This window comes from Myxocyprinus asiaticus, chromosome 22 (assembly GCF_019703515.2).
Source record: "Myxocyprinus asiaticus isolate MX2 ecotype Aquarium Trade chromosome 22, UBuf_Myxa_2, whole genome shotgun sequence".
Taxonomy (NCBI): Eukaryota; Metazoa; Chordata; class Actinopteri; order Cypriniformes; family Catostomidae; genus Myxocyprinus; species Myxocyprinus asiaticus.
The window spans coordinates 7,005,548-7,127,443 of NC_059365.1; the positions used below are offsets into that span (position 1 = coordinate 7,005,548).

General features: G+C 37.8%; 4 protein-coding genes across 6 annotated transcripts in view; all 4 read left to right on the top strand.

Moving 5' to 3' along the window:
* The window catches only part of LOC127412847 (alpha-1,3-mannosyl-glycoprotein 4-beta-N-acetylglucosaminyltransferase B), a 153,344-nt gene extending 122,405 nt beyond the window's left edge, over nt 1–30,939 (top strand). Inside the window, exons 9-15 of the mRNA XM_051649518.1 lie at nt 8,407–8,537; nt 11,270–11,377; nt 12,772–12,965; nt 22,152–22,230; nt 24,599–24,686; nt 27,822–27,934; nt 29,893–30,939. Of these exons, the coding sequence (XP_051505478.1) occupies nt 8,407–8,537; nt 11,270–11,377; nt 12,772–12,965; nt 22,152–22,230; nt 24,599–24,686; nt 27,822–27,934; nt 29,893–29,916 (737 nt within the window). The 3' untranslated portion in view covers nt 29,917–30,939. The remainder of the gene's footprint in view (nt 1–8,406; nt 8,538–11,269; nt 11,378–12,771; nt 12,966–22,151; nt 22,231–24,598; nt 24,687–27,821; nt 27,935–29,892) is intronic.
* An 8,605-nt stretch (nt 30,940–39,544) lies between these two features.
* On the top strand, nt 39,545–70,905 carry LOC127412844 (calnexin-like). 2 transcript variants are annotated; one of them, XM_051649514.1, is made up of 15 exons: nt 39,545–39,606; nt 51,401–51,595; nt 51,910–51,983; nt 52,121–52,179; nt 52,917–53,058; nt 53,858–53,939; nt 54,469–54,661; nt 59,105–59,294; nt 59,422–59,535; nt 60,448–60,604; nt 61,290–61,505; nt 65,719–65,838; nt 66,674–66,842; nt 67,065–67,153; nt 67,987–70,905. In XM_051649514.1, the coding sequence occupies exons 1-15, from the start codon at nt 39,559–39,561 to the stop codon at nt 68,044–68,046; spliced, it is 1,908 nt and encodes a 635-aa protein (XP_051505474.1). In that variant the 5' UTR covers nt 39,545–39,558; the 3' UTR covers nt 68,047–70,905. The 2 variants fall into 2 exon arrangements, with proteins under 2 accessions (XP_051505474.1, XP_051505475.1); XM_051649515.1 differs by lacking the exon at nt 39,545–39,606 and adding an exon at nt 39,951–39,974 and having other exon boundaries at nt 67,987–70,904.
* A 7,087-nt stretch (nt 70,906–77,992) lies between these two features.
* On the top strand, nt 77,993–113,704 carry LOC127412836 (mastermind-like protein 1). Of its 2 annotated transcripts, XM_051649498.1 has the most exons (6): nt 77,993–78,725; nt 78,860–79,334; nt 91,421–92,839; nt 104,441–104,626; nt 106,547–106,742; nt 110,765–113,704. In XM_051649498.1, the coding sequence occupies exons 2-6, from the start codon at nt 78,999–79,001 to the stop codon at nt 111,844–111,846; spliced, it is 3,219 nt and encodes a 1,072-aa protein (XP_051505458.1). In that variant the 5' UTR covers nt 77,993–78,725; nt 78,860–78,998; the 3' UTR covers nt 111,847–113,704. The 2 variants fall into 2 exon arrangements, with proteins under 2 accessions (XP_051505458.1, XP_051505457.1); XM_051649497.1 differs by having other exon boundaries at nt 77,993–79,334.
* A 976-nt stretch (nt 113,705–114,680) lies between these two features.
* Nucleotides 114,681–119,245, top strand: LOC127412860 (leukotriene C4 synthase-like). Its single transcript, XM_051649539.1, has 5 exons — nt 114,681–115,020; nt 115,668–115,767; nt 115,900–115,970; nt 118,731–118,812; nt 118,902–119,245. The coding sequence occupies exons 1-5, from the start codon at nt 114,960–114,962 to the stop codon at nt 119,050–119,052; spliced, it is 465 nt and encodes a 154-aa protein (XP_051505499.1). The 5' UTR covers nt 114,681–114,959; the 3' UTR covers nt 119,053–119,245.
* Nucleotides 119,246–121,896: the final 2,651 nt, after the last annotated feature.

Here is a 121,896-nt window from a genome sequence, read left to right on the forward strand (position 1 = left end):
TGGGGTCAGGTGGCCTGAGAAGAGGGTCCAGGAAGGGGGTGAGGTCTGGCAGTCTGGGAGGCGGCTCAAGATAGGGGCGGGGTCAGGTCCGGTGGCCTGGGAGGCGGCTCAAGGTAGGGGATAGAGTCAGGCGGCCTGAAAAGAGGTTCCAGGAAGGGGGCGGGGTCCGGTGGCCTGGGAGGAGGGTCCAGATAGGGGGCAGAGTCAAGCGGCCTGAGAGGGGGGTCCAGGAAGGGGGTGGGTTCAAGCAGCCTGAGAGGAGGCTTGAGGACAGGGATGAGGTCAGGCAGGGTGGTGGCGGGCACTGGGGACTGGACAGGCTTGTTGACAGCTACGGGAAACTGGAAGGGATTATCGACAGTCTCAGGGAACTGGACAGGCTCAGGGAACTGGACAGACTTGTTGACAGCCACAGGGTACTGAACAGGCCCATTGACGGCTACAGGGAACTGGACAGGCGGCTCCAGGACGAGAGAGGTGAGGCAACATGAAAAAGGCCTCTGCGGCCGTAGGCACAGACAGTGACAGGGGAATGACCTGCGTGGCCGTGGGCACTTGGAGCGGCAGGGGAACGGCCTCCGTGCTCATGGATGGCAGTGGCAGGATGAACGGCCTCCATGGCTGTGGACGCTGGCAGCGGCAGGGGAACGGCCTCCGTGGCCGTGGACGCTGGCAGCGGCAGGGGAACGGCCTCCGTGGACGCTGGCAGCGGCAGGGGTACGGCCTTCGTGGCCGTTTACGCTGGCAGCGCTAGGGGAACGGCCTCCGTGGCCATGAGCACTGTCAGCGACTGAAGAGTAGGGGCTCTTCTCCTCCTCCTCCTCTTCTGGGCTGTGAGAAGCACTGCTGCAGTAATGGCCACCACCTCCTGGTTGTCAGTAGCGGGCTCCACCACCTCCTGGCGGTCAGCAGCATGCCCCTCCACCTCCTGGCAGTAAGCAGCCAGCTTCCTCCTCCTTCGGGGACATGAAGTCCGGGAAGAGCCAGAGGAATGACAGGGAACCGGCTGAGAGGGGTCTTGGGATTTGGAATTTCACCCCTGCAGTAGAAGTTCCACCTCTGCAAGCTGGCAGAAGTGGTCCACCAAATACCAAAAAGGCCAGCAAATGATTGCACCCAGCTCCTCCGCCCTGACCGGTTTGTCCAAATCTGTCAGGAAAAGGTGTTTTAAGAGAATCTCACCATAACACCATCTAAAGGTCTCATCAGCGAGCTCTTGAGCATATTCTTTGATGGATCGACCGCCTGAGAACGGGTCAGAGAATTATCATTATGGGTGGTGTTCTGGGAGATCGACTCTTTGCAGACAGAAGCTGGGAAAAGAAAAATGCCCATTGCCTCCGCTGGGTCCAGTAATGGCCAGTTCATTATGTCAGGTTTGGAGTGAGGGAATGACCCAAACGCAGGAGACAATTCAATGGGCTTTTATTAAAACAAAAAACAAACAAAACTACCCCGAAGTGGAAAAACAAACACAGTCCAGGGTGACAAACCAGATGACGGGCTGGGCTGGAGCAGGGTTGGAATCAAACTAACAGGACAGGACAGGAACCGACTGACAGATACCTAACAGGCAAAAATCCACAATACATTCCACAACGAACTGGCACCAGACAGAGCACAAAGGGAGATTGTAAAGGGAGAGAAATCAGGAGGGAAATGAGGAAGGACGGTGAAACTAATAAACTAATAATCAAACAGGTAGCAAGGCAAACGAGAGGGGGGGTTATCACTGAAGACAAGACAGACACGAATGCACAAGGAAATGAGAAAATACGAAACCAAGTGCAATCATATAAGACGAGACAAAACACAAGTGTCTGGACTCAGCCACAGAGTAAATAAACCAAACCAACCAAAGTGGCTGAATCCAGACACAAGACATAAAACAGACATGGAACACGTACATGTCAGGGCTCTGTCACAAAGGGGAAAAAACCCAAAACTAAGGGCAGAACCCTGACACTTTTTATTTTATTCATCCAAAAGCCCCTTGAAAATACAGTTTTCTTTTTCTTCTTTTTTATTATATATAGTGTGTGTATGTATATATATATATATATATATATATATATATATATATATATATATACATATATACATATAATATTATTATTTATTTATTTATTTTACTGTATTTAACTATAATTAAATTCAATTAGAATATACAAATTATGTAATATATTTTAAATAATTGGATATAATTGTATTTATTCAAATAATTTTTCTGTATGTTTAATCATCGGGAAGAGATGTGACATAAATATCCATTAATCAGTTTTTATGTATCAAACTCCACTCCAACTCCAATGCAACAGGAGTTGCATCGGTAAAACATAAGGTGCGTCCCAAACCGCACACTTCTGCACTATACTATGTCATTTTGTAGTGCGAGTAGTATGTTAACACTGAAAATGCAACAAAAAGATGGGTACCCAGATGATGCACTTCTTTAACTGTCACAACTGAGTGTGGACCATTGGACACTTCACTTGGTGTCTGTAGCTGAAGGGGCAGAGTTACGTGGTACATGCATTTGCTGTTCTGACAAAACAGTTGTAAAAAATGGAGAATGTAGCAACTAGCGAAACTTCTTTGAAGGCAGCACCTTACAAATGTGAGTTGAATGCTTTACCATCACCCCACGCTGTGTGAATAGGTACGCTGTTTGAAAAACAAGTGTTGAACTGAGGTTGGCTAATGCTCTAAAGCTAGCAGCAACCCATTACATGTGTTTGAAACATCACTTCCATCAGCTGTGAAATGGCAAATACTTCCCTGTAGTAAGAAAATGTTAAGTGATCCATTTGGGACGATATTACACTTTAAACATTCATACACTACATGGCTGAGTGCAGTGTATATTGTAAGTGCATAGTGTATAGTGCGTCATTTGGGACATAATGTCATAATCAGAAGCTCTTCCACCTTAAAAGGTAGTTTCACCTTAGAAGCACAATGTAAGCAACTTTACAGCTCAAATAACATTTTTTTTTACTAAATAATTAATGTAAGTGCTTTAACAAAAAATACAAGCTTCACATTTCTGGTTTTAAACTTTCCAATGCTCAATAGGCTTCCATTTACTTCACACACAAGTTGTTAAATTGTTAGATTACCATAGCACAGTGCTTCTCAATCCTTTCCTGGAGTACCACTGAAACTACATATTTTGGATGTCTTCTTTATCTAACACACCCGGTTCTACTGATTAGCGTCCAAAATTTGTAGTGTTAGTTGTACTCCAAGAAAGGATTGAGAAGCACCGCCATAGCATCTCCTTTCACATGAGTGTTAAAGTCCCTGTGAAGTGCCTTTACGAGCGCAGTTCGATTTGGTGTTTTGATGTATTTCCTACTGAAACAGGAAGAGGGTTGGACAATGTTGAAGACTAGTCTCATTTAAAAAAATAACCAATAGGCTTTAGTTTACAGCCACACACACACATACCCCATTCCACCATGCTGCTCATGTCAGAGCTGCTTACTGAGGAAACGTGAGAAGCGTTCTCAATGCCAGCCAGCTTTTCCAAAGACTGAACGATGATCTAACTGACAACATTAATCCATAACCAGCCCACAAATGCACATAGCACAAGACGGTCTTTGCATACAACGAGGCTGGAGCCGTCATGCAAGTCCAATGCAGATGAATGAGAAACAAGCGAGTAAAAGATAATATATCTATGGTTTGATTCACAATATACTAAACATCAAAAATAAAGAACACTTACTCAAGCTGTACATCCCAAGAAACCTCCAGCTGCACAAAAATATATAAATAAACTCCAGCAAATTTCCTCGCGTCCCGCTCCTGCGTTGGTGTGTCCCATTCAGAAGTGATCATCCCTATGCACTATTCCCTTTGAAAACAATTATCCTCCACTTTGAGAGCTTCAGATGCCTGAAAGGTGATAACGGTCAATCAGAACTCACTTTTTAAGTGATTCTTATTGGAAATTCTGTTTGGAACGACCCTGCAGCATGGATTATGCTCCCTTCGAAGTGCCCTGCGAAAACATGATCAGCGCCAGTTTGAACACAGCCAGACGCGAGGGTGCATTCTTGTTCTAAAAAGTATCTGATCGGACAAAGTTTCTCAACTTCTCTGTGACATCATGGATGTTCTTGAGTCTTTTACGCCAGAAGAGAGAGACTGCAGATTTTTAAATCTTCTGAAAACTTTTGTCACTAGCATATACATAGATGACCTTAAAGCTACTAGATATGGACTAAAAGCAGCAAAATTTTAATTTTGATTTCACAGGGTCTTTAACAATTGCTCTGTCTGGGTGCTGCATTATATGTGAACGTGTGACTGGACAAACAGAAGTAGCTGTGACTGTAAATGCATCTCTACACTGCGCAGTTGTAATGACATTCACCACGCTCCAATGCGCATTTTCTATCCACTATACGGTAGAATCAACAAGCCACCGATAAACTGATTCATTGTTTCCCATGATTGTAATTCCTGTCTAAATATATATTTATATTGCCTCTGTGCATTAAATAGTCTGTGAATATATAGTCCGCATCTTTTCATTGTAAACCAGTGATGCTTTAGATGCTTCATTTCTCCACATCGAGAAAAAGCTTGATGTTTTTTATTATAATACAAAATTATGATAAAATGGCTATACAACATATTTAAATAGCAGCATACAATCACTGAGAACTTTATTAGAAACACCTGTACACCTACTTATTCATGCAATTATCTAATCAGCCAATCGTGTGGCAGCAGTGCAATGCATAAAATCATGCAGATATGGGTCAGGAGCTTCAGTTAATGTTCACATCAACCATCAGAACCGTGGCATGATTGTTGGTGCCAGACAGGCTGGATTGATTATTTCTGTAACTGCTCCTGGGATTTTCACGCACAACAGTCTCTAGAGTTTACTCAGAATGGTGGCAAAAACAAAAAACATCCAGTAAGTGACAGTTCTGCTGACAGAAACGCTGATGTTGTTGATGAGAGAGGTCAACAGAGAATGGCCAGACTGGTTCGAGCTGACAGAAAGGCTACGGTAACTCTGATAACCACTCTGTACAATTGTAGTGAGCAGAATAGCATCTCAGAATGCACAACATGCTGAACCTTGAGGAGAATGGACTACAACAGAAGAATACCATGTCGGGCACTTTATTAGGACCATAGTGTTCCTAATAAAGTGCAAAGTGAGTGTATTTGAGTGAAATATTTTGTATAAATGCTTACTTTTTGGTTGTTTTGTGCAATAAGCTAGTTTTGCTGTTGTCAGGTTCACAGTGCTCCTTTTATGAACACTGCTGATGATTCAAAAGACGCGCTACAACGCACATGCGTGAAATAAGTAGGGGTTTGAGTTTCAAAGGGAAACTCTACATTAACAAATTCTCCTTGCTGTAGAATTCTATTTTTATGTTAAATATTGAATGTCTGCTATACAGTCTTGATACAGAGAACATTACACACATACACACACACAACCTTGAATGGTTGCCAAAGTGTTTCTATTATAATGTCTAAAAGGAAAAGCACTTGTAGATTGGATTACTCTCTCTGTATCATAAAGGATCTATTAAGGGTTTATTGTCAGCATTATACATTTATTTATGTTGAAATATTTATTATGGCTAATAACTGATCTTAAATAATTGTGTCTGGATAACAAACTGTTTGAATGAGTTTTAAATTTTCATTTGGTGTGTGTGTGTGTGTGTGTGTGTACTCGGATCAATATTTGAGCACAAATGGTCAATGTTTGCCTGTGGGTGGATTATGCACTGATGTGTGATCCTACTTATGATACTAAACTAGTCTGTTCAACATCAAACAACTTGCAAATCTGCCTCTTTCAATCCCACACAACAGATGTTAATGGATTTTAAAATAGCCATTATAAGCAACTTTGTATTACAATTCTTAATAAATATAGATCATTGGAATAAGCATTGTAACTGTTTGTGTCAAAGGACAGCCCCATGCAGTTTGCAGTAATTATACTCAAATACACATGACAACACTGTTAAACATAGGCAAAACAACTAGGCTGACACAGGAACACCAAACAATTTAACCCTCTGGGATCTGAGGGTGTTTTGGGCCCTGGAAAAGTTTTGACATGCCTTGACATTTGTGCTTTTTTCAGTTGCTTAAAAACATATTAATGGCTAAAGTCTGATAACACTGTATTCAGCACAAACTGGGCTACAATAATATGTGAGCAACATGTATGTACATGTTTGTATTTTTGAGAAAATAACATTTATGCGTGGTTTTTGAAAAAGCAAAAATTTTAAGTCACTGAAATAAGGTCATGTAACACATACTAAACATTTGTTCACAAGACTTTTGAGAACTGGATCTTGTAGCCTAGAGTTTTTGCTACCAAATGATGTGAAAACCATCCTGATCACTCATTCATACAAAACAATATAGTCATTTAACTTTTGTAAGACACTTTTAGTGTTAGAAAGGCCATATGCGAGGAGGCGTGGATGATCATGAATATTGATGTGATACACACATCTGTGTAGCATGCCATCTTCCAAACATGCAGGAAAGTGAATGAATCTGATGATGAACTTGATGCTTTTTAAGGCACTGTTGGGGGCGTTTACCATTTGCATTGATCGCCTCAGCACATTACCGTATGAATAGCGCCCTCTGTGCGTGGGTGGGATCACATTAGCGATAATTAGCTGAGCCAGGAGAAACTGTACATCTCTTTAGTTTCATACAGATTACATTGCAGGAGAATATTTGTTTTAAATTTGAATTATTTTATTTAAAAGTAGACATTTTAAGCTTTCTTTAGACACATGTTTCATGTTTGTGTGATAAGTGTTCGCTGAGTTTCTGTTCATTTTTGTGACGTGTTTCAGAAAGATGCTCACGGAGACAGAGACGGCTGAAAGCGCACCCTGTTTATTTTCTTTATTTTACAAAAGCACAAGGTTTTGTTGTTATTGTGAGTGTACACAAATAAAAGTAGACCTTTATAGTCTCTAATGATGTCTTACACTTATCTGTATGCCCAAAAATGACGGAGTATTTTAAGTTGTTTCCGCTTTTATGAGGAAAAAATCCAGCAGGACACGCCGGCATGTCCGTCGACCCCTGAGGATTAAAGGGACTCATACTTTTACAAATAATTTTATTATTTGTTTTCCTGAGGTGAGTCAAGTTTTTGCTGCAAAAATGGTCATAATTTAGTTTTCCATGACCTTTTTTTCACCATCTCTTTGAAAAATAGGCAGTTTTATGTAAACACCCCTTTGCTTGTAATATGAGTTACAGAGCAATATCGTTTTTAACCTTCAATAACAGACTTTTTGTGAAGCCTACATTACATTGTGACAGATTCACAAAGCAATGCAATCACAAAAATAAACTTTAGTCACCTATTTCTAACATTGAAATCCTTCAGAAGAATATGCAGAGTTGTAGGTGCTACACACAGTCGGAAAAAGCACAAGGTTTGACAAAGCTTCTACATTTTTATTCATTCTACATTGTTTAATTTTTATTAAACCTTATTTTTAAGATTTATGCATTAAATTTCATAAAATTTTGTCTGTGCATTTTCTATGCAGATCCATGTTGTAATATTACGTATATGTTGTGGACTTGCATTAGGCGTATTATTTATTTCTTGTCATATTTTCATCAACTGTAAGATTTAAAATTATACAATTATAAAATTATCGTCATGATGCATCTTTTACATCTCATATTTGTTTTTTGAACGTTTGTAAGATTAACACTAAACACAACATAAAACATGGGACAGAAGAAAATAACAAATGTAACTTAATTGAACATTAAAACTGATACTTCTTTTTAAAAAGTCCTAAAGAGTTCTAAAACCATTAAAGACACTAGAGTTTGTAGTTTCAGAGTCTTTTGAAGTGTGTTCCAATTAGAAGGGGCTTTAATATAGATTTCTAACCCAGCAGAAATGTCTTGCATCAGTTCATTTGTGACAAAAATTTAGAGAGAAATAAAAGAAAGTTGTTATGGTGAGGAATAACATCCTTGTTCTTAAATCTAATCAAATTTTGTTAATTAAACTCTTCTTGTGAAAACGTTATGATTTATTTAGAACATCTAATGTTGTACCACATTAGTAGTGATCCTGGCAGCTTTGATATGAAAATGTAATTATTCTCAGAGCGCAAGGGGTTTTTCACTTTGATTTCAGTAAATGTTTTTGCCCTTCATTTTTCCTCCTGTGTTTTGTGTGTTTTAGGAGAGTAAATTGATTTACTCAGTTTAATATGCCCACAGATACTCATCATATTTGCATTCTGAAATGTTTAAAGCTCATTTTAGGGGTTTATGTCTTGGCTGTATGATATAATTAATTCAGACTGTCTCATGTTGATGATATTAATGAATTGCATTTGCTTATTTCAGGTAAAATGTTCAAGTCGTTGGACTTGCCGCTGATTGTGGAGTTTATGCTGATGTTCTACAAAGACAAGCCCATTGATTGGCTGCTTGACCACATCATGTGGGTGAAGGTGTGCAACCCAGAAAAAGATGCGGTAAGATGTGAATAATTATACATCCATACATCCACGTTAACTTGATCACACTTACTCATTCAGTAAATGTGATATTCTACAAAATGGGCAACTTTTGTGTCCCTCATTAAAATATGTGTAAATAATTAGTAAAAACTGTTAAAAGCTGACACAGCTTTTAATATGTGATAAGATATGCATTTTTCTAAACAAATCAGATAAATTCCAGTAGCTTTGCTTTACTCATGTTTTTCCGTCTTTCATTATGAGGTGTTCTCCTTGCTATATACATTTTTTATTGAAAAAAGGCTAGTATTTTGTCCTTTATATATTTTTAATATTTACCGTATTTTCCGGAAAAAAGTCGCACCTGACTGTAAGTCGCACCGGGTCAAAATTGCATTATTTAGAGAAAAAAAAACACAGATAAGTCGCATCTCTGTATAAGTCGCACTGACAGATGTTGCATGCAGCAGGCACTAGGACCTGGGAGCAGCCACCCGACTTCAGGTGCTCAGTTGTCAGACGCGCTTCATGAAGATTACAGAGTCTCAGAAACTACAAATCGTAAAAAAATAAGTAGATAAATTTAAAAAAAACCGACACATCGTATCATGGCATTTTTGAGCTTGTTTTATACGGGAGAATTAGCTTTAAGTAATCGTGGGTAAAAGTTTATTATATTCTGTATTCTATATTTCATGAAAGAAACACGACAAGTAATCCACATCTGTTTATAACATCTGTAACTTCATGCGCTGTGCACAAATAAACAGCCTTTAGTCTGAGTAAAACAATATGCCTGTTGTATTCTATTTATTCATTAACGTTAGCGACTGTCTATCTGTGGATATTTCTGATGCCACCCTCTTTGCAATGTATTAATTAACCGATTTAGAGTTTGTTAAACAATAATGTTTTGAAGACAAAATATTTAAACTGGTTGCATAAAGTACTTTGTAAAGGAAAAATATTCTTAATTGGCAACTTCAAAACGCTTCTACCATCACTATGACTGATGCTTTCATCTGTTTTGGGGCACATGTGTTTCACCAGCTGACATCAGTTACGTATAAATTATGTAATAAATAAATCGCTTCGGACTGTAAGTCACTGGACCTCTCAGATGATGAAAACAATGCGACTTATATTCCGGAAACTGCGGTAAGTTGTATATTTAACAATGTATTATTAAAAAAGTTTTTGTGTCCCCAGGTTATGTGTCAAACCTGACCATCATAGCTATCCCTTATTAAAATAATGGACACAAATATTTCCATACATAATTAAGAAATACACCATTTGTCTGATAATACTGTAGATGGATGGATGGATGGATGGATAGACAGATGGATGGATGGACGAATAGATTGATGGATGAATAGATGGATGATAGACAAATAAATGGATGGATGAATAGATGGATTGATGAATGGAAGGATAGAAAGATGGATGAATGGATAAATGGATGGATAGATGGATGGATGGATGGATGGATAGATGAATAGACAGATGGATGAATGGATGGATGAATGGATAGACAGATGATGGATGGATGGATGAATAAATAGATGATAGATGGATAAACAGATAAACAGATGGATGGATGGATGGATGGATAGATAAATGGATGATAGACAGATAAATGGATGAATAGATAGATGATGGATGGACAGACGGATGGTGGATGGATAGATGGATAGATGGATGGATAGATGGATGGATGGATAGATGGATGATAGGCAGATAAATGGATGGATGGATAGATGAATGATAGACAGATGGATGATGGAAGGATAGATGGATAAATGGATAAACAGATAGATGGATGGATGGACAGACAGATGGATGGATAGATGGATGAATGGATAGATGAATAGATAGATAGATGATAGATGAATGGATGGACAGATAGATAGACAGACAGACAGACAGATGGACGGATGGATGGATGGATAGATAGATGATGGACAGATAAATGGACAAATTGATGGATGGCTGGATGGATGGATGATAGATAGATGGATGGATGGATGGATTGATGGATGAACTGATGGATGGATGGATAGCTAGATAGATAGATGGATGGATGGATGATAGACAGATAAATGGACAAATGGATAGATAGATGGATGGATGGATGAATAGTTAGGCAGACAGACAGACAGACAGACAGACAGACAGATAGATAGATGGATGGATGGATAGACAGGTGAACAGATGGATGGATGGATGATAGACGGATAAATGGACAAATGGATAGATGGATGGATGGATGAATAGTTAGGCAGGCAGGCAGGCAGACGGACAGACGGACGGACGGACAGACAGACAGACAGACAGATGGATGGATGGATGGATGGATGGACAGGTGAACAGATGGATGGATGGATGATAGACAGATAAATGGACAAATGGATAGATGGATGGATGGATGAATAGTTAGACAGACAGACAGACAGATGGATGGATAGATAAGTGAACGGATGGATGGATGGATGGACAGATGAATGGATGGATGGATAGATAGACAGATGAACAGATGAATGGATGGATGGATGGATGAATGGATAGATAGACGGATGGATAGACAGATATATGAATGGATGAATGGATAGTTAGGCGGTTGGATGAATAGATGGATAGATAGATAGACGGACAGATGAATGGATGGTTGGATGAATGGATAGACAGATAGATAGATAGATAGATAGATATTTACTTATAATGTGTGTGTTCTTTGTGTCCCACAGAAACATTGTGACCGTCAGAAGGCAAATCTACGGATCCGTTTTAAACCATCTCTCTTTCAACACGTTGGAACACATTCTTCTCTTGCTGGAAAGATCCAAAAACTCAAGGTGATCTTTTTTAACATTTTTAAACCTCCATTTATTTTGGAGTCTGTATGTGTAATCATTTAATACATCTGCAACCCTCTAGCACAGAGCCTGCCATAAGGCTGTCTTAATTTCTCCTCAAACTGTGGCCAAATAGCAAATCACAAAACCCACAGGCCAGCTGATAACAGGACACATTGTTATAAATCAGCTTGAGTCCCTGCTCACTCTTTATTCTCTTCAAATGAAGAACAGTGGGGATCACCATGGCGATGAGCGCTCATGTGAACCGCCCCGTTCTTTGACGTATTGATTTTTCTTCTCTGCTGGCTAGCCGGTAACTACATCTGACTGTCCATTTCCTCAGGGTTCTGCTCACTGTATTCCTTTCCATGTTTGTCGTAATTCCTGTTTGAATCACTTGTGTTACTCTTCATCTCCAGTGTTTACCTTGCCTTATTCGTCTTTCTCATATCAGCAATGCAGGAAGGATTGACAATGACATTCAAATTTCAATCAATAAAAAAAACAAAAATTATACGTATACTGTATATACAGTATATGCATAATTACGTATATAATATTATATATATATATATATATATATATATATATATATATATATATATATATATATATATATATATTAATGGTGTCAGTCATTTAACATTTTTAATCTTGATTATTTGGTCATTATTTTTTAGTTAATTGTGATTAATAGCATTTTTTGAAAGTGCTGAAATTTTTAACACTAAATATACTTCTTTTCCTGTTAAATTGCATGTAGTTCCATCTTAGGAAAGAAAACTAAACAATATGTAACAATATAATGCTTTATTAACACTTTACAAACAAAGCCTTCCACAGTATAAAGAAATGCACTAAAACATCACCAATTTAAGTAACATTAAACATTTCCAAAAGTCTTTCACTAATTCCCTTTGGTTGACTTATTGAAAGAACTAGTCTCCCCATAGGTTGCATTTTTATTGCAATGGGCATTAAATCTCATAAACTCTCATCCTCCACAACATTAATCTGCTGGTAGACTGAGGCTATCCGCTCTCCTACAGCAATCGTGAAGCAATCGTGTTCATGATTCACATCAGGGTGTCAATGCCAGCACCAGTTTGAACTCCACATGAAAAGAGCTTTCATACAAAAACTGTTGTGTGTGTTGTGAAGTGTGCGTCAGTGTAATGACCACGGGCAGACACATTACAAAGGTTCCACCCTTCCAATCAGTGTTAATGCTGGTTTATGGTTTAAGCATTATATATAGATATAATTGATTTGAAAACTCTAGTGTCTTTTAACAAACTTCTCCTGCTCTTTCATAATGCTAATTATTCTTCTAAATGTTCTTATACATTATTTACCCATTCTTTTCATCATATCTCTCTCTTTTTTATCAGGATAAAGACTTCGGAAAGCAGACGTTGCATAAAGGTCATGCTAACCCTCTAGCTGAGGTCACTACGAGTCTGAAGACCTACCAGCACTTCACGCTGGAGAAGGCCTATCTGGGAGAAGATTTCTTCTGGGCCTTCACACCCATGGCTGGAGACTTCATACGCATCCGATTCTTTACACCTGTCCGTGTAGAGAGGTACATAAAGAACGACCCTTAATCACCCTTATAATTATTTTATAATTATTATGCATACAGCTTTTATGACCTCATATTAAATGAGAGACTACATAGAATATTTGTGGTTCAATTAATATGATTTTGTAACACCACAGGATCATTTAAAATGACTAGTGAAGGCAAAAAAGGTGTTTAAAATGGTGAAAAATGTAAAAGAAATATTGATTAGTTATACGATCTAAGATCTAAGATATACACTTTGCTTTAACACTCATTTAAGTTTTAATCTAAACTATGGATGTTGATACAAAAAAAGGCCATGTGAAGTGCTTAAAAGAAATTATGATCAGTTACACAATCTAAGATATACACTTTTCAATAACATTAATTAATATTTTAACATTAATCAAAAAGTAAACAAAAACTAAAAATGAGCAATATTTTTACAGAATTTATTTCTCTTGTTAATTTTAACATATACTGATACAGTTTTAACAGTATTAGTATTATGAAGTAACAATGAACAGTTCATATAAATTAAGATTAATAAATGTTTTTAAAAATCATTGTTCATTGTTAGTTTGTGATACCTAATGCATTTTACTAATGTCAAAATACAACCTTATTGTAAAGTGTTAGCCACTTCCCTTGTACGTTGATATAAATTTTAACTTGATTTAAAAAAAAATATATTCATGTACACATTATGCCTAAACTCTTACCACTTTATCAAAAAGTAGCAATACACAATTATTTAGTGTAATTAAAAATGTACTATTTTATCCAATATTTGTGTGTACTGTAGCCAATATTTTTATGCTTATTAGAGCATCACATTGTTATCTTAGTAGCATGCTAACATCAAAACTATTGGAACTTAGGATGCTGCCTTTGACGGTAGGTGTCTGTGTAGACAGTAGACAGCAAGGCAGATCACTAGGTTTGGAACAGACCTACTATCTGTGTGAGTCTATTCCATTATGCTGAGTCATATAATCTGGATATTGCATCAATCATCATATGTTACAGTCATCCATACATTTTTAACCCTAATTGAAAGTTCATGCATATTTCAGGCTTAATTGAGAGCTAATCATGCTCAGTCTGAATGAGAGTATTTGATGATCACTCAGAGAGTCCCTTTATGCTACAGAAGTCATGGTTTAACAAGTGTATTTACACTCTACAGCAGATTTACACATGTTATTATAGAGATATCTGCCACTGCTCATGTTGCTGTGATCCACAGAAGACAGAGAAGACTGAATTTTAGGCTTATATGCAATATAAAGTGGAACCAAAACTTATTAGACACTTCAGTCACACTTACTGTATGTCTGAATGTTTTTGCATTGGACCAGTGATCAACTGGTTTGGCTTCAGGAGCTACTGTAAATTCCACATTTTACACACAGAAACTAAATTGTACACACAGAAGTAAACATAATTGCTCTTTTAACATTTACATGTACCATATTAACATTACCATGAACTACATGGGAAAATAATATGCTAAATTATTAACATGACATAGGCTAAATAAAATGACGATTTCGGCACAAACCATGTTTATTCTTTTTGCAAGTAAACCCATATTCTATGTAGTCTGGGTTGTATTTCCTTTTAGCTAGCACAGCCAATATTTTGTGATCCTAAGTATGCATAATTACATGTTTAGTTGCATTTTATTATTATGTTGGCTTGAGGAAGGGTTTGGGTCCCAAAGAGGACTTTGTTTAGGGTTTTTCAAAAATCCCTGAACCAAGAGCAAAATTATCAGTTTTAACTTCTACAGATATTGCTGTATCTTTTCTAACTGATCGTAATTACGGTTTTCGCCCAGTGGACGATCAAAAATCCCAACAATCCCATAGACTAACACTGGAGGCCAAAAGTTTGGAATAATTGGTACTTTAATTCACCAAAGTGGCATTCAACTGATCACAAAGTATAGTCAGGACATTACTGATGTAAAAAACAGCACCATCACTATTTGAAAAAAGTCATTTTTGATCAAATCTAGACAGGCCCCATTTCCAGAAGTCATCACTCCAACACCTTATCCTTGAGTAATCATGCTAAATTGCTAATTTGGTTCTAGAAAATCACTTTCCATTATATCAAACACAGTTGAAAGCTGTTTGGTTCGTTAAATGAAGCTTAACATTGTCTTTGTGTTTGTTTTTGAGTTGCCTCAGTATGCAATAGACTGGCATGTCTTAAGGTCAATATTAGGTCAAAAATTGCAACAAAGAAACAGCTTTCTCTAGAAACTCGTCAGTCAATCTTTGTTTTAAGGACTGAAGGCTATACAATGCTTGAAATTGCCAAAAAAACTGAAGATTTCATACAAAGGTGTACACTACAGTCTTCAAAGACAAAGGACAACTGGCTCAAACAAGGACAGAAAGAGATGTGGAAGGCCAGATGTACAACTAAACAAGAGGATAAGTACACCAGAGTCTCTAGTTTGAGAAATAGACGCCACACATGTCCTCAGCTGACAGCTTCATTGAATTCTACCCGCTCAACACCAGTTTCATGTACAACAGTAAAGAGAAGACTCAGGAGCTGCAGGCCTTATGGGAAGAATTGCAAAGAAAAAGCCACTTTTGAAACAGAAATACAAAAAGAAAAGGTTAGAGTGGACAAAGAAACACAGATGTTGGACAACAGATAATTGGAAAAGAGTGTTATGGATCTTAACCCCATTGAGCTTTTGTGGGATCAGCTAGACTGTAAGGTGCGTGAGAAGTGCCCGACAAGACAGCCACATCTATGGCAAGTGCTACAGGAAGTGTGGGGTGAAATGTCACCTGAGTATCTGGACAAACTGACAGCTAGAATGCCAAGCATCTGCAAAGCTGTTATTGCTGCACATGGAGGATTTTTTTGATGAGAACTCTTTGAAGTAATTTAAGAAGTTCGGAATACTTTTTTCAAAATGAATGCCACTTTGGTGAATAAAGGTTTGTTCACACTTGTAGTTCGATTCTCTTGGGTCTCTTGGTCCGGACCAAAAAAGAAAATGATACATTTAGTCCTGGTTCATTTAGCGTTCACACTGGCATTTTTAACACCGAACCTAAAGATACAAAACATAAGGCATAAGGATAAGTTCACAACCTGATTGGACAGCTTTTATGACGTATATTTTGCGACGGAACTTGCTGAACGTCCAAAACAATGCTGGCTGCTGGGCTAAATGTGCTCATTGGACCCACTTTCTCTTAACCTATCAATTAACATTTTGAACACTTGTGCATTTTTGTGCGTTTTTTCCAGTATACTGGAAATATGCTCGTCGGACCAAATGTCAATAAGGAACTGTACCTCCTCATTGCTTCATGTTTGCCCTCTGCTTATTTTTTTGGCGTACACCACTCTTACCGCTCTATGTTATCAAATCACGTGATTTTTAGGGTTGCATCTTGTCCATCCTGTTATTGGTCCATTTAGAAGTCTTTGGTCCATGCTGCGTTCATATATCAGTCGAACCGCACCAGAGTTCGTTTGGAAGCGGACCGAGACCCACTATTCAGGGGGTCTCTGTCCACTTGTTTGGTGCACTCCAAGGTTCGGATGGCAGCGTTCACACTTATTCAAATGAACCGCACTAACAGAGCAATCGCACCAGAGTTCGTTTTAATCGAACCAAACCTGCCAAGTGTGAACACACCCTAAAAGTACCAATTTCTTTCCATAAGAGCAAAATCTGTACATTATCCCAAACTTTTGGCCATCAGTGTACATTGACAAATTGTTCAAACAGTCCTACGGAATGTTCGTTAATTTAAACTCCAACTGTCAAAAAATTCAAATGTAAACAAACACACACAAGGCCTGATATATCATGGCTTTAGGTTACAATTCTGAAGTGGATCCGCACACTGTTTTACTATTCCCTTTTTTTAATTTAAAAACAGCAGCAATGTTTTGATCAGAATGGTGAATCGATTCGCCTGACGAAGATCATTCTGATCGGAATGTTGCTGTTTTTTTTTAAATTAATTTAAAGGGAATAGTAAAACAGTATGTGGTTCCACTTCAGTTTTATTACAATGCTTTTTGCCTTGATCCGGCACCTGTTGTAGAAGTATTGAGTGTGTGTGCATTTTCACCCTTTAGATTACAATTCAAAATGTATCCATCTATCTATCTTTCTGAAAGTCTACTTGATTATCTATCTATATTTTAAAAATGTTCACATCAAAGTTTGTCTTGACTAGAGGTCAATCCACATGTGGATTTTGCCAATACTGATAACTTAGGAGTTGGAAAAAGCAGATAACAGATTCATTGGCCGATAGTTTTTAAAATCGATTCATAGACTGTTACAACATTTTCTTAGTCAGCACAGACATAGAGGCCAGAGTACAAAATAAATAAAATCCCAGATGTAGTTTATCTTTTAACCAAAATCCCAATAATAATCAGAAAAAAAGAAGATTGGCTACATAGCATGGGACTAACACTTAACAAGCCTGAAACACACCAGAGACTCTTATTTTGAAAGGATGTAGACTGTCTCCATTATAATGCTCTATATTTAAAGGAATTGTTCACTTAAAAAGGAAAATTCTCTCATCATTTACTCACCCTTATGCCATCCCGGATGTGTATGACTTTCTTTCTTCTGCAGAACACAAATGAAGATTTTTAGAAGAATATCTCAGCTCTTTTGGTCCATACAATGCAAGTGAATGGGTGCCAAAATTTTGAAGCTCCAAAAATCACATAGGTCAGCATAAACGTAATCCACAAGACTCCAGTGGTTAAATCTACACTACCGGTCAAAAGTTTTGAAACACTTACTCATTCTTTATTATAATTTTTTTTTTCTCACATTTTAGAATAATAGTAAAATCATCAAAACTATGGAATAACATAAATGGAACAATGGGAATTATGTTGTGACTAAACAAAATCCAAAATAAATCAAAACTGTGTTATATTGTAGCATCTTCAAAGTAGTCACCCTTTGCCTAGAATTTGCAGACATGTACTCTTGACATTTTCTCAACCAACTTCTATATCACCCTGGGATGCTTTTTAAACAGTATTGAAGGAGTTCCCATCTATATTGGGCACTTATTGGCTGCTTTTCTTTATTATTTGGTCCAAGTCATCAATTTCAAAAACTTTTTTAATTAAATTTTAGTTTTATAATGAAATAAATTAATAAGGCGGCACAATTATATTTTTGTCTACAAAACTAATTTGAAACATTTCAGCATACGCCTTCAGATCAAAATATTTTTAAGATCATGAGAAACATTTCAGTCAAGTGTTTCAAAACTTTTGACCGGTAATGTATATCTCCAGAAGTGATATGATAGGTGTGGGTGAGAAATTCTCCTCCCTGCTCTGTCAATCTCCACTTTAACTTTCACATTCACATTCTTCTTCTTGTGTTTTTGGTGATACACATTCTTCATGCATACGCCCCCTGACTGGGCAGGGAGAATAATTTCTAGCAAAATATTGACCTGTTTCTCACCCACACCTATCATATCACTTCTGAAGATATGGATTAAACCACTGGAGTCTTATGGATGACTTTAATGCTGCCTTCATGTACTTTTTTGAGCATCAAATAAAAAAATTAAAAAACGTAATTTTCAGAGGAACGTGGAGTTAAAAAAATAACTAACACCAACTATCAGCATAGATTTTTGCTGATTACATATAGTTCTAAAAAGCAGTGGTGATTTCTCAGGGCCAGGAAAGCCTTCTCTGCTGGCATAACATGCCTAATAAATAAATATTTTTTCATCCTTTCATTCTCATTGACCTTTATGCCTATGTATTTTCAATCGCTTTCCACTCCTAATTCATCTAAAACGAATAGCAAACAACAAAAAGTTTATCCAATCAGAATTTATTCCTCGATGCTTACAAGCAAAGTGTGACAACTGTTTCACAAATCGCATGCCAGAAGCCATGCTGAAGCAGCACGTGAGCCTGAGCTCCACCCCGTCAGGCCTTCATAATTTCCGCAGAATCTCTCAACACTGCTGTGAATAGGCATCTAAAGTCAGATTGCCAGATTCATCAGCCAATCAGATTGATTTATTTGTTCTTGGTGGGTGTGGTCTTTAGGATATGTCCCAGTCCAGGCCTTCAGCTGGCCTTGAGTGACACAATCATGCTTTAAGTGATGTACGTAATTTGAAAGCGAAGAGTGCGAGATCTTGCTGACGAGTTGGCTGTCATCACTGCTGTTATTGCTGTTGAGAAAGAGATCCTTATGGATTTAAAAACCTGAGATGTTCTGCATGATCCTGCGATTGATTAATTAAACAGGAAAGGAGGACTGATTTTCACTGCAAGTAAATTGGTAAGTGCTTTTTGCACTGTTACAGCAACATCAGGAATTTTCTAAGTGTAAATTAGGCTGCTTGAGCATTCAGTGTCGGATGAAGTTTTGAAAAGTAACCATGTACACTAACGAAACTAAATTTATTGCAAGCAAAATTTAAATCGCAAATATCATTAGAGCTTTTTCTTGGTATTAGACCTCCTTGGTTCTGGCTTTCGTGCGTGGATGTGTTTTTAAAATGTCAGTTGGTATTATTAGTTGACTGCCACATAATGTATGATGGGCATACAGTGTCTTATTCATTGTGAAACTGTGTTTTCTTAATGGCATGAATCGCACTGAAGGCCTAGACTTAAAATGCATGGGCCGCGGCTGCTAAAAAGCAACTATCAGCACAGATTAATCGGTAAAAACGATATATCGGTCTACCTCTAGTCTTGACAAACTTTACCTATCTAGTTTACATTTATCATTGTTTTTGCTGCCCTGTGACCCTATCAGAACAACCTGTAACCAATTTTTGGGTCATGACGCAAGTTAAGAACTGCTGCATTAGATAACAAAATATCAAACCAAGTGGCATATGCAAGTTTTCTCAGAACTACTTTCAATTTTCTGAGCCATTTTTTTAATGACTTTTAAACAACTTGTTCAATGTTCCTAGCAGAGTAATTCCTTTTCTAAGTTCTCAGGATACAGAGTCAGTTGGTCTAAATCCGAAGCTTTGGCTCTGACAGCGTACTGCCCGGTAATGGCTTTTCAGCTGGGCGCCTTCCAGTGGCCCAAACAGGGCATTAAGTATTTGGGCATTTTATTCCCAGCAGATTTGTCTGATTTAGTTAGTTAGGTGGGCTTCATTACATTTATCGATGATTGAGAAGGTTAATATTATTAAAATGAATTCCAAAATTGAACTACCTGCTACAATCTCACCCTGTAGATGTCCCCCTCTCTTATTTCAAGCAATTTGATAGCATAGCGAAGTCCTACATTTGGAATGGAAAGCGTCCTAGATTACATTTCAATAGGTTACATAAGCCGATTGACAAAGTTGGGCTAGGCCTATCCAAGATTTTGTTTTATTATTATGCATTCGGTCTCAGACATTTGGCTCATTGGTCGCTTCCACCTGAGAGAGCCCCTCCCTGGTTTTGTTTTGAACAGGAAATTCTTGCCCCTATTTCATCATTGTAAAGCCTTTCTATCAAATTAACCGGAGAAGTTAAACTACACCCCGTTATCTCGCATTTGCACTCGGTATGGACAAAAGTGTCCAGAGTGTTTAATTCAGACATTTATTTAAATGTTGCCTTGAGCATATGGCTGAACCCCAAATTATGTATTAATAAGTCCCCTTTTCTGCTGGTCAGAGGGGATTGTGAGGGGGGTTACTACATTCGGTGACCTATATGAGAGTGGAGTGTTGAGATCCTTTGAAAATTTGGTTCAACATTTTGGGATTCCCAGATCTCAGTTCTTTAGGTATTTACAGCTGTGCCACCTGCTCTGTACTATTTTTTGGAAGCGCCTAAAGCGGCAGATACTGTGGGAGAGGTGATTACTGCTTTTGGAAAAGGTCATGAGGCATCAGTGTATTACTCCCTGCTAATACAGAGTCTGGGGGACAGAGCTTTAACTTCTATCAAGAGATAATGGGAGAAAGATTTAAACTTGGTATTGGAGGAGGTAGTGTGGGCTAGGATTCTAAAAAATGTCAAGTCTGTATCTAGAGATGCAAGTAACTTATGCAATTTAAGATTTTACATCGATTCTATTGGACCCCCTCTAGATTGTATAGGCTTTGTCTTAAAGACACACCCACCTGCTGGTGATGCCAATCAGAACATGAAGACACAACCCATGTTTTTTGGTGGTGTGTTAAGATCCAAGAATATTGGTTGAAGGTTCAGAGTTTTATGTGTGATGTACTGGGCACTCAAATTTCATTTTGCCCCAGACTCTGTATTTTGGGTGATTTTTCATTAAAGAAATTGGGTTCTGGCCAATGTTATGATTGGCAGACAGATTATTTTAAGGGGATGGAAGTCGGCTTGAGCGCCCTCATTTCCAGAGTGGTGTGTGGAGATGGGGAGGGTGGCAGCTTTTGAGGAGGTGTCATGTAGAAGGCTGGGGTTTTGGGATTTGTTTTTATAGGAAATGGGGCAGTTATTTAGCATTTTTGGGGACTCTCAGGGAGGGGCTGTGGAGAGAAAAGTATAGTTTTAATTACATATGATTATTATATATATATATTTATTTATTTATTTATTTATTTATTTTATTTATTTATTTTTTGTGTGTGTGTGTGTGTGTGTGTGTGTGTGTGTGTGTGTGTGTATTCTTATATGTGACCACAGGGGTGTTCGTTGGGGGTCAGGGTGGGGTTGGTGATTGGGGAGGGGTAATAGTGGGGGTTAAATGTTGATTCAATGTATGTATGTTGTGTTTTTCTTTGTTATATGTCCACGAATCAATAAAAAAACGCTAATCAGAAAAAAGAAATTCCTAGCAGACTAACAATGTTCCACTAACGTTTGACAACCAGAAAGTGTCCAAACACGTTTTGTCTACATGTAGAACTTTATATCTATTCTGTTATCATTTTAACCCTACCAAGCTTCTTTTTGTGAAATGTTTTGCTTGAAAAGTGTGCTCATACTCTCTTTCTTTGAAACACAGTACATGCTACTTTCTTTGATATTTTGAAGTCTAGTGCAAAGACATTCAGACATTTTTAAGTGTGCCTTAAGTGACCAAATACTTTTTGGGTCACTGTGTACTACAGGATCTATAAATAAAAAGGTGATAAAATGATGAATGAGGAAACAAATGCGGTTTAGTTATTTAGCATTTTACTCCATTTTGTGTGTGTGTGTGTGCAGGTATTTTTTCCGCAGTGGAAACATCGAGCACCCTGGAGACAAGCTCTTCAACACAACAGTGGAGGTTCTTCCATTCGATGTGAGTGTTATCGTGTGCAGATAAACACTAACAGTGTGTTTGCAGGAGGATCAGTACATCTCCTCTGGGCTCTTCTGCTTCACTGAAGCCTCTATAAACACCCCACAGGCTGCTCAGATCTGCACTCAATCAGAATTTCAACAAACATTAAAATTCTGCTTCAGTCAGTGATGAAAATGTAATGTGGTCACAAACAGTCCTTAGCAGAGTTCCTTTCTGAGGAGCTAAATTTATCCTAGTTTTTAGTGTATCAGGTACAATTATCAAAAGAGACAAGAAAACGGTGGCTAGCTGGATTCAAAGTATACACGTATAGCCTACACATTTTATATATACAAATTAGAGCAATAAGCTACCCGAGTTTTACCGCAGGTAAAACGTCATTTAAAATGAATGATTTAAACAACTTTACAGCTCAAATAATACAAAAGTTTTAACAGAAGAATTAATGTAAGTGCTTTTATAAAATTATAAGCTTCATATTTCTGCCTTTTAAACCCTCCAAAATTGGCCCCATTAACTTCCATTGTAAGTGCCTCACTGTAACCTTGATTTGTTTTTTTCAACCCTTTAAACTCGGATTGGCCCGTTAATAAATACAGTCTTGTAGTTGTAGCCCTTATAATTACCAGCAGAACAGGGACTTATCAAAACCATTGCTGAAAAACTATTTTGCAAACAGTTTCATTTGTGAATAATGGGAGAGTCCAAACTCGAATTTACATTATCATTTGCACACACAAACTCTTTAAAAAAAACAGCAATAAAAGTGAGACTTTGAGGAAAGCAAGGTAGCAAGTTGAGATAAAGATACACTTATGTTTTATGAGTTAATCTAATGGAACCGTACTGTCACACTGCAATTAAAAGTGACCTGCTGTGTGTGCGGCTGGTGTGGAGGAAATATTTTCTCCCGAGGGATAGCCGACAAGGGGCGGCACTGTGATTTAAGATTACACCAGGAAATAGACGCTCGCCGCAAGATTAATAGCGGGGTTGTCTAAGAGCGAGAGCCTGACTCCCTTGTAATATCTTTTCTACTTCCATCTCTCCTTGTGCTGTTTTCAGCTCCTCCCTTCTGGATTTTTATATCTCTATTTGCCTTTCATTTCCTTCTTTGTAAAGCTCCCTTTAGGGACATTTATGGAATTTTCCCAGATAGAGGAAATTAGCAGGCAATGCCCTGGAGGAAAGACTATTTGTGGTTTGTTTTTTATGCCATTAATGCAGTTTGGGAAATTAGAGTGCTGCTCTACAGGGGTTTGGTTCTTCATGTGATTATATTTGTCATCTCTTGGCGCAACAGGGAGTTTCAGGCCAAAAAGAAACCTCATAAGACCCAGTTTCTGAAAGCGGTTATGGTTGCCAAGGATACAGGCAATGTACACACAATATAAAGGGATGCTTGTTTACAGAGGAACAAACACACACAGTGTCACTGTGTTTTGTAAGAAATGATTATTGTGAATGTGTTTGCTGAGAGGGGTCAGAAAGGTTCCTCACCGTAAATGTCAAGTTCCACTGTAGTTCTTTATAGTGCTATCTTTAAAGCTTTGATTCTTGTTCATTGTTTTTATTTTATCTTGACAGGAAAGCACACGCAGAAACAGTATATCCCACTCAAAGAATCTCTGTAATTTTTAATAAAGGAAACACCTCAAATCTAAAAGAAACACTTTCGTTCCGTGCGCTTTCTCCAACTATCATTCATTTAAATTATTGCATATAGCAGAATGAGATGCATAGCAAGCACAAGAAAGCGCCCTACAAGAAGAATACTTAAAATGAGATGTATGCCCTAGTGATGTCATTATATATCTCATGAATAGTTAGTCATTTGCCAGTTGCATCTCAAAAAAATCTCTACAATGTTCAGTGCTGTTTTTATCAGTTTGATGACTGTTATCCATTATATTCATGAGTTTTTAAGCCTTTGAATAATGTTTCAAAATGTGAATTGATTTGCCATTTACATGTAGCAATTAATCTTTTACAAGGCAGACAAAATGAGCAAATTGGTTAAAAACAAATGAGCTGAATTGCTTGAGTTCTAATATTTTGGACTAATAATAATTATAATAATAAGCCTGATCTCATGATTAAACATAGCTATTTGTATGTAAGATTTAAATATACATTTTTGTACATTTAGATAGACACTGAAACACATGGACGTTTTGAACACGCATCTAAAAAAAATTATAAATGGGTTGATAATACCATTTCATGTTGACTTTAAGCCTCTTTCATAAAGCTTAAAAAACAACTGACAATTGATGAGATATGTTACTGTACTGGTAGTAGATGTATCAGAGGAATTTCTTATGTTGTGCAGTTACACTACAATGCTTTTTATCCTCTTTATCAGAATATTCAGTCAGAGAAAGAAGCATTGAAGGAGGGAAGAGAGAAGACACCAAAGTACCAGCGAACAGAAGACGGCTTCATCAGAATAGGTGAGCACATCCACATACTACACCAGCTCTGATGTGCACGCTATATATAGCAGCATGATTTGGCCCATAAACAACGTTCATGCTCTTATGAAGCATGTGATGGCCTAATAAAGTAAAGGTGAGCTCTGCCAGCCTTTTCCTGGAATGACACATTGATTCAGACTGACACCACTGATTCACTGGTTATTAATCAACTCTTATAGATGAATGTTTGATGATGATCTCAGTTTTGTATAGTTTTTGTTGTTATAGTGTTTTTATGAAGCCTTAAAGGAATAGTTCACCCAAAAATGAAGATTTGCTGATAATTTACTCACCCTCAGGCCATCCAAGATGTATCTGAGTTTCTTTCTTCATCAAAACAGAATTTAAGATTTTTAGGAATTAGTAATCGGGTGATGAGGAGCGGCGCACTGAGGGAAGTGCAGAGCCCAAGGGAGGCGTGACAATGACAAAGTTTTCACACATACCTGAGTTTGCTGGAAAAACAGCACATGCACAGCCGATGAATTCAGATATCGACCCTTTGTTTCTTTCGATGGTCTGAAATCCTCAGGGGTAAAATGTTCACTGCACACCCTCCAACATTTGAGAGAATGTAGGGATGTACTGATATCCAGGTTCAGCGCGATAAGCCAGAGCTTCAGTCGCTCAGGATCATGTATAGGCAATAGATGAAAAGTTAATATTTTTCCCGGCGTGCATTTTCTTTGGGATTTCTGAAGGTTGAAGAATCCAGGATACACACGCCAAACAACCATTTTGAACAATACACTTATACAAATACAAATTTGCAGCAAAGACAATTGAACTTTTGTACAGCGACCCCTTCTCTTGTAAACAGTGATGCGCTTCCTGCCTCCTCCTCCACGCGTGACTTTACCAACGAGCTTACATCATCCCTCTCATGAGCGCGCATCACAGAGATGTACGGAAGCGAACATTTGTAGTTAAAAAGTATATAAGTATTGTTTTGTTTCTATAAATAATCAATCGTTTGGGTTCAGAGGAACTTTATTTGTGGACTGGAGTCGTGTGGATTATTTTGATGCACCCTAAATATGCATTTTGGACCATCAAAAAATGGAGTCCATTCACTTGCATAGTTTAAAAGAGGAGGCATGAAATGAAATCCTAAAAATCTTAAATTCTGTTTTGATGAAGAAAGAAACTCGGATACATCTTGGATGGCCTGAGGGTGAATAAATTATCAGCAAATCTTCATTTTTGGGTGAACTATTCCTTTAATCACCTGTCTAAGTATCTTAGCAACCCACTGGCTCATCTAGAATTGATGAAATATCATTTCACATTGTTAAAGCAGCCTCCACAGTAACAGTGTCCTGATAGAGAGCCAGAGCCGCCCACTTCAGATGCTGCTACATGAGAAAATAAAGAAGAGTATTCAACTAATGAAAGAGATGTGTGAATTATTCACTGCCGAAATATAGATTGATTCGCTTCTTTTTTTTCCTTTCTTTTCTTTCTTTACTTCTACCATTCTTTCTTTTTTCCTTTACTTCTACCTTTCTTTCCTCCTCCTTTCTTTCTTCTCTCCTCCTTTCATTCTTTTTCCTTTACTTCTACCCTTTCCTTTCTAAATCTTTTCCCTCCATCCTTTCTTTCTTTACTCCTTTCTTTCATTTCTAATTGTTTCTTTCTTCCCTCCTCCTTTCTTTCCTACTTTACTTCTTTCTTTCCTCCTTTCTATCCTTCCTCCCTTCCCTCCCTCCCTCCCTTTTTCTTTCTTTCTTTCCTCCTTTTTCTTTCCTCATCCTTTTTTCTTTCTTTCCTCCTTTCTTTCCTCCTTAATTTCTTACTTTTCTCCTCCTTTCTTTCCTGCTTTATTTCTCTTTATTTTCTCCTTTCTATCCTTCCTCCCTTCCCTCCCTCCCTTTTTCTTTTTCTTTCCTCCTTTTTCTTTCCTCATCCTTTCTTTTTTCTTTCTTTTCTCCTTCCTCCTTTATTTCTTTCTTTTCTCCTTTCTTTTCTCCTTTCTTTCCTCAATTTCTTTCTTTTCTCCTCCTTTCTTTCCTGCTTTATTTCTCTTTATTTTCTCCTTTCTATCCTTCCTCCCTTCCCTCCCTCCCTTTTTCTTTCTTTCTTTCCTCCTTTTTCTTTCCTCATCCTTTCTTTTTTCTTTCTTTTCTCCTTTCTTTCCTCCTTTATTTCTTTTTCTCATTTCTTTCTTTTCTCCTTTCTTTCCTGCTTTATTTCTTTATTTTCTCCTTTCTATCCTTCCTCCCTTCCCTCCCTTCCTTTTTTCTTCCTTCTCCTTTCTTTCTTTCTTTCCTCCTTTTTCTTTCTTTCCTCCTTTATTTCTTCTCATTTCTTTCCTCCTTTCTTTTCTCTTTTTCTTTCTTTCCTCCCTTCCCTCCCTTTCTTTCTTTCTTTCTTTCTTTCTTCCTTCTACCTTTCTTTCTTTCATTCTTTCCTTTTCATTTCTTTCTTCCCTCCTCCTTTCCATTTAATTCTTTCTTTATTTCTTCTCTCCTCCTTTCTTCCTTTCTTTCTTTTCTTCTTTTTCCTTCATTTTCCCTTTTTTCTTTCTTTCTTTTTCCTTCTACCTTTCTTTCTATCCTGTTGGTGTCTTTATTGTTTGCATAAAAATGACTGTTCTCTACAATATAGTGTATCTTAATAATTTATATCAATTTCTTTGTAATTATCTTTTAGTATGCTTTAATATGCACATATTGGCATGGTATCCCAAAAACAGTCACTCCAAAATATATGAAAGTGACAAGCATCCTATACAGTCAAGCTTTTTTACATGTTGTACATTTTTGTCAAGATCTACTGTACATTTGTTTATTTTGTATAAGTGTGTGTGTGTACTTGTTTGTTTGTTTATTTGTTTAATAAAACACTTCACAAGCGTTTAGCGCTTGGTGTTTAGAGACTTTGCTGAAATCATAAAGTACAGTAAGCACTCTCAACAGCCTCACAGTGAGAAGGATAATAATCTAATAATGGTTTGTTTTTCAACTGAATCAATTAAAATATAAAAACTTGGCACAATATGCCACAGCCTCCTATTCCCCACATCTCAAAAGACTTATTATAAAAATGTATCTAAAGAGATTGTCTAATGAAATAAAGTATCTCACAGTGCTGCATTAATGCTTTCTGTAGGACGGTTTGAGAATGGTATAGCTGAGGGGGAGGTAGACGCTTCCTTTGGTCCGTTGGAGGCGCTGCGGCTGTCAGTACTCACGGACTCTCCTGTGTGGGTGATTCTCAGCGAGGTACAGTACACAACAACCATTCACATCAGCTGCTCACTCACGAGATAGATGATTAGACAGAACTTGTGTCCTTGTTGAAATATGCCTTCTATTCTTTTAAAGAGGAAGAAGCTTTTTTGTACCTTATATTTTAATTAAGCAATAAGATACATGCACTATGCTACATTGCAAGAGCATTGTTTGGCATGACATACAGTGGAGTAACTATTCACAATATAGCACAGCCTCGAGTTCCTTATTGCTCTTATGTTATGCTGATTGGTCAATACAGCATTCAAGCTGTGCTAGAATACACTATATAGTAACAGTTATGACATGGAAATATGTTTGTCATGAAAGTAATATGTCATAAATGGTCCTAAAAATAGACTTAATTTTCTCAATAAAACATTAAATTTAACTAATTTGAATAATAATGTAATTATTATTGATAAATATAATAAGATATAAAATATACTGTATGTATATACAGTATATACAGACTGTGCAAAAGTTTTAGGCACATAAGATGTTTCACAAAAGCATTTGTCTTAAGATGGTTATTTATATCTTCAGCTTTAGTGTGTCAATAGGAAATATACATTTTAGACTCCCAAACATTACTTTTGCATACAGAAAAGATTAGAACAGAAGAACAGGGAGCCCTGCAACAGATGTCATGGACCCCACAGAGCCCCCACTGAACATTGTGTCAGTCTGTGATTACATAAAGAGACAGAAGCAATTGAGACAGCCTAAATAGATAAAACAACTGTAGTGAATTCTCCAAGAAGCTTGGAACATCCTATCTGCCAACAACCAAGAAAAACTGTGTCCAGGTGTACCTAGGAGAATTGGGGCTGTTTTGAATGCAAAGGTGGTCACACTGAATATTGATTTAGCTTTTTTATGTTTACTGGACTTTGTATGACATTAAGTGATAAATGAAAACTATTTATGTCATTATTTTTGGAGACATCCTCACTATGCAACATTTTCCACAAGTACCTAAAACTTTTGCACAGTACTGTATGTGTGTTCAAAAGTTTTGAAACACTTGACTGAAATGTTTCTCATGATCTTAAAAATCTGTTGATCTGAAGGCGTATGCTTAAATGTTTGAAATTAGTTTTGTAGACAAAAATATAATTGTGCCACCATATTAATTTATTTCATTATAAAACTAAAATTTAATTAAAAAGTTTTTTGAAATTGATGACTTGGACCAAATAATAAAGAAAAGCAGCCAATAAGTGCCCAACATAGATGGGAACTCCTTCAATACTGTTTAAAAAGCATCCCAGGGTGATACCTCAAGAAGTTGGTTGAGAAAATGTCAAGAGTACATGTCTGCAAATTCTAGGCAAAGGGTGACTACTTTGAAGATGCTACAATATAACACAGTTTTGATTTATTTTGGATTTTGTTTAGTCACAACATAATTCCCATAGTTCCATTTATGTTTTTCCATAGTTTTGATGACTTTACTATTATTCTAAAATGTGAAGAAAAAAAAATTATAATAATGAGTGTTTCAAAACTTTTGACCGATAGTGTGTGTGTGTGTGTGTGTGTGTATATATATATATATATATATATATATATATATATATACTATTATATTTTTTAATATTATAATATATTATGATAGATTTGTATTATATTTAATATTTAAATATGTGTGTGTTTGTGTGTGTGTATATATATATATATATATATATATATATATATATATATATATATATATATATATTATTATTATTATTATTATTATTATTATTTTAAAAAAGTTAAGCCTATACTTTTTTCTTTTTTTTTTCTTTTTTGCTATTATTAATTACTTATTAAACAATTATTGAATTATTATTTTCTTATATTTTTCTCCTTTGTATTTGTTGCAAATAGGACCTGGACATGTTTCTGACAGCTTTCGTGAGATCCAGTGATTTTCTTAACTTTTTAAACTTTTCTCTTTGCAGATATTTATCAGGAAAGCAGAATGACGGATGCTGAACAATACCTCATGACTTGATCGGGCGCTCTGGTGGAAGACGCCGTCTGCTCAGCACCACAGGAACGCTCACCATGAGTTTCTTTAGCTTGCTCCAATAGCGCCAACTGCTGGTGACAAGCTGTTATAGCAGGGTAGAGAATGCCAGCCACTGGCTCATTCAGAGTGGTCACACACAGGCAGCTCGTGCAGTCATGAGACGTGCTGCAGTAGCTGACAGATGACTGATGACGCTGTATTTTGTAAACTGTATTTATATGTATATATGCCCATGATTCAGTCTATGTAATTACACTGGTATATTGTCAAGGGCTTCCTGGATAGTCCTGCCCATGATGATAAATACTTTATGATGTTCAACAGATGCTGCTTTTGGAATGGAAGACTCTTTCCTACTCGAGATACAATTTTCAAAGTTAAATTTGTTTTGTTAATTAGTTGACAAATAATTTTATTTAGGCTTTTCCCAATTGTGTGTATTTATTGTATTTATTATGATACATGAAAAGTACACACGGGCATGTGGCCAAGTATGTGTTTGTTTGTTCACAGGCCTATAGAGCGTGTTCCAAAGTCAATCCAAATAATTAGAGATAATGACAGAGTAAAATTTATTGTAACTAGAGTATGATGCAAAAGTGTTTCTTCTAAAAACTGAAATTGCTGGACTTTTCTTGTGATAATAAAAAACAACAACAAAACAAACAAAAGGGAAGATGTCAAAACATAATTGTTTATATATTTTTGGTCACTAATTTTAATTTCCAACCAAATTCTCTCTCTCTGTTAGCAGTTTGCCTTAATGTAATGTGCTGGTGGGCATTAGCGTGGTGGCGGAATATTTTGTTAGATCTGGTAGGGTAACCAGAAATCATATGATTATATTGAGATGGATACGTAGACCAACATCCTGTCAGAAACAGTAATGTTTACATCTATAGCTTGAATTCTATACAGCTTAACGTGTATCAATGCACTGTTATTTAGACTAAAGTGACGATTAATGTTCATCAAATGCTCATCAAGACTCCTGATTTACTTTTCATGCCTTAAAATTATTCTGTATTTTTTAAGGAGTCAGTTGAGCAAAAGAGTTCAATACAATACAGCACTGATGATTACACAGTAAGATGGAAGTTCAGGGCGTTTGACAAGATTGTAAGCTAGAGCAAAGTTCCCTTCAAACACTGATGGAGAGAAATACAAAAAAAAAAAAAAAAAAAAAAAGTTGCAGTTTGGATTTAAATAAGCAGATACTTAAGAGCCCATGATTGGATCATTATTGAAGTGATTAATATGTTTCAGCTGGCAACAATTCTTTTAACCCTAACTGATGTATGTTGGAAGACGTATCACGTAGTCGTGGAAAAGGTTACTGTGTTTCAGAAGGGGCACACTATTGGCCTGCATCAAGCAAAGAAAACAACTGAGGAGATTGCTGAAATCACTGGAATTGGGTTAAGAACTGTCCAACGCATTATTTAAACCTGGAAGGATAGTGGTGAACCGTCAGCTTCGCAGAAGAAATGTGGTCGGAATAAAATCATGAATGATCGTGATCGGAGATCACTAAAACGTTTGGTGAAGTTACATCGTAAAAAAATTTACAGTAGAACTCACGCCTCTGTTTAATAGTGAAATTAAAAGCATTTCCACACACACAATATGACGAGAACTTACAGGATTGGGATTAAACAGCTGTGTGGCCACAAGAAAGCCACTTGTTAGTGAGGCTGATCGGAAAAAACTATTTCAATTTGCTAGGGAGCATAAAGATTGGACTGTGGAGCAATGGAAAAAGGTCATGTGGTCTGATGAGTCCAGATGTATCCTATTCCAAAGCGATGGGCGCATCAGAGTAAGAATGGAAGCGCATGAAATGATGCATCAGTCATGCATAGTGTCCACTATACAAGCCTCTGGAGGCAGTGTTATGTGATCTGGGGTTACTTCAATTGGTCAGGTCTAGGCTCAGCAACATTATGCGGCAATAAAATGACATCAGCTGACTACCTAAATGTACTGAATGACCATGTTACGCCATCAATGGATTTTTTTCTTCCCTGACGGCACGGTATATTCCAGGACGACAACGCCAAGATTCATCGGGCTCAAATTGTGAAAGAGTGGTTCAGGGAGCATGAGGAATCATTTTCACACATGAATTGGCCACCACAGAGTCCTGACCTTAACCCACTTGAAATTCTTTGGGATGTCAGGAGATGACTTTAAGGAGTGGTTTGTCTCTTCCGTCATCAATACAAGATCTCGTCCAAAAATGAATGCAACTTTGTACGGAAATAAATGTGACGTTGCATAAGGTTGTCAAAACAATGCCAAGATGAACACATGACATAATCAAAGCTAAAGGCAGTCCAATTAAATATTAGAGTATGCAACTTTTTTTTGCCAGGCAGTGTAAGAGTAAGTTCGAAAAGTCACTTCATCTGATCTATAACGAAACTGAGAAATCATCAATGTTTGTTTTACAAGAGGGTCCTCTACCAGTTTCAAGCAGTGAAGAAATACCCCTCCCATCAACTTTCACTGTCCCTTCATGTTGTCACCTCATTAGCCAACTGATATATGAACTCAAATGAAAATTGAATGCTCCTGTTAACTGAACTGAATAAAGTTCCAAGTCCAAAACTGATTTTAGTGTTTAAATGTTGTTAAGATGATATGCAGTCAGGATTGTGGTGTAGAACGTTCCAGACAGAGTAATGCTTCCATACTACCTTTTAAAGTTTTTTTAGTTAACATCCACCTGGAAATGTCATCCACGATTAAAAAAAAACAACTAATCCCTTATTTCTTTCCCTTATTTTTAAACATATGTATAAAATCACGATCACTCACATGACATGAAGACTCTAGTCATATCAGTAACCTTATAAAAGCTTTTTTTATTGCAATGCCTAGCCAAGTGCTAAAACAAACTAGGAACATGCTAGCAACCTGCTAAAACATGATAGCAATGCCTAGCTAAGTGTTAAAACATGCCAGCAATATGCTAAAACATGCCAGCAATGCCTAGCTACGTGTAAAACACTCTAGGAACATGTTAACAACATGCTAGCAATGCCTAGCTAAATGTTAATACATGCTAGCAACATGCTAAAACATGCTAGCAATGCCTAGTTAAGTGCTTAAACATGCTTGCAACATGCTAAAACATGTTAGCAATGTTTAGCTAAGTGTTTTATCTATCAATAAACTTTCAGACTAGGCTTTTTCAAGCCAACCTAAGGTTTGTCCACAAGTTGTAATACAAAACTTGCATGTATTTTCAAGTAATGTTTACCACAGACCTTATTTTTCTCATAAATTCAAAAACCCCTTTATAAAAACCCATAGGAAAATCCAGAGGGAACCCATGGCGAATTCTCTTCCGGGTTTTTGGAGTGTAGAATGTTTTTGAGTCAACAACCAGTGATTCCATGAGGTCTTCACGAGTCTGAGGCAGGTTAGTGACGACTGTGCTGTGACTGAAGAAGATGGAGATGGGAAGTTTGGATGGAGAAGATGAATCTTCAAACATAGATGGAGAGGAATGGTACCAGGTTCAAACTGCACATAAAAGGAAAAATAGGGAATCCGATTCAGATGACAACATAACAGAAGCAGGATGAAGGGATAATAGACAAGGAGAATGAAAGTTGAGTGACGTAACGTGGTCATGGTAACGTTTTCTGCTGTAGTTGAAACATCAATAACCCAATGAATTTGACCAAACTAATAAAAAAAATAAAAGAAATGCTTGGTAATATTACATCTGCACGATACTTGTCCAACAACCATGTCCTTTTTTGTATGGATAAGAAAAAACAAGATGCCACATTGAAAATAAAGGAGATGGGAGGGGTAGCTGTAAAGTCCATATACCGGGAGAAACTGAAAACATGCAAAAGCCTACCAGAACGTGTAAAAATAGGATATGTCTGCTATACAGCAGGCCCATATGTATGTCCTCCACTTAGATGCTTTACTTGTCAAAGGTTGGGTCAAGTAGCAGCAGTGTGAAGACGGAAAAGGAGATGCTGCAAATGTGGTGAAGATCATGATTATGGGCAATGTGGGGAAGGTGTTGAACCACAGTGCTGTAACTGTGGTGGGCCACATAGTGCAGCCTTTGTAGGATGCAAGGCCCAAAAACAAGCCAGGAAATATAATACTGTATAAAATGACACAATAATAAATTATAATAGCTGCAGATGCACATGATTTAGGTATGACTGATACTTCAGTTGATCGAATTCAGGCACTTCTTGGACGGTCTGAGGGCTCTTCTTCATCCCAATGCTATACATCCCAAGAGCCTTTAGGCTGTCAGAGAGGTGAAACTAAAATATGACATTTCTGATTTTACAATTAAATGTCCAAAGTGTAATTGCTAAAAATGTATGTATGAATTAACAACTGTACCTGATATTGTTTGTGTACAAGAAACTTGGCTTAAACCGCATTTAGATTTCGTTATTCCAGGAAACGCATTGGTGAGGAATGATAGGGTTGAAACGAGTGGTGGAGGGTGTGCAACTTTTGTAAAGGATGGGGTAGAATATAGAGAGATAGTAGAAGAAACACAAAATGAATGTGTTGAGGTGTGGACATTAGTTGGGAAGGTATGAGTAGTGCATTTTTATAATCCTTGTAAGCAATTAAAAGTTTAAATAAAGTGGGGGGAGATGGTAATGTAATGTGGTGTGGGGATTTTAATTCTCATAATGTTCTTTGGGGGAGCTCTAGCACTGATAGAAATGGTGTAATAGTGGAAGAATACATGGATGAACATTCACTGGTATGTTTGATGGAAGAGGAACCAGAGTTAACATTAGAGACTCATCAATGTCCTGCATAGATTTAACATTAGTATCAGGAACAATTGCATTAAAATGTCAATAGGATGTATTAGAACACACTATGATTGGAAGTGAGCACTTTCCCATAATATGTAGATTAGGTATAGATATGATTAAGAGAACAAATAAAAAACAAGCAAAATGGAGATTCGGAAAAGCTGACTGGGTGAAATTTAATAAAATATGTATTGAGGGATTGATACATTTTAATATAGTCCATTCCTATGTCAAAGGGCAGTGGAAGAAGGAAAATTGTTCCATGGTGGAATGATGATTTTACTGAAGCTGTTAAAAGCAGACATTTAGCGTTTAGGGTGCTGAGAAGAACGTTAGTACCAGAATCCCTTCTTAGCTACCAGAGGAAAAGAGCACAGGCAAGGAGAGTTATTAAGCAGGCAAAAAGACATACTGGAAAAACATTTTGCTCTTCAATAGGAAGAGAAACGCAGCAGGGAGATGTATGGAGTGTGTTAAAAAAACTGACTGGAGTATAAGATTAATAATATCTGAGTACTAATAGGAGAAGGTAGAACAGCTGTAACAGAGGAAGAAAAAGCAGAACTGTTAGTCCAAACTTTTAAAAAAGCACATAGTACTGATAATTTAGATGTCAATTATAGGAATAGAAGGAAGGAAATTGTGGAACAGTGTCAAGACATATATTATCAGAAACCTACTGGACAGACAGCTTTAGATGCAACTCACAAGAGTACTAGCATGGGTTGAAAGCACTGCCCCAGGGAAAGACAGGGTGTGTTATACTATGTTTACATATGCAGATTAAGCGGTGCTAAAGGCAGTCTTGGGACTTTTTAATAAGGTTTGGGCAGAAGGTAGGTTACCAAGGGACTGGAAAAAAGCTGTCATAATTCCCATTGCCAAACCAGGGAAAGAACCATCAATAGCAGGGAACCATATAGACCTATTGCCCTTACATCTGTCCTCTGTAAAATGATGGAAAGAATGATTGCAAATAGGTTATGTTATATTTTAGAAAGCAGAGGACTAACAGCACCATACCAGTATGGTTTTCGCCCTGGTCACTCTACTCTGGATGCACTTGTAAGGCTGGAAACTGAAGTTAAAAAGGCACTAGCCATGTAAGAGGTACTGGTGGCAGTATATTTTGATATCGAAAAAGCCTATGACATGATGTGGAAAGAAGGATTATTATTAAAGTTGCAGAAGATAGGAATAGGGGCTTTTTTTGTTTTGTTTGGACTTTCAATTATAGTGAAGGTGGGTGATACACTATCACTTATGGTTACTGTAGAGAATGGAACACCTCAAGGAAGTGTTATCAGCCCTATATTATTTAATGTTATGATAAATGATATATTTGAAAAAGTAAATCCAGATATCAGTACAGCATTATACGCAGATGATGGAGCAATGTGGAAAAGGGGAAGAAATGTTACATTCATTACTCTGAAAATTCTGCAATAGAGAGTGTGGAACGATGGTCGTTAGAATGGGGCTGTAAATTTTCTATATCAAAGTCATGTTGTCTACCAAAAAGATAGGACAAAATATACAGCTGCATATGTATAAACAACCATTGGAAAGAATGATAAAGTTCAAATATTTAGGGTTATGGATGGATAGTAAACTAATGTTGAATATTCATATTGAATATATAGAAAAGAAGTGTAATAAAGTGCTGAACCTATTGAGATGTGTAGCAGGACAGGAGTGGGGTGCAGTCAAACAGTCGTTGTTGGATACAGTATATACTAGGCACTTCTTTGCTCTGCAGTAGATTATGGATGCATTGTGTATGGGTCTGCATCACATTCTTTGCTTAAGAAACTGGATATTATACAAGCAAGAGCATTAAGGTGTATTACAGGAGCCATTAAAACAACACCAGTAGCAGCAATGCAGGCAGAGCTGTCAGAAATGCCGTTAAATATACGGTGTCAAAAATTATCTGTGGAATATTGGTTAAATTTTCAAAAGAACATCTGGTAAGGAAAGTATTAGAAGAGAGTTGGGAAACAAGAAATTCAAGAGGATCAGAATTTGCATGGAAAGCTAAGGAGTGGGCAGAAGAAATGTCATTAGATTCTATCATATTTGGATCAACTGTTACAATATCCCCGATGCCCCCGTGGTTATTCATTGAACCTTAAGTTGACTTTAAATTACATGAATACATTCAAAAAGGAGAGAGTGGAAATAATATCAAATATTTAACTTCTGAACATATTAGAACTGCCCATTATGCATTTGTTCCCGTGTACACTGATGGCTCAAGAAACCCTGACTCTGGCTGAACAGGTGCAGCCTATTATGTACCAGAGTTTAAAATCGGAAACTTTGGGAGGTTAACGGATGGGACATCAGTGTACACTGCAGAGCTGGTCGCTGTTCAAATGGCACTTGGTTGGGTCGAGGAAGTGTTGCCAGATAAGTTTGTTATATATTCGGACTCAATGGCATCACTCTTAAGCCTTCAAAAGTTTCAAAGATGTAGAGATGATATCTTGACAGAAATATTGGTCAGTTTATATAGACTAAGACAGACTGGAATCTCAGTACATTTTACATGGGTACCAGCACATGTGGGGGTGCAAGGAAACAAGAAAGCAGATAAAATGGTTAAGGAAGCACTTAAATTAGATAATATAAGCTTAACAGTCGATTTATGCAGGGCGGAAGGGAAAGATTTGATTTTAGAAGATTGCTATTACAAATGGCAGAAGTACTGGTTATACATGTCAGACTGGCAGACATTTCCATAAAATACAAAGCAATGTAAGGCAAGGTAAAACTACTCATAACTTAAACAGAGAGGAACATGTCATGCTCATACGCTTAAGAATGGGTCATACTAAACTTAATGCAACACTTCACATCATGGGCAAACATAACACGGGTTTATATGACACATGCCAGGAAATGGAAACTGTTGAACATGTTTTAATTAAATGTATCAAATATGAACAGGAAATAATTGAACTTATAAGAGAACTAAAAGCTTCAGGATGTACAGAATACACTCTATGCAATACTGGTAAAATAGTAAAAGCAATACTGGGATAATATAGGAAATTATCCTTTTATTCCTAGACTTCATCCTTATCACACTCCAGTACAGTAGGTGGCGGCATGCAGTTTTTTTTATGTTGGTTTGCAGCTCCCCCCAGTAAACCCACAGAAGAAGAGTCAACATCCACCAGGAAAAGTAGAAATGTTGGTGGTATGCTAATACCCTCATGTAGGAGACTTTGGCAAAATAGTTCGCTATTTGAACTGGTGCCTTTAATTTTTCTTAATTAGTTAATTTATCACACATTATACATTTTTGCACATATACAGTGAAATTCATTTTTTTTTCACATGTCCCAGCTAAGCTGGGGTCAGAGTGCAGGGTCAGCCATGATATGGCACCCCTGGATCAGATAGGGTCAAGGGCCTTGCTCAAGGGCCCAACAGTGGCATTTTGGCAGTGCTGGGTGTTTGAACCCCCAACCTTCTGATCAGTAACCCAGAGCCTTAACTGCTGAGCCTCCACTGCCCCCTTTAAGTTGAGGGAGCCATTTTGTACCCTTCCCACCCAGTTTCACTACAAGGATGCACTGATGTGGACTGAACTTTGTTTTATTTTGTATCATTTATATACAGTAAATCATATTTAAATTAAGTTTCAATCCAGTCTGAAAATGGTAATAAACAGATAATCCCTTAAAATAACCCCTTATACCCCATCCTTTATGATTATTTATTCTCATTGTATCTTCATCATATGTCTGGCAAAACCTTTGGGGAATCCTTAGAAGTTAATGTCATAATAAACAAGTTTCACTCAACCAGTTAAGCCCTTGATGGCTGCTTCACCTGTCTAAGTGCCCTGAAGTCGATCAGCTGATCTTAATGAGATGATGACCACCCCCCCAAAACAAACAAGAAGAACAGATGCTTTTTTGGGCGTGTCCTGAAAACAAATACTGAAGTTAAGATTCACTAGCATGACAAACACATGCAATCAAGATAATCACAAATTCAAACACTGAAGACTGTGAAACATTTGAATGTAAAACTCAAAGGCAAATCAGCTTAAAAGAGAACAGGTGGATAAATATAACAGTTTGAATGGATTTAATGTTTTGTTTAAAAATAATTGTTATGGAAATGTTCTGCCAGCCTCACTTTTTCTCCCATGTAAACATTTCAATATCCACACAAGTGTACCCTGAATTATAAATGATAAACCTTGTTTCTGCTTGTGAAGTTAACTTGAATGAATCAAAGGCACCTCTGTGGTGATGTTGAGGTAATGTTGCCTGTATTAATACTTACTCTTTACAAAATATATATATATATTTTTTACCATGGTAGCCATAGTTTCCGAAATATCATAGCTACTACAATTGTCATATTAAAAATTAAAATAAATTAATTTGAAATATCCTTAAACAGTTTGATAAGCTTTTTTGAATTTTTGTCATTTTTATTTATTTTTTCGCTTTTCTTAAAAAAACAAAAACATTATATTATTTATAACACTTTAGGATGTAAACAACATTTTCATAAATTACAAATATTTTACGATCCTCACTCACTACTAGCGTGCCTCATCCAATAAGCGTCTATTTCCGCATACTCGACGGCCAATCAGCGGTGTCCACGAGGTGCAGGTCAGAGGCGGAGACGTCAGTCCATGACAGACATAAAATCTGTACAATCAACACGTCCGAGCTCAATGCAGTAGCCAATCGGATTGCGCGGAAGGCGGAGCTTCAGCTCCGGGATTCATCGTGCATAGTCACATGTTATGCGCTGGAGTCGCAGGCGGAGTGCTGCATCAGTACGCAGGGGTGAGTACACGAAACCAGCAAATCTGAGCCATACTGATTCCGGTGCGGTATTTTAGTGCATGCAGAATGTATGTAACTGAAGAGTTATTTTAAGCCGAGCGGGAATAGATGGTTTATCTTGAGTTTATTAGTGTGGAACTCTGAAATTGTGTGTAGATCTAAAGGCCAGCTAAGGATTGTGCTAAGCTAGCTGAAACAGGTGTCAATGAAATATGTCATATAATCAAAGCCAACAAACTAATTTAATGTTATTGATCATGTGATTTATGTGCATATTAGGTGGAATCTAAACGCTGTCAAATGAATAGTAAATGTAGTTTTCTCTAATTTTAGGGGTGACTGGATTGATTTTTGTTTCGTTTAAGATGGTCAGTATCATCTTGGTTTGCTTTTTAGGAATTATTTATGCATATATGAAGTTTAATTAACCTTTGCATGAAAAATGTAAGAGTATAAGCGTGTACTGTTGCATACAAAGTTAGAAATTGCCCTCTAAATGCAACATGCATGAATTGGCAGGTGTTATACATATAATTATATATATATATTATATTGTATATTATTGTTGTAGTAAGGCCTATTTGCATTGATTTTCATACTTTAATCTTAGGTTCTCCGGTTCTGCTGACAGTTTTATATGCAATGATCAAATATCACTCAGTTTTGTCTTTTGCTTTCAGTATGAATTCATAAATGGATGTTTCTAGAATAGCGTTGATGTGTGTGGTGGGATATGCGGAAAAGCCAAACCGGCTGTACTAGAACAGCACATGTCAGTTGAACCAGTTCGAGTCACTTCCGCCCTTTAAAAGAGGCGAGCTAGAGGTCACGTGAGAGATACTCTGGCATTTTCATGGTCCGGTAACATAAATAAGATTTGAGTATAACATAAGACCAGAAAAATATTGGTTCATGTTGGATAAGACTCCTCCTTTCCACGTATTAAAGGTCATGCAAATAATTCTAGCAAGAAAATTGTTCTCACCCAACTGTGTGTGAACATGCAACTGAACTTTCTTAAAGGGATAGTTCACCCACAAATGAAAATTCTGTCATCCTTTACTCACCCTCATGTTGTTCCAAATCCATATGACTTTCTTTCCTCTGTGAAACACAAAAGAAAGATTCTGCATGGCATAATGATGAAACAGTTTTCATTTCTGGGTGAACTATTTCTTTAAAACACTAATTAAATTACCTAGTTGTTGATATTCACAAACTAGGTCATGTAAATTATCAACACGCTTTTATCTGTTCACTTTTACGGTCTGTATCCTGCTCAGAGGCATCTTGTCACAGTTCACTAGCGCACTTTGTGGTTTGCTGGTAAAATAGTACCTTCCCCCATCGTCTCAACTACAGATCTGTGGCATTCGAGTGTAAAGAGGCTTAGCCATGTGTTCTTAAAGTGTGTGTTCATTCACTGCTTCATTGAACTAACCCCCAGTTGGGCCGTGCTGGGACCTCCGCATGTGGCTTAACCACACCATATAGTCTGACATAATGACTACCTGCCTTGAGCAATCATTAAACTAGCAGTTTGGGATGTTTTATAACAAAAATGTAAGGAATTATGTACAATCAGCCAGTTATTATCACAAATTAAACCCATACTTATAGGTTTATTAATAATCAGCTGACTTTATCTAGTTTATTATGTGGCTACTTTCCAAATATTGTTGAAATTATTGTAATATGTGAGAAGAATGAGTGTAGACAAGCGACATTAAACTAGCATAGCTATGTAGGTTGCCTGGGACAATGGTCAATTATACTGTTCAGCAGGCATTATACAAACATATCTGACTGCAGAAATCTGCGATTGGCCAATTTGAATCATGTATTCCTGAGACCAGTGTAATAAAATTAAGTAATCATTAGGGCTGGGTATTGATACCGATTTTTCGATTCCGATTCACAAGCTTTTGATTTCGATTCAATATCAAGTAATATGGGTATATTTCAGTTATAATGTCCTTTTTGTTTGCAAATCAACGAAATTCTTCCCCAGTTAATGCTGTTAATTATACAGGGGACCTTTTATCTAGGTACATGAAGGAAATATAAATTTGACTTAGATTGTTTTAGTTTTTCATCATTTGTCACATTTTAGTATTTTAAAAATTAACCAATCCATGTATTCAGTCAATACATATGATATTATATTGCATAAAATATATATTTTTTGACTTGTTTGTTTAATTGCATAATTTGTACTGTTTACAAATAATAACATTGATTTGTTGAACACGCGCTAAAACCGGTACTGTCTCTTTAAAAAAAAAAAACACAAAAAAACCCCCCCACATTTCTGTAAATGAGCGCATGTTAACGAGAGAGGACTCGAATGACTTTACCTCATCCTTGCTATGCCAGATTAGAGTTAAATGTTTATTTTTTGTTGTTTCTGATTAACAGCTGACTAGAGAACAGAAAGGGTATTAAAAGAGACATTATTCAATGACAAATGGGTTGCGTGGATCTCGTCTTTTGACACACATTACACAGAACAACTTTTACTCTCAATATGCAGTGAAATGATCTTACCCTAACTGCTGAATACTCCACCACTATACTAAACAATTACTGGTGAGTGAAATCTGAACATTTATCGGCCAGTTGCCAAATAGATTCATTTTTAGATGCATAGCACAAAACACGAGTGATTTGCTCTCATTGTTGTGGAGCGCTGCGCATAGAATAAAAGATCGATCTTGGGATTTAAGAATCCATATCATTTAAATGAAGATCATGATGCATCGGAAAATCTGTATTTTTACCCACTCCTAGTAATCGTCCATTTATGGCTCCCATGGAGGACTGTTTTTGTATTAAACCCACACTGGCTAATTAGATGTATTGATAAGGGTGGATGAGTCTGTGGCTGTGGGTTTCATCAACATGTTCTGTGACAGGTCTAATGGATCAGCTGTATTTAATCAGCACAGCAGATCTCTTTCCAAACTGAATTTAGAGCAGCTTGCTGTCTGTTAGTAATGCCATGCTGAATGTCTTTCTCTTTCAGTCGCAGTTGTTTGTTTTAAAGGGGACAGGATGAAGTTAGTCCAGTCCAGACCTTCTGGTCTGAATCTGAAGTGTGCACACTAGCACTTCTAGCCCTCAGGACATATGCCATACCTTCTAATGATCCTTCAACGGGAATATTTTAACATCAAAAACATGATACGTCACCTTTTAAAGGGTTAGATCATCCAAAAATGAAAGATGAAAATTAAAAAAAGAATTTACTCACATTTGATTTGTTTCAAACATGTATGACTTACTTTCTTCTGTGATACACAAAATATGTTTCATTTCCTAACATTCTGCTTCACATTTCATTTTGTGTTCCATGGAAGAAAGTAAGTCACACGGTCTAGAACGACATGAGGGTAAGTAAATGATGGCAAAATTTAAATTTTCGGGTGAACAAACTTTTTAATTGGCCAATATTTGTCCATTTTGAGATTATCCACATTTTGGCAGATTAACAGAAGTGCAAGTTCCCCTTGTGTCAGTTTCAAAATCTACTGACCGCACTGTCAATGAATGAATGAATAATGCACATTTTTCTGTATTAGAAAAAAATTATTAAAGTGTTCATTTAATTTCAGCAATTTTCTTTGTCTCATTTGATGTTATTAAATCATTATGTATTTGTTAGATTACAGTCATCGGCCATCTTGCTCTATACTTTGTATTGGTGTGAACCATTGAAAAACCCATATTTGGTGAGCGCTGCTATAGAGCGCAACAGTGCCCATCCACTTAATGAGCCGCCTTGGTTTCAGAATTATTTTTCCCATTAATTTTGTCTATATGGATTTCATAAAATCTTTCCTAAGAAATCTTATGAAACCATGAACCAAACCAACCAGTTCTGAGTTGAATCATAACATTACAAATTTTGATTTGAAGCAAGAAAGTATTTGCAAATTGGACAAAATGACAAAGGTAAAAGACATTTATCGTGAAGGAATGAACCACAGTTCCATGATACATTGCAGTTCACGTAGTCTAACTGAATTAAATGTTATGAAAAAATCTATTAAAAGTTGTTGATTGTATAAGTGTAGAAACAATATATTTTTGAGAGTGTTGGGAAACCAACTCGATTGCATCATTTGCAGTGCTTCATGGAAGTTGCCTTTAGCTGTTGGTCTCTTTTGCTGCGATTTGGTGGTTCTTTCCCCCCTCATTATCATTGATAGTATAGTTTTTTACCACTGGTTTTAAAAATAAAATAAACGTGAGCTGATGCCATCAACAGAAGCATATACCGTCAATTAACATGCTTGGAGCTCACTGTAGGTTTGTCTTTTAAGGTTTGTATGTAATCATTTAAAATTAATTCCCCTATGGGAAAATGAATGGGATTTTTACTTCCGGAACCAGAATGTTGCGCTCTCTACTGTGTATGCTTTTGAAAAAAAACTGTTTTCTAGCATCTCATTTGTTTGTTAGAAAGATAACTTACCGTTCTTGAAGCACATGGGTCATGATGTAAAAATAGTGTTGTATCAATATTTTGAGACGCCAGCTGCAAGGTGAGAGCTCGCCAGCTTTCCATACGCCATTCAGTCTGTCTGGCAGGGCGCAACAATCTGTGTAATCATCACACTATTGATTTTACCCATGAGAGATGCCGTTTTCCTCTCCAAGTTTTTTTTATTTTAGGAATGGAATTACTCCCATTACCACTCTTTTATACCATCTAACAGTGATGGCCACCATTTTACCATTGTTAGCATTGTGGTGATGCAGAAATGCTTTTTTTTTGCATGTTTAGTTTTGATCTTATGCTAATGTTCAATGCAGATTAGCCATGTAGTGCTGAATATGGAGGACTGGTGCTGGTGTGTTATGTGTAATCGCTTTACGCCCACAGATGATCAGTGGCATTAGGGTGACTATTAGTTCATTGGAGCAACAGATGGGTCAGGATTGGTGTATCCTGTAACCCCCATCCCATTATAATTCTGTCTATACACACTTGTACTTACAAAGCCCTTACATAGCCCCAGGGATCCCCAACTCCAGGATTTTGCCCTTAAATACTATCACTGGTATCCGGGACACATTAAAGACAGATAAGCGTTTACATCTCAAATGCAATGTGGTCGCATGCATTTTTGACTACCTCCATATGTCGATTTTGTGATCCAATCCCAAAACGTTTTAGACCTGTATTTAGTGCTGACCACTTGTGATCGGATCACCTGAAATGCACCCTAATGCCAGGTGTAAACAGGGTCTGAGAGTAAATACTAATGTAACTCTTAGCTTAAATTTGTCTGAACTCAATGAGTTTTGTATTACTAACATGTTTCTGCTGATAGTTTACCAGCACACCGGCAAAATATCACTATTGTTTTGCCATAAAGTTTATAAAAAAATCTAGTAGTCAAACGAAATTGGTATTCAAGAACTGATATGCAGATATCTATTGAAAAGGGTTCCATACAACTAATATGATAATATATACATAATACTATTTAATGAAGTGAGATGTATAAAAATTGCTAAAATAAAAATACATATAGTATTGAATGCAATATTTACTCAGTTCATTCCATATAGGGATACACACTGAAATTTCTGGGACAAAGTTGATAACCGATATTTCACAGCTCATTGTGGCCGATAACCGATAATTTTACTTTTCAAACAAATAAACTGTAACAAATTATCAGCGGTAATTCCACTAGCTGCATGAATATAATATTTTGATTTTCCTTGTTATCGGTCAATAATATATCGGCCACCGATATATCATGCACCCCTAACTGAATTCACTGTGTTATCCTTTGACAAGCCTGTCGGCATATTTAGAACCGATACACTTCCGTTTACAAACACATTTCCTGCAAATGTAAGTTTAGATTTTCACATGCAACAGAGCTTTGTGTCAAACGGTTTTGCTGCAAGTTTTAAAGTATTTTGCAAATAAAATATATATTACCAAGTGTAAATTAAGCAAATTATAATTTTTCTCTAAATGGTCAAATATTGCCCGATTAATCAGTTTGGCTGAAATATTGGTCTGTCTCTAATTAGACCTGACCCTGATCGTGCACATACATTACCCAGCCGTCTATTTGATGTGCATGTTTACATCTAGATGTATTTTTTAGGTTGAATTGTGTTTTATATCTGCAATACATCCACAAGATGTTTCTTCACTGATGTAAAAAAAAAAAAATCATTCTTCTTTGTTTATAAATCTGATCTTTTAAAGATGTTTAGCAGATGACACTCTTTTAAACAGACATCTCAGAGATGTAGCTTATGTGTGCTATCTGGGGATGGTTTTGTGTATAAGAGGGGTTTTATTTTTGCTTACATAGAGCTCAGTGAAATTCGTTTGCTGGGAGTAATTTTTGTTGTGTTTCGCTGCCATGGCAATGTGTTGCTATAAGACATTGTTGGCACCTCTGGTCCAATTGTGCTAATCCTGAGTGTTTTAAGATCATCGTCTGTGGGGGTACACTTGAGTATATATGTACGCGTTTTTAAACACGGGTGTTGGGCCTGTTTAGGATTTTTTTGGTCTCTGGAAACCCCTCAGGAATGGTGTAACAGCACTCTAATGCCCTGCTCATGAAGCAAATGAGAGTAATCATACTCACACTGGAGAGAGCAAGGGCGAGAGCAAGGGTTTCAGAAAGCAAAGCAAGGGTGTTTGGTATTGAAATTGAGTTAATATTGGCCATAAGAGTATTTTTCACAGCAACTGTCCCCTGCAAACAATTGATACTTCAATTGATATGACACTTGGGGTAAACTGTGTCACACATTCTGGCTCTTCTATTTAAAGAGCCAGAATGTGTGTATTTGCATGTTATAATATATCTGTGTGCACTAGGGCTGGGCGATATGTAAAAAATATTTTAAAGATAATAGCCTTAAAAAATATCGCAATATCTGATTACATCGTCAGCCCCTGTGCCGAGGGTCGGGGAATATTTTTACTTTATTGATTTTGCTTTAAAAATGTAATTCATTTATTGAAACACGAAAAACATAAACAAATGACATTTCTAAATTCAAATAGCACTTTAAATGAAAAAAGCAATAAAATAACGTTGTGATCAAAAAAATCATATATAACCACCTCCCCAAATCCAAACATTTACCTTCTCCAGTGGCTCCATCTGCCATCACTCAAGCATCCATCAATGACAACAGGTGGAAAATTAATAATAACCTACAGATTAAGAACTAAAGACAATTATAATCAAAATAAATAAGCCTAATAAATTCCCTTGTGTTCCCAAAATAATGCTGCCAAATGTGTGTTCTTATCGAATTTGTGTTTGTTGCGTTTTGGTAATAGCATACAGTTAATGCTGCCTAAAGAAATAAAATAAAACTCAATTTTATGTTCAAGGTGAACGTGTCTCGTATTACATTTATGATTTAATCACTTTTGTATTTGTTTCTTTAATAGAAAGATATATATTACTGAACCTGCAGAGTTGCGTTCACAATGCATGCCAACCGCATGGAAATAAAGAGAACTAAACTCACAGCACCTCCTGAGATGATCGGAGATCATTTGCAGCATTCTCATAGATGACGTTATTCTTGCAAATAGTTTTCAGACGAATGAAATGGAGAAAAAAAGAGATGCGCTTGTTCCACATGACAGGCTCGTGCTGCACACCTCTGAACAAACGGCGAATCGGACACCAGCATTGACGGCTTTTCTTTTGTCTGTTCTTAAAAATATAATAAAGTGTGTTTCTTCAAGTGCGTGTCTTTGTGACTAACAGCATTTCTTGTCATGCGTCATTTTGCGGGTGGCGGGTGCTAGTTTCACACCCTGGCCACTGTTTAATATATTTGGCGACATCCCAGATTCATTGCCAATTCCCGATATTGTCAATCATTGTCTGTTCACAATTGGCATCGGGATCTTTGAAAGACATCGTCGATATCCGATTACATCGTCCTATCGCCCAGCCCTAGTGTGCACACAGGTTGTGTGTGTAATCACACTGGGGTAAATCTTATTAAAGCAAAGGGGCTGATGCTGCAGAGCTCCGCCTCTTTACCATCGCCATGGCAACAGGAGTCAGGGAGACCCTGAGATGGCTACATGTCTATACACCACATCCCGACAACTACACGCCACTGTTAACAGTACATTATGAGGCTTCTGGTTTGTTTTGGGGTGCAAGTGTGTTGGATTTAGATATGCCCTGGAGGTGATATCTTGTGTCTTTAGTCTATTTTGTTCCCCACTGTTGCTTAAAAGGACAAACTTTCATTGACCCTTAACATAATCAACTGTTTAATTTGTTCAGTCTGTTATGACCGCACTGTCTAGGGCAAATGCCAACACATACCATGTTGAACTGTTACACTGGTTGAATGGATGTTAAAATGTCATATTGTTTTCCAGAAACTTTTGTTTGTTTGTTTGGACATTAATTCGTTCAAGGCGAGTGGATAAACTAACCATAGACACACAGGCTGTGATGATGCGTTTCAGCCTTATTTAGCAGCGTAAATCTAGCAAACTTTTTTGCACGAGTGTACATTTATAACACTTTTTATTATTACCCTGCCATTATTAATTTTTTTTTAAAGTGCTACAATGGAGTTTCTAATACAGCTGCTGAGAGTGTGACCGTAAAGTTGGTATCTTTCTCCGCGGGTGCAAATGGGAACACAAAAATAATATCTACTGTGGTTTCCCATTCACAGCTATAGAAGCTTACCCCGTAATAGTTTACTTGTACATTACAAACCCAGAAATGTGAAATGTGTCCATTGTCTGAACGTCTAGTCAGACTTAAAGTTGATGTAATTTCTGCAACATTAGCACCACTGAATGGAATTGCAAAAATAAACAATGTTTTCAAAACGGCTTTCTGAATACGGCCCTTGTCTGCTGTTGGTCAAACAGTTGGATTGTCCCGCCCCTAACTCACGCTATTGTTTGAGTATCATTGTTGGGGTGGGCCCAAGTGGGTCACTCAAAACAAAAATGTATATCACCACAGAGACACTGTTTTCAGTTTGAGAATATTAACCTCTGAATGGCTTACTTCTAGTTTTATCTGCATATTAAGCTGGGATTGAAGAAAGTATTTTTAACACTGAAAAGGTTACATCTGCTTTAAGGAAGTCTGGTATAATGGTTGGAGACAAATATTCAACAAATAAATTGTCAAAATAACTAAACTTTTAATTCTTATTTTGCACAACACTATCTTTACACACACACAAAAAAAAACTATGAAAAGTGAAATATTAGGGATGTCCCGATACAATTTTCTTTTTAGAACAAGTACGAGTACTTCCTTTTCAGTGCTCGCCGATAACGATTCCTGTTTTTTGTTTTATTTTTTTCAACAGATCAACAGTTAATTTAAAAAAAACATTTTGTATCAAAATGGTTTCTAAATAAATTAAAACTTTAATCAAACAATTAATTTTCTACATAATACTGTATTATTTTTATAAAAAAATAAGAAAAAAGTGCTTCAGCACAATCCAAGCTAAAATATTAGTTATTTTTGTTAAAAAGGTGCTGCATAAAAGAGCATCACAGATGTGCCATATAGCTTAAATATAATACAATTAGTAGTAGTAGTAGTGAATCCCTTACAGAAATCAAGAGTTCATGGCAAACTTGCTGCAAATTCACCACTGCTAATTTTCACATGCAAATTAGATTTGCGGCAAATTGTCCATTGTTGCCAAAGGTTTGCTGGAGGTTCACCACTACCGGCGAACAGCTGCAAACATTTGCGGCAAATCAAAAGCTCATTTGTTTGTGAAAATAATGAGTGGCAAATTTGCGGCTTGTTTAGATTTTTGTTTTGTTTTTTGTAAGGGATTAGAATTACAATGTAAGAAACTTGGCAATAAAGCTCACATACAAGGCATTTGTCTTGGTGACAGGAGCTTCCAGTACACAACAATACAAAAAAACAGCAACAAGACTTTTAAGAAATAATTAAAATTGAATAAAATATAAATATTGAAAAGAAAAGTGTATATATAGAATACACAATAGACTAATATATATATATTATACACACATACATACATATACACACACATACATACACATGTAGTGCAAATCTAAATACAAATCGGTTATGTACAGTACAAGGGAATGTAATGGCAGAAGAGGTAGGATATGTTGGATAAATATAAAGACTAAGCTGTGTATTGCACATTAATTATTGCTCAATGGGGCAGTTTTAACTGTTCATGAGATGGATAGCCTGGGGGAAAACCTGATGGTTCTGGTGCTCAGAGCTCTGAAGCGTCGGCCAGAAGGCAACAGTTCAAAAAGGTAGTGGGCAGGGTGAGTGGGGTCCAGAGTGATTTTTCCAGCCTTTTTCCTCAGTCTGGAAGTGTATAGTTCTTGAAGTGGCGGGGGGGGCAGTGGGCAACCAATAATCCTCTCAGCAGTCCGAACTGTCCTTTGTAGTCTTCTGATGTCTGATTTCGTAGCTGAACCAAACCAGACAGTTATTGAAGTGTAGAGGACAGACTAAATGACCGCTGAGTAGAACTTTATCAGCAGCGGTCATTGAGCCTGTCCTCTGCTCTTCAATAACTGTCTGGGTTGGTTCAGCTACAGAATCAGACATCAGAAGACTACAAAGGACAGATATTACCTAACTATACAGTAGTGATACATTTGTCTTACTTTTTAAATTTAGCTTTTATTTTGGCGGAAGCTTTTATTTTGTAGTGAAGCCTTTCCGTTTCTGTCTGTTTTTGACGGTATATTCTCACCTCTGGAAAAGCTGGTTGCTACGTGGCCCCATGTGATTATTACACCACTAAAGGTTGCTGTTTCATTAAATAAATATGTACAGTAGTCTGCACGTGCTTCGTGCAGACAGAGTAAATGAGCGCTCTGCTTGTTGTCATCTGCTACAAACAACGCACATGAAGGTGTTTTCCGTGTATGAGTCAAGGAACTCTAAAAGGTATTGTGTACCGGAGTGCACAACACTGGCTCCACACTCACTTTGAAGCACGCAGCACATGCAAACTATATATTTATCTCATTAAATCGCAGCTTTTCCGGTTTAATGATCACACTAGAACATAACTTGATTTTAATTTGTGAGCTGAATATTTGAGCAATGACATTTGTACGTCAGATGGTATCAGAGCAATTTAACAAGTACATAAGCACGGTATCGAACCCAATTCCAAAACCAGTATCTGTATTGGGATATTGCTATAAAATATAATAACATTGCTCACAGCAGAGTTTTGAAGTCTGACGGTAATTGTTTTGAAATGTGTTATTGGTGGCGGTTACCGTAAAAAAAAAAATGATGCATGAACTCTTTATTTGCGGATAACTTGTTAATAGTAGTTTGCTGCTGTTCTACGCAAAGCTGATTTGCATGTGAGAATAGGATCTCGTGGCAAATTTGCTAAAGAGGTGCTTTAGTGGCTCAGAGTGGCAGAATTTTAAAAAGTATGAATTAGGTACTTCTCTGAGAGGGTTTTAACTTGCTGACAATATATTAGCGACGTCGATGAATTGGCTAGAGTTTATGTAGTTTTGTTTTTGCAATATTTTTTATTTATTAATATTTTTAGTCAGTCAGTTTGTCAGCACACTTAAAACCTCTGTTCAACGTTAAGTCTTTAAATTCATCCCTTTAAAACACTGGCGCTTAAAAAATATTAACAGAAAAGTCTAAATCTCACTAGTCCACCTCACAAACCGACTAGTCCATTTGCAGACAACTTGTTGACCATCCTGATCCATCCTTAATTAATTTGTTTGTTCTTGTGTCTGTAGACTATGGAGCTGAAGATGCGGTTATGTGTATCACTGTTCTCTTTGAGTCTGTGTCTTGCTCTCATGGGTCATGTGAGGGCGCAGGAGGAACCTGATGACATGGATATGGACGTGGAGGATGCTACAGATTACATACCGGAGGAAGATGTTGAGGAAGAGGAACAGAAAGCCCCCACAGCCCCACCAGTACCCACTGTAAGACCAATAATAATCTTTGATTGGCTCTTGAACCTTTTTAAGAATCTTGACACTGCTCTTTTTTTTTATACACGACAACAGTTCATAGTGAGCACGTTGCTCAAGCTTCATAAAAGACTAAAAACTGCATAAAAGCAGTCTCTAGACATTTCAATTATTCTGAAGTCTTACAATAGCTTAGTGTGAGGAACAGTCTGAAATTGAAGTCTTCCGCCGAAACTTGCATCCAGATTAAACATTTTCGCTATTCTGAAAAAGATTGATTTAATGAAAGAATTGGTTTAATGTTGTCCAAAACATCTTTATTCCAGGTGACTTATAAAGCTCCAGAGCCAATGGGAGAGCACTACTTTGCTGAGTCATTTGATAAAGGCACACTTCAAGGGTAAGATATCTTCCATCCTCACACAGCATATTTTCAAAAGATTTATTTTTGTCTTGAATTTGTGATAAGGGCTATGGATCTATAAAGATAAGGATTTTGCCTAGATTGTTGAATGTTGTTTTTGTTTTCATCGCTAGGTGGGTTTTATCCCAGGCCAAGAAGGATGGTATTGATGAGGAAATTGCAAAGTATGATGGTGAGTTTTGGTTTCTCAAGATAAATTAGAAAATACACATCTTTATTCTATTATTAAGTATTACTTTTCATTCTAGGTTTGTAACATTTATGTTTTTATATTTTTTGTAAAGCACTTTTAAAAGGTGCCATTAAGTTTTACTTGCTAATTGGGCTGTAAATATTTACAAATTTTAATCAAATTTGTGCTGAGTGTCTCCAGCCAGATCTCCCAAGCAACCAAATTGGCCCAGTTGCTAGGGAGGGTAGAGTTACGTGGGGTAACCTCCTCGTGGTCGCCATAATGTGATTCTCGCTCTTGGTGGGGTGCGTGGTGAGTTGTGCGTGGATGCCACGGGGAATAGCGTGAAGCCTCCACCCGCGGTAATGCGCTCAACAAGCCACGTGATAAGATGTGCGGATTGACGGTCTCGGACGCGGAGGCAACTGAGATTCGTCCTCCGCCACCCGGATTGAGGCGAGTCACTACGCCACCACTAGGACTTGGAGCGCATTGGGAATTGGGCATTCCAAATTGGGGAGAAAAGGGGGGAATTATTTTTTTATTTTTAATAAAATTAATGACATGATATGCCGATTAATTAATTGCATATATAAATATTAGCTGAGAAAAGCCCCTCAAATGAGAGTAATTGTATATTTAAAGATTAAATAATTATATTATTGATAATAATAATTCCGATCATTCAAATGCATTACGTTATTGTGGCAGACGAGTAACTGCTATGTTGTCCTCAGGTAAATGGGAGGTGGAAGAGATGCAGGACACTAAACTCCCAGGTGATAAAGGTCTGGTGCTGAAATCCAGAGCCAAACATCACGCCATCTCTGCTCTCCTACTGCGACCTTTTACTTTTGACACCAAACCCCTCATAGTCCAGTGAGTGCACATGCCTGTTCTTTGTTTGAGCCTGTCTAGATGAAATAATATCATATTTAGTGTCAGATATTACGCACATTCCTACAGTGGTGTAAATTGTTAGGGATCATATGATAAAGCAGTACCTTAATGCACAAGCTGTGATACACCACATATTGTGACTCGCCAAGTTGAATTCACCAAGTATTGCAGTACATTGCTGTAAATCAATTATTTGACCGTGCCCTGTTGATAAAATCATTTTAAACCAGCATAAGGTGGTTAGCGGGTCTCACAGCCTGTCCAAGCTGGTTAGGCTGGTCTATGTAGATGGTTTTGTTAGAGCGGTTTTGGGCATTTGTCAGCTGGCCTATCAGCTAAACCACATGAGGCCAACTTAAAAGGAATAGTTCACCCAAAAATTAAAATGATCTCATCATTTACTCACCCGCATGCCATCCCAGATGTGTATAACTTTCTTTCCTTTACTGAACACGAAGATTTTTAGAAAAATATCACACATCTGGGACGGCATGAGGTGAATTTAATGATGATAGAATTTAAATTTTTGAATGAACTAACCCTATAAACCAGCCAAAAAGAGCAAACCATTCTTAGGCTGGGTTTTTGTTCAGTAAGCCTGTCTTGCATATTGACATTGCCTGAAGTGTGCCTTTTGCATTTTAAGCTCAACTTTGTCTATAAAACTGTAAAGACAAACATGAAACCACATACTCAAATGATTACTACCAAAAGATGTCAAATAATAGTAATAATCTCTGTATTTAACTGTGGCGTGACATCTGTCATGTTTCCCCAGGTATGAGGTGAACTTTCAGACCGGAATTGACTGTGGCGGAGCCTATGTTAAACTGCTGTCACAAACCCATGACCTCGACTTGGTAAGATTACACACTTTTTCATTGTGCTGGTTTATCATACACACTGCTGAGAATATACATAATAGGATTTCCTGTTACCTGTCCTGAAAATTCCAAAACGTTTCCTGGAGACTGACTGGTAAAGGGATAGTCCACCCACGAATTAAAATTCTATCATAATTTACTTTCTCTAATGTTGTTTCGACCCTGTATGACTTTCTTTCCTCTATAGAAGAAAAAGGAGATGTTAGGCAACATCTTAGTCTCAGTGACCATTCACTTTTTAATTGCATCTTTGCTTTTGTTTGTTTCAAAAAAAAACAGTGAATGGTGACTGAGGCTAACATACTGCATAACATCTACTTTTGTGTTCTGCAAAAGAAAGAATGCCATACGGGTTTTGAACAACATGAAGATACACAACAGCACAACATATTGAGTTCCTTGTTTAAATTTGTCAAATTAAATCTGGAATCTACTCTAACATAAATCTATTAGTGTAATGAAGAGTTGTGTAAAACAGAAATGTCCTTTTTCTCCGTCCTCAAAGGAACAGTTTGTGGATAAGACTCCGTACAGCATCATGTTTGGGCCTGATAAGTGTGGTGAGGATTACAAACTACACTTCATCTTCAGACACAAGAACCCTAAAACAGGAGAGTATGAGGAAAAACATGCCAAGAAGCCAGACGCAGACCTCCGCACGTACTACACCGACAAGAAAACCCACCTCTACACATTAGGTAACAACGCATTATTTCCTGCTGCCAGACAATTTATTATAAACTTGATAAAGGTGAATAAACACTGTCAGTGAAAGGTGCACTCAGCGATTCATGAGAAACACTGTTGATATTCGAACTCAACTGCCAAAACAAACACACCCCTCCCTTCAGTGCTCCTTTGGAAGCTCCGCCCCCCAAACAGACAAGCAAGCACAAAAACAGCATACAAAACACAGCAACTAGAACTAGCGAGAGTTAGTTGTTTAGTTTGATTTTACAGTAACACATTCAAAACCACAGTGACCGAAGAGGGTGCTACCAAACATGTGTTTTTAAGTCTTCGTGGCTATAAAACCCTTTGCAAACGTTGTGCGGACAAATACCATTATAAGATTAGTGCGAACAACAACAATGGAAGTAATGTAAATAACATTAGCTATGTAGTGGGTTAGAAAACTGTTGCTACAGTAAGTTATCTTAGTAGCAGCAACTTGCAGAGAAGATGACTCCAGACACTCACAACTCTCCTGCCACTAAATCTAACATCACAACAACAGCATATATGGGTTCGGTGAAACATAGCAAAATTTATGTTACCCACCTATCAAGAAGAAAAAGAGCAACTTCTGCATCCGTCTCCAAGCCTTTTACCTCTCCGAGGTCTCTTGACTGCTGAAAAGCCTCACCGATGTTGACGCGGCTCCTAGCCCTCAACAGTATTCACGGATGGATCCAAAACGGATAACAGTGTATCAGCAGCAGTAGTGACTGGAGATCAACAATATGGCATACGTATTCCAGAACAGAGCTCTTATCTTCACAGCTGAGGCCCGAGCGCTGCTACTGGCACTGGAAAACATTGAGCAGGGTCGAGGATGAAACTTTTTAATCGCTTCAGACTCAAAGTCTTGCCTTCAAGCACTTGAATCCATGGAGACCGATCATCCCATAATCATAAACATTTTGACTAAAATACATCGATTACAGAAGGATTTCAACATTATACTCTGTTGGGTGCCTGGACATATTGGTCTGGCAGGAAATGAAAAAGCAGATATGGCTGCAAAATAGGCATTAAACTTGGAGATCTCGGAATGTCTGATACCACCCTCTGACCTCAGGCCATTAATAAACTCATATATCACCAATAAGTGGCAATCAGAATGGAATGAGTGCAACAACAATAAATTATACAAAATAAACCCCAGGGTCCAAAGAAATTACTCTCAAAATGTTAAATCTAGGCATGACCAAATAGTGTTTACCAGATGCCGACTGGGCCATTCAAGACTAACACATGCGTTTTTACTGACTGGTGAAGATCCTCCTAATATATATATATATATATATATATATATATATATATATATATATATATATATTACACCTTGCCAAACCCCTATGACCATCAAGCACATTTTACTGAACTGTAAAACATTTGGAACTATCAGACAATGCTTCTATACAGAGACTTGTTTAATAGATATATTTTTTTAAAAGACAGATTTTACAGTTATCTTGTATAAATTATAAGTGTCTTATTTAATATTGTAAATATTTATTGATGAACCTTTTTTTGCCATGTGAATAGCCTGGTTGCTCACATGGCGTTAAATCTAAATAAATCATAATCCTTCTTTTTTAGTTTATATTCGTCTGACCTTTTTCTCTTGGTCTGTTTCTCAGCCATTTGTCGTCCTCGGAGTTTAGAAAGTTCGCATCAGCCAGATTTGCCATCACACTTCTAATGAATTTCCCTCTCGCTCTGCCCCCACCCCCATCCTGTGCACGCACAAGAACTGCCCCTTGTTGCTGATCGGCAGGAGTAGTGTTGTGTGGATCAGTCTGATCCACTTTGTTTTTGTCTCATTTACAGAGCCGGGACTGTGTACATATACTAGATTTTTTTTTTCAGCCCACCCACAGAATGGACAGCTAGCAGACTGTGAGGAGATATTTGCAGAATTGGACAAAGTTTATTGGATTAGAATTACTGAGTGCACCTTGAAGTGTTAGACTATTGTGTGTATTCTTCTTAAGTGAACCTGGCTTGTTCTACGATTCAAATACAGTGGTAATACCATGGTACTGGGATGATAATAGTTGGTTGTACCATGGTACCAGGGCTGGACTGGTAATCTGGCATACCAGGTATTTTCCCGGTGGGCCGACGCACTTTGGGGCCGATCAGGGGCAGACTGGCCATTGGAACTGGGCCGGCCACGAAATGGGCCGAATGGGCAGCGATAAGCTGAAATGAGCCGCGTTATGCAAAACGGGCCACAAAACGGCACCACGATATTCTGAAGGGGGCAGAGATATGCAGAAAAGGACAGTGACCCAACCCCCCCACACTAAACAAATTTTGGGCCAGTTTCTATGTAAAATCCCGGGCCAGTCCACCCCTGCATGATACTTTGCTAGAACTGAAATATTACTATCTTCATATACCAAGGTACTTTTAAGAATAACATGGGACTGCCAAAATACATATCCAGAGAACCATTGCATTACCATGTCGGGTGGGGGAAAATAAATAAAAACTTGATACTATGGTACTTTTTGGGAATTATTTTTTATTTTGTGTGTGTGATGGTAGGAGTGTAGTACAGTTGTGCTTAAAAGTTTGCATACCCTGGCAGAAGTTGTGAAATTTTGGCATTGATTTTGAAAATATGACTGATCATGCAAAAAAACTGTATTTTATTTAAGGATAGTGATCAGATGAAGCCATTTGTTATCATATAGTTGTTTGGCTCCTTTTTAAATAGAAATGGTAACAGAAATCACCCAAATGGCCCTGATCAAAAGTTTACATGCCCTTGAATGTTTGGCGTTGTTACAGACACACAAGTTTAAATGGCAATTAAAGGTTAATTTCCCACACCTGTGGTTTTTTAAATTGCAATTGGTGTCTGTGTATAAATAGTCAATGAGTTTGTTAGCTCTCACGTGGATGCACTGAGCAGGCTAGATACTGAGCCATGGGGAGCAGAAAAGAACCATCAAAAGACCTGCGTAACAAGGTAATGGAACTTTATAAAGATGGAAAAGGATATAAAAAGATATCCAAAGCCTTGAAAATGCCAGTCAGTAATGTTCAATCACTTATTAAGAAGTGGAAAATTCGGGGATCTCTTGATACCAAGCCAAGGTCAGGTAGACCAAGAAAGATTTCAGCCACAACTGCCAGAAGAACTGTTTGGGATACAAAGAAAAACCCACAGGTAACCTCAGGAGAAATACAGGCTGCTCTGGAAAAAGACGTTGTGGTTGTTTCAAGGAGCACAATACGACGATACTTGAACAAAAATGAGCTGCATGGTCGAGTTGCCAGAAAGAAGCCAATGCCACAAAAAAGCCCGGTTACAATATGCCCAACAACACCTTGACATGCCTCACAGCTTCTGGCACACCGTCTGACGAGACCAAAATGGAGCTTTATGGTCACAACCATAAGCACTATGTTTGGAGAGAGCAGCCTGTATTTCTCCTGATGTTACCTGTCACAGGTGTGGGAAATTAACCTTTAATTGCCATTTAAACTTGTGTGTGTCACATTGTGTGTCTGTAACAAGGCCAAACATTCAAGGGTATTTAAACTTTTGATCAAGGCCATTTGGGTGATTTCTGTTACCATTTCTATTTAAAAAGGAGCCAAACAACTATATGATAACAAATGGCTTCATCTGATCACTATTCTTAAATAAAAGACAGTTTTTTTGCATGATCAGTCATATTTTCAAAATCAATGCCAAAATTTCACAATTTCTGCCAGGGTATGCAAACTTTTGAGCACAACTGTATATGCCTAATGAATGTAATCCACCATACAGAATTGCAAAAAGAAAATGTTCATACTTCAGGCTTAATATAAAAGTGCCAGGAATAATTTGTATGTTGAACCACTGATTTGTGAACAACAATACTGACCCTCAAATAAGTCTTTTTACATTTAACTTTGACTTCTTAAAACAGCTTTGAGAAGTGAGCATCTAAAATATTAAGTCTTGTGGTCATTGCAACTTAAAGGGATAGGCTGGTTTAAACAAAAAGCATTTAGCCGACTGAGAGATGAACAATGTTTTTGCCTAATGTTTTCACTGAACATACAGTATGTAGTAAATGTCCATGTCAAACTTAAAATCAACTTGAATAATTAAAACTAAAAGTACTCTTAACAATAAATAAAACAAAATTAAATAAAGTGTGCTGCTTTTTGGGTTTGTGGCTACTGGATCTTTGAGATGTGTTTGGACATGAAAAGCTATATCTGTGCCATTTGAGATGTTGAAGTACTAGAACCCATGGCCATAAAATTAATGTAGAAAAATGTAAAAACAATATTGATTTTTGGCACGTGAATATAGATACAAAATCCGAGGAAAAATAATAACCTTTAAGGGAATAATAAAGTATCTTTCTTACCCACTATTAACATGCACAAATGTGTTCTTGCAGTGCTGAACCCTGACAACAGTTTTGAGATCCTGGTCGATCAGACTGTGGTGAACAGTGGTAATCTGTTGACTGACGTGACTCCCCCCGTCAACCCACCCGCCGAGATTGAAGATCCTGATGACCACAAGCCTGATGACTGGGACGAAAGACCCAAGATCCAGGACCCAGATGCAGTCAAACCTGAGGACTGGTGAGACAGAGCATGTCTTTCTGATATATTGAGGCAGATTTTGTCAGATTAAACCGTTAATGTCAGTTTCCATTTATACCATCAGCTCTCTTCCTCATTATTTGGTGTGTTTGTAACTCTTCTTCAGGGATGAAGATGCACCTGCTAAGATTGCTGATGAAGATGCTGTGAAACCTGATGGCTGGTTGGACGATGAGCCAGAATACATCAGCGACCCCGACGCCATCAAACCCGAGGACTGGTAATGTACCTTTATTTACTTTCTTAATGCATGTTTCTGGCCTTATTGTGCACAATTCCAATGAAGTGGGCGTTTTTATAATCTATGATCAAATGCAATGACTTTCTCTACCTCTGAAACAATCTTTTCTGCTGATGCAATCAAGACCATGTTGGTGGGGTAAATGAGTATTAACTAATGGTCCAATCTATTCCTAGTGGAACAAATTAGTCACACCCTACTTGAATATTCTGTTTCACTTGGAACAGTCAAGTGTTTCTGAAGTTAAATGTTGTGACTGCTGTTTTAAACTCTTTATGTATTAGCATTTAAGGCACAATTACTTCAAGCCAACTTATTGTATTTATTATTATTTTTTTCTCATTTCAGTTCAGTTGTTAGAAAAGAGGCAAAATATACTTCAGAGGAGTTATTTGGTGACATGTAACAATGGAATTGACAAGTTTGGCCAGCCGACTTTGACCTCAGATAATAAAAAAAACATAGAAGTGGAAATAAACTGTACAATTCTTGTTGTCTGACAGCTTGCCACTTGATCTTGCTTGCAAACTTTGTGGTTGTAAATATAGGTGAAGTTAGCATACGATAATTTGGAAGAAACATTCTTGTTCAAAGGCATAAATGCAAATGAGGCACTTTAGGATCATCTAAAAGGCTGAGCTCCGATGGTTTGCACAGATGAGGAATGAATGGGTTTTAATAAAGAAAACAAGACTCCTGGGGTGATTATGTTCTAGGTTAAATTTCTTAATTATAGTCCTGACCAAGAGAGCAGGTTAAAAATAGAGAGGGGAAGAGGTGTGTGTGTGTGCACGCTTCACTGTTTTCTCTTCTCACAACCATCTACCTGCACTCTCGGTATCTTTATATGTTTTAATTAATCGATTCATTTATTGGTTTTCCTCCTCTCAGGGATGAGGATATGGATGGCGAGTGGGAGGCTCCTCAGATTCCAAACCCCGTCTGTGAGACCGCCCCTGGCTGTGGCACATGGCAGAGACCAATGATTGACAACCCTAACTACAAGGGCAAGTGGAAGGCACCCATGATTGACAACCCCAATTATCAGGTAACATGTCATGCTGCTCATTTGACATCATCTCTTGTGTTAAAGGGAGATTTAACCTAAATAATAATTCTGTCATAATTTGCTCACTCATGTCGTTCCAACCCCATATGACTTTCTTTCTTCCTTGGAACACAAAAGGAGATATTTAGCAGTATGTCCATGCTACTTTTTTTTTTTTTTTCATACGATGAAATTGAATTTGTCTTGGGCCAGATCAAGCTCCAAAAAAGCACTATACAAGTATCATCAAGTAGTCTATACAACTTGTGTGCTATATTTTATAATTTCCTGAAGTCATACTATAGCTTTATGCGTGGAACAGACCTATATTTGTCGTTATTTAGTTTAAAGTCTTTCCCTCTGCTACAGCTACAGCTCTTTTTTTTTTTTTTTTTTTTTTAGCTCGACAGCCTCAGTCCCCATAATGAAAATTCTCCCTAATATTATCTTTTGAGTTCCACAGAATAAAGACAATCATACATGGTTGGAACAACATAACTAAAAATCCTGCCATTCAAATATTTTCAGTCAGTGTGTGTCGTGGCAGGTTTTACATCAATGACGAGACGCGCAAGAGCCGATAACTCTTGACATAGTTGACGTCAAATGTGCCATAGTTTACTGTAAATAAACATTGAGATGCTCAATAATACTGGAGATGTCATAAAGTGTGTTGTATTTTCAGGGTGTGTGGAAGCCCAGGAAGATTCCTAACCCAGACTTCTTTGAAGACCTCCACCCGTTCCGTATGACTGCGTTCAGCGCCGTGGGTCTGGAGCTCTGGTCCATGTCCTCCGATATCTTCTTTGACAACTTCTTCATCACCTCTGATCGTAACGTGGCTGATCGGTGGGCTACAGATGGCTGGGGTCTGAAGAAATCAGCTGAGGGAGCTGCTGAGGTATCAATCATCTTTATTTATCTGTTTCTCCTGCTGCTTTATCTTTACTTCAATCGTGTGCTTTTACAATCAGATGAAAATGCCAAAATATTGCAAGCTTAAAGTCTGCCATAAAACAAAGTTGTATTACTGAGTTATTACAATGAGTGTGTAATGAGGAGGAGGGCTTGGCCGGGCCATGATGGTGCACGGCCGGCGCTAAATCAGCTGATCAGCGGGAGAGCGAGATAAAGGGGAGGCGGAGGCGCCAGTTTGAGAGAGAGAGAGAGAGAGAGACGCACTTGGCCACGCTGCATGTGTGTCTACGTTCGTTTATGTTTTATGTTGTTTTAAGTTCATTTTTATCATTAAACCTTTGTTGACTGTTCAGCCAGTTCCCGCCGCCTCCTTGCCCATCCTTATACTGTTACAGAGTGCTTGTGAGGAAGAACAAGTCGTTGAATTTGGCAATGCTTCTAAGGTTCTTGGCATCGAATCCTTGGAAAAATTTTCAAGAGTTTTGTTTGTTGCACTTATTAGCACATACTTGTATTCCTCTTTTCTCGAGAGTTATTTCTGATTTCAATGCACTGTGGTTGGTCACTTTACATGTCGATCAGACTATCTCTTCCTGTCTAAGTGGGCCATAATCAACCACTAATGTGGACCCGACTTTACGCTGATAGTTAGAATTCTTGCTACACACGAGACTAACATTACAATTGTGTAATTATACTAATTTTTTTTTTTTTATTGTTTTAACTGCCGCACATGTCATAATTGTTGTGCTAATCGCATCACTTACATATAGATGTGGTGTGGGAAAGTACTAATCTTTGGCGTGTGTGAGCACACATGGTGATTTTAAAGCAGAAATGCTCTGAAAATCTGTTTCCACTTACTTCTGAGGCTTTTCCACATGGCACGGCACAACCAACCGCGTTCCTGCACAGGGCGTTGGGCTGTGCAGTGGCATTGTCTCCTCAACACACACACACACACACACACTTTTTACAACCCCAGAATATTACTCAACTACTGATACACATGTGAACAAATTGAAATGATGAGAGTTCACAGAGAATACGAGAGACCTGAAACTAGCACCGTTGTGGGGAATCAGTTGCCTGGGACAACGGTCAATTATACAGTTTTTCATGCAAAAAGCCATGATTGGCCAATCCGAATCAAGGATTTTTAGAGCTTTGTAATAAAAGGATTTAAGGTGTGTCCCAAACTGTACACTTCTGCTCTATTCTTTGTCATTTTGTAGCGCAAGTAGTACTGAAAATGCTACGAAAAGTTGACATGTCACAAACTCTCTTTGGAGGAAGCAAGGGCCAGGTGAACAATCAACGTAAATCTTTTTATTTTTAACACAGGTTGGCTTTTCAGCGTAACACACACACATCCACACTGCTGCTTGCAGCTCTCTCTCTCTCTCTCTCCTCCGGTCTGGATTGCCCCTCTTAACCCTCTCCAGCTCTCACTGCAACACAAAACAGCTGTTAGAGTATTTCCCAAAGGTGTCATTCCTTACCGTTCTTCCTCTCCTGGCCTCACTCTCCACAGATGTCGCTCGGCCACACCCACATCACCTCAGAAGTGTGCTAGGAGTACCCGGATTATGCACTTCTTCAGCCATCAAAACACATTTGCATATTCAGGGCTTTAGAGACTCTGCACATGCAGCTATCAAAAATGGATCTACAAAATGCCCAGATAGTGTAAAATTTACTAAATAATTTCAGGACAATTCAAAAATAAGTTTTTGCAATTTTGTCTTTGTTGTTGTTTTTTTGTATTACACTATTTATAAGAGATTCTGAAGAGGTGTGGGCACAACTCCAGAAAGTGGATGAGGTACAGGCGGTGAAATGAGGTCCCGGGTCTTTAAAGACCCGAGGTATGAGTTTAAGGGTTAAATAAGGGTCACCTAAAATGGAAGTGAATGCATTAAAATACATGGTTTAAAAAAGTATAGCCATAAGATGTAAACTTTACATGTTCACATTAATTTAGTGTGATAAAATCAGGGATTTACTGGTGTTATAACAACTGAATTGTAATATTTGATATGTGGGCTGGGGAAAAATATGAAGATTTCCGATTAATCATGATCTTCATTCAAATGATCCTGATATTGTTTCTTAAAATGACAAGATTGATCTTTTTTATTCTTAAAGTTGGTTGTGTTGATTTATTATCTCTAAAATATATAGCAATTGAACTGCGTAGTATAGGCCCTGTAAAAAATCTTAACTGAGATTTTCAAAAGAAAATGACATTATGATTTATATATATCCAAATTAATCAGAAATGAATCAAATCATATCTGAATCGAATCAAGAGCTTGTGGTGTGAATCAAAATTGAATGAAATCAGGAAATCTGTATCGATACCCAGCCCTACTGGATAGAACTTGACACAGATACGGTTGGTAAGCAATTATCTCACTAAAATCATGTTAACGTGTAATGTTTACAGCTTGTGGCTATACTTTTGAAACTGTTTTTTGTTTTTTTTTTACATTTATGGGCTGACCCCATTCACTTCCATTGTAATTGCCTTACTGTAACCATGGTTTCTGCATGAGAGATGAGCCAATTATTTTTTGTGATAATCAACATTATGCCACAAATGCTGTTAATGGAGCTTAAGTTATATTGAACCTAGAATATTCCTTTTAATATGTGATTATAAGACTTAATCAGCACTACAGAGCCAGATATAAAAATCCAAGGAAGTCGATTTGTTGGGGTTTGTAGTGAGGGAGTGTCTCTGGTTCAATCACAGTGGGGGTGAATGCCAAGTTCCATTTACTGTGGGATTAGCTGTATTTTGGTTGGCCTTCATGAGAATTCCTACTGTGCAAATGCCTTCTTCCCAAAGATGGATTCCATGCATGCCTCACATGTTCAACACGAGGACCAGCTCTGTTCTCCAGCTACAGGGCCTAACAGAAGCCTGTGCATTTTTATGTGTGGCTTCATACTTTGATTGTGGTTTGTGTAATCAGCCATGATGGCTTTGTTCTTCAGACTGCAACCATGTTGCTGTGACAGAGTGAGTGACGGTCAGGACTGTCTTTCTGTAAATAATCTTTATGAAAGTGTTCTCTGCTCTCGTGAGTGTTCTTTGTCCTTTGGCTACTAAATACTTGATGCTATCAATAAAAGTGGCAAAAAGACCAAAAAGTAAATTGAATGTAAAAGATCATGTCTGAATTTTCCAACATAAAAAAAGTTCTCAGAAGTATTTCGATTTGGAGTTTGTCCACTGTTAAGCTCCTGTTTATATTAGCATTCCTAAGCATGTGAATTACATTTACATTTATTAATTTGGAAGATGCTTTTATCCAAAGCGACTTACAAAAGAGGAAAACATATGCGAATCATCTTAAGGAGACAGTGGTACAAAAAGTGCCATATTACAACATTTCACTAGCATCAGAATAGCATTCAAAACAGATTAAAGTGCAACAACATTTTTTCTTTTTTTTAGTGACTGGTTAAGTGCTCATGGAAAAGATGTGTTATTAGCTGTTTTTTGAAGACAGAAAGTGAGTCAGCTTCATGGATGGAGTTGGGAAGGTCATTCCACCAACGTGGTATAATGAAGCCGAAAGTCCGGGAAAGTGTTCTGGTGCCTCTTTGTGTTGGTACAACAAGGCGACGTTCCTTAACCAACCACAGGCTTCTAGTGGGCGCGTAGCTCTGCAGAAATGATTTTAGGTATGCTGGAGCAGACCCAGTGACTGTTCTGTATGCCAGCATCAGAGACTTGAATTTGTTAAGTGCATCAACCAGCAGCCAGTGGAGAGAGATAAGGAGTGGTGTAACGTGCTCTCTTTGGTTCATTAAAGACCAGATGTTCTGCTGCATTCTGGATCATTTGCAGGGGTCTAATTGCACATGCAGGGAGGCCTGCAATGAGAGCGTTACAGTAGTCCAGTCTAGTTATGACAAGTGACTGAACAAGAAGTTGTGTGGCATGTTCAGGGAGGAAGGGTCTTATCTTCCTGATATTGTAGAGTGTAAATCTACATGATCTTGCGGTCTTTGAGATGTGGTCTGTGAAATGTAGTTTGTCATCGATGGTTACCCCTAGATTTCTGACCGTTTTGGAAGGCGTTACTGTAGTTGCACCCAGCTGCAACAACAGTGATGTTGTGTTCAACAGCAGGGTTGGCTGGAAAGACAAGGAGTTACTAAAAGGTTTTGTTTGTTCACAGCCCGGTCTGGTAAATCAGATGATCACAGCTGCTGAAGAGAGACCCTGGCTCTGGATCGTCTATGTCCTGACTGTGGCTCTACCTCTGGTGCTCATCATTGTCTTCTGTTGCACTGGAAAGGTAAGAGGATTTTTCTGTATTTTAAGGCATAGTTCCATAACTTATGAAATATGATTATTTACTGCATAACATACGGTCAAATCATCGGGCAGTTTGAAAAGTACACCACATATTATTGTGTACACTCACATATCAAATTAATATCAAGTAAAAGCTCTGGGGGGGGAGTATATAACAATATAAACACATATATAAAATATAACACACAACACTCCAATCTACATAACTGATATAAAAAAAAATTAGAAAAATAATTATTCCCATAAAATAAAATGTGATGGGTCTGATTCAGTTTACTGTAGTTGATTTATATAATAAAAGAATACAAAAAAATTACAATATTTTACCATAAATTACATGTATTGTCTTGTTAAATATATTAATAAATTTTTTACCGTATATGTCAAGATAACGATCAGTTAACCAGTAAAAAAAAAAATAACTGTAGCATTTTTCCAATATTTACCATTAAAATTATTAGTATTTTTATATATATATATATATATATATATATATATATATATATATATATATATATATATATATATACATATACATACATACATACATACATACATACATACATATATACAGTGTACGGACTACTTTTGCTTTTTTATTTATTTATTTATTTTTATTTTTTTTTTTCTTTTTGGAGCTTGACAGCCTCAAGTCACCACTCACTTTCATTATATGGTACAAAGCCGTGAGAAGATTATTTTGTTTTAAATTCCATTTGTGTTCCATAGAAGAAATAGTCATTTGGGTTTGGAGTGACATTAGGGTGAGTGAATAATGACAATTTTCGTTTTAAACGTCTTTCTGTGTTTTACAGAAGAGCTCAGTATCCACAGCTACTGCAGCTGAGTACAAGAAGACCGATGCTCCTCAACCAGATGTGAAGGATGAAGCTGACGAGGAGGAGAAGCCTGAGGAGGAGGAGGAGGAGGAGGAGGAGGAGGAGGAGAAGCCTGAGGGAGAGGAAGCCAAAAATGAAGAACCAGGTTTGAATTGTATTTTTATACTGATGTAGTTTTAAAATACTTTCTTATATCCTGTGTATGGTCAAATGTGACTTATCGCATCAAAACTCAGGCTTTTCCTTTGCTTATGTTCTGGAAAATGTGGCTTTTGGTGTGTTATCTCATCCTCTTTGGATAAACTGAAGTTTTGTTTTTTGGAGAATGTTGAAGTGTTTTCTTACAATCTTTGTATTTTTCTCTCAGATGGAAAGAAGAGTGAAGAAGAGGATTCTACAGGAGATGGAGAGGAGGATGCAGAGACAGAGCACAAAGACAATGATAAATCTAATGAGGTAGAGATTTTTATACCATTAGAAACTTCGTAAGACGTTCAGTTTATAATCAGATTTTGCTGTTCATTCGATTCAGTTTCACAATGATACACACTCATTTGAGAAAAGAGCAAATAAAATAGGTTAATTAGTTAATTAGACACTTTGATGTGGATTTTGGACGTCTGACTTATTTCAGTGAGTTGGTTCGTTTTAGTGAATCAATTTGTTTGAGTCACGCAGAAGTGCTCCTAGAAGTCCCTGTGTGGCCTTTTACGTGTTCATTTTGTTCGTTCAGGATAATATTTTTTTTTTTCTTCTATTTATCCTTTAGAAGTCCCTTTTGGATAAAAGCATCTGCCAAATTACTAAATGTAAATTTTATTTTTAATGTAAATGTATGTGTTCCAGACTTAACATGAATACAAATCAATCTGACAGTCCAATTGTAAAGAAAAAACATGATGCAAAAAAAGTATCTTTGCATGAATATCTTATTTTTACATATTTACCTAATTGATAAGACACTGAAATCAATAATTATACTTCTAGATGGATTGTGTCACCGTAATTGAGATCTTTGAATATATTTGTGCCTGATTAATGAACCATTTATTCAAAAAAAAAAAAAAAAATTTCTCCCAAACAACATCCTTTTTTCCAGTGATTTACAAACACTTGGCCTATTGATTTAAATAATTACAAGCAAGGCTTTAATTCTTAAAAAGAACGATTCACTTGTGTATCAGATATCACTACTTTGCTGATAAGACCAAAAGCTGTGTTTGAGTGTGTTTTTCAAGAATAGTTTGCATGTTCCTTCTCAATATTTCTCCTTATTCTCTCCTATGTAGAAATCAGAGGAGGACATTCTGAGAAGGTCTCCCAGAAACAGGAAAACTAGAAAGGACTGAAGGATTTCCTGAAATAGTTTCAAGTGCAGTTCCTCACCTCGACCATATCCCAACATCCCGATCCTCCCATACCTTTCCAACCCTTGCACCCGCGTTCCCTTCCTCCCCTGTTCTTCTGCTCCATCTTCACTTCTGTGACGACAGAGTAAAACAGTCCACCACACGACCAACAGCGAAACGAACGCCTCCTCAAACAGGGCTGAGGATGTTGATGGTTACCATGGTGATGATGATGATTGAATAGCATAGAAACTTTCTCCGTAACTAAACAGAAATCTCTGTTACCATTCCTTGACTGTGCATCTCATATATATCTTCCTTTAAGCTGTCACAAATGATTTCAGACAGTGTTCCTACACCCTATACCATGGCAACACTATGGCACACTAGGTATTGTAAGGATCACAGGCTAACAGCTTTATTTGCCTAGGTTTTGTAGGGAACACATTATAGAATTACAAGAGAAGCCATAGAAAGAAACTATTGTAAGGAAGACAGGCGATTTGATAATAATTTAAAACTCTAAACTGGCCACATGTCGCTTGATGTGCACCAAGATTTAAAGTTTTAAGTCATCTTTGCCTCCATTCCATGAGGTTCAACCATAATATTTAAAGGGATAGTTCACACAGAAATGATCATTTACTCACCCTTGTGTCATTCCAAACCTATATGACTGATTTTCTTCTGTGGAACACAAAATGAGACATTTTGATGAATGTTGTGGCTTAACATTTCCTTTTGTGTTCCATGGAAGAAAGGAAGTCATATGGCTTTAAAACAACATGAGTGATTCAATTTTGACACAATTTTCAATTTTGTGTCAACTGTCCCTTTAATACACCCAGATATGGTGCAAACGCTCGTTAGAGTATCCAGGGAGAATGCCAGATAGATTTGTAGGTTCTAGTGTGCTGCCTTATTTGTAGGACTCAAGATTTGCTAATATTTTTTTTTCTGTGAATGTACTGCGTTTTGTTTAATGTTTTTTTGTTTGTTTGTTTTTTGCTATTCCAATGGACTTTATACTAAATCTGTACAAACTTGTTTTCTGCTCTTGAACTGATGTAGATTCTAACCTGTCCAGCCCAATAACGGTTTCATAATGGGACAAAAACGTGACATTTTGGCATGGTTTGTTATTAGAGAAAGCTTGGCAGGATGATGACATCGTTGCCATCATTGACTCAGCATTACAATAAGGTTCAATGTCTTTTCATTGGTGCATATTTCGGGCTTGATTTGTCTGTTAATCACATATTTGTTAAGCCATATCCTATCTTTCCAGTATTTGCAGCAGTAGCAGCTTCCTCTTTCCAATTACATTAGACCATGTAACCAACTGTGACAGTTTCACAATTCCAATATTTAAAGAAACTTTTCTGAGTGTCACTCGACATGTAGAAAGCAAGGTCGTGGGAGTAAAGCAATCTGTAATTTCATGTACCAATTCATACTAACTCTGCCCCTATATAATTGACCCCAAAGATATAAGAAAGGCACTATTAGGGGCTTACCCTGATCTAAACTAGCATAATTGCTAGTTTCCTTAAAGTTACTTGTTTCTACTCTCAATATCGCAAACTGGCCTCATCTGTTTATATTTCATCAAGACAGTCAGATGAGATGCCGTAACGTGAGCTCTGCCCCAAGACTTATGAAGAGTTGGCACTTTTAAAGGTAACTAAGATGAACTTAATCAAACACAACATACAAGCCAATATATGCTGCTCTGCTGTACTGTTTAAGTGATAGTTCAATAAATGAAACTGTCATGTACTTACTCTCATATCATTCCAAATGAATGGTGACATGCTTTCATTCTGCCTAAAATCATCTTTAGAGTAACAGCAGAAGGAAGTTATGGGTTTGGAACATCATTTGTGGGTTATACCTTTAAGGCCTCACTTTGCTTTCTCTAATGTGCAACCTTAAATGTCTTTCCTGTTCACCTGTGTTTTTGGGCTGTTAGTTCCTTTTTTCCTTTTCTCTTTTCTTTCTTTTGGATTACCATTATTACACAGATGTAGGCAATAGTTGGATGGAAAAAAAAGATGGATTGAATGATTTAGTGGTATCATTGCAGTTGTGAAATTGAGATCATGAGGGGTGGGGGGTGGGGACAGTTTGGGGAATAATCCATAATGTTACTCACAAACTAAAATAAACTGATTTAATGAACGAGTTGTGTTTCTCTGTGTGAGTTGCTGTGATTTTGTGATGTTTTGTGAGTGTGGCTTCATGTCAACTGCCACCTCAAAGGAAAATTTGGTTGTAAAATGTTTTTGTTTTTATTTTTTTTGTTTTATTTGTATTATTTTATTAGGAATGACCTTAATGTGAATCTCTTGAAACCTGTCAAGAAAATGTCTGGGTCATATTTCACCCCAAAATCTAAATAAAATATATTGTGCTAAAAGAACGTTGAGCTTATTTTAAGGAACATTAAGATAAGTTAAAGCTGAAGTGTGTAATTTCTGCAGCACTAGTGCCACGGAATTGCAAAAATAAGCGTTGTTTTTAAAACGGCTTTCTGGATATGCCCCGCATCTGCTATTGGGCAAACAAAGAGAGAGTCTCGCCCTCAACTCACGGCATTGGTTATGTAACGTTGTCGGGGCGGGTCTATGCAGGTTCGCTCGAAACAGAGCAATTTTCATAGAGCTACAGAAACTGTGTTTGCAATTTTCGAGAAAAATATCCTATGAATGGCTTACTAATAGCTGTCTTTGCATATTAAGGTAGGGAGAACTATTTTAACAGAAAAAGTTACATACTTTACCTTTAAGTACATTCCCTACCAAATTCTCATTACCATTATGCAAAAAAAAAAAAAATAATAATCTCATTATTCCAACATTTAACACTTTATTTTAATTGTAAAAGTATTAATCATGGTACTATTTGTTGTACTGCCTTTATATACTCATTTAAATAAAATTGTTGTATTACAGTAATAAATACGTTGTATAAAGAGTAAAAAAAAAAAAATACTGCATTAACATAATGGTAGTTTATTTTATTTTATTATTTTATTTTTTTTTTTAAAAAAGGACATAATCCAGAAACATTACATTAATTAATTTGGATGGAAATAACTGATTTCCTGAAAATAATGTCACAATGACAAAAACCTGGTAACACTACAATAAGGTTCCATTTGTTAACATTAGTAAATCCATTTGGAATTATGAACTAACAATGAAAAAAATAATAATAATAATATATATATATATATATATATATATATATATATATATATATGTAGCATTTCTTAATCTTTGATAATGTTAGTTAAAAATACAATTGTTCATCATTAGTACGTTAGTTCATAGTGCATGCAACTAATGTTAACATATAAAAAATATATATTTTACAAATGTGTTACTACACACCGATGAGCAAACACATTATGACCATTCACAGGTGAAGCAAATATCATTGCTTATCTCCTAACAAGGCCACATGTCAAGGTCTTGGTAGATTAGATGGTAAGCAAACAATCAGTTCTCATGGTCAGCGTGTTAAATGCAGGCATAAAGACCTGAGCGACTTTGACAAGGGCCAATTGTTATGGCCTGACGACTGGGTGAGAGCATCTCTGAAACGGCAAGGCTTGTGGGGTGCTCCTAGTCAGCAGTGGTGAGTACCTACAGACAGTGGCGGAGCTAGGGGGTGGCCATGGCCACCATGGACCGAAGCCTGACCACCCCATTGGCCACCCCACTCACAATTGCCATTTTGGTCATTTTTTGTCTTGGAAAACACTGACAGGTATGTTGGAGTTTAGCGATGGGTTGATTTGTCCTTCCTAGTGTTCACATGAAAATTACCCCACTGAAGGTAATGCAAGTTTTCAAAAATTTCACGCACTTTCAAATATGGCCAAGAGAACATTTCAGGAAAATATTTTGTCTTTCTTTTAAAAAAAGAGCACAGATTCTGAGATATTGCTATGACAAGTGTAGCCTACAGTTACAACATATGTAAAAAATGTCATGATTTTGCCCATAAAATGTTTTTGTGAGTAGAACAACTTTTTTACACCACTGTTTAAGCATCCTTCATATACGCAACTCAAACTTCCTTTACTAGTTCAGTTATTGGAGTAGAAAAAATGTGTGTCTGTGACAGTGGGCAAGCGATCTAGAAAAAAAAAACACTTTTTTATGATCAAAACATTGATTCTTTTCACAAAATTCATCATTAAATACAATAACAGAGGGTAACTGGTGCATATTATGGCAATGTGTCCTAAGGGTCAGTGAAGTGACGCTAATTTTTGTCCAGATCGATTATTTCAAAAATGCAATTCACACAAACCTTTTCACACCTCTTTTATGATGAGCATATTTTCAAGTCATTTTGATCATTTACTTAAAGTAAAAAATTTCATGTGGTGTCCAGAGACAAAAATCAAAGTGTCATTAAAACCTGACATTCCTGAAAAAAGAAATGTAGGCATGACTAGTGCAGCATAATCTTTTATTGTTATTTCTTAAAAGAAATAAGCAGTGAAACAATTGTGTTTTAAAATATAATTCATATTTAAAAACGTTTTTTTTTTTTCTGAGAACTTGACACAAGTGTATAAAACTAGATTTTTAGAAGATTTCTCATTTTAACACCATGGACAACCTTATTTGTCAATGACCCTTAAGTATTAAACCCCACAAATCGACCACTTGTCACAACACACAATGCATGTGTAATGGTAGCCAGCTGGTAGACAGCTGTGCAGTGTGTAAACTTCACTCCCCTGGCCTCAAGAGGCACACTAGCGACCGACACAAAAGGCTGTAGACTTTAGCCTCCTCGTTAGCGCGCCCGCCTCCCATGACGGAGATGCCGGTTCGAATCCCGCTCGGAGTGCCCATGATGACCCCTGTCCACCATCGAAAGTGGCTATAATGGGCACGCGAGTGTCAGAACTGGGCCTTGAAGCAGTGGAAGAAGGTCGGTGAGTCCCATTTTCTTTTACATCACATGTACGGCCATGTACATGTGCGCTGTTTACATGGGGAAGTGATGGCACCAGGATGCACTGTGGGAAGACAACAAGCTGGTGGAGAGAGTGTGATGCTCTGGGCAATGTTCTGCTGGGAAACCCTGGGTCCGGCCATTCATGTGGATGTCAGTTTGACACGTGACACCTACCTAAACATTGCTGCAAACAAGGTACACCCCTTCTTGTCAATGGTATTCCCTGATGGCAGTGGCCTCGTTCAGCAGGATAATGCGCCCTGCCACACTGCACATATTGTTCGGGAATGGTTTGAGGAACATGATGAAGAGTTCAAGGTGTTGCCCTGGCCTCCAAATTCCCCAGATCTCAATCCGATTGAGCATCTGTGGGATGTGATGGACCAACAAGTCTGATCCACAGCCGCTCCACCTCGCAACTTACATGACTTGAAGGATCTGCTGCTAATGTCTTGGTGCCAGATACCACAGGACACCTTCAGGGGTCTTATAGAGTCCATGCCTCTGTGGGTTAGTGCTGTTTTGGCAGCATGCGGAGGACCAACAGCATATTAGGCAGGTGGTCATAATGTTTTGGCTCATCAGTGTATGTTGAAATTAACAATAACCAATATTGATAAATGCTGTAAATGTTCTTTTCATTGTTAATTCATGTTAACTAATGTTAACAAATATTATTTTATTTTTTTAGTAAAGAATCTTAATCCTGATATCTTTTTGTTAGATTTACCCTTTTATGAGTTATCATACATTCTGAAATGTTGAGTACTGTGTTCTGTTTTTTTTTGTTTTGTTTTTTTTAATTAAGTGTGAGAATGTTATTGCTCTAGTATGAATGCCGAGACACTTGTAGTCTTTGATCACTAAACAGCTTGTCCCTTAGCAAATGTTATTTCACAGGTACTTCAAATTGCATATTATTAGTATTTTGGCCATAGAGTATGGGAGTTTTTTTCCTTTTGAGAAGACAACTGAGTAAACCCACACCTTAAAGTTCAAGTTAATGCATAAATATATAAAAGAGAGAATATAACTGCACAATTCAAAATTCAAGCATAATTATTGACCAACGTTTCAGCCTACCAGCCTTTTGCAAGCCCTGTTTTTGCCTTGTTGATTTTTGAGGCCATCTGTGTCACCTGAGTTCATGCCTGTCTGAGTGAGTGTATAGATGTCACACACACACACATATACAGCTGTGCTCAAAAGTTTGCACACCCTTGCAGAATTGGTAATATATTAACCATTTTTAAAGAGAACATGAGTGAGCAGGCAAAACACATTTCTTTTATTTCTTATGGGATTCATATTCAACTGTAGGTTATAACAGAATTGCACAATCATAAAACAAAATATGGCAACAAAGAAAAAAATGAAATGACCCCTGTTCAAAAATCTGCATAACCCTTAGTTCTTAATACTGTGTATTGCCCCCTTTAGCATCAATGACAGCGTGCAGTCTTTTGTAATAGTTGTCTATGAGGCCCCAAATTCTTGCAGGTGGTATAGCTGCCCATTCGTCATGGCAAAATGCCTCCAGGTCATGCAAAGTCTTTGGTAGTCTTGCATGAACCGTACGTTTGAGATCTCCCCAGAGTGGCTCGATGATATTAAGGTCAGGAGACTGTGATGGCCACTCCAGAACCTTCACCTTTTTCTGCTGTAACCACTGGAGGGTCAACTTGGCCTTGTGCTTAGGGTCATTGTCGTGCTGGAAAGTCCAAGAGCGTCCCATGCGCAGCTTTCGTGCAGAAGAATGCAAATTGTCCGGCAGTATTTTCTGATAACATGCAGCATTCATCTTGCCATCAATTTTCACAAGATTCCCCGTGCCTTTAGAGCTCACACACCCCCAAAACATCAGGGAGCCACCACCATGCTTCACAGTGGGGATGGTATTCTTTCACTATAGGCCTTGTTGACCCCTCTCCAAACATAGCGCTTATAGTTGTGACCATAAAGCTCTATTTTGGTCTCGTCACTCCGAATTACAGTGTGCCAGAAGCTGTGAGGTGTGTCAAGGTGTTGTCTTTTGTGGCATTGGTGCAGTAAAGGCTTCTTTCTGGTAACTCGACCATGCAGCTCATTTTTGTTCAAGTATCGTCGTATTGTGCTCTTTGAAACAACCACACCGTCTTTTTCCAAAGCAGCCTGTATTTCTCCTGAGGTTACCTGTGGGTTTTTCTTTGTATCTCGAAAAATTATTCTGGCAGTTGTGGCTGAAATCTTTCTTGGTCTACCTGACCTTGGCTTGGTATCAAGAGATCCCCGAATTTTCCACTTCTTAATAAGTGATTGAACAGTCCTGAATGGCATTTTCAAGGCTTTGGATATCTTTCTATATCCTTTTCCATCTTTATAAAGATCCATTACCTTGTTACGCAGGTCTTTTGACAGTTCTTTTCTGCTTCTCATGGCTCAGTATCTAGCCTGCTCAGTGCATCCACGTGAGAGCTAACAAACTCATTGACTATTTATACACAGACAATAATTGCAATATAAAAAGCCACAGGTGTGGGAAATTAACCTTTAATTGCCAATTAAACCTGTGTGTGTCACCTTGTGTGTCTGTAACAAGGCCAAACATTCAAGGGTATGTAAACTTTTGATCTGGGCCATTTGGGTGATTTCTGTTATCATTATGATTTAAAAAGGAGCCAAACAACTATATGATAATAAATGGCTTCATATGATCACTGTCCTTAAATAAAAGACAGTTTTTTTTGCATGATCAGTCATATTTTCAAAATCAATGCCAAAAATTTCACAATTTCTGACAGGGTATGCAAACTTTTGAGCACAACTGTACAGTATACTTGTCAATTATACAATGATATTCTAAGGCAAAGTAAAACGGTCTCTAACTTAAATAAATGTTACTGTTTAAATTATACTGAGATTTTACATTAATACTAAATGATCATGCATTAATATACCAATATTATTATTTACTGGGCAATAATAGCAAAACATCCACGTGATATCACATTTATGTAAATATGTGTTAACTGTACTGTAAATTAATGCACAAATGAAAACAGAATATCATAATGTAAAACTCTCTGAAATGAAATCATCCAAAATCTAAATTTCTCATAGTAAATGACGTCAAAACTTAAGTATCTTTCACAGTGTTATCAAGAAAAGTACTACAATTGCACAATGAAGAATCTTATCAGCCACTATACTAAACTGTTTAAAAATGGCTCTTTGCGAAGCCAGAAGTTCTTATCAGCTGCTGTGAGATTGTAAGTGAGAACTATTTTTGGAAGGTGCAAACGATAATCATGTTTAAGCTTGCATAATTCAGTTTTACACAATCTGGGCAACATGGCCTTTACAATAGGTTTGTATTGGAGAATGACAGTCTGTATTGTAAGAGGGTTTATACACTGTGCTAAGCTTCCTGTTTCCTTTCAAACCATCAATGTTTTTATCTCCCAAAAAATGTCAACACTGATATTATGTAATATGTATAATATGATAGTGGAATACCCCAGTCTAACTAAAAACAATAAAATCACATGAACTGACATTGCTGTCTGGAAAGACCATCCATCCATCCATATCATCATCATCATTCATCCATCCATACTCATCATCATTCATCCACCCATCCTCCTCATCAATATCCATCCATCCTCATCATCCATCCATCCTCCTTATCAATATCCATCCATCCATCCATACTCCATCATCATCATCCATCCATCCATCCATCTATCCATTCTCAATATCATCCATCCATCATAACCATAGATCCTCATCAATCCATCTATCCATCCATCCATCCATCCATATCATTATCATCCATCTACCTATCTGTCATCCATATCATCATCATCATCATCATCATCATCATCATCATCATCCATCCATCCATCCATCCATCTATCCATTCTCAATATCATCCATCCATCATAACCATAGATCCTCATCAATCCATCTATCCATCCATCCATCCATCCATATCATTATCATCCATCTACCTATCTGTCATCCATATCATCATCATCATCATCATCATCATCATCATCATCCATCCATCTATCCATTCTCAATATCATCCATCCATCCATCCATCCATCATAACCATAGATCCTCATCAATCCATCTATCCATCCATCCATCCATCCATCCATCCATATCATTATCATCCATCTACCTATCTGTCATCCATATCATCATCAACATTCATCCATCCATATCATCATCCATTCATCCTCATTATCCATCCATCCATCCATCATCCTTATCATCACTGATCCATCCATATCATCATCTATCATCCATCCATATTATCATCATCCATCCATCCATCCATCCATCCATCTACCTATCTATCATCCATCCATATCATCATCATCCATCCATCTATATCATCATCATGATCATCATCATCATCATCATCCATACATACATACATCTATCCATCCATATCATCATCATCCATCCATCCATCCATCTCATCATCATCATCATCCATCTATCCATTCTCAACATCATCCATCCATCCATTCATCTACCTATCATCCATATCATCATCATCACCATTCATCCTCATACATCCATATCATCATCATCATCCACCCATCCATCTACCTATCTATCATACATATCATCATCCATCCATCCATCTATCCATTCATCCATATCATCATTCATCATCCATTCATCATCCATCCATCAATCTATCTATCATCTCACTTTCTCCTCCCAAATTTCCTCATCTGTTCGTCCACTTTAACAAAAAATTTGCATTCACTTCAATCATTTTAAAATAGAAATGAATATTTTAATGACTCAGAGTTATTTCTTCCTCAAAACATCACATCTGCTCAGGAATAGTTTTTTCCACGAGTTGTGAGCGAAAGTTTGTGATTGCCTGAGTGAGCTGTCAGTCAGAGCGCGAGAAAAAAAAAAAAAAAAAAAAAAAAACAGAGGAAAAAAAAAAGAGAAAAAACTAGTGACAAGATGGCGACCAAGAACTGCTTGAACACTGGAAAACAATAGAGACAGCGCAATTGGGCAGAGTTTATTTCTTCACCGTTTGATTTCTATTTTTCGTGTCGTCCTAAACCGTGGCACGGGAGTCGGCTGCGTGTAGTTTAAGACTTTTAAAGCAGACTTGAATGAAAATCTTTGTTTTAGTGCTAGTTAGCAGGCAGGCTAAGCTACATCCGTAGCTGTAATGTAACTGAGGATCAGCTGTTAGACGCACTGCTACTTTAAAAGTTACTTTTACTACTAAACGTTCATATGAATCCTCTAACTTCGAATTTTTACGCTGGGTGGATATAATATATTTGTTTTGGTCGGTCACTTTCTTACGTTTCTTCGCTGTTTTTTCTCAAGTGCGTCTTTTCGCAAACTTTAAATGGGGCGAAAAGTCTTTTAAAAATATTTAAAAAATATATACAGAAAATAAACAGGAAAAAGCCGCGTGTTTCTTTCAAAAACACCTTTTTGTGTAATGTTATGTAATTCGAACTAAAGTTTATAAAGATAGAGATTACTTGATTAAAAGTTTTGAATTTTCTTAAACGATCCGTTGCATTATTTTAATGTCTAAACAAATGTAACTTAAAGATAACATGAATAATTTATTAGCGATGGCTAATTCTTTCATTCATAAAATCACAGTTTTTACTTCATTGTGGTTTGTGGTAGGACTCTGAGCTTGAATATTTCCACCAGTAAGTTAGATAAGAGTTTCAGTGATTTGTGTGTGTGTGTATTAGTTTGTTTAGTTTAGAGAATTACTTGGACTTTTTTTTTTAAATACAAGAGCACAAATCTCAACTATGTGCCATTTCTTTTGTTATATAAGGAGGCAGATAGTGATAAAAATGGAGGCAGTTGAGTGTGTTTTGTAAAGACACACACTCATACTCCAACACACACACTGAAGCAGAGTTGTGCTGGTATCCGGACACTCGAGTGAGTTTATAAACACGCTGTTGTTCTGGATGATGGCGGATTTCGTGGTGCCGCAGCACAGCGCGGTGATGGAGCGGCTCCGGCGGCGGATCGAGCTCTTCCGGCGGCATCACAGCAGCTGCGAGAACCGCTATGATAACACGGCCATGGAGCGGCTAGAGATGGAGAGGCAGCAGACGTTCGCCCTGCATCAGCGCTGCCTGCAAACCAAGGCCAAGCGCTCGAACAAGCACCGGCAGCCGCCGGCGGCGAGCGCGGACCCGGCGGGGCAGAGAGGCACTGGGAGCGGGGGCAGTAGCGCCGAGTTGGCGGACGGTGGCAACGGGACGCCCGGGGAGCAGAGCAGAAACAGCACGCTGATCGCGGTGAGTGCATTAGAGACGCTGGTAATTATGCAGTGCAGTTGTAGTTACAAGTCTGAGCTGGTAACTTTAAAGTTATAAGTTCGAATCCCACATGGAGTAATCCATAAACTATCACCATTGTTTCCTTTAATCAAGACAAGTATTAAGAGTACTGTGATCTACTTTGGATAAAAGCATCTGCTAAATGACAAAGTAATGAATACATGTTTAACCAAATTGCTACTCTTCAAACTTGAAACTCGGTATGGTGTATATCGTATCTGGTTATCTGGTAAATAACACTATGCAGCTGTAATGCTGCATTGCACTCAACTCAAAGTTGGATTTTCCAACTTCCTACTGGGAAAAGTGCAATGGAATGGCACATGAAGTAGGAATTCCAACTTGGAAAGTCGTGCGGAAATTTTAAACTCTGATTTCGCCGAGATGCAGGTGCGTGAGGTCTAGGGCTGCAACTAACGATTATTTTGATAATCAATCTAACGATTATTCGAACGATTATTCGAATATTCGGGCGATTATTGCAACGATTAATCAGCTCTTAACCGACTATTCAGCTTGTGCCCGAATTAAAAGGTTGTAATAAATGTGCTTACTAATAATAAAGAGGACAAAATCATCTTTTAAAAATACCTCTAAATGACATTCACTGAATTAAAGGAAAAAATCATTTTTATTAAGTTTAATTCAGTATATATATATTAAAAAAACACTGCAAAATCAAGTGTTTTGTCTTGTTTTCCATTTTAAAAAAATCAAAAAATCCTTAAAACAAGATACTTTTACCTGAGAAACAACATGTATTATATTTAGACTTGCTTTCAGAGAATGTATCTTGAATATAAGTGAATTTTGTATATAAGTGTATTTAGTGTATGTGTATTTTTTCACTTGTTTATTCATCTGCCAGTGCAGTGTATTATATTCAACATTTTTGTCCTCTGCAGTATAGCTCCTAAAGTAGATGTACTTTATTTTAAATGAGTTTTATATATTTATATTGGAAAACAAGCCAAAACAAGAACAAATCAAAAAAAGTATTTAGTTGCAGTTTAGATAATGGGTGAAAACTCCCCTCTCTCACCTTTGTGTTTACATCGATCCACCTGTAACTCTCAAAAAACAAACTCTCTCTTCTTAATAGAGCTGCATATCGCCGATTTTCTTCACGATAACACCGCAACACATATGTATTATGATTCACTTTGTGGCGAGCCATCATGTTATAATCTAGCTGCATTAAGTGTGTGCGAGGGACGAGCGTGCCCGCGCCAGAGTGTGTGCATCAGCCGGGTGCAGTTTCAATCTCTCCCCCTTTGATCGGGTCACTTCACGCGACTCATAGAAGCGGCGCTGACCGCACAGAGATATGTCAGTTTCAGAGTTTATACTTACTTACCTGAGCTGCTTTCGTATTATTTGAACTTTAATAAAGGATGATGCATTAAAGATATAATGGCGAGGTGTTTCCTTTAAAGATGCTCTGACATGCAAGTTTTGTTTCAGTGGAACGGCAGCTCCAGCTCTGCTGTATTTCACAATGGGAGTACTTCTATATTTAGTTATTTGGTATTTTTGTATAATTCCCTCATACTTTGTGATCTACATCACCTGAAGCTGTTTGGAGTGCATCTGGACTGTGAGCTGTGTAATTCTTCCTCTCCTCAGTCAGGCACGAGCTCCAGTGCTGCTCTCTTGCACCATCATTAGTTTCATATCTGATCTCATGTTACGTTAAATGAGATCAATCGACTATTCGACAATGAATGTCGACAACGTTCTGTAGGGAAGAATGGTCCAAAATCCCTTTTGAACGTTGTGCAGGTCTAATCCGCAGCTAACCTGTTTGAGGTTATAGCTGCCAAGGGAGGATTGACTATTCATTAAATCCAAAGGTTCACTTACTTTTTCCACAGCACTGTGAATGTTTAATGGGATGTGTTCAAAAAAGATGTTAGCTTAAGCACATTGTGTTTGTCTATACTTGTGACTTTGATGATGATGAGATCACATTTTATGATCAATTAATGCAGAAAACCAGCTAATTCCAAAGAGGTTCACATAATTTTTCTTGTCACTGTATCCAACCAAGTGGAATTTAAAGAACACAAGCACAGTTTTCAAGCAAAATGTTAAAAAAAAGTTTGTTTTTAATTTTTAAAACAATATGTAAACTGTTAAAAATGTATACCTATTTTGGTTGGCAAACGTTAATGGAACATGTCCATAGTGAATGTGATGCTAAAACACCTGTGTGAACTTAAGGGAAATTGGCATCATACTTCCCCATAGAATTACCTTTACACTAGATAGTTAAAAGAGGTCAAGCATAATTTGTTTGCAGATACCGTTTTATGTAACAGTGTGGTTTAGGTGTCCAAATGCCTTTTGGAGGCCACTGAAAATGTGGCTAACATTTTGTTAAGGGAGACCAGTATTTTACCTCACTGGTTTTACAAAACAAGGGCTTTGTGGCTTGCTTCCAGTGTTGTTTTCTCTAAAGTTATTGCAACAGAGCTGCTCTTAACCGAAACAGTGTCACTGAGTGCAGTGTATAATGTTGAAACCATTGCTTGCTTTACAGCAACAATCCTCAAGCTCAAGAAACTGATACTTTATGAGTGTGATTCAAACTGTAGTCCAATCCTTGTAGTTTTTGTACATTTAGGCCTTAAAACATTCCAAGAAAAGTCATGAATAGAGCTTTGCATGTTCCACAACATTGCAAGATGACAGTTTACACTGACTACGTTACATGGACACCAGAAAGTGGGTTATTGCGAGAAAACAGCGTTCTTGTTTACATGAAATGTATAAGCGGCATACTCTTTACTCCTGTATACACCGATCAGCCATAACATTAAAACCACCTGCCTAATATTGTGTAGGTCCCCCTCATGTCACCAAAACAGCACCAGCCCGCATCTCAGAATAGCATTCTGAGATGAGCAGTTACAGAAATAATCAAACCAGCCCATCTGGCACCAACAATCGTGCCACGGTCGAAATCACAGAGATCACATTTTTTCTCCATTCTGATGGTTGATGTGCAACATAGTCCACATATCAGAGCCGCAGCAGACGCGTTTGAGCTCATAACGTTAAAGTGCTCATCTGTTTCATTCTCCCTCTCTCTCCTCAACAGTTCCCTGTAACTTGTGACTGTCTTGTCTCATGAAAAAAAGGCAAATATCAATAAAACTAATATCATATACCGTCTGTAAATATGCACATATCTCGTTTAAACAAATGTAATAAACCAACCTCACACAACTTCAGCAGATCCAGCATCCTGTGGAATGCTCATAAATCTTCCTCTGAAGCACATATTGTAACAGTCTCTCCTCAACAGTTCCCTGTAACTTTTCTAATGATAAAAGGCCATCTGCAAATATGCAGATATCTCATTTAAAAAGATGTAATTCACGAACCTCATGATAACCTAGCTATTTCTTCCCGTCGAGCACTCATCTGATATCTTCCTCTGAAGTGTGTATTCTATCAGCCAGAGTGCAACTTCAAAGTAAAAGCTCATCACGTGTGCTATGAGTAAATGTCTTATTCACAATGCACTGTATGTGCAATTGGTTTGATTCTGTATTTGTTGAGAAAATGCGATTGCTAACATGGACATGCCATCCATGGTTGTTGGACTATGTGTGTACTGTTATTTCCTCCTTCCTAATATATTAACAATTTCTTCTTGTGCAAATAAATTACTAAAATTTGACGACTAAACAGAAATCAGAAGAAACTGCTGTCTGCCATTTAAAATACAATATAATTTTTTTTAGATTCTGAAAAGATGAAATTGAGTAAATATAGTGCTAAATAAGAGTGTATAAATTTTTTAGCAATTTTATGTTTATTATTTACTGTATTAAATTGTGTGATATATTGGCATTGTATCGGCCTATCGGCCAACATGCTCTCTGGATATCGGCATCGGCTAATATAAAACCCATATTGGTCGACCACAAGCAGAGATATGTTAAAAAAAAAATAAGAAAAATCTATCCATTACAAGTAGGGTTGCTCTGATACCAAAATTTACTGTTCAGCCGGTTCCCGCCGCCTCCTCGCCCGTCCTTATACTGTTATAATCACACTTGGCCATATCCAGAGGTTTTTTATTTTATTTTCAAATTGTCACATCTCATCATTTTGCTAATGACAGCATACTGTAAGATAGTACTGAAATTAGCAACAAGATGATATCGTACCATTTAAATTTTTTGGTATCGTGGTACTTCGTTTGTACCGGTAAACCGCGCAATTACAAGCTCTAAAACTGCTCCAGTGAGAAATCATTAATATCTGATTTGTTTACTGGCTTTGGCATTTTGCTGTAACACATCACTGATTATTAAGAAAATGCATGAAGATGCGGTGCCGTTATGGTTAAAATGTAATTGCTTTGATTAGTGGGAATGTGACCAACAGTAATCAGATTTAAATTGGGATCCTTACAGAATAGTGCTGAGATGAGTGTCTGATGAGATATTGATGGCACCTGGAGAACGTGCATATTTGATTGACACCGGGAGTGAGCATATTGAAGGGAGTGAAGCTGAAAGTGCTCATGATCACTCAAACAGTCTCTATCGCTCAACACAACGTCTGATTGTCACGACTCACTTTACATCACGGATACTCAGATTTGTATACGATCGCCAATCAGAGACTTAAGATAAAGATCGGCCGATTTAGATAGGTAGCCGATCGATTGGTGCACCCCTAAAATTGTTAATACCAGGATAATTTTTAACCCTGGGTGACTTTCTTCTGCTGAACACAAACAAAGTTTATTAGAAGAATATCTCAGCTCTGTAGGTCCATACAATGCAAGTGATTCTCCAAAATGAAGCTCCAAAAATCACAATGTCAGCATAAAAGTAATCCATACGACTCCAGTGGTTTAATCAATGTCTTCTGAAGAGATCCAGTTGGTTTTGGGTGAGAACAGACCAAAATATAACTCCTTTGTTCACTGTACATTTTGACAGCAGTCTCCTTGGCGATCATGATTTTAAGCGCGATTACACTTCCTAGCGCCATCTAGTGCGTTTTGCATGCGTCATCCACTAGGAAGTGTAATCGAGCTTGAAATCATGATTGTGCCTAAAGACTGCACTAGCTAGATCAAAATCCCATCAAAAGTATTGCGGCCACGGATCCAAAAATTATAAGCATGAATCAAAATAATAAGTGTGAATCCAAAAATTAAGTGCAGAAAAAAAAAAAAAAGCACAAAAATAAATAAAAAGCGCAGATCAAAATAATTAGCGCAGATCAAAAAATAACAAGCATGAATCAAAAATATAAACTCATTTAAAATATGCTGCAAAAAAAAAAAAGAATGCAAAAAAGGAAAATGAAAGCAAAGTCATCACAATTGCAAACAAAATCATGTTTTCCTTGGTTATATTACTGTTTTTTGTGCTCTCTGACAATTTCTCTCGTATTTTCATTTTTTTGTACGCTTGCGCTGTTTTATTTTTTTTATTTTTTGGATTTTCCCCCTTTTTCACCCAATTTGGAATGCCCAATTCCCAATGCGCTTTTAAGTCCTCGTGGTTGCGTAGTGATTCGCCTCAATCCGGGTGGCGGAGGATGAATCCCAGCTGCCTCCACGCCTGAGACTGCCAACCACGTATCACGTAGCTTGTTGAGTGCGTTGCCACAGAGATATAGCGCGTTCATGCCATCCAACACGGCAGCCACGCTCAACTTGCCACGCGCCCCACCGAGAACGAACCACATTATAGCGACCACGAGGATGTTACCCCATGTGACTCTACCCTCCCTAGCAACCGGGCCAATTTGGTTGCTTAGGAGACCTGGCTGGAGTCACTCAGCACGCCCTGGGATTTGAACTTGCGAACTATCGAACTCCAGGGGTGGTAGCCAGCATCTTTTGCCACTGAGCTACCCAGGCCCCCCTCGCTTACGCTGTATTGTTCTTTGCTTTTGTTTCCAAGTTCTGCGCTTGGTTTTCTGAAACTTATGAGTAGAGTTTCATGTAAATCAAGGGGTGTTTTGCATCCCTATTGGTCCACTAGTTCTTGATCGACCACTCCTCCTCTAGCCAATCATTTGAAGAGGGGAGGTGACGTCACTCCAATCCAACTCCGACGTCTGCTGCTCAATATTATATTATTTGTGGTTGATAGATACACTTTTTGAGTATTTTCTGCCAGCTCTAGGAAACAATGTGTTGTCCGAGTAGGCCATTATCATAGTCCGTTAACACATGTATCGTGTCAGCTGCATTTAGTTATCCTTTAGGAGTCTTTAGTTTAGGCATTATTTAAGACTTCCTTGTTTGTAGGTTATTGGCTGCATATAAAAAATAACAAAACAAGGCTGGGTTGGTGTGGATGTTTAATGCATGTTTTTACTAGCTGTACCAATGTAGTCACGAGTTCAGAACCCAACTTGATCCACCTTGCTGAATGTGCCATTATGTACTGATCCTACATTGGCATCGTTGGCACGGCTACATGTAGTTTATTTTTCCACGATACAGCAGCGAACTCAGAAACAAGTGACCAAGCGTCCCCATGTCAATAAATAATGCAATAAAGTTGGCTTGATGTTGGACGTTCTTTATTCACAAATAGTTGCAAATTTAGGGTCTGTCTCTAAAGATACAGCAACATTGGAGCATACATATCCAAAACATTTACAAACATTTCCATAACAGAGAGTATACAACTTCAGTAACATTTGAAGCAAATGACTTACAGGCATACAACCAACTCAAAGTGTGCATGTAGGTGTCAGCAATAATGCACACCTTTTAGATTTTTTTATATAATAAAATAAAAAAGTCCAATTATATGTAAGCATTTGTATATTCATCAGTATTGTAATAAGTTGGGATCTGGATTTTATTTAATGGAAAAGTGGATCAAGTTGGGTTCTATACTTGCGACTACATTGGTACAGCTAGTAAAAATATGCATCAAACATCCACACCAACCCAGCCTTGTTTTTGTTTTTTTGTTTTTAGATATGTAGCCAATAACCTACAAACAAGGAAGTCTTAAATAATGCCTAAACTAAAGACTCTGCTAACTAAATTCAGCTGACCCGTTACAAGTGTTAACAGACTATGATAATGGCCTACTCGGACAACACATTGTTTCCTAGAGCTGGCAGAAAATACTCAAAACAGACACAAGCAGTGTATCTATCAACCACAAATAATATAATATTGAGCAGCAGCCATCGGAGTTGCATTGGAGTGACGTCACCTCCCCTCTTCAAATGATTGTCTAGAGGAGGAGCTGTCGATCAAGAACTAGTGGAGCAAGAGGAGCGCAGAACGCCCCCTGATTTACATGAAACTCTACTCACAAGTTTTGGAAAACCAAGCGCAGAACTTGGAAACAAAAGCAAAGAAAAATACAGCATAAGCATACAAAAAAAAATGAAAGAGAACACAAAAAACAGTAATGTAACCAAGGAAAACATGATTTTGTTTGCAATTCTGATGACTTAGCTTTAATTTTTCTGTTTTTTTTTTTGTTTTTGTTTTTTTTTGCAGTATATTTTAAATGTTTATATATTTTTTTATTCATGCTTATTTTTTGATCTGTGCTAATTATTTTGATCTGCACTTATTATTTTTTGATTCAGGCTTATTATTTTGATTCACGCTTATTATTTTTGGATCCATGACCGCAATACTTTTGACGGGATTTTGATCCCATAGATGTACAGTGAAAAAAAGAGCTATGTTTTGGTCTGTTCTCACCAGAAATTGATTCGATTGCTTAAGACATGGATTAAACCATTGGAGTCATATGGATTGCTTTTGTGCTGCCTTTATGTGCTTTTTGGAGCATCAAAGTTTGGTCACCATTCACTTGCATTTTATGGACCTACAGAGCTGAAATATTCTTCTGTAAAACCTTGGTTAATGTTAATATATTTCAGGTTTATAAAATTGATTGATATAATATTGAACAAGCATGCAATCTGTGGAAATGTCTTTATCACTCAATTTAACGCATTTGTCATCACTGTTTGACATTTTTCAAGTTTTCAACCCTCACATGCTGAAAGTAAACCCACATACATTGCGTGAACGTTTTGCAACCGTACAAAATGCATTCATATTTGATGCAGCAAACTTAATTTAATTTATGATTGGATGCTTGTTGCTAAACAACTTAAAATTATAGACTGCATTCCAGGGCTTTGTAGTTAGAGGTTAAAGGGATAGTTCACCCAAAAATGAAATTTCTCTCATGATTTACTCACCCTAATGCTATCCCAGATGTGCATGACATTCTTTCTTCTGCTGAACACAGACGAAGATTTTTTTGAAGAATATTTCAGCTCTGTAGGTCCTCACAATGCAAGTGAATGGTGGCCAGAATTTTGAAGCTCCAAAAAGCTCATAAAGGTAGCATAAGACTCCAGTAGTTACATCTATATCTTCAGAAGTCATATGATAGGTGTGCGTGAGAAACAGATCAATATTTAAGTCTTTTAGTCCTATAAATTCTCTCTGCCTAGAAGGTGGCGATATACACAAAGAATGTGAATCGCCAAAAACAAAAAAAGAAGAATGTTAAAGTGGAGATTGGTAGTAAAAAAGAACTTCAATATTGAGCTGGTTCTCACCCACACTTATCATATTGCTTTAACCTCCGGATTCTTACTGGAGATTACTTTTATGCTGCCTTTATGCACTTTTGGAGCTTTAATGTTTCGGTACCTATACACTTGCATTGTATGGACGTACAGAGCTGAGAAGTTCTTCTAAAAATCAGTGTTTGTGTTCAGCAGCGAAAAAGTCATACACATCTGGAATGGCAGATTTAATTTTTGGATGAATTATTCCTTTAACTTAGGGTTCATCATAGTGCAAGTCTTTTACTTTAGTTTTATTGTAGTGCAACTCACTTGATTTGTTGCAGCAGGCTAAGTAGGTTATGTTTTGCGTTAAGAGCTGTCAAACTAGTTTTGAGTTCGTTTGGCATGAAGTCTGCAGTTTTAGAGTAAGCCATGTCAGAGTTTGCCTTTAGGAGAGTACAGCAGTCATTTTGTTGTTGCCGTGCAGGCGTGATGCTCCAAGGTTATCTAGGATGACTCAGGGCTGTTCACATTCACCCCTCCCCCTGCTCGCCCACTCCACTGACTCACGATTGTTCTCAATGCACTCGGGACAGCTGCATGTTTCAGACTTTTCTGCATGTGTGTATGACACCACACTGTACCCACACCGTCACACAGGAAGTGTTTGTACACTATCCTAGATGTATATTTCAGTTCAAGTTCACATGGAGTTTAATTTGAGTTTTTAGGGGAAGTTCTTTTTTGTTCTTCACTCAGAGCCAAAAAAAAGTTCGAAACCACTGAGCAACGATGTACGAACATTCAGACACTGGCAAAAACATTGGCTTGCCATTTATTAAGCAAAAAAACTTTGCTTGGTGCAGAACAATCTAGAATATTGTGTCAGGCACCTCTAAGCAGCCTGAACTTGTTTATAACCTTGAATCTTTGTGACACCTGGATGTGTGGGAACCAGGAAGTAATCACGTTCACCTAATCAATGATGAGTACAATCAAAGTTTTTCTAGCAACTCAGTCCACTGGCGGCCATCTTTGGAGCGTTCCCGGGAAGCTTTTCCAGTCATGATAGTGCAGCTCCTATATACTAGAATGGGGAAAGACCGAAATCTTCAAAATGATTGGTCAAGATTATGATCAAGGAACATATTTCAAATCAGCAGTAAAATCTGACAACACTGGTATCTTAAATTGATATTCTTGACCTCAGATTACAGTAAACAATTACGTATTTTCGGCTTGTATAGTTAATGCACATACACTTTCTCGAGTTGATGACAGGCGATGTCTGTATCTAAAAGGTGGTTGGCTCTTTTACCTGTAAGGCGGGACTTTCTTGATACTTCCGTTGGGTGTTCCAGTTTCTCTCATTCATTTTAATAGAAGTCTCGTCTCTGCTAAATAGTCTCTTGTACATTTCAGAAGATGCATTTTCCCTCTAAGATACATTTTTTACTCCATGTTGTCTTCTGAGATGCAATAAAACACCAAATAATTCCACAAAATTACATCAGCCTTATTGCATGAGCAACGATGGGCTCCACAGCGGTTGAGGTGACCAAGGGCTTATGCCATTCCATTTAAAGCCATTTCACAGGTTCTGCCAGTACTGGGCACTCATGCAACATAAGCAGTGATGTACATTCGAGTCCATGAGACAGAGTGAAGTTAGCAAGAGAATGGCATAAAAATTTGAACCTGGAATGCAGCCGTGGAGCTCACATGTGCCCATATGTTCAACAACAACAGATTTGGCCACTGGGGGCTGTGGTTTGAATTTCAGTAAGTACAGACCGATTTTAGCTGATTTTTTTTTTTTTTTTTTTGTCATCGATCAATAAAATTCACAAGTCTGATCGCTTCTAAAAAGTAAGGGAACACCTTAACAAAACACAATTTGCAATACCATTCATAGCCATAGCGCAAATGTAGCATGAGACTTAAATACTTAGAGTTGGTAATACTTTACCTTAGCATACATCACTCATAAATGAACAGCTGGTTTTAATTGCAACTACAGATTTTGTCTGTTCCCAAACATTAAAGTACTAATTACTGGCTACTTTAAAGGGCGTTAAACACTTAAACACAGAGCTGAGAAGTAGCTTTAACCACAAAGCATTGATGGATTGCTCTAATATTGCTCACTGTGCTTAAACGGTGCTCTCTGCCCATGAGCCAATACTGCAGCTCCCCTCCCATTCTTTTGGGGGTTGTCCATTGAAGCAGGCGGAGCATCAAAGGCAAGCAAAGCTTGAGCCGTGGAAGGGCAGGAATTCGGCACACTCCCGCACCCCTCCGCAGGCCTAGCTCTGGCTCTTTTGTTGTGGGATACACATTCATACACATGGTAATTAGACTCATGTGGCTGAGGCCTGCGGTGGAGGTGCTGCCGAGCGGGGGTGGCATGGAGACGAAGGGAAAGTAATAGATTAAGAGACACAAGTCGGCAGAAAATTACTTTGGGGAGAGCTTTAGCATGTTTGAAAGAAAGGAAGTTTTTGTGGGTGTGCCACCCGTGCAAGTCCGTCTCAGAAAAGTGAGAAAAGCATCTGTAGTCAATACAGCGAGACCAGTTTTCAGGTTCAGAAAACTGCAGTAATTTACTGCTGTGGTGTTGATTCAAATCCTTTTATTTCCAAGTTTCACTGTTAAACTAAAGGAGATGTTGGACCAAATGACAGCCTCCGTCACCATTCACCTTCATTGTATGGAAAAAATATGCAATAAAAGTAAATAGTGACTGAGGCTGTCATTCTGCCTAACATCTCATTTTATGTTCCATGAAAGAAAGTCAGTTGTATGACTTGAGAGTCAGTAAATGATGAAATCATTTTAGGGTAAACTTTCCCTTAATAGCATGCATTACATACTACTAATGCAATTTTTAAATACTATATTTTACAGAGGTTGTCGTCTTTTTTTTTTTTTTTTTTTTTTAAACAGGATGTTACTTTTTATTTGGTATAATGAGTCCAGATTTGTAGAATAATTTCTTGACCTAACAAGGAATTTTTGTAATGCTGTTACACGTCTCAGTCCTGCCTCATTAGATATAATTTATTATTTAATAAGCCAATTCATAGCACATAAAAGGAGCTATTCACCATTATTTATAAGGTTTTAACTCAAACACTCTTGAAGAGCATTCAAATGATTAAAATACCAATTTGAGTAAAGTGAAATGGGACCCATGTAGGACCATGTAGTTTCTAAAGATTGACAAAAGATTGATGAATGTTACTTTTCCTAGCTCTTGGTTTCATTAACAAAATGTGTCAGTTGCTTTTCCTTTGGGGAAAAATTTAAACACTGAGCGTCCTTTCCTGACCTGACCAAAAGTGGCAAAAATGGCCAATACTAAATGTTATCAATAAATATTTTTTTTTTTTTTACATTGGATACTTATGTAGCAAAATACAAGTGAGAAATTACATGATGCTTTACTCTTTAAATGATTTGCTTAATTGCTGATTTGACTTGTTTTATCTGTGCAGCTACAGGAGACTGTGAAGAGGAAGTTGGAGAATGCAGGTTCTCCTCTGGGCCGAGACCAGGTCAACGGTTTCAATGATGGTTACCCAACTTCTAAAAAGGCCTGCGTGGAGGACGCACTCTCTGGTCTTAACGGGGTCTCAAACGGCACTGTGCCTCCTCGCTCACCCTTGGACACCAAACATAACGTGAGTACAGACTCCATGGTGCCCAATGGGAACCACAGAGCACCTGGCTCAGAGCACAATGGAACAAGTAGAACAGATAACGGTGCCCCACGTGGTTCAGAGTTCGATTTTCGTCTGAAAGAAATGAAGCAGGAGCCAGTGGACGATATCTTGCCCTGCATACTGCCTACTGGAGGTGCGAATGGCAACAACAGCCTGTTCCCTGACCTCAACCTCAATGATCAAGACTGGAGTGAGATCATGGAAGAGTTCAACCGCTCCGTACCCTATGAGGAAATTCAAGAGCTCTTCAGTGATGGCTTTGGAGATCGCAAAGACCCTGATATCCTGTCTGGGGGTGCAACTCAGAGCTTGATGCCTCCAGATCTGGCCAGTGTGAAGACAGAGTTTTCCCCTGCCACGGCTACCTCCGCCTTCGATCAGGACTCTTGCACTGGTTCACCTCAAGTGAGACCCACCTCATCCGTGCCTCCGCTACACACCAATTCCCCTGTAACTGCCCCAGTAACCTCTACAGCCTCCTCGCCAGCACTTCCGGTGCCTCAACTTCCACAACAGCCCCCCATTCAGTCTGCTAGACCACTCCAGAATCACCTGCCTGGTCCACCCAAAGACCTTTCCCCTGCACAACAGCTGCAGCAGTTAGCGGCACGTGAACAGCAGCGAGCGCAAATACTACAAAGCCAGCAGCAGCACGTGGTTCCGAAACAACCACAACAAAAACCGCAGCAACAGCAAGCTGTAAAATTCCACCAGCAGCCCAACCACCCCTCATCCTGGCCCCAAAATGCACCCACACAAAGTCAACTGGGTGGGGCATTTAGCCTGGAGAAGCCCACAAGCCCTTCCTTGTACCCTCAAGACTTCCCCAACCCCAAGACTCTGCTCATACCGGGCCAGCAGCCCAACAAGGGCTCTCCCAAAGCAGGCACGCCAGCTGGGTACATGCAGTCCGGAGGCCACGGCAACATGCTAAGCCACGCAGCAGCTCCTAGTGGGCCACTTAGCCACCTGGCTAACCCAGGGACTCAGGCAGCCATGTTGGACTACAGTAACACTAAACCCTTGTCCCATTATGAGGCCGGAACGCCAGGGGCCCCCAGGGGCCCGCCCAACACACAGAACCAGAACAAACAGACCCAAGCCATCCTGTATTTGATGCGACACCAGCAGTTGCAGAAGCAGAGGCCGACAGGCATGAACTTCAGACCATCTCACCTACAGCATGCTCAGGTAAGACCACCTTTCTACTGCATATCCAACAAATGCTGATAATTAGTGGTTGTCTGATATGTTTTTTTTTCTTGTCTGAAGCTGATAACTAGGGATTAATATATATCTAGAGATGTGCTATAGGCCTATATACATATTAGATGTCAGCTATAAACCAATGCTACTAGAGCCTTTCACAGAACTAACTTCATTTCTCTGTCACATTTTTAGTTGGAGTGAACCTTTAAACTTGACGCATTATTATTAAAGTAGCTTGCTTCACCATGAGCGTTATTGACCGGAAAGAGAAAATCAATTATAGAAGACAGTTTATGTTAATGCCTGTCATAGCACCCCTTTTGGCAATGCTGAGAATACAACGCATGCTTGCGCTACGCTGTTAATTACGTTTTGGAACACAACGTGTAATATCAGGCTTGCGCAACTATAAGCATTTGCATTCACGTACTTGCGTAGAGGATGTTTCGATACTAAGTTGGTAACCAAATACTTTTTGTTGTCTTTTCAAACAGCTTAACTACTGATTTAGCATTTTAAACCAACTTTCTTTTGTGAAATATTTAGTTGCTAAATATTTCTTTCAAATAAATTCCTCTTAGTTTAATATTTTGTTATTTAATGCAAAGGCATTCATACATATAGTGTGACTTAAGTGTCCAAATAATATTTTGGCCCACTGTACATGCTATGAAACCAGGAGATGTTTCTGTGTCACTATAGTGGAAGCATCACACTAAACTTAGACTGAACAAGGAAGAAATTATGTATAGTATACTTTCGCAGACTTAAGGGAAGAAATTGTTTCAGGAAACAGGTTAATGATCTTTTTTGTACACACAGAGGTTTTGAATTATGATAGTCTGTTTACATGTATTTTATAGTGTGTGTGTGTTGTTGGGCTTGGAGATGTAGCTAAAAATAAATATTTTTCAGCCTTTTGACTGGGGGTGGGTAAAAATATAGATTTGTTGATGCATCGCAATCATCTTTTTAAGGATCTCGATATCGATTCTTAAATCCCAAGATCGATCTTTTATTCTGCGAAAACCTCCACTACAATGAGATTAAATCACTCACATTTGCAACCATTTCACTCACCAGTAATTTTGTAGTATAGTGGTGGAGTATTCAGTAGCAAGATCCTTTCACTGCATGTTGAGAGTAAAAGTTGTTCTGTGTAATGTGCGTCCAAAGACGAGATCCACGAGAACCATTTGTCATTGAATAATGTCTCTTTTAAAAACCTCTCTGTTCTCTACAGTCAGTTGTTGATCAAAAACAAAACAAAAATAAACATTTAATGGGATGCCCATGAGCCAATACTGGGGATCGGTATCCGATACTTGGATCCGAAACTGTGTGTTAGTCATGTTCGTTACTGTCAAGCTCAAAAAATGACATAAAAGAACCATAAAAACACAAAGTAGTTCATATGACTCATGCATTTTATTCAAAGTTACTTGAAGACGTGCAATAGCTCTGTGAATCACAAAAGGCTGTGTTTAATAAGTAAATATATAAAATGAACGTGCAGCTCCAGCGTGTCAGTGAATGGCGCTGATCTGTTTACACATACACTTGCGGCTATTTTTAGCCTTCACGTGGTGTGCAATATTTGAACGCTACTCACGAACAACATCTCAGATGTAGATGCTCAAAAGTTCAGTTCACTTATAATATGCATTTAGAATGGCACCGGAGTTGAATTTTTACCAGAATTTGAATAAGAAGCAAATTACTATACTGTGAACTTGCCTATAAACAGACACATACAGGACTTCCTGGAGAGTTCAGAATGTCAAAATAAAAGCGTGAGGGTTTAAAAGTTAAAGGTGCACGATTGAGAGATATTACCATTATAATATATTATTATTGTTATCATTTGTTTACAAATTTTAATAATATTTAAGTTGAATGGGTTCCAAAAAATAACTGTGAATGAAAAGTGAGCTGATATCTTACAACTAAATTGAACAAAAAAGAGATCTGAATCCTTTAAAGTCCAGATACAAGTTGAGAAAATTTTGCCAAAAAAGTAATCTACTGATGATCTATAATGGAATTACTGTTAATTTTGCTGCTACATTATCCAGTATACTAGTTAATAATAAAGTTGTTCTTAATAAGCTACACAGTGCATCCAGAAAGTATTCACAGCGCTTCACTTCTTACACATTTTGTTATGTTACAGCCTTATTCCAAAATGGATTAAATTCATTATTTTCCTCAATTCTACAAACAATACCCCATAATGACAACACTGAAGAAGTTTGTTTGAAATCTTTGCAAATTTATTAAAAATAAAAAACTTAAAAAAAAATAATAAAAAAAAAATCACATGTACATAAGTATTCACAGCCTTTGCTCAATACTTTGTTGAAGCACCTTTGGCACCAATTACAGCCTCAAGTCTTTTTGAGTATAATGCTACAAGCTTGGCACACCTATTTTTGGGCAGTTTCTCCCATTCTTCTTTGCAGGACCTCTCAAGCTCCAGCAGGTTGGATGGGGAGCGTCGGTGCACAGCCATTTTCAGATCTCTCCAGAGATGTTCAATCGGGTTCAAGTCTGGGCTCTGGCTGGGCCACTCAAGGACATTCACAGAGTTCTCCTGGAGCCACTTCTTTGTTATCTTGGCTGTGTGCTTGGGGTCGTTGTCCTGTTGGATGAACCTTCGCCCCAGTCTGAGGTCCAGAGCGCTCTGGAGCAGGTTTTCATCAAGGATGTCTCTGTACATTGCTGCATTCATCTTTCCCTCGATCCTGACTAGTCTCCCAGTTCCTGCTGCAGAAAAACATCCCCACAGCATGATGCTGCCACCACCATGCTTCACTGTAGGGATGGTATTGGCCAGGTGATGAGCGGTGCCTGGTTTCCTCCAGACATGATGCTTGCCATTCAGGCCAGAGAGTTCAATCTTTGTTTCTCATGGTCTGAGAGTCCTTCAGGTGGCTTTTGACAAACTCCAGGTGGGCTGTCATGTGCCTTTTACTGAGGAGTGGCTTCCGTCTGGCCACTCTACCATACAGGCCTGATTGGTGGAGTGCTGCAGAGATGGTTGTTCTTCTTGAAGGTTCTCCTCTCTCCACAGAGAAACGCTGGAGCTCTGTCAGAGTGACCATCGGGTTCTTGGTCACCTCTCTGACTAAGGCCCTTCTCCCCCGATCGCTCAGTTTGGCCAGGCGGCCAGCTCTAGGAAGAGTCCTGGTGGTTCCAAACTTCTTCCTTATACAGATGATGGAGACCACTGTGCTCATTGGGACCTTCAATGCTGCAGAAATGTTTCTGTACCCTTCCCCAGATCTGTGCCTCGATACAATCCTGTCTCGGAGGTCTGCAGACAATTCCTTGGACTTCATGGCTTGGTTTGTGCTCTGACATGCACTGTTAACTGTGGGACCTTATATAGACAGGTGTGTGCCTTTCCAAATCATGTCCAATCAACTGAATTTACCACAGGTGGACTCCAATCAAGTTGTAGAAACATCTCAAGGATGATCAGTGGAAACAGGATGCACCTGAGCTCAATTTTGAGTGTCATGGCAAAGGCTGTGAATTTACATACATGTAATTTTATTTTATTTTATTTTATTTTTATTTTTTTATAAATTTGCAAAGATTTCAAACAAACTTTTCACGTTGTCATTATGGAGTATTGTTTGTAGAATTTTGAGGAAAATAATTAATTTAATCCATTTTGGAATAAGGCTGTAACATAACAAAATGTGGAAAAAGTGAAGCGCTGTGAATACTTTCCGGATGCACTGTACATTTATATTGAAATAATGTGTAGTTAGAAGTTTGTGTTTCTTTACATATTGAAGAGTACTCCCAATTAGTTCCACACAATAATGTAAAGCTATTCTAAACTGATTATGCAAAAAAACAACACTGGTATCGGATGGGGATCGGTATCGGCCGATACTGAGATTTCCGATATCGGAATCGGATCGGAAGAGAAAAAGTGGTATCGGTGCATCCCTAGATGAGATAAAGCCATTCGAGTCCTCTCTCATTAACATGCGCTCATTTACAGATGCTCTTTAACAGAAATGCCGTTTTTGTTAAAGAGACAGTACCGGTTTTAACTAGTTCCAGTGAAAGTTTTCAGTAGAAAAGAAGCCAGTTCTCTTTACACATTTTAACATGTATCTGGACTTGTAAATGGTTTCAGATCTCTCTCTCTCTCTTTATTCATTTATTTCATTTTAGTTTTATTAGTATATCAGTCCACTTTTCAATCACACAGTATTTTTGGAACCCATTTTGTTTTTATTGTAAATTCTAATAATAAAACAAATTTTACGATACATGGGTAATACATTTCAGTTGTAATTTCTTAAGCCTTTTATTTTGAAAGTCCTACATTGAGCACTCCAGGAAGTCTGTGTTTGAGTGTTTATTTGTAGGTTAATTCACATTTGTAGGCTTGACAGTAACGTCAACGACCAACATGCGGGATCAGATTTGGATAGGGCTCGCCGAACTGATACCCAATCCTGGTAAAACTTTCAGTATAGGACCCGATACCGATCCAGGTATCGTATCGGTGCCATCCCTAGTTTTAGCACATGTTCAACAAATCAATGTAAATGGTGCAAATTCTGCAATTAAACAATAAACATGTAACAAAAAATTATATATGAAATACACACTGCCTGGCCAAAAACAAAAAGTTGCATACTCTCGTATTTTGTTGGACCACCTTTAGCTTTATGGCGTGCATTCGTCGTGGCATTGTTTCGACAACCTTATGCAACGTCACAACATTTATTTCTGTCCAGAGTTGCACTAATTTTTGGCAGAGATCTTGTAGTGATGTCAGGAGAGTCGAACCACTCCATAAAGTCTTCTCCATCACATCCCAAAGACTTTTAATGGGGTTAAGGTCAGGACTCTGTGGTGGCCAATTCATGTGTGAAAATTATTCCTCTTGCTCCCTGAACCACTCTTACACAATTTGAGCCTGATGAATCTTGTCATTGTCATCCTGGAAAATGCCTGTGCCATCAGGGAAAATCCATTGATGGGATAACCTGGTCATTCAGTACAATCAGGTACTCAGCTGATGTCATTTTATTGCAGCATAACATTGCTGAGCCTAAACCTGACCAATTGAAGCAACCCCAGTTCATAACACTGCCTCCAGAGGCTTGTACAGTGGGCACTATGCATGAGTGGTGCGTCGCTTCATGTGCTTCCCCTCTTACCCTGACGCACCATAGTTTTGGAATAGGATACATCTGGACTCATCAGACCACGTGAACTTTTTCCATTGCTCCACAGTCCAATCTTTTTTTCTTTTTTTTTCTCTCTCTCCCCAATTTGGAATGCCCAATTCCCAGTGTGCTCTAAGTCCTCGTGGTGGTGTAGTGACTCACCTCAGTCTGGGTGGCGGAGGACAAATCTCAGTTGCCTGCGTGTCTGAGACGTCAATCCACGCATCTTATCACATGGCTTGTTGAGACGTAGCGAGCGTGGAGGCTTCACGCTATTCTCCGCGGCATCCACGCACAACTCACCATGTGCCCGCCAAGAGCGAGAACCACATTGTAGTGACCACGAGGAGGTTACCTCATGTGACTCTACTCTCCCTAGCAACCGGGCCAATTAGGTTGCATAGGAGACCTGGCTGCACAGTCCAATCTTTATGCTCCCTAGCAAATTTAAGTCGTTTTTTCTGATTAGCCTCACTAACAAGTGGCTGTCTTGTGGCCACACAGCTGTTTAGTCCCAATCCTGCAAGTTCTCATCATATTGTGTGTGTGGAAATGCTCTTATTTTCACTATTAAACATAGCCGTGAGTTCTACTGTCGATTATTTTATTTATTTTTTAATTTATGATGTAACTTAACCAAACGTTTTAGTGATCTCCGCTCATGATCATTCAAGATTGTTTTCTGACCACATTTCTTCCGCGAAGCTGACGGTTCACCACTATCCTTCCAGGTTTTAATAGTGCATTGGACAGTTCTTAACCCAATTCCAGTGATTTCAGCAATCTCCTCAGTTGTTTTCTTTGCTTGATGCAGGCCAATAATTTGCCCCTTCTGAAACACAGTAACATCTTTTCCACGACCACGGGATATGTCTTCCAACATGATTGTTTAAGAAATGAGAAGCTACACACTGCATCAGTGAGGGTTAAAAGAATTGTTGCCAGCTGAAACATATTAATCACTGCAATAATGATCCAATCATGGGCTCTTAAGTATCTGCTTATTTAAATCCAAACGGCGACTTTATTTTTGGCCAGGCAGTGTAATAATTTATCAACTGATTGAATATATGGATTTGATATCGAATATAATTGAGAGCTTGTGAATCAGAATTGAATCGTTAAATCTGTATCAGTACCCAGCCCTACTTTTGACGATATTCAATATTTAGCTAAAGTTTTATTGGGTAAATTTTTTCATCAGAAGAATGATAATCATAATTTGGATGGCCATTGTTGTCAACAAGAATGCAAGAAGTAAAATACAGAGAAAATCTAGTGAAAATAATCAAGGCATGTTTTTCAACATTGTTTTACATTAAATGAACACAAGGAAGCATGATATTTAATAATTGTATTTTATGCACCAATATAACAGCACATAATAATACACAGCAATATTACAATCATACATTTTACTCATACACTATAAGCATTTAAAGTAATAACATAAGATGTAGAATCATATTTTTGAACCGATTAATTGAAACGGACAGTTTGATTGAACTGATTTACCAATAGGACTGAGTATTGATACAGATTTCCCAATTTGATTCCGATTCACAAGCTTTTGATTCCGATCTCGATTCGATTCCATATTGATTCATAAGGATACCTTTCTGTTACAATGTCCATTTTGCTTACATATAAATTATCTCTCAGCTAATGCTCTTAATTATAAAGGAACCTTCTAGGCAACTCTTCTAGGTGCAATTCAAAAATATTATTAATTTTACAAATGATATTTTATCACTAGTTTTTCACCAAATTTGTCACTTTTAGCTTTTGATAAATGTTCAAATTCAGTCTGTTCCATCAATTAATATCTTAAAATTACATATTATATTGCATATGTATATGCTTGTTACATTTTTGTTTACTTCTTTACTTTATGTACTGTTTATAAGTATTTACACCAGTAAATAAGCCAGTAAGCACATATAATGAGAGAAGACATGCATAATTACTTTAGCGCATCCATGTGTGATTAGAAATAAATGTTTCCTTTTTTAGTCATTTTTAACCAACAACTGACTGTAAAAAACAGAAAGGGTATTAAAAGAGACATTATTCAATGACAAATGGGTCCGTGGATCTCGTCTTTGGACACACAGAACAAGTTAAACCAAACTTTTACTCTCAACATGTAGTGAAAGGAACTCTGTGCTAATAACTTAGTCTCCACTATATTACTCAATCAAGGTTGAGTGAAATCTGAACATTTAATAGCCAGTGGCTTATTATAGACATTTTTGTCGCATAGTGTGAGATTTGGTTGCACATGCGAGAGATTTTCTTGCATTGTAGAGGGTTACCACATAGAGTGAAAGATCGATCTTGGGATTTAAGGGTGCTTTCACACTGGCAGTATATTTCGAAACAGTGCACGGTTCGCATGAAAAATTGGTAATGTGAAAGCTGTCATATGGACCGGGGAGCGCACCGTGGAACCAGACCCGAGATTACCTGTAGGAGGTGGTCTGAGTTCGGTTGCAGTGGAACTGTAGTGCGATTCGCATGAATGTGAAAGCAACTCTGACTCGGGTGCGCACTCGTTCAGGAAGTAAAGTAACCTGCGCATGCGTTTTAGCCGATGACGACACCATTCGTTTCGACAACACATGAGGATCCACACATTCCTGAAAGTCCCAAAAAAGTAAAGACACCACAATGGCATACAAGTACAATCAATACTATAAATACTGTCTGTCTGTCTGTCTGTCTATCCATCTATCTATACACCTTATAAATACTATTTTAGGTTATAAATACAGGGTATAATAGGAGATGACAGTGGTGACAACTTCACATTGGACACGAGCGTGAGTAAGCGTGCAGTGTAAACAAAGATGCAAATTAATTCCTTGCAATCAGCTGTCTCATCAAAAAAACGCCATTTGCGAGCAGCAGCAAGCTGCCTTCCCCTGGACATCTGATGATTAACGCCATGAAGCGCACATATACACAGTTGTCGTTCACTCTTCTGTGCATAATGGCACCAAAATAACAAAAAAACAAAAAGTATGATGAGTCTCCATGTTGTGTTCTCCATGCGTGTTTGTGATGACGTAAGATGAACGCAAATGGACCGGGGTTCGATAGAATCAAGTGAGTGTGAAACCAGATCAACACTGCGGGGGGCACCGGGAACAATCGCACTCGGAATCGGACCGCAGCAAACATGCTCAATGTGAAAGCCCTCTAAGAATCGATATCGAGATCGTTCAAACGAAGATCACGATGCATTGCAAAAATCAAAAAACTGTAAATGGAAAAACTCAGCATTTTTGCTACAGAGGTTTAAAATCAGACACTATTAAAACGTCTGCCTTCATACTTGAGGGTCATGAGACAAGGAACAGGCACAAAACGAATGTACTGCCATTATCTTTAAGGGATAGTTCACTCAAAAATGAAAATGCAGTCATTGTTTACACACCCCTGTGTTGTTACAACCCTATATGACTGACTTTCTTTTTCTTAACACAAAGGGAGCAATTGTGAAAAAAGTTTTTCTCAGTGATGTCATACAAAGGCGGTTTATAGTGACCACATTTTCAAGCTTCAAAAGGGCACAAAAGTATAATTCAAAAGTCGAATAAATTATTCCATGAGACTCATGATTGTTATAAAAGCATACGATAAGGTTTGGTGAGAAACAAACCGAAATCTAATCTATTATTTAGTAAAAATGTTCACTGATCGTTGATCTCCTGTGCGCGTTTTATGAGTCTGCACGCGAGCTTTAGAGCTCTTTGCAAGAGAGCAACAGTAGTTACGCAGCACACATGAGAGGGGGCGTTCAAGCAAAACGTGTTTAATGTCCAAATAAAAAGCCCATTACAATCATTACATTTGCAATGTCATTCTGCAATGTTTAATCAATATATTGAGTGTCTTAAATATACAATATGCTGCCCAGCCCTAGTGTTTTGTGTGTAGTGTTTTTGTCTGTCTGTGTGCGCGTGTGTGACTGGTTGTGGGCCTCTTGCGCCCCGGGGTTGAACAGTTTGTCTGGGTCAGGCAGCTGGTTGCTAAGGAGCAGAAAGCAGGCAGCCATACACACACACACACAAACACTGCGCTGGGGGCTGGGATAGGCTAAGAGAGAGGAGTCAACAGAGAAAAGGAGAGACGAGGGGATGACAAAGCCCTCTTTCATGCTTGCTACTCGCCCGCCCCTGGCTGCCATCCTGTGCCGAGTATTTTCGGATCAGCCCTTATTTCTTTGTTTAAATATAGCCGTTTAGCCCGTTAGAGGTATCAACTTTATACTCCTCCTCTCTCTGTTAATCCACTTTGGATACGTTATAATTAACTCCCTCATGTTAAATATGTCTTTTTCATTCGCTCAGAATCCAAATTGCTGATTTCAGCTGTGAACTCTCACTTTTAGATAACGCTAGTCTGTCTGGTTGCTGACCTCGAAATACCTCCACTCTGAGTGTGTGTGAGCATGAAGTGAAAACTGAAGCGAGAGCGTTTAAGTGTGTACCCGTGTGTTTGTTGTGAAAGGGAGGCAACCAGTGCTGGCATCTTTCATTTCTGCAGTCCAGCTATGAAGTGCTGAGGAAGGTTTTTGCCTCACAATCAGGCCGGATCAGAGAGGAAATTACTTTCAGCCACTTTGATTCTTGAGTTAAAATGCAGGTTTCAAAGCGGTGCAGTTTGAAACATTCAACTGGTGGAGATTGCGTTTATTTAATTATGCTTATAGGAAGTGAAAGAATTAAAATGGTTTCCGACGTGCTTTTGAAGTAGGACTAAATGCAATAGAAAAGTAACAGTGCATAATTTTATATTTTAAGATAATCACATATACAGTATAGTTAATTATTGTATTTTTTTTCCATGTTAAAAGTACATCAGTTGCAGTGGATTCCTTTGTTCAGATGTTTCTGGATGATACGTTTTGGTATCCTGTCCTCTAGTGGTCATGTTCTCTCTTACCCTGCAAACAATAACGTCTACTTTTTACCTGTCGAAACAAAAGCAAAGTTAATATCTTGAAAGCAGGGTGGACTTATGGTCAATATATTGTGTAGGTATATACAATTTATTTTTAGTGTAAAAAATATGTTTACCCAATCAGGGTTGGGTGGGTTACTTTTGAAATGTATTCCACAACAGATTACAGAATACATGCTGTAAAATGTCATTTGTAACATATTCCGTTAGGTTACTCAAGGTCATTAGTGTAATCATGGGAGTGGTGGTGGTGGTGTAGTGGACTAAAGCACTGAACTGGTAAGTGGAAGGTTGTTGGTTCAATCCCCACAGCCACCACCATTGTGTCCTTGAGCAAGGCACTTAACTCCAGGTTGCTCCAGGGGGATTGTCCCTGTAATCAGGGCACTGTAAGTCACTTTGGATAAAAGCGTCAGCCAAATGCATAAATGTAATGTAATGTAATGTAATCACTGGTAGATTTGTCTATAAAAACTCTGCCAGTACATTAAGACAAAATACACATGTTAAAAATACATTCTCTGAAAAACATAAATATCTTATGCAGTGTTGCTTCTAAAACCAGATAAATCAAATTGAACTTGTTTTAAGGATTTTTAGATATTTTTACAGGAAAACAATAAAAAAAATTAAAAAAAAAAACTCAAGAAAAAGATTTTTGCCCTAATATCAAAGGTCTTACTAGAGAGAAAAAAAAAAAATGATCTAATGTGGATTTTCTTGATAAAAAAAATATGATTGTGCCTGGTAACAGGTGCATGTAAAATGGCTAGAAATAGCATTTTAGCGTAGGATAAAGCTAAATGTTCACAGGACAATTTACATAAGGTTTATTTGTATTTCTGCTGCTCCAAATTGACTTCAAACTTACTTCTCTGTCTGCTCGTATGAATGTAACACATTTAAGTGTTTCACCGCTGTTCAAACACACTTTTGATCGTATCATCTACGTATATGGATTAATGTTTTCCATCTGATTGAACTAAATATTAAATGAAACAAATGACAGTAAAATGCAAAGTAATCTCTTCAGTAATCAAAATACTTTTTGAACTGTATTCTGATTACCAACCATTTAAATTGTAACTAATGGAATACAGTTACTTATATTTTGTATTTTAAATACGTAGTCCCGTTACATGTATTCTGTTACTCCCCAACCCTGTACTCGTTTCACAAAAACCATGCAGAGAAAGTATCAAAAGCTGTCAATAGATATTGGAGCTATTGCAGTTCTGTTGATTAGACTGTAGGCATGGTTATCAATGCTAATAATCTCAGAATATATTATGATTAATCGGTGTGACAGAAATAGCAGTCAAGCACAATTTGTTCTTCTGTAGTTTGAAGCTTTAAATAAAATCATCTTTTAATCTCTCTCTCTCTCTCTCTCTTTCTCTCTCTCTCCCTCCAGGAGTCAGGGTCCTACCCCACCGCTGCTCATGTTCCTGGTCCCGGCAACACCATGACGCCACAGCCGAGCAGCAGCAACATCCCTGGTAACCATGGTAATGCGGCCTACATGAAGCAGCAACAGCAGATGCAGTTGATGAGTCAGCAGCAGAAACAGTTCCTCCAGAGACAGATGATGGCTGAACAGGTGCATTTCTCAGTACTCTATTTTTGTAGGAATTAGGGATGTGCAAAACTACCCCTTTTCATAATCGACTAGTGGTCGGTTGTTGAATGACTATTCGGTGTTAAGGAACATGTATAATTAGGCTCCATTATGTTCACGTGACCCCAGTTAGATGCATTTCAGAAGGATATACGATCGCTAAGCACAGCACTTCAACATGGTAACGAACAGATATTAAACAAATAACTATAACATCTTATTGCACAAAACTAGTAAGAAAAGTAAGAAAAAAGAAAGGCTCCAATATAGAGCGGCACGAAACTGCTTATGCGCATCCTGAACGCAGAATAACACGCTTCAATGTAACCGGTCCGGAATGCTACGGGCCGATATTCGCTGCACATTTAAAAGCACAGAACTGCAAGATAATATTGCAGGTACATTTCTGGTTCACAACATTCTGCCATTTAAACCTTTTTTACTACAACTGTTTATTTAAGCATTGTCAGACAGAATCAGTAAATGACTTTAATCTTTCCACAGCATCTCACAAATTAAACTGGGTGTTGATTTTAAAAGCAGTAAGCCACAAGAGTTTCAGTGATTTTACCACGTTAAAGTGTGTAATTTCTGCTAAGGTTTTAATAGCGCTGCTGTGTTTACATTTGTCAGACAAATCAAAATACAAATGGCTTACTTATAGTTATCTTTCCACATTAGACTGTGATAGGAGAAAGCACATTAACATTGAAAAATGACACACACAGCACCTTTTAAAAGAACAGTTCACCCAAAATTAAAAATGGTATTATCCCTTTTAAGGGGAGTAGGAAACCACAATGTGAACCCTCTAAACCATGGTAAAATTACTGTATCGCCTCTTGTGGCTTATTGCAATATGCCGGCAACAGTAATGTGATAAATATGCAAATTCCAATCGAAAGGGATCATCCCTATGCCCTACTCACTATGAAGGACAGAGCTCTTGATGTGGGTTCTCTGAAGGGAGCATGGCATCACAGTTTGAATGTACCCTTTACTATGAATGTACATAAAAAATTAACTTTCTTTCTTTCGGTTGGAACGACCCTTCAAGTGGCATCCCCTTACTGAAGTACCCTTCATGGGCGCAAAAATGCTGTTTGGAAAACGCCCATAAACTACACAGAAGCTACACATATGTATTTTCGCAGATACTTGAGTCTAAATAGACGCACAACTTACACAATTTCAGAAGTACACCCAAATGACAATAGACAAATCATACTGTTCATGTGTTACACTTGCTAAAGCTTACCATGTTGCTTCATTGTCAAAAATCAGTGTCAATCACCGACACCTCAGCGCCAGCTTGAGTAAGAAATTGCATGTATAATATGTATGTGCAAACGCATATGGAATACAGATAATTCACCATTGTCACACAGAAAATCAATGAGATGTAGTGTCATATGTATGAATATAGTACTCATTTGTCTACACTTTTGGTAATTAAGCAGTTATAAAAAAAAAAAAAAAAGGTTTGAAATTTTGGCTTTTTTTTTTTTTTTTTGTGTTACACTATTCAGAAGAGAAAAGTTGAGGAAAAGTGGTGTTGGCATAATTCCAAATTATCCGAGGTCTCGGGTCACTAAAGACCCGAGGTATGAGCTTAAGGGTTAATATAGTATGTGTGATCACAGGTGTGCATATATCAACTGTATTACAACGGCTTCAAAAGTGGCTCATCCATTTAGAATTTACGATCAGAATGATCAGTTTTTTTAAATCTTAGTTTGTTTCTAGTGTATTCCTTCAGGTTTGTAATGTCAATGCTTATTCAGTTCTCTACATGGTCCTGTATTTTTCTGCAGTGCCTTTGGGGGGGGGTACCGATCTCTGAATCTGTGTGTTCTTCCTCTGCTTGAAGTCACCAGTAATATCTGTGTATATTTGTTGCAGGAGAAACAGCGGCAGCAGCAGGAACAGCAGTTACAGAGGCACCTGACCCGTCCCCCGCCCCAGTACCAGGACCAACAAAGCCAGCAAGCCCAGCAGAATCCATTCCAGCAACAGCAGCAGGTCTCCCAGTTCACAGGTGCAACTCCCTGCTTGGCTCAGCAGCACCCCTCCGGCTTTACAGAACACAACATCTCTGGTATATTTATTTCTTTATCTTCATCTTATTGGCCCTTATTGGCCACATATGGTATAATGTACAGTCAATCGGTCGTTATTACAAAATAAGCCCTGACAGGGTGATCAGGACTTGCATCATCCTGAAGGGTTTTATTTTGTGATAATGTGTGCATTATCTTGCTTTTTACACAACTAAGTACCAAAAAAATAAAATGAAAATAAAAATAGCATTGATTTGAATTTAAACTATTTTATATGTGAGAAGCGAGAGTGCAGAGTGCAATGACAGACTCTCACATGGGGTAACCTCCTCGTGGTCACTATAATGTGGTTCTCGCGCTCGGTGGGGCGCGTGGTGAGTTCTGTGTGGATACCGCGGAGAATAGCGTGGGCCTCCACATGTGCTATGTCTCTGCAGTAACGTGCTCAACAAACCAGATGACAAGATGCACGGATTGACGGTCTCAGATGCGGATGCAACTGAGATTTGTCCTTTGCCACCCGGATTGAGGCAAGTCACTATGCCACCACGAGGACTTAGTGCATTGGGAATTGGGCGTTCCAAATTGGGGAGAAAAGGGGAGAAAAAAAAAAAAGGTTGGTTGAATGACATTCTCAGAATGTAAAAAAATAAGACTAGATAAGACTATCAAAACTATATGTCCAATACTACATTCACTTTCAGAGATATTAGTTTTAGTGTCTTTCAACTATTTTTATTATTTATTTATTTTTTAATTTCTCCCCAATTTGGAATGCCCAATTCCCAATGTGCTCTAAATCCTTGTGGTGGCGTAATGACTCTCCTCAATCCAGGTGGTGGAGCACGAATCTCAGTTGCCTCCGCGTCTGAGACCGTCAATCCGGGCATCTTATTACGTGGCTTGTTGAGCGTGTTACCACGGAGATGTAACGCGTGTGGAGGCTTCATGCTATTCTCTGCGGCATCCACGCACAACTCCCCACATGCCCCACCGAGAGCAAGAACCACATTATAGCCACCACGAAGAGCTTACCCCATGTGACTCTACCCTCCCTTGCAACTGGGCCAATTTGGTTGATTAGGAGACCTGGCTGGAGTTACTCAGCACGTCCTGGATTCGAACTCGCGACTCCAGGGGTGGTAGTCAGCATCAATACTCGCTGAGCTACCCAGGCCCCCTCTTTTAACTATTTTAAAAGTTTTTCAATCCACCCTCTCTACCTCGGCTTCCATTTGCTGAGCTTTTTTTAATCTGCAAATGTAAATTGCATGAATTACGACATTAAAATACATTTTAGGTGGCAATCAATTAAATTTAAACTACGAAATTTGAACAAATTGATAAGTTACTGTTTTAGGTTGTTAAAAGTTCACTTCTATTTGATAAGGGATATTAAACAGTTTGAAATTATGATATGATTTTGCTAAATATGTAATGGGGACAGAGCATTACTGACCTTTAGATTTTCTTTCCACATGTGAACAGATATTATAGTGTTTTCTGGACACATGACTTTTTAGATTCCACAACGTCTTTCATGCCAATAGTGTTTAACACTGTTCAACACATGGTGAGTTCTTGCTGCATTATGGGCTGTTAACAAGTGTTGTGCTCCTGATGGAGAGCTAGTTGGAGCACTCTTGGAACGAGAGAAAATAATGAGCTTCTCGCTCCAGGCAAAATCATGCAGCTCTACTTTTACTCTACTCTGCTCGCATACTCTTATGGTGGCTCTCTGGGATACATCTTTACTTATTATCATTTGCACTATAAGTGTGATGTTGCCATATGCATCCTTTATGACCTCCTAAAAAGGTTTGAGTTGATTGAATACATTTCACCCCATGTACATCTGCGTTTAGCACTGTCTATTTGTGATTGGGTCACTCAGCACGAATGTTAATACTAGGTGGAAATGGCCTTTCTCTTTCTACTCATCAGAGAACTTCTGTTTGACATGAATGGCCTGGCTATGTAGGGCAACACAAGTAGCCTTTTGTTACTTTGGAACAAACAAGCCCACCTGATTTGCAAAGTGTGTTTATCGGTGGACTCATTTGAATGGCAAACACATAGTATGGTTAGAGTGTGGGTGGGTGGCTGAGGTTGTGAAAGATGATCTCAATCTTTGAGTCCACTTCTAATGCTTGTTTTTACATTTTTGCTTCTTTTCCATTCAAAACAAAGTTGTTAAATTGACCATTGCCCCTTTTGACAATGCTTGCAACTACAGGTGCATCTCAATAAATTAGAATGTCGTGGAAAAGTTCATTTATTTCAGTAATTCATCTCAAATTGTGAAACTCGTGTATTAAATAAATTCAATGCACACAGACTGAAGTAGTTTAAGTCTTTGGTTCTTTTAATTGTGATGATTTTGGCTCACATTTAACAAAAACCCACCAATTCACTATCACAACAAATTAGAATATGGTGACATGCCAATCAGCTAATCAACTCAAAACACCTGCAAAGTTTTCCTGAGCCTTCAAAATGGTCTCTCAGTTTGGTTCACTAGGCTACACAATCATGGGGAAGACTGCTGATCTGACAGTTGTCCAGAAGACAATCATTGACACCCTTCACAAGGAGGGTAAGCCACAAACATTCATTGCCAAAGAAGCTGGCTGTTCACAGAGTGCTGTATCCAAGCATGTTAACAGAAAGTTGAGTGGAAGGAAAAAGTGTGGAAGAAAAAGATGCACAACCAACCGAGAGAACCGCAGCCTTATGAGGATTGTCAAGCAAAATCGATTCAAGAATTTGGGTGAACTTCACAAGGAATGGACTGAGGCTGGGGTCAAGGCATCAAGAGCCACCACACACAGACGTGTCAAGGAATTTGGCTACAGTTGTCGTATTCCTCTTGTTAAGCCACTCCTGAACCACAGACAACGTCAGAGGCGTCTTACCTGGGCTAAGGAGAAGAACTGGACTGTTGCCCAGTGGTCCAAAGTCCTGTTTTCAGATGAGAGCAAGTTTTGTATTTCATTTGGAAACCAAGGTCCTAGAGTCTGGAGGAAGGGTGGAGAAGCTCATAGCCCAAGTTGCTTGAAGTCCAGTGTTAAGTTTCCACAGTCTGTGATGATTTGGGGTGCAATGTCATCTGCTGGTGTTGGTCCATTGTGTTTTTTGAAAACCAAAGTCACTGCACCCGTTTACCAAGAAATTTTGGAGCACTTCATGCTTCCTTCTGCTGACCAGCTTTTTAAAGATGCTGATTTCATTTTCCAGCAGGATTTGGCACCTGTCCACACTGCCAAAAGCACCAAAAGTTGGTTAAATGACCATGGTGTTGGTGTGCTTGACTGGCCAGCAAACTCACCAAACCTGAACCCCATAGAGAATCTATGGGGTATTGTCAAGAGGAAAATGAGAAACAAGAGACCAAAAAATGCAGATAAGCTGAAGGCCACTGTCAAAGAAACCTGGACTTCCATACCACCTCAGCAGTGCCACAAACTGATCACCTCCATGCCACGCCGAATTGAGGCAGTAATTAAAGCAAAAGGAGCCCCTACCAAGTATTGAGTACATATACAGTAAATGAACATACTTTCCAGAAGGCCAACAATTCACTAAAAATGTTTTTTTTTATTGGTCTTATGATGTATTCTAATTTGTTGAGATAGTGAATTGGTGGGTTTTTGTTAAATGTGAGCCAAAATCATCACAATTAAAAGAACCAAAGACTTAAACTACTTCAGTCTGTGTGCATTGAATTTATTTAATACGAGTTTCACAATTTGATTTGAATTACTGAAATAAATGAACTTTTCCACGACATTCTAATTTATTGAGATGCACCTGTATAATTTTTGAATTTTATAGCCAGTCACCTGCTGTAATTTTTTTTTTGTGTGTGTATAGAGGTAAATTAATCTAGTGAAGTATTTGGCACATGAACACAATTTGGTGTTATAACCATTATCATTGAATGTCATCTCATAAGTTTGCATGTTAGATAGCAGCAAGTTAGCAAATTAGTGTACATTGTAATTTACACTGAGATATTTTTGAATATACGTTGTCTGATTGTGTACTTCTGTATTTTTAGGTGCATCTCAGCCAATTGGAAATGTAAACTCTCTCAGTGGCCCTGTGCCAGGAGCTCAAAGAATGTTCTCTCAGACACCAGGTATGATGGGAATGAGCGTGGGCCAAAGCGCTGTCCCGGCTCCTGGTGCCCCTTCGGGTGCCAGTCAAGCAGACATGAACCTCTCATCTTGTGGAGGTGGTCTTGATGTTCAACAAGTCATGTACAGCAGCATGTCCATGCACCCCTCCCACCCCAACCAGCAGAGACCACCTGTATCAGCCATGTCTGCGGCCTACAGACAAAGTGTTCTAGCAGCCCAGCAGCAAGCACATTTAAAGAACCAACCCAATGCCGCCCTGTTAAAACAACAACAGCAGCAGCAGCAACAGCTCGCTCGTTTGCCCAACAGCATGCCCAATGCAATGGCGAATAACATGGGCACTGCTATGCCCACCTCCATGCCGAATAGTATTCAGGGTGCTTTGCCTACACAGACCCAACCCTGGCAGCAGCAGCAGCAGCCTCAACAGCATCCGGGTCTCCAGCAGGGGATGGGTGCCCAGCTTGGCTCCGCTAATGGAGGCAATCCCGCCGGTTTCGCCAAGTCTGGTTTCCACATGCAGTCTAGGATGGCCAAGCTACCGAACAACACCCTGTTTCCCCAGAGTGGAATGGGTAACAGCGTGGCAGGTAGGGCTTTGGCGGGCATGAACCCTGCTCATATGATTCCTAACATGAACCAACAACGGACCAATAAACCCGCCATGGGGCAACAATTGCCCCCTCCCACCCAGCAGGCACCTCAGCAAAGGCAGCCACAAGCGCCCCCTCAAACCCAGCAGGTTTTGCCTGACCTGGGGCACTTTAGACAGTCGCAAACAGGACAGGTGCCCAACCGCACCGCAGGACTCCAGTGCAACCAGGCGTATCAGCTTAACAGGACAGCCAATCAGCAACTGCAGTTCGGCTACAGCAACCAATCAGGTGGCAGCTTGACAGGCTTCCCTGGTGAGACCGACCTGGTGGACTCGCTGTTAAAGAATCAGTCAACCCAAGAGTGGATGGACGATTTGGATGAGCTATTGGCCAGTCATCAATGAGTGATGCCAATGGGCCAATTACAGACCTTTGTAAGGGGCTGTTTAGACTGAACTCGTTTTTGATAGATTCAACAACAAAAAAAAAGGAATAGAACGCAGGTGTCTTTAAATGCATTTTTTATTTTTTTAAAACAATTTTTTATAAGGAATATTCCAGGTTCAAAACAAGTTAAGCTTGATCAACAGCATTTGTGGCATGATGTTGTTTACCCCAAAAAATTATTTCGACTCGTTCCTCCTTTAAAAAAAAAAAAAAACTCGAGGTTACAGTGAGGCACTTGAAATGGAAGTGAATAAAACCACTGACATTAAATCTTCTGTTGAAACTTGTGTATTATTTGAGCTGTAAAGTTGTTTATATCGGTTCGGTTGTTTTTATATTTTTCGGATTGTTTTAGGGTTTACAATGTTACATCGTAATGGCAACGAAGTTGTAAAATAAGATCGAATAGTACAAATACAAAGTTCGTAAGCATTTTGTTTATGTCATGTGGCTATACTTATGAAACAGTTAGTATTTGAACATTTACAGATTGGCCCCATACACTTCCATTGTATGTGCCTCACTGAAACCCAGATTTTAGCTTTTTTTCAAGTAAAAGTAAGGGGGGGGGGAAAGGTGTTGAAATTAAGTGTTGTGGTATTCCACATTGGACCACAGATTCTGCCAATTCAGCTTAATTCTTATTGAACTGGAATATTCCTTTAACTCAAAAACGTCTGTCTAGTTTGTCTAATAGCACAGTTGGACGCAAAAACATATTCCATGTGAACAGCCCCTAAGACTATATTGGTGCCTTTGGTAGAGATGATCTGTGAATGTCCACATTTGGATGTTGGGGAAAATGGATTTACTGGCCATATAGTGGTCAGATCTGCTGTTGTCTCTATTATGTACATTGTGTATATAATACAACACAAGTAGGGCACAGGACCAAAAGCCTGTGGAATTGAAGTATTTTCTGGACTGGAAATTTCGAGGGAAGCATTCTACTACTGAACCTGTGGCTCAATAAAACCACTGAATTTTACTATGATATGAGTGTACACTCGTACACAGCCTATTCAGCCATTCATATGGTTCATATTGTATTTGTATTGCCTAGGTCTTTGCTATAGGCATGAGTTAGAAGTCCCTTTTATAGTCCCTCAGGCCTTAATTTTGCACTCTTGAGTTGCGTAATATGTGATTTATACATCCAGCTAAATATGTGAGAAAGAGAGAGGCTTTCTCTTAATCATGGTTTCAAAGGTTGTTCAGAATTTTCATTCAATTTTCAAGTTCCTACAAGTTCGGTCATTGGATAGTTTTATATTCACTAAATTTAGGAAATAGATACTTTGTGATTTATCAGTTCGTGGTGGCTTACAGGAGTGATACTGTAACCATAACAGAGGAAGAACATTTGAATTTATTAAAACACTACAATGCTCAAGTGAAAGTGGGTGGAGCCATGTGATGTCATCATTACACTTTCACATATTTCACTAAACAAACCTTTTTTTTAAATTCTGAAATTTGCTTTGAACAGCCCAAAGTTATAGACTTCTGCGTTGGTATGAGGGTTGGTTAATTTTCCTATCTTTTTCCTGTTTAGGTTAAGGTAACGTTGAGAGAAGGTCAGGTGCTTTTCAGACCGGGCGTTACCTGCCTCATTGCTGAACTTTCTCTGCATTCGAGTCCGGAGTTCATGTATATTTATATATGTATTTGTTTTGTATGTATGCAGTTTCTATTGTTCAGGAAAAGATAGATCTTATTTTTATATGTACATTATTGCAAATTTTTTAAAGTATTTTATACTTTTATTATTGTTCTCTGTAAAACAAGAGTATTGTGTAAATATAGTTCTCTAGAAACTGGTTTGTTTGGTGTGTGTTTGTATATTTTGTATATTCATGCATAAGTTGGTCTAAATTTTGAGTTATTTGCATTTTGCAGCCTTTACAGTTTTGACATTTAATATGAGATGGAGGGAGGCTTCAGATAATTATATATAGATATAACACAGTACAAGTAAGCAAAGGGGTTATTATAAGAATTATACCCAGCCTAAAATGCATCTCCACATGAAACAAGTAATTAATGATCAAATGAATACTTGTCAAAGTCAGTGAACAGAAGAAATACTGATTGAGTTTTGAGCAGTGCTTAGTTTGTAAATTGTTAAGTTCCAAAACAAGGAGTGGTGAAAGATCCTGCTTTTTAATTGCATCTCTGTTTCTTGCAATGGCAAGTTTTTATATCAGAAATTAAGACTTTTTTCTTGCAATTGTGACATTATCACAATTGCGATTTTCTATCGCAGAATTGCGACTTCATATGTTGCGATTCACGATTGTGACTATTTCTCACAATTGTGAGTTCATATCATGTAATTTCAACTTTATAATTGTGACTTTCTAGCAATTGCAAGTTTCTGTCTTGGAATTGCGACTATATTTTGCAATTGCGAGGTTATATTTTGAAATGTAAACTTTTCTTGAACTTGCAGCTTTATAATTGTGACATTATTTCTCACAATTGCAGCTTTCTATCGCAGAACTACCACCCAGAACACCCTAGCAATCGCATAGCAACATGCTAAAACCACTAGCAACGCTCTGGCATTGTGTTAGCGAATTTTGCATGGTCAAGCGCCACTCATATTTTATTACGAAAAAGTAAAAATCTCATTGTTATACTTGAGTTTTCATGAAACATCTGTAGCGATCAGAGAATAAATGTATTTTGAAAGTTAATGTGGTAGGCATCCACTAAAATAAGTAGTGGTTTAAATTACAGATTCAGCCCTGGGTTTTTTTTTTTACCCAATGTGTGTTTCATAACCAAAACACATTCTTTAGTACATGTAATTTCCTGAGAAAACTTTGACATCTAGCAATATGTAGTTTACTCCCAATGAACTTTTGTTCACTCAGACAGCTAACAGTTGATACTTCACTGTAAATTTAACATCAGAAATTTGTTCAGGTCTGAGTCCCGCCTCCTCTGGCCATGCTGGGGTAAGTGATTGATAAAGGAAGAACTGTTCACACTCCCATTGTGTCGATAGACCAAAGACAGAGAGAGAGAGAGAGGGCACATCTAACAGTCCTCTGATTCCATTAGAATGATGCTGGATCAGGTTGTTCTGTTAGCAGCTGTTACAGTGCTGGGGATACTGGAACAAGGTAATTATTAAATGCTCGTATATTGTCAAGGTCTTTACCTTATATGCTCAGCGAAATAGGGAAATAATAATCTTGAGCAATATACATTTTGTTTTATCTGATTGATTCTGAGCATGTGGTGATAGAGTTAGAAAATGAGAAAAAATTGTTCAGTGAGGTCTGCTTGAAACGATAAAAAAAAAAAAAAAAAGATCTGTCAGTGGAACAAGACAAAATGGACTTGGTTAGTTTTCTTAAAATAAGTTCCTAGATTTGTCTCAAAACAGGAGGCTTCTTGGTTTAGTTGGTAGCACTCTGCTTGAAAAGTTTTGACTTTAAATTGCAAGTTTAAAAGTAATGTTTTGTGTAGTTTTAAGCAAGTTATTGGTGAAATTAGCATTCCATCCATAACTATGTGTGTGCAAAACAAAAAATTCACGGCAAAAAAAAAAAAAAAAGTGTAAAAATGTAAGTGATTTAAATATATATATTTATATTAGTTATCTGAAAATTTACTTCGTTAATTTTACTGGAAAACAAGACAAATATTATTAGAATAGGATGTTTTTGCTGTGTATGTCTATTAGATATGTCTGTGACGTCCAGACCAGTGGTCACAATCCATTGTGAAACCTCTTATCTGAAAAAATGTTATGTCTTCCTGTCAGCATACTTCTCTTTAAAGGTAATTTATGCTCGGAGAAAGTACTCGGTCTCTCCTCCGGCCACAACTGGGCCACCAGAGTTTGAGAGGGTCTTTCGAGCCCAGTAAGTTTTTAAAGGAAACCAGAAAAATTTAGTTCGTGAATGTTTTTGAATGTATCAGATGAATGCAAATGATGTTTGTCTATGCTGGCTTTTTCTCATTTATCACATGTATACATGTTTTTGCTTTGCTAGAGCAAACTGTTCCGAGTATTTCCCCATATTTGTCTTCTCCCTTTGGGTGGCTGGAGTTTTCTTCAGTCAAGGTGAGTTTCCTTTAATTTGACTCATTCAGCATGTGTAATGTGTTTATTTTGTGGTCATAGAACCTTTATTTATTTAACTTGGTGTAGCAGCCAATAATGTAATAACTACCGTTAATGTAATAACTGCCAATAATGTAATACATTTTTTATTATTTTTTTATTAACCCAGCCAATAATGTAATAGCCATCCAATAATGTAAGAACTTATTACATTATGGGCAAAAAGCTATTATGTTATTGGTTCAGAAATGTTATTACATTATTGGTAAGTTATTACATTATTGACTTTTATTACATTAAGAATGGAAAATGTATTACGTTATTGGCAGTTATTACATTAACGGTAGTTATTACATTATTGGCTGCTACAGCCTAGTTATTAATCATTAAAATATGCAGTAATCATACTGTATTATTTTCTTGGATTAAACTAACACAAACACCTTACCTTATAATAAATAAATAAAAAAATAAATAAAAAAATCCTCCCAGCTGGTACATGTGCATTTGAAAGACTTTTTGTATTATATTACACACATGCAAACTAGTGGATCTGCTGGGGGGAAACCGCTTAAACCAGCCAGTTGTGGTTAGCTGGTCTCGCAGCCTGGCCAAGCTGGTTAGGCTGGTCTGTTATGGTGGTTTTAAAGGGGTTTTAGGTGTCCTAAACCATTTAGCACAACATTTGCCTTATTGGTTTTACCCTATTTGTGTAAAGACATAGATTTATAATCTGCAAAGATCAACATCGAGATTAGAATGTTGGACAAAATGTACACAAAGATGACAGAATCCTCAGATGTTTGGTCTCCCTGCCTGACCAAGCTGGTTAGGCTGGTCTTTTTTGTTGGTTTAAGAGAGGTTTTGTCAGCTTGTCAGACTGGGAATCCGACTGGCCGACCTGCTAGCTAAACCAACTAAACCCCAGCTTGGCCAGGCAGGGGGACCAGATAAACCTGCTGAAACCAGCTAAAATCAGCAAACCACCCTTGGCTGGTTAAAGGTGTTTTTTTTGTTGTTTTTTTTTTTTCTCTCTCTCATTGAGAAAAGGTGAGAGGTTGGCCTATATATAAAATATTCTGGCAACAGTTTACTATAAGGTTTAATTAGTTAACAATAGTTAATGCATTAGGTATCATGATATAACGATGAACATGTCAGTTCTTGTTAGTTTATACTGCATTAACTCATGTTAATATTTACAGCTTTTAAAATGTATTAGTATATGTTAAAATTAACCTTATCTAAGATTTATAAATGCTGAAAAGTATTTTTCATTGCTATTTCATGTTAACTAATGCAGTTAACTAATGTTAATAAATGGAACCTTATTGAGAAGTGTTACCAATATTCGTTTGGTTAAATGTAAAGTCTGTTAAAAGTTACTCTTCCATCTTTATACAGTAAACAGACATTTGATAGCTCATACATCTAGTTCTGCAATCTGACATTGGCTTCTTTTACATCTAAGGCAAGACATTAGTCATGCAATGGAGTTCCAGCTGACATATCTGCATACACTCTTTCCCAGAAAATGATACAAATACTCACACTTCAGATTTGCATGTAAACCCCCCCCCCCCCCAAAAAAACAACTTTGAATATGTACTATGCAAAACACAATACAGTCTTGTCACGTTTTTGAGCTCCTACAGGTAGCTTCAAAAAAATACCTTCTTTCAGGTCTAAAGGAATCTAGTCAAAAAAAAAAAAAACAAAAAAAAAAACGTTTGACGTTTGGCCTGTAATTAACCACCTAGAACATGCCCTCAGAAAATAAATAAAGAAAGAAAAAAAGCATTTAGCTCTTTGGCTGAACTTGATTCTATCATGGACAGTGGCTCCACATGTTTGAAATGAGTTTTCTTAACTTAAAATTACTATGTAACCTCAACACAAATACATTGTGTAGAAAACCTAGTTGAATTGAGTAAACCCAACAAAATTAGACATGTCAGTGTAACTCAATGAATCTCTTCTATTTCTTTATGTACTAACTAGTAAAACTGAATGTTAGTATGTTAAATGCATGCTGGTCAGACGCACTGCAGAGTGTAGTTTAGAAACTATGCTATAGTTAACACAGCAATTGCTCAACGAACCGAGCAATCAATTTCATGTGTGACATTTACCTGTCCTCATCATCAGCTCAAGCTCCACTCTTCACCATAATGGTAACCTCCAAAACTCCAACATAACAGAAGCACTCATAAATCTCAACATAACAAAACATTAAACGCCAAGTATTCCCCCTTTATATTCATCTTGCACTAAAACATATAAAATAACACTTAATTTTAACATTTACTCTCCCCATCGAGTTCCATGCAAATCAGGCTGGGAAATAGAAATTCCCTGCCCAGTTTCATCAATGCTACATTAATACCAAAAAAGTATTCTTGTAGTCCCAACTCATATGGATTAATTAAACTTCCATTTTACAAATTTAAATGGATAGAACACAAGTCAAGTTGTAACAAAATGTTCTAGAATTGTGTTGCTTTAGTTCATTTTAATAGTACATTGAACTAAAGCAAAAAAGTAAATTGAACAAACAACACAATTTGTTTTTATTTTTTTTGTTTTGGCACCAATATCACATTTTCTTCTGAAAATGTAACAATCTAGTTGAGTGATTAATTAACAGAATAAAGGTATTTGGTAGATCTAGTATTTTGACCTGTTTTTTTTTTAATTTATTTTTTTATACCCCTTTTCGCTCTCAAACGTGTTTCTAATAGTTATTTTCTACCTCTCAAGCTCTGGCAATATTATTTGGACTGTTGTACCTTTATGGGCGGTATCTGTACTTCCATGGCTATTCAGAGTCCTCTCAGGGCAGGTAGGGGGCTGTAGATCTCACATTGATCCAAAGCAATAATGTTAATGTTTTTACAGCTGTGTTGCTCATATGTTGTGTTTGTCTGGCAGACTGGAGCCTCTGTACTTCAGTGCAAAGGTGCAGTGGGTGCTGATAGCTCTGGCTGGGCTCGGGGTGATCTGCACCATGACTCAAGCTTATCTGGGTCTGGATCTGCTTCACTTCTTTAGTCATGTTCTGGGCTTGACTGAACACACATAAAGACAGGAAGTGCTGGATTTCTGCAGGAAGCTGAGGGCAGAGATTGCTTAAAAATGAAAGAATCCCGAATGACATTGGTGACAAAAGCAAGTCAGATATGGAAACATTATAGAGGGCAGCTGTTTTTATTTTTTATAATTGTATTTATAATTTTATAAAATAGATTTGTATGTGTATGTCAAAGTATCATAGATCTAAAGCCTATATATATATATATATATATATATATATATATATATATATATATATATATATATATATATACACACATTTTTTTTTTAAATGTTTCCTTTCTATTTTTACTGCAACAGGGCATATGTTTTTTGTAAAGGATTTATTTTTATTCAATCTTTTCCCTTTAAAGGTCTGTCTAATCTTTTATCATTTTCTGCTGATAATGTAAAACTAAAATTAATTCAGTTGAAAGACAGTAAAAGCACAATTCAGGGAGTTTAGATCTATTTTGTCCACCAATGTAAACATTTGAAAGCTAGAATAATAAAGAACACATATGCAATACATTATTAATTTAAATCTAACTAAAATAGAAGTGATCAAAATATTTTTAGTTTTCGTTTTTATTAGTTTGACTTGTTTCTTTTAACGTCTCCATCTGTTACATTGCAAATATGCCATCTACTGGCCATGTGTTTCATATGCATGTGTCCACATTTGTTTAATCACATCATCCACTGCTGTTAAAAAAAATAAAGGGATACATACACTCACTGACCACTTTATTAGGAACACCTGTACACCTACTTATTCATGTGATTATCTAATCAGCCTACCATGTGGCAGCAGTGCATTGCATAAAATCATGCAGATACAGGTCAGGAGCTTCAGTTTATGTTCACATCAACCATCAGAATGGGGAAAAATATGATCTCAATGATTGTTGGTGCCAGATGGGTGGGTTTGAGTATTTCTGTAACTGCTGATCTCCTGGGATTTTCACACACTGCAGTCTCTAGAATTTACTCAGAATGGTGCCACAAACAAAAAAACATCCAGAGAGCAGTAGTTCTGTGGACAGAAATGCCTTGTTGATGAGAGAGGTCAACAGAGAATGGCCAGACTGGTTCGAGCTGACAGAAAGGCTACGATAACTCGGATAACCACTCTGTACAATTGTAGTGAGCAGAATAGCATCTCAGGTTTCTGTTCATGGCTGACAGAAGTGGAACCTGACGTGGTCTTCTGCTGTTGTAGCCCATTCGCCTTAAGGTTCGATGTGTTGTGCATTCCGCAGAGCTGTAGCTGCTGAAATCCCAGGAGATCAGCAGCTTCAGAAATACTCAAACCAGCCTGTCTGGCACCAACAATCATGCCACGGTCAAAATCACTGAGATCATATTTTTCCCCATTCTGATGGTTGATGTGAACATAAACTGAAGCTCTTGACCCGTATCTGCGTGATTTTATGCACTGCACTGCTGCCACACGGTTGGCTGATTAGATAGTCGCATGAATAAGTATGTGTAAAGGTGTTCCTAACAAAGTGCTCAGTGAGTGTATCTCCACATTTGTAAGTCCTGCTTGGTTGTTTTTACCATGCTGTATGTCAGCCTATACACTATGTAGACCTATGTGTAATGTGGACTGGATAGGGAATAGTTTAATTTAAAGAACATTACTCAAGGTTGTCCCCTACAAAGTCATTTACTCATCTGTGTTAACTGAAATAGAAATAAAAACTAAAATACATTGATAGACTAATATAAATACGAAAACGAAAATTCATTGAAAAACTAAATTAAAACTAACAAACACAGTTGGTAAAATAACTGAAATGAAACTAAATAATAATTTGAAATTAAAACTATAATAACCTCTTTGAAGACATAAAAAATATGAAAATAAAGTCAAAGACAGGAAAAAAAAATCATAAAATTCTAAACATATACAATATTATTAATGAATTATTGGAGTAATTGTTTTAATTTGAGGGTTTTTCTGTAAAATGAGACCAATATTTTGCAATTATGCCACTGATAGCGTGTAATGTGAACATTTAAATATAGGTGTGCAAAATTGCAGGCAGCAACCAAAATATGCAGATTTGAAGGGGGTAAATACTTTAAATTTATACTTAAATATGTACACCTTTCAGTTTGATGGAAATCTGTCATACAGTTGAAATGCATACAGTGCATCTGGAAAGTATTCACAGCGCTTCACTTTTTCCACATTTTGTTATGTTAGAGCCTTATTCCAAAATGGATTAAATTCATTATTTTCCTCAAAATTCTACAAACAATACTCCATAATGACAACGTGAAAAATTTGTTTGAAATCTTTGCAAATTTATTAAAAATAAAAAAACGAAAGTTCAGGTGCATCCTGTTTCCACTGATCATCCTTGAGATGTTTCTACAACTTGATTGGAGTCCACCTGTGGTAAATTCAGTTGATTGGACATGATTTGGAAAGACACACACCTGTCTATATAAGGTCCCACAGCTAACAGTGCATGTCAGAGCACAAACCAAGCCATGAAGTCCAAGGAATTGTCTGTAGACCTCCGAGACAGGATTGTATGGAGGCACAGATCTGGGGAAGGGTACAGAAAAATTTCTGTAGCATTGCAGGTCCCAATGAGCACAGTGGCCTCCATCATCCGTAAATGGAAGAAGTCTGGAACCACCAGGACTCTTCCTAGAGCTGGCCGCCTGGCCAAAGTGAGCGATCGGGGAAGAAGGGCCTTAGTCAGGGAGGTGACCAAGAACCCGATGGTCACTCTGACAGAGCTCCAGTGTTTCTCTGTGGAGAGAGGAGAACCTTCCAGAAGAACAACCATCTCTGCAGCACTCCACCAATCAGGCCTGTATGGTAGAGTGGCCA

Bases quoted from the DNA above. Each gene is read 5' to 3' on its own strand.
- LOC127412836 (XM_051649497.1), top strand. From the start codon at position 78,999: ATGATGGCGGATTTCGTGGTGCCGCAGCACAGCGCGGTGATGGAGCGG. The intron at 92,840-104,440 runs GTAAGACCACCT...CTCTCCCTCCAG, and splicing joins CTCACCTACAGCATGCTCAG to GAGTCAGGGTCCTACCCCAC. The intron at 104,627-106,546 runs GTGCATTTCTCA...TATTTGTTGCAG, and splicing joins GACAGATGATGGCTGAACAG to GAGAAACAGCGGCAGCAGCA.
- LOC127412844 (XM_051649514.1), top strand. From the start codon at position 39,559: ATGTTATGCGCTGGAGTCGCAGGCGGAGTGCTGCATCAGTACGCAGGG. The intron at 60,605-61,289 runs GTAACATGTCAT...TTGTATTTTCAG, and splicing joins TTGACAACCCCAATTATCAG to GGTGTGTGGAAGCCCAGGAA. The intron at 61,506-65,718 runs GTATCAATCATC...GTTTGTTCACAG, and splicing joins CAGCTGAGGGAGCTGCTGAG to CCCGGTCTGGTAAATCAGAT.
- LOC127412860 (XM_051649539.1), top strand. From the start codon at position 114,960: ATGATGCTGGATCAGGTTGTTCTGTTAGCAGCTGTTACAGTGCTGGGG. The intron at 115,971-118,730 runs GTGAGTTTCCTT...CTACCTCTCAAG, and splicing joins TGGAGTTTTCTTCAGTCAAG to CTCTGGCAATATTATTTGGA. The intron at 118,813-118,901 runs GTAGGGGGCTGT...TTTGTCTGGCAG, and splicing joins TCAGAGTCCTCTCAGGGCAG to ACTGGAGCCTCTGTACTTCA.